Source organism: Rana temporaria, chromosome 1 (genome assembly GCF_905171775.1).
Source record: "Rana temporaria chromosome 1, aRanTem1.1, whole genome shotgun sequence".
NCBI lineage: Eukaryota > Metazoa > Chordata > Amphibia > Anura > Ranidae > Rana > Rana temporaria.
Genome location: NC_053489.1, coordinates 101,464,170 through 101,608,348, shown reverse-complemented (window position 1 = coordinate 101,608,348; position 144,179 = coordinate 101,464,170). Strand labels below are relative to the sequence as shown.

Below are 144,179 nucleotides of genomic sequence, written 5' to 3'. Positions count from 1 at the left end.
GTGCCAGACTCCATAGATAGATTCCTGTGTGGAAGGTAGACGCCCAAAGTGGCCAGGGTTTATTTTATGTTTGATTTTGTTTATGCTGTTTGGATGCTTGCACTTGTTTCCAGCAAGATGGAAGAATAAACCAAAATCTTTGTTTTCAACCGTCTTCGACTGCCTGTCTGTATAAGTTCCGTGTGTAGTGAACCCATCCAGGGGGTCACACACCCCGCTACCGAGCTAACCCCTTACAATATTAATATATACATCAAACTTGTTCATGGGTTTAGTGGATGTGCACTTGAGTCCTGCATTTAAAATATTGGTTTCTTTCTGTGTTCGAGTAACAGTGGAGAGATTATATATTCCACTTACTCTGTCTGCCTGGGTCTTTTTCTGCTGGACCCTTCTCTCTGCTCTGCAGCCTCTGCGTACTGTGGTCTGTCTGCCTGGCTGGACTGTATTGTTCTTGCCACTGGGGGGGGTTCCATCATTCCTGTGTCATATTGGGGTTGTGTGATTGTTGTGGCCACCCTCTCCAGGGTCTGTTGCCACGTCCTCTCCCTCGACTGGCTCCTCTCGTACCTCTCCCTAAAAAAAGAGTCGGACAGGGAGAGGGTGCATTCATTGTATATATTACCTCGGCTCTATTGCCTTGAGTAGACAACGGGTCAAACCTATTTTGTGTGTTGACCATATAGGTCTCATCAGAGCTTTTTTTCTCAGAAAATAGGTGCAGGAACTCAACCACGACCCCGTTCAGATTTCAAAAACAGTACAAAGGGTCTTAAAGGGGCATTAAATACCAGGATTGTATTTCATACCGAGTGCAGAGTTCAGGGGGTTACACACAGAGTGCAGAGCTGTCACTTGTAAACACAGAAACCAGACTTCTGGGTTTACAAGTGATTGTGGTAAGCAGGCACCAAAGGGTCTGAGCCAAAGGTGGTGGAACTGAGTTCCCCCAAGTTCCCCCTGAAAAAAAGCCCTGGGTCTCATTATATTCAACATCATATGCTTTATAATCTAAAACAAGATGTCCATTGTTCCTACCTCTCTTGGTAGGTCTATTATTGCCTCTTCCACATGGATTTTTGGGCATCTGTTTAGTAATCCCCTAGGGCAGGGATATGCAATTAGCGGACCTCCAGCTGTTGCAGAACTACAACTCCCATGAGGCATTGCAAGATTCTGACAGCCACAAGCATGACACCCAGAGGCAGAGGCATGATGGGATTTGTAGTTTTGCAACAGCTGGAGGTCCGCTAATTGCATATCCCTGCCCTAGGGCGTAGGTGTCCTGAGTATGTATGGGTATTATTCTCTCGGGCCCCTGAGTGTTAGTGGCCAGAGGCAACCTACTGTATTTATTGGCGTATAACACTCATTTTATTACCCTGAAAATAGAGGGTAAACTGTGTCTGCGTGTTATACGCAGGGGGCTGTGCAAGGTTTTTTTCCTGAAACTTCCCTCTTAAAGTGAGGGTGCGTGGGAGGGGAGGAGGGAAGGGGGAAAAAAAAAACAGAAGAGGGGAAGAGGAAAGATATTGAAGGAGAGGGAAGAGAAGGGATAACGAGGAGGAGGAAGAGAGAGAGAGAGAGGGGTGGGATCTCCGTCAGCCTCAAGCAAGTTCAAACTGCTGTCCAAGGCGACCACACTTTGTCGAATTTCCAGGGGCAACCATGGCTAATGTATGTCAATTTGTAGAGTGGAAGGGCAGCATTAATTTTACTTTCCCAAGTGGACACCACAGGAGGGGCAGAGGTCCATTTACATAAAATTTATTTTTTGGAGTAGAAGAGAAGGTAAAAGATTAACAGCTTACTGTGATGAGATCGCTGCTCATCATCAATGACACCCAGCAGGGCCAGTTCAGGAGACATGGGGACGGAAAGCTCCAGGTGGACATTTAACTGCTCAAAAACTCCTGACCAGAGGGGCACCAAAGCCGGGCAGGACCAAAACATGTGAATATAGGCACCCCGCTGCGTCCTACACCTTGGGCAGCATAGGTCCCTGTCAGGGTATATTCTGGACATTCGTGCCCGAGTAAAGTAGACCCTATGAAGGAATTTAGTCTGCACAAGCTTATTCCCCTGCAGATATAACCAACTTTGGGCCCCACTCCAGGCAATCCTCCCAGTCCTCCCTATCCAGGGCTGGTATATCCGTTCTCCACGACTAACACAGCCTATCCGGTTTAAGAGAATCAATGGGGAGCAGTGTGCCATACAAAGCAGAGAGAGGCTTCCGCAGGTCAGCACCAGACAGTAGGTCCTCAACCGGGTCCAACTGAACACATGGGGGAACAGGAAACTGAGCCCTAACAGCATGGCAAAGTTGGGCATAACGGAAATACATCCATCCGAGTAGGTTATATTTCTCAGTCAGCTGGGGGAGTGACAGCAGTGTGCCGGCCGGCATAATGTTCCTCAGTGTCTTAATACCAAACCTCGCCCAGACCTGAGGGTCTGGTAGGGATCTAAAATGAGGCAAGTTAGGATTCCCCCAGAGAGGCTGGATCGGGGACCATCGCTCCGTCCGGTGGAATCTACGTTGGGCCGCAACCCACACTCTAATTGTCGACTTTGTTGAGACCGGGAGGCCCTCATAGGCCCTTGGCCCTCTATATACCAGGTTCTGAAGTTCCTGCAAGGAACCCAATCGAGCCGCCTCCACACAGACCGCGGCGTTAGAGCGGCTGGCCTCAAACCACCAGTAAACCGTAACTAACATTGCTGTCCAAAAGTAAATCCTAAAGTTCGGGAGGGCAAGTGAGTTGGTAACTGCAATGAGGATTTCGCCAATCGGGGGACGGTCCCATTCCAGAGAAAAGAGAGAATGCAAATATCAACCTCCGAAAAGAAAGATGCCGGGATCCAGACTGGGCTGTTCCGAAAGAGATAATTGAATTTAGGCAATAGAATCATCTTTATGATGTTAATGCGACCAATCAAATTTAGTGGGAGACCAGACCAAGACCGACATCGCTACTTCTACAGCTGAAGCAATGGATGTATGTTAAGGGAAAGGTATTGGGATGGAGCCCTAGCGACCATTACCCCGAGATACCTGAACTCCGAGACCCACTGCAATGAAGCAGGAGTCGAGCGTCCGGAGGTCGAGCGTCCAGGGGGAAAAAGATGGACTTGGACCAGTTTATATGGACCCCCGAGAAAGACCCAAAGTTATCAAATAATTCTAGGGCAGCGGACAGGGAAGGACCAGCATCATTCAAATAGAGAGAAGCGTCATCCGCATAGAGGGAGATTTTCTCCTCCAGGCCACCAATCCACATCCCCCGGACCCCCAGAGAATCCCTGACCAAAATTGCCAGGGGCTCCAGGGCCAGAGCAAACAGACCGGGGGACAGGGGGCACCCCTGCCGAGTGCCCCTATGCAGAGGGAAAGAGTCAGAAACCCAGTCATTGGTGCGCAACCTAGCCCTCGGTGCCCGGTAGAGCAGTTGGATCCATCGCAAAAAACTAGGATCGAAGCCAAAATGTTGCAGCACCCCCCACAGGTATTCCCACTCCACCGAGTCAAATGCCTTTTCGGGATCCAGGGAGGCAATCACCCGGCATTATCGTGGGTGATAGATAGATTCAGGAAGAGATGCCAGATATTTATATCCATGCCCTTGCCCCGCATGAACCCGGTCTGATCAAAGTAGATATGACCGAAGACACACGGGTGGCCAGCACCTTCACCAATATTTTGGCATCCACATTTAACAATGAGATGGGCCTATATGAGGCGCATTCCTGGGGGTCCTTACCAGGCTTGGGGATCAGAACAATAATAGCCTCCTCCATAGACTCAGGCACAGAAGCTGTCTCCAATAGTCCAGAGAAAAGGGATGTGAGCTTGGGGGGCAAGGAGCTCCGCATGCTGGGAATAAAATTCCGTAGGGAGGCCATCCGCACCCGGGGTCTTACCACTCTGCAGACCCCCAATTGCAGCCTGAACCTCCTCTAGGGAAATGGCCTTATCAAAGAGCACCCTATGTTCCTCTGACAGGGCAGGAAAGGAACCACAGTTTAGGTAATCCTGCAGTTCCGACGAGGAAAAAGACACCCTCGAGGAGTACAGCCCCCGAAAGAACTCAACAAACCTAGCACTAATGTCCTCCGGGGAGGACACCATAAGACCCTGAGCGTCTCGCACGCCAGCAATGTGCGTAGAAGCCGCCTGGGTTCTCGCTAGCCAGGCCAACAACCTACCATTTTTATTGCCATATTCAAAAATTCTCTGCTTAGAGTACAGCATAGATTTCTGCGTTTGCTCCACATTGTGCAAAGAGAGTTCCTGGAGGGCCCTCTCCCAAGGTATGTGGGTAGAGACACTACGGGACTGAATATAAGCCGACTCACATTGCGCTGCCCCAGCCTCCAGACTCTCCAAGGGCCGAGAAGCCTCTCTCTGCAGGGAGGAAATATGGGATATATATTCCCCCCGTACCCAAGCCTTAAAGGCATCCCAAAGTACCAAGTCACTGGCGGAGTGCCAGTTCATCAACCAATAGTTACAGACTGCTTCTGTCATGGGCTCCTGCAGTCTCTCATCTATAGCCCAGAACCTGGACAGATGCCAAAGATTCAATCCTGGGGATTTGGCCAGGGACACAGTGAGATGGAGAGGGGCATGATCAGAAATTCCCGCGGCAAATGCCTGGCCTCTCTCGTTAAGCGCAGGGCCCCGGAGGAGGCGTACGCCAGATCTATACGGGATAGAGCCCTATATGAGGTAGAGTGACACGTGTATTCCCTATCCTGAGGGTGAAAGTGACGCCACACGTCTGTGAGGGCAAATGTATCAGCCCAATTCCGCGTGGCCAGACCCCCCGCCACCCCCCACAAAAAATTAAATAGCTGTCCATCCGAGGTGATGAGCCCCCCGAAACAAAAATAAAGGGAAGGGGAAAATTAAATAAGGAGGTCAGTCATCGACAGGCACGGCGGTAGCTTTCCAACGGGAGGCAAACAGTAGAAGGGGCAAAAGCTGGGCAGCAATGCAGACCGGAGAGCGCAGAAGGAGGGAAGGGCGCCAGTTCAATAACGCGTGGCATCAAACATCCTCAGTGCCCTAGCAGTTCAGAAACGCAGCAACGTTCAGTCCACATCATGTAGTGCAGTCACAACTAATATAGGCAGCACAAGAGTGTCATTTTAGCTTTTGTAATAAAAATGTACTTTATATACTTTTTGGTTGCTGCGTCTATTTCTGATACCGTTAATGTTTGTTTGCTCTTCTATATGTAAATTCTAAAAATTGGAAGAGGTATCTGTATATAGCCTTTATGTTTATTCAACATGTCTTCCATGTGCCATAGTGATCCCTCCTGCCTTCTATGTGTCTTAGTGATCCCTCCTGCCTTCCATATACCATAGTGATCCCTCCTGCCTTCCATGTGCCTTAGTGATCTTTCCTTTCTGTCTTCCATATACCATAGTGATCCCTCCAGCCTTCCATGTGCCTTAGTGATCTTTCCTTTCTGTCTTCCATATACCATAGTGATCCCTCCTGCCTTCCATGTACCATAGTGATCCGTCCTGCCTTCCATGTACCATAGTGATCCCTCCTGCCTTCCATGTACCATAGTGATCCCTCCTGCCTTCCATGTACCATAGTGATCCCTCCTGCCTTCCATGTACCATAGTGATCCCTCCTGCCTTCCATGTACCATAGTGATCCCTCCTGCCTTCCATGTACCATAGTGATCCCTCCTGCCTTCCATGTACCATAGTGATCCCTCCTGCCTTCCATGTACCATAGTGATCCCTCCTGCCTTCCATGTACCATAGTGATCCCTCCTGCCTTCCATGTACCATAGTGATCCCTTCTGCCTTCCACGTACCATAGTGACCCTTCCTGCCTTCCATGTGCCATAGTGATCCATCATGCCTTCCATGTGCCTTAGTGATCCATCATGCCTTCCATGTGCCTTAGTGATCCATCATGCCTTCCATGTGCCTTAGTGATCCCTCCTGTCTTCCATGTGCCTTAGTGATCCCTCCTGCCTTCCATATAGCATAGTGATCCCTCCTGCCTTCCATGTGCCTTAGTGAGAAAGTAGGAAGGGGATTTTGGGACTTTAAATGAGGTCTATGAGTATAGCACCTCCATCCCTAGTAACGTATGTGAAAAAATAGGGTAGGAAAATGTTTGGGACTTTGAATGAGGCTGCAGACATGGTGCGGGTAGTAAAAAACGTACAGATTTATTGGTCACACATTTGCAAAACACCTATCAACATCCAGAGGTCATGTAAATGAAAAACATACATTTCAGAAATAAATGACATTACCACATATTAGAGCACATAATATGTGCAGATACAATAGGGGTAGCAGAGATACAACAATGCTTGACCGGATGTCACATGATCATCCGCATGGATTAATGAGTGCATAGGGTGAATATACATATGTACAGATGTCAAGGTAACAGTCTAGGCGAATATGTAAAGGTAAAAACGACTGGTAAAAGCATGTATAAATATAATCAGATCAATTAGAATATTGTAATAAAGTATATATAGCATCCGTATTGGCCCGACGCGTTTCGTGTGTGTCACACTCTTCAGGGGCAGATGCTTGGCTTATCTAAAAATATATAGAAATTACGGGTAAGGTATAATAAGTCAATAAAGTTTATTTAAACCAGTATAAGGTGGAAACATAGTCCACCTGAAGTACTCACATGGAATCAAAAATAAGTGAATGCGGTATACATGGAGCCACGGCCAAAGGGATATGTCCGTCTCGGGAGCTGAGGCGGCAGTAAAGCGCACACAAGAAGGGGCAGCGAGGAATCCTCCAACAGCAAATAACATAGGGTTGAGCATGTATGGAATATATAGCAAGAGCAAAAAACCAAAGGGATAGCCAGCTGGGATCTATAGTAATAATAGTAATAACAGACAATTAGTGAATATAAGAGAACGAAAGACAGCCTGCCCAAATAAATGGATAGGTATAATAACCTAGTAGAGGCGTCCAAAATTCCCGGAAAACCAGCAGGAGAGATACTGTAGTATAGCTTGTTACAGCTCATAGGCATTGGGATTTACAGGGAGGACCTTTAAATAGCCGCCTCACAGCTGTGCACGCCAGCGTGCCGCCAGCGTCACGAGGGCTGGAGGTACACCGTAGGAGGGTGTCGCCGCGGGCGGGAACCGCCCACAGCGTCCACCCTATAGTCCTGGCAACCTCAGCTGAGATGGGAAACACACGCTCAGTGTAGTGACGTCAGGACTGACGTCCCAGGCTGGGCGGGATGCGTGGCGCCGACGCGCCGTGTGCACCGCCTCCCTCGGTCCGAGCAGCCCTCCGCCCAATGGGCAGAGAGAGGGGCGGGCAGGAGGCAGCACGCAGAGCACGTCGCAGCTCCCTATTGGCATTTTTTTGATTCCATGTGAGTACTTCAGGTGGACTATGTTTCCACCTTATACTGGTTTAAATAAACTTTATTGACTTATTATACCTTACCCGTAATTTCTATATATTTTTAGATAAGCCAAGCATCTGCCCCTGAAGAGTGTGACACACACGAAACGCGTCGGGCCAATACGGATGCTATATATACTTTATTACAATATTCTAATTGATCTGATTATATTTATACATGCTTTTACCAGTCGTTTTTACCTTTACATATTCGCCTAGACTGTTACCTTGACATCTGTACATATGTATATTCACCCTATGCACTCATTAATCCATGCGGATGATCATGTGACATCCGGTCAAGCATTGTTGTATCTCTGCTACCCCTATTGTATCTGCACATATTATGTGCTCTAATATGTGGTAATGTCATTTATTTCTGAAATGTATGTTTTTCATTTACATGACCTCTGGATGTTGATAGGTGTTTTGCAAATGTGTGACCAATAAATCTGTACGTTTTTTACTACCCGCACCATGTCTGCAGCCTCATTCAAAGTCCCAAACATTTTCCTACCCTATTTTTTCACATACATGTGCCTTAGTGATCTTTCCTTTCTGTCTTCCATATACCATAGTGATCCCTCCAGCCTTCCATGTGCCTTAGTGATCTTTCCTTTCTGTCTTCCATATACCATAGTGATCCCTCCAGCCTTCCATGTGCCTTAGTGATCTTTCCTTTCTGTCTTCCATATACCATAGTGATCCCTCCAGCCTTCCATGTGCCTTAGTGATCTTTCCTTTCTGTCTTCCATATACCATAGTGATCCCTCCTGCCTTCCATGTACCATAGTGATCCGTCCTGCCTTCCATGTACCATAGTGATCCCTCCTGCCTTCCATGTACCATAGTGATCCCTCCCGCCTTCCATGTACCATAGTGATCCCTCCTGCCTTCCATGTACCATAGTGATCCCTCCTGCCTTCCACGTACCATAGTGACCCTTCCTGCCTTCCATGTGCCATACTGATCCATCATGCCTTCCATGTGCCTTAGTGATCCATCATGCCTTCCATGTGCCTTAGTGATCCATCATGCCTTCCATGTGCCTTAGTGATCCCTCCTGTCTTCCATGTGCCTTAGTGATCCCTCCTGCCTTCCATATACCATAGTGATCCCTCCTGCCTTCCATGTACCATAGTGATCCCTCCTGCCTTCCATGTACCATAGTGATCCCTCCTGCCTTCCATGTGCCATAGTGATCCCTCCTGCCTTCCATGTGCCATAGTGATCCCTCCTGCCTTCCATGTGCCATAGTGATCCCTCCTGCCTTCCATGTACCATAGTGATCCCTCCTGCCTTCCATGTACCATAGTGATCCCTCCTGCCTTCCATGTACCATAGTAATCCCTCCTGCCTTCCATGTACCATAGTAATCCCTCCTGCCTTCCATGTACCATAGTGATCCCTCCTTCCAAATAACAGTGATCCTTCCCTCTCTGCAATCTCTCTCCCTAATTGTTGGTTCACACTGGAGACTCCAGCTTGTGGCACAGCAATCAAACCATATTTTAAAGGTAAAGGGGAATAGCCGCTCCAGGTGGGAGCCCAGACGAACATCCACCGTTGCAGACAACTCAGGTGCAGGCAATGCACTTAGCAAAGCAGGAACAAAGATTGTCTCTGGACAGCCGCACACTGAACAAATTACAGCCTTTATTGAAAAAAGGACAGCACTACAAGTCACAGCAAAGTAAAATAAAACCCAACTGTGGACGCGTTTCAAACTAACACTAGTGCTGTCATATGACTAAGCACTAGTGTTAGTGCGAAACACGTCAGCAGTTGGGTTTTATTTCACTTTGCTGTGACTTGTAGTGCTGTCCTTTTTTCAATAAAGGGTACAATTTGTTCAGTGTGCGGCTGTCCAGAGACAATCTTTGTTCCTGCATATTTTAAAGGTACAAGGAAGCCCAGGTTTTGCTACACTGTTTGGCCACACCCACTTTTTGCGGCATAGCGTGCCGCAGGTCATTATCTCCTGGAAATGTCCCTCATTCTTAATTTCCAAAGTTGGAAAGTATACAGAAGGAGCACTACCACACCTGGGTATGGGGTAGATTCAGGTACTTGCGTTTCTTCTTATGGCGGCGTAGCGTATCGTATTTCCGCTACGCCGCCGTAACTTACAGGAGCAAGTGCAGTATTGACAAAGCACTCGCTCCGTAAGTTGCGGCGGCGTAGCGTAAATGGGGCTGGCGTAAGCGCGCGTAATTCAAATGGGGAAAGGGGGGGGCGTGTTTTATGCTAATATGCGATGACCTGACATGATTGATGTGATTTACGAACGGCGCATGTGCCGTCCGTGTACATTGCTTCGAAGTATGGCGCAACGACGTATTGGTTTCGTCGTGAACGTAAATTACGTCCAGCCCTATTCGCGAACGACTTACGCAAACGACGTAAAAAAAATCAAATTTCGAAGCGGGAACGACGTCTATACTTAACATTGGCTGCGCTACCTAATGGCAGGAGCAACCTTACGCAGAAAAAGCCTTACGCAAACTACGTAAAAAACTACCGCCGGGCGCACATACATTTGTGAATCGGCGTATCTAGGTAATTTGCATATTCTACGTCGAAAACAACGGAAGCGCCCCTAGCGGTCAGCGTAATATTGCACACAATTCTACGCCGCCGCATTCAAGTTATGTCGGCGGAGGAAGCCTATTTTTTTTATCGTATCTGCCTTTGTGAATCGGCGTAACGATACGCCGGCGCAAAATTCAAATTACGGAGATACGCGGCCGTAATAGCTTCTTGAATCTACCCCATTATCACTCACACTGAACACGCCCTCTACAGGTAGATCTAAAATATCATTCTATACAGACAGGGCTCACCTCTCTATCGAGGAAAGTCAGAAAACACCCGGTAATAGGAGGGGCGTGTCTGGGCGGGACTTGCATGACTATCCAGCGCTCTAGTACTGAAAATAGGCGTGTCTGGGCGGGACTTACCTACCCATCGAGCTTTTTAGTAATGATAAGGGGCGTGTCTAGGCGGGACTTACATGCCCATCCAGACTTTTAGTAATGATAAGGGGCGTGTCTGGGCGGGACTTACACGCCCATCCAGACTTTTAGTAATGCTAAGGGACGTGTGTGGGCGGGACTTACACGCCCATCCAGACTTTTAGTAATGATAAGGGGCGTGTGTGGGCGGGACTTACACGCCCATCTCAGACTTTTAGTAATGCTAAGGGGCGTGTCTGGGCGGGAATCACATGACCGCGGCGTCCCATGACCCGGCAGTTGGTGTAGATGTAGTTAGTATAGTAAGTGATGGAAGGGATGTGGATCCTTCCCGTGCTGTGTCTGATACAGACCGCTGGCAGCTATGAGTCCCGGCTCTATCATTCCCCGGAGAAGAGGGAGCATTTGCCGCCGCTCGGTGCTCCGGATCCCTCCCCGTACGGCTCCCTGTGGCCGCTTCCCCAGGAGGTGCAAATCTCCCCCGACTTCATGTTCATCCCCCCGGCTGACTTCTCCATAGTCCACGGAGAGCGATCCACCGCGGGGCCGGAGTGCCTGGTGCTGCAGGATGCCTTCCGGAGGTGAGCTGTGTGATCCGAGGGTGTCCGGTGTACTGTATATAGGAGGTGTCATCACCCCCCCCCCCCCAATATATGTGTGATCATCACCCCCCCCCCCCCCCCAATATATGTGATCGGAGGGTGTCCGGTGTGCTGTATATAGGAGGTGTGATCACCCCCCCCCCCCCCCCCAATATGTGTGATCCGAGGGTGTCCGGTGTGCTGTACATAGGAGGTGTGATCACCCCCCCCCCAATATGTGATCATCACCCCCCCCCCCCAATATGTGTGATCGGAGGGTGTCCGGTGTGCTGTACATAGGTGGTGTCACCCCCCCCCCCCCCCAATATGTGTGATGGGAGGGGTGTACTGTACATAGGAGGTGTCATCACCCCCCCCCCCCCAATATATGTGTGATCGTAGGGTGTCCGGTGTACTGTACATAGGAGGTGTCACCCCCCCCCCCCCATATGTGTGATCGGAGGGTGTCCGGTGTGCTGTACATAGGTGGTGTCACCCCCCCCCCCCCCCCCAATATGTGTGATGGGAGGGGTGTACTGTACATAGGAGGTGTCATCACCCCCCCCCCCCCAATATATGTGTGATCGTAGGGTGTCCGGTGTACTGTACATAGGAGGTGTCACCCCCCCCCCCCAATATGTGTGATCGGAGGGGTGTCCGGTGTACTGTACATAGGAGGTGTCACCCCCCCAATATGTGTGATTGGAGGGTGACCGGTGTACTGTACATAGGAGGTGCCATCACCCCCCCCCCCCAATATGTGTGATCATCACCCCCCCCCCCAATATGTGTGATCGGAGGGTGTCTGGTGTACTGTACATAGGTGTCATCCCCCCCCCCTATGTGTGATCGGAGGGTGTCCGGTGTACTGTACATAGGTGTCACCCCCCCCCCCCCTTCAATAAATGTGTGTGTGATCATCACCCCCCCCTCCCCAATATATATGTGTGATCATCACCCCCCCCTCCCCAATATATATGTGATCATCACCCCCCCCCCCCCCCAATATATATATGTGTGATCATCACCCCCCCCCCCCAATATATATGTGTGATCATCACCCCCCCCCCCAATATATATGTGTGATCATCACCCCCCCCCAATATATATGTGTGATCATCACCCCCCCCCCCCTCCCCAATATATATATGTGTGATCATCACCCCCTCCCTCCTCAATATATATCTGTGTGATCATCACCCCCCCCTCCCCAATATATATATATGTGTGATCATCACCCCCCCCCTCCCCAATATATATATGTGTGATCATCACCCCCCCCTCCCCAATATATATATGTGTGATCATCACCCCCCCTCCCCAATATATATGTGTGTGATCATCACCCCCCCCCCTCCCCAATATATATGTGTGATCATCACCCCCCCCCCTCCCCAATATATATGTGTGATCATCACCCCCCCCCCCCCCCCCAATATATATGTGTGATCATCACCCCCCCTCCCCAATATATATATGTGTGATCATCACCCCCCCTCCCCAATATATATATGTGTGATCATCACCCCCCCTCCCCAATATATATCTGTGTGATCATCACCCCCTCCCTCCCCAATATATATGTGTGATCATCACCACCCCCCCCCCCCAATATATATGTGTGATTACCACCCCCCTCCCCAATATATATGTGTGATCATCACCACACCCCCCCCTCCCCAATATACAGTTGTATTCAAAATTATTCAACCCCCACTGAAATTGATTGTTTTGGCCAGTTTGACATTGATTTTGATCATTCAGTCATCCTGCTTACAATTAAATCAAAGAGGCACGCGTAGGTCAGACAAATATAACATAACATTTATAATGAAATAACCACAAATGTCTTTTCTGTGCTCACATCATTATCAGTTTTATTCAACCCCCAAGTGACATTCAATCTTAGTACTTAGTACAACATCCTTTTACAGTTATAACAGCTTTTAAACGTGAAGCATAGCTTGACACAAGTGTCTTGCAGCGATCTACGGGTATCTTCGCCCATTCGTCATGGGCAAAAGCCTCCAGTTCAGTCACATTCTTAGGCTTGCGCACTGCAACTGCTTTCTTTAAGTCCCACCAGAGGTTCTCAATCGGATTTAAGTCTGGTGACTGCGATGGCCACTCCAAAATGTTCCAGCCTTTAATCTGCAACCATGCTCTAGTGGACTTGGAGGTATGCTTGGGATCATTGTCCTGTTGAAAGGTCCAACGTCTCCAAAGCCTCAGGTTTGTGACGGACTGCATCACATTGTCATCCAATATCTCCTGGTACTGAAGAGAATTCATGGTACCTTGCACACGCTGAAGCTTCCCTGTACCTGCAGAAGCAAAACAGCCCCAAAGCATGATTGACCCCCCGCCATGCTTCACAGTAGGCAAGGTGTTCTTTTCATCATAGGCCTTGTTCTTCCTCCTCCAAACATAGCGTTGATCCATGGGCCCAAACACTTCTAATTTTGTTTCATCAGTCCACAGAACACAATCCCAAAACTTCTGTGGTTTGTCCACATGACTTTTGGCATACTGCAGTCGACTCTTCTTATTCTTTGGAGACAGCAAGGGGGTGCGCCTGGGAGTTCTGGCATGGAGGCCTTCATTACGCAGTGTGCACCGTATTGTCTGAGCAGAAACTTCAGTACCCACATCTGACAAATCTTTTGTCAGTTCCTCAGCAGTCACACGGGGACTTTTCTCCACTCTACGCTTCAGGTAGCGCACAGCAGTCGAAGTCAGCATCTTCTTTCTGCCACGACCAGGTAGCGTTTCAACAGTGCCCTTTGGCTTGAATTTGCGAATGATGCTTCCTATGGTATCTCTTGGTATGTTTAACATCTTTGCAATCTTCTTATAGCCATTGCCCTTCCTGTGAAGAGTAATCACCTCTTCTCTTGTCTTCCCGGACCATTCTCTTGACTTCACCATGTTTGTAACCACACCAGTAAATGTCTAGAAGGAGCTGAGTATCACAGTCATTTTAAAGCTGCCTAATTGGTGCTTATTAGGCTTTATTGCTACTCCCCGACATCCACAGGTGTTTTCAATACCTGATTGAAAACACTTCAATGAACCTCTGTTCTTCAGAGTGGTAGTCTTTAAGGGGTTGAATAATTGTGTAAATGAAGAATTCACAAAATAAACATTTACTACTGTATTACAAAACCAATCGATGTCATTTTAGTTGCATATGGTTCTTTAAGAAGTCCTTGTAGGATTTCATTCTGAATACAATTACAAATGTACACTAAATTCCCTAAAACCCTTTACAGCATTGGGGGGTTGAATAATTTTGAACACAACTGTATATGTGTGATCATCACCCCCCCTCCCCAATATATATGTGTGATCGGATGGATGTCTGGTGTTCTGTACATAGTTGTCATCACCCCCCCAATATGTGATCATTGACCCCCCCCCCCACTATATATATAGTGTGTAGCAGCAGCTAATCAGGAGGGTGTGTCCTCGCTGGGCATGCTGGGAGAGGGTACTTATGGGACAGACGCTATTGAGTCTGGGTCTTCTTCCAGTGTGGCAGCCACCTTCAGGGTGACCACATCACGGTGCCCCAGGGTTATGGCCTACCGGGGCGTGCGTGCCACGCGTTGTTCCTGGTTCTGGGGCCATGTTGGTCCGGAACATTTGAGCAGCGACTGGGTTCCCACTTTTGAGGATCCCAAGTGGTATAGCTGTGCGGTGAGGAGCACCAATGAGAGGCTGGTGATCCAAAAGTGGTCACCCGTATCGACGGAGTCCGCCTGTGTTAATGAGGCCTTAGACAAAAAAGATGCAGAGGAATCTTCCACTGGCAGCTATTGTAACAGGACCTGCAGCTGTCAGAGTACCTGCATCTGATTGGCTGCAGCCACCTTTTCTCTAACTTAAAATTAGGGTTGTACCGATACTAGTATCGGTATCAGGACCGATTCCGAGTATTTGCGGGAGTACTCGTACTCCTGCAAATACCCCCGATACCAAAATAGAATACAAACCCCCCCACCCCCGCCGTTGTCGCCGTTACGCCGCATCCCACGGCCGTTACGCCACATCCCCGCTACCGCCGACTGTGTAATACGCACCGGGAACATTACAGCTTTGAATAGCTGTAATGATTCGCGCCACGCATGGACACTCCCCCTTGCTCGGGTGAACTGTCCAATCCTGAGCGAGGGGGAGTGTCTATGCGCGGCGCCAATCATTACAGCTATTCAAAGCTGTAATGTTCCCGGTGCGTATTACACAGTCGGCGGTAGCGGGGATGCAGGTAAGCGGGACATGGCTACATGGGGGGGAGACATGGCTACATGGGGGGGGGGAGACATGGCTACATGGGGGGGGGGGAAGACATGGCTGGATATGGGGGGGAAGACATGGCTGCATTTGTGGGGGGACATGGCTGCATTTGGGGACACATTTAAAAAAAGTATCGGTATTCGGTATCGGCGAGTACTTGAAAAAAAAGTAACGGTACTCAGTCCTAAAAAAGTGGTATCGGGACAACCCTAATTAAAATATAAGCAGGCATATTGTGCTCCAGTGTGCGTTCTGTTTTTTCTGCTAAGACTATTAAAAAACAATAGATTGTACTGATGATTTGTTCTCTGAAAAACAAGACTTGTAGTTCTCTAACTGCTGCAGGATGACAGTTTGCGTCTCCATCTAACAAGGTGATTGCATGGGACCCGCCCTCCAGTCACACTCAGTACAGCGCAGTGTCCCTTCATGTCACATGACATTTATTATCTCTAGGCCCTCATCTAAGAAACTCAACTTTCCTGTTTTACAGACAGGACAGGCCAGTCAGTAGCAGGAACTGTCATGAAACAATGTGGGACTTTCCATTGGTCTGTGTGATCAGATGACTTTGCTGTTCTGCTGGTCACGGGGGAAGTGTTGGAACCACATCCAGTATGGGCTATGTGTACTGTACATAGGTGTACTGAATAGGGGTGGTGAGAAAAGCGCGCTCTGTTTTCTGTCACTTCTCTTATTGCTTTACAGAATCCAATTAGTTGTAAAATCTCCAGGAAATATGGAAGTAAATTGGATTGCCTAACCTGCCACGGAAGTGACACACCTTGGTCAGGGTACAGAGTACGATACATCAGGTGTGGAAGCAGAACGAAACGAATGCAAGAAATTGTGAGCAGTCTCCTTATAATAGAAGAGACATTCTATGGCGCTATAATGCCGCGTACACACGGTCTTTTTTTGTCTTGTAAAAAAACATCGTTTTTTCTCATGGGGAAAAAAACGACGTTTTTCAAACTTCATTTTAAAAAAACGACGTTGCCTACACACCATCGTTTTTTCAAAATGCTCTAGCAAAGCGCGGTTACGTTCAGCACGTATGACGGCACTCTGTTCCATTCAAGCTCGCGTCATAACTTGCTTCTAAGCATGCGTGGGTTTAAAACGTCGTTTTTACCCACACACTTTTTTTTAAATTACACAAAAAACGACATTTTGAAAAACAACATAAAAAATTGTTCGAATTTTTTTTTTTTGTCTTTTTTTCGGAAGACATAAAACAAAGTTTTCCCCACACACGGTCATTTTAAATTACGTTTTTAAAAATGTTTTTTTTTTTTTATCACAAAAAAGACAGTGTGTACGCGGCATAAGGCCTCGGTCACACTTGCAAATTAGGACCATTCGCGAATACATGCAGGAGAACCAGCAAGCGTTTCCAAAGATTGCAGCATTCCCATTGAAAAGTAATGGAAGGCGGACCACTCCCACAGCTAATCTACGGCCACTCGCATGTAATCACTTGTCGGGTAATTGCATGCGAGTGATCAGCCCAAGACCAGAGTAAATAAACATCAATCATTTTTAAAAAAAAAGTTTCTTTTTTTTTTTTTTTTTTATCAAATTTATTTTAATAAAATGCTTTTGGAGTAAAAATGTATCTAAAGATAGTTGTTTTTTTTTTTTTTTTTTTTTATATTTAACCACTTCCCGCCCGGCCCATTGTCAAATGACCTCTAACGATCCTGGGCCCCCCTCCCGCCGCCATCCGGTGCTTCTCCGGGCTCTCCCGTGCCATCGGGGGCCCGGAGAATGAATCGTCCGGCGCTGGCAGGAAGCATAGAGATGACTGGTGAACAGATGGTCACCAGTCATCTCTATGACCGTCGGAGGACCCCGGCGCGATGTGATGACGTCACGCCCGGGTCCCCGTAAGTAAACAAAGCCGCAATTCTGTCTGCTAAGCAACAGCAAGCATGAGATCGGTGAATTTTTTTTAACCAATTTCATGCTTTCCAGCCTGGAGGAGAGATGTGGGGTCTTATTGACCCCGCATCTCTCCATAAAGAGTACCTGTCACACACATTCCTATTACAAGGGATGTTTACATTCCTTGTAATAGGAATAAAAGTGATAATAAAAAAAATAAAAATAAAAAAAGTGTGTAAAAAAAAAAAAGAAATACATATGTAAAAAAAAAAAAAAAAAAACTTTTTTTTAACGCCCCTGTCCCCAGTAGCTCGCGCGCAGAAGCGAATGCACACGCAAGTCCCGCCGACATATGTAAACGGCGTTTAAACCACATATGTGAGGTATCGCCGCGTGCGTTAGAGTGGCAGCAACAATTCTAGCACTAGACCTCCTCTGTAAATCTAAACTGGTAACCTGTAACAATTTTCAAAGCGTTGCCTATGGAGATTTTTAAGTACCGAAGTTTGGCGCCATTCCATGAGTGTGCGCAATTTCAAAGCGTGGCATGTTGGGTATCTATTTACTCGGTGTAACATCATCTTTCATATTTTACAAAAAAATTGGGCTAACTTTACTGTTTTGTTATTTTTTTAATTCATGAAACAATTTTTTTTCCAAATACCGTGCAATATAAAACGTTTCAATGACCGTCGTTTTATTCCCTAGGGTGTCTGCTAAAAAAACATATATAATGTTTGGGGGTTCTGCTTAATTTTCTAGCAAAAAAATTTGGATTTGTACATGTAGGAGAGAAGTGCCAGAATAGGCCTGGTATGGATGTGTGTATAACAGCCCGGTATGGAAGTGGTTAAGATACGTTGATAATATAGTTTATTCAGCATGAAACGGGGCTTAGTTATGTAGCATGAGGCTGTATATTCTGCAATATTTTAATTTTTGGTAAACTCATTCAATGAATCCAAGCATTCACACAATTTCACAGTAACAACGAGATATAACAAAGTTCAGGAATTCCTTTATTCCGTTGTTTTGCAAATCTATGTGCACTACAAGCTGTATGATTTCACCAGTTCTGATATCGCTGTTTTTTACTAACCTGATAGCTTATTATTCTAAATGGGAAACCTTTTTATTTTTTGTAAATATTAAAGATTCTAACTACCAGCAAGAATAAGTCCTTACTTTTAAAGAGAACCTATCATTTCAGATCCATCATGGCAGTGCCTGTTAGCGGGCATCCACTCACCTGCAGCTGCCACCACATCCCTCACCTTGTTGTGTCATTGCCACATCACCAGCTGTCCCTTTAAAGTGAATGGGACTGTTGGTAAGTCAACAGCGGGTCAGAGGAGGAGCCGCTGTGGGACAGAGATGATGGTTGCTCTTTTAAAAATTATGTTTTAAATCGCGTTTACTTAAATCGAGCCTTTTTACCAGTGATTTAAAGTGGTTGTAATCCCTTTACAACCACTTTATGCTACATGTAAGCCTATAATGAGGCTTGCCTGTAGCTTCCATGGATATCTCCTAAATCTGCAGGGTTTACGCGATATCCCCTTCCCCTCTGCATGTGTCGCTGTCATCGGCACATGCAAACTGAATCAACGGCCGTTACCGGCAGCTCCCATGCATGCGTCAGTGACGTCATCGCGTCTCCGGGCAATCACAGAGCCGGAGCCGCGATACCCGGAAGTAACCCATGGGAGAGATGTCACCGGCCGGAGGGGGTACGAGGACCGCTGCGGGGGCTTCGATTTAAGGTAAGTAATTATGTCTTTGGCTTGCAGAGTTGTTGTTTTTTTTTTTTTAACAAGGGTTTGATGAAACCACTTTAAATCAAATCTACCCTGCTCTAGATGGACAGCTGTCACACCTGCAGTGCCAGGTAGAAGAAAGGGAGGACAGTGAACATCTGATCACTAATCTCCTCTACCTTTTATAAGGTGTATTGTATCACTTTCAGGTTTGACTGTCAAAAAGTCCCCTGATGTCTCATTAAAGAGACCCCTTATGTGATAAAAAAAAAAACACTGAAGTTTGGTGAAAAACAAAAGGGTAAATGAAATGGTTACACCCAAGCCTCAACATATTTTTTTTTTTTTGTCCAAAAAAGCAAGTTTATTGATGGAAAATTTGACACATACAGTCCAAAGTACCACAATCTTATCCAGTATAGCAGACATGGCCATAAACAGAACAGTAGTATACATAAACAAAAATCAACATACTGAAAGGTCATATAAAACGCAACCAACCATCTCACCACCCCCTGTCCCGCTAGCCCAATAGTCTGTCCATGACTAGGTCATTTGGAACCAACCCCCGACGTTCCCAACCACAAGTCCCATAACTTTTCAAATTTTTTGGAGCATCCCCTATGTTGGTATATAACCTTCTCCATCCTCAACGCATTACCAAGTGCAGTGGTCCACTCCCTGACTGTGGGGGGGCACCTCAGATTTCCAATGCTGCATGATCAATTTTCTGGCCATCAAGCCTCCACATATACATACACATATAAATGCAAGCTCTTGCCGGGGTGAGAGAAATAGTTCTAGGCCCATTGTTCATGGCTAACACTAAATTGATGACCTGTTAGAGCTTTTAAAAGCAAAGTTTTTTTTTTTTTTTTTTTTTTTTTTTTTTTTTTTTCTCCTCCAAGAATTATACTTGCCCAGGTGGATGCTGCATCTGTCCCCTGTGGGCTCAAACACTGAGAACCGAGCGATCAAAGATCATTGATTATTCAGAGCTTCATGAGCAGAGAGCTGGTGACTGTCAATCACCGACTCTCTGCTCTGCCCTCCCTGTGCCGACTGGAGCGCTGGATTGAGGAGGGGACGGCTTAGTCAGGCTCTGAGAGGCTGAACCAGGTGGTGGTCCACGGTTGTGGGTGGATCCCGACCATATTGTTGCGATCTTTCCTCAGCCTCTGCAACGTCAATTATTTTTTTATTTTTTAAGTTTGTATTAAGTAGGGTTGTCCCGATACCACTTTTTTAGGACGGAGTACAAGTACCGATACTTTTTTTCAAGTACTCGCCAATACCGAATACCGATACTTTTTTTTAAATGTGTCCCCAAATGCAGCCATGTCCCCCCACATATGCAGCCATGTCCCCCCCCCCATATATGCAGCCATGTCCCCCCCCCCATATATGCAGCCATGTCCCCCCCCCCCCCCATATATGCAGCCATGTCCCCCCCCCCCCATATATGCAGCCATGTCCCCCCCCATATATGCAGCCATGTCCCCCCCCCATATATGCAGCCATGTCCCCCCCCCCCCATATATGCAGCCATGTCCCCCCCCCCCCATATATGCAGCCATGTCCCCCTTACCGTACATGCTGCCGCGCCGTCGTTTGGTTAATACGGGCGGGAACATTACAGCTTTCATTTGAATAGCTGTAGTCTCTGCGTATAGACGCTCCCCCTTGCTCGGGATTGGACAGTTCACCCGAGCAAGGGGGAGTGTCTATATGCGGCGCGCCGGGAAACACTACAGCTATTCAAATGAAAGCTGTAATGTTCCCCGCCCGTATTAACCAAGCGGGGATGTGGCGTAGCGGCGGGGGGGGGGGGTCGGGGGGAGTATTCTATTTCGGTATCGGGGGTATTTGCGGGAGTACGAGTACTCCTGCAAATACTCGGAATCGGTCCCGATACTAGTATCGGTATCGGGACAACCCTAGTATTAAGGTCACGTGACCACAATTCCATGGCAGGCCATTATATTGAGTGGCTGGTGGGTCACTGCTGGAAGTGATGTAGGATCTCCTAGGATAGGGTTCGACGAATTGCGTCTAGAATTGGCGACTTGGGGTGGCACAGATGGGGGTATCCTGCGTCTCCGTGCGCCCCCGCCGCGCGATCGCATTGGGCTGCGGTTTTGCGGCCTTCTGCAGGCCTATGGTTCCTTCTGTGATCCGACAAGACAACCAGCAATGCTAATAGAGCTTCCCCTGTCTGTTTTCACTGTCATCTCCTTCCCTCTAAATGGAACCCCCAAACATTTATAAATATTTTTTATTCTAACACCCTAGAGAATACAATGGCGGTCGTTGCAATACTTTCTGTCACACCGTATTTGCGCAGCGGTCTTACAAGCGCACTTTTTTGGGAAAAAATACTTATTTTTAATTAAAAAAATAAGACGCCAGTAACGTTGGCCCAATTTTTTTTTATATTGTGAAAGATAATGTTACGCCGAGTAAATTGATACCCAACATGTCACGCTTCAAAATTGCGTCCGCTCGTGGAATGCCGACAAACTTTTACCCTTTAAAATCTCCATAAGCGATGTTTAAACAAATTCTACAGGTTGCATGTCTTGAGTTAGAGGAGGTCTAGGGCTAGAATTATTGCTCTCGCTCTACCAATTGTGGCGATACCTCGCGAACACCGCTTTCATTTGCGGGCGCTACTCACGTATGCGTTAGCTTCTGCGCGCTAACTTGGCGGGACGGGGCGCGTTTTCTGGCTCCTAACTTTTTTAGCTGGCTTCTAGATTCCAAGCAAATTTGTCAAGCCCTGTCCTAGGATGTTGGGTTTTCAAAGATTACCAACTTCCCAAAAAAATTGTCACTCATCCTGATAGGAGCTGTTTACACATGCTCTGTCAGAGCTTTATCATTGAGAATTCTTGTTCCAGGCGTACGTGTGTCACCAGGACAGGAAAAGCGATTCAGGGGCCACCAACACTGGCAGGAAGTAACATTTAGCAGCGAGAAGATGGCATTGTCAGCCCGAGAGCAGACCTACATAAGGGCTTTGCAGAATGCCAAGATAATGAGATGGGTTTGAAATATACAGCAATAAATACATGTTACATTGTAACATGCAATCTTTGTATGATTAATTTTAGATTTACCAACATTATTTAAGATGTGGATCTATTTAATCTATCCAGTCAGGTGGGGCCTTGCATTACAGAGCTGTTGGCAGATTTGAGGCTAGGTTCACACATGTCCGGTGCAAATTTTCACAGCGAATTTTATATGCGGTTCCGATGCAAATTTTTGAGCCAACGTCTTTAGCACTAGCTTGTTTAACACTGGTTGTTAAGGAGCCGGCCGCCGCGTCCTTGGCAACGGATCACTCATCAGCTGTTATCTTCATTATAAGCACTGGTACTGGTGCAGATTAAAAAAAGAAAAATCACAAAATGTCAGCTTTATTGCACCTTTTAAACCTTCCAATGTTTTTTTTAAGATACTTCAATTACATATTTGGTTTCCTGCGATTGGAAGATGTACCTGCAGGTAAACCAAGGGCAGGACGATTGGTACAACTTCAGGTCATCATCACCTCAGAGGACAACGAATGTCACAAGTATCCCAATGTCCGTTCAGATGAGTCATGTGAGTATTTAGAACTTTAGTACTAAGCAAACCATGTGACTTGTTTTTATGTTGGTTTTATCTAAACTAAAGCTAAGTATCCACAGCTTGTTTTCTCTTGTTCAGCCTTGGGGTGCTGAGTGGGAGAAACCAATAGAGCCCCCGATCCATGCATGTGGATTGTATTCAACAACCATGTTGCAGAACACAAATGGTGACTGCATCTGATGGCATGCAGTCACCGTTCAGCCAATAATTTACTACCTGGCTAAAGCCGGCCATACGTCGATCACAATTCAGCAGGGACCAGATACATTTTCATCCATGTATGGGCATTGAGGTTGTACAGAAGTCGATCTACTGATTTGACTTCTGCACAACTGCCCTGTAAGATTTTTACCTGCTTGATCGGTGATGTAAGCTATAGCTGGCAATTCTGATCGGCCCCCACGCTAACCGCGGGGAAGTCTCTTTGCTTTCAGAATACAATCCCTCAGCAAGGTGGATTCCCCCCATCAAAATCAAGTGTTGATGGGGGGGGGGGGGGGGAGGGATGTAGTTTCTCCCAATCCCCATCCAATTTACCGTATTTATCGGCCTATTGCGCGCCCCGGCGTATAGCGCGCACCCCCGAACTTGAAAAAAAATTCCTGGGGAAAAAGTACTTAGTTTGGATGCCCCTCGTCGGTGTCTTGCCCGTCGTCCATTGGCGGCCTCGTCCGGTCCGGCATCCTTTCTGCGGCCATCGTGGTGTCCTCCCCGCTCGATCCTTGGCGTATATCGCGCACCCACGATTTTGCTCGGATTTTTCAGGGCAAAAAAGTGCACGGTATACGCCGATAAATACGGTATTTACATTAATATTTGTATATTCATATGCAGTGAAACCTTGGATTGCAAGCATAATTATATGTTCCAGAAACATGCTTGTAATCTAAAGCACTTGTATATGAAAGCAAATTAACTCATTAGAAATAATGGAAGCTTAAATGATTTGTTCCACAACCATTTAGTCATAGATCCTTCAGTTTTATAGTCCATATAAAAATATTCTAGCAATGTGACCAGGTTGTGTAACCATAAAATATCCCTCCACAAATGACAGCCTCCCCAAGGGGATTAGAAGCAAAATCCAGCAGGAGCCACAGAGTATAAAAGAGAAGAGAGGCGCATCTAAGTGTAGCAATAAGTTGCTAAATATTGTACCTTCATTAAATGTAACCATATTGCTACACTTGGAGGCGCTTCTCTTCTCTTTTATACTCAGTTGTGACCGGACGCTACTTGTATATCAAGACATCGCTTGTATATCAAGTCTATATTTAGAAATTTTGCTCGTCTTGCAAAACGCTCTTAAACCAAGGTTTTACTCTACATAGGAAAGTGACCATTTATATTTCAGTGTAAGTTTTGGCATGCAGATGCCTTAACATTTAATGATGATTCAGGCCCCCATTGTATAATGGGTATCCTTATGTGCAGACTGTAAGCCTTGGCCTGATAGGAAAAGTGTTAGGCTAGATCAGCTGTATCGGCTCCAGACAAAATAAATGTTTTTGAAACTGGGCTTTGAGGGTTTTCGTAATTCAACAAAGTACCCCCCTGCCTGGCCTTGTAAAAAAGATGGCGTAGGATTCATGTTTGTAGCTCTGTCCTAGTGTGACAACAATGGTTCCCTCCATAGATACAGTGTAATAAATGTGAGTAGCCACCCTAGAACACTGTATTGCCAGCTGCAAATTAGAAATTGTAGCCACCACATTTCAAGGACTGATAAACCTGACATATATATCATCTTTGTTTTGGGGATTGGATCCAAGACCAATCCTATAAGCCAGCCATGGGGAAAGGTGACACTGGTGTCAGAGGTTTAGTCACATTTGCCTAGGCTTGTGCCACCTTCTTAAAAATCTGTGCATGCCTGTGTGAAGGGCTAGAGCAGGGGTAGGCAACCTCGGCCCTCCAGCTGTGGTGAAATCACAAATTCCATCTCTGCCTCCTAGGAGTCATGCCTGTGATTGTTGGGGTCTTGCAATGTTTAATGGGACTTGTAGTTTCACCTCAGCTGGAGGGCCGAGGTTGCCTACCCCTGGACTTGAGGAATCTCATGGGGGGAGGGGGTACTCTAAATGTGGTCAAGTGTTTTGATGATGGTTCGATGTAGAAAGAATCAGATTTCTCCATAAACGGTATTTAGAGAACTATCCACTTTAATCACATGATGTTGGGTGTGCATTGCTTAAAAGGCTTTTGTTTCAACAAAACCTCAGGCGGCCTTAAAAGAAGTTATTTAACTGTGCTTTACAAAAAAGATAAGCACTAAAATTTATGGCTGCCTGACGTCTTCAAGCTTGTCTGATCAACCAAACTTTGACCAAGGTTCATTTTTTATTTTTTTCTTAAAATTCTACAAATACCCCATGACAACATGAAAAAAGTTTGAAATGTTTGCACAAAAAATTCCATGTACCTTAGTATTCAGCCTTTGCTTAATACTTTGTTGAAGCCCCTTTGGCACCAATTACAACCTCAAGTATTTTTGAGTATGATGCTACAAGCTTGGCACACCTATATTTGGGCAGTTGCTCCCATTCTTCTTTGCAGGACCTCTCAAGCTCTATCAGGTTGGATGGGGAGAGTCGGTGCACAGCCATTTTTAGCTTTCTCCAGATATGTTCAATTGGGTTCAAGTCTGGGCTCTGACTGGGCCACTCAAGGACATTCAAAGAGTTGTCCAGTAGCCACTCCTTTGCTATCTTGGCTGTGTGCTTAGGGCTGTTGTCCTGTTGGAAAATGAACCTTCACCCCAGTCTAAGGTCCAGAGCACTCTGGAGCAGGTTTTCATCAAGGATGTCTCTGTATATTGCTGCATTCATCTTTCCCTCAATCCTGACTAGTCTCCCAGTTCCTGCCGCTGAAAAATATCCCCACAGCATGATGCTGCCACCACCATGTTTCACTGTAGGGATGGTATTGGCCAGGTGATGAGTGGTGCCTGGTTTCCTCCAGAATGTAGAAGTTGAAAGGATGAACAGCCGCACCTCCAAATAACCCTTGGGCTGTCTTTATTTAAAAAATAGGTGGAAAATGCACTACAAATGACAGCAAAGGGTGGAATATAGCCTACGCGTTTTGCACTGCGATCAGTGCGTAGTCATGTCCATGACTAAGCACTGATCACACTGCGAAACGCTTTGGCTGTATTCCACCCTTTGCTGTCATTTGTAGTGCATTTTCCACCTATTTTTTTTAAATAAAGACAACCCACGTTTTTTTTTGGAGGTGCGGCTGTTCATCCTTTCAACTTATACATTTTGCATTGTGCATTGCCGGCACTTCTGGCCTCCTGAGCAGCTACTGATTGTCCAGCAGACCCACCTTGAGCGGTAATTTCTATTTCCCTTGGTTTCCTCCAGACATGATGCCTGCCATTCAGACCAAAGAGTTTAATCTTTTGCTTTATCAGACCAGAGATTTTTTTCTTCTTATCCGAGAATCCTTCAGGTGCCTTTTGGCAAACTCAAGGTGTGCTGTCATGTGCCTTTTACTGAGTGGCTTCTGTCTCCTATACAAGCCTGATTGGTGGAGTGCTGCAGAGATGGTTGTTCTTATGGAAGGTTCTCCTTTCCCCACAGAGAAACGCTGGAGCTCTGTCAGAGTGTCCATCAGGTTCTTGGTCACCTCTCCTGACTAAGGCCCTTCTCCTCCGATCGCTCAGTTTTGCTGGGCGGCCCACTTTAGGAAGAGTACTGTTGGTTCTAACTTCTTCAATTTATAGATGATGGAGGCCACTGTGCTCATTGGGACCTTCAATGCTGCAGAAAGCTTTGTGTACCCTTTCCCAGATATGTGCCTCAATACAATCCTGTCTCGGAGGTCTACAGAAAATTCTTTGGACTTCATGGGCTTGGTTTGTGCTCTGACATGCACTGTTAACTGTGGGACTTTATATAGACAGTTGTGTGCCTTTTTTTCAAATTGTGTCCAATCAACTGAATTTACCACGGGTGGACTCCAATCAAGTTGTAGAAACATCTCAAGGATGATCGGTGGAAAAGGGATGCACCTGAGCTCAATTATGAGTGTCATGGCAAAGGCTGTGAATAATTATTGTGTGTGTGTGTGTGTGTGTGTGTGTGTGTGTGTGTTTTTTCTTTTTTATATATAAACTTGCAAAGATTTCAAACAAACCTTTTTCACGTGGTCATTATGGGGTATTGTTTGTAGAATTTTGAGAAAAATAATGAATTCAAACCATTTTGGAATAAGGCTGTAACAACAAAATGTGGAATAAGTGAAGGGCTGTGAATACTTTCCAGCTGCACTGTACAGTCAGATTAGAAGTGGCTTGAGGAGACATACTCTTTGATTTCCTAAAAAGTGGAAATGTGTAAAAGTTGAATACACCAGCTCATTGAATGACTTTAATTGTAGAGTGGAGGCGGCATGTTTTGTGTCTAGTGCGCTGCATTGATTAGGGCCTCTTATACTCTACAGTGGTGGAAATGTTAAAGCGGAGGTTCACCCTAAAAAACAACTTTCTACCATGCCATCCAGCATACTAGCGTCAGCTACAGTATGCCTTTATTTTTATTTTTTTGCGCTGTACTCAGTTTAATCCATTAGTTTCGTTTCAGACTCCCGCGGGGAAAGGCGTTCCTATGAAGAGATAACATGATTGACGGCCGGCTATGGCACTTCACGCGTTCCGAAAATAGCCGGAGTAGGACTCGGCTCTTCACGGCGCCTGCGCACAGACTAGGAGCTGACTGCGCAGGCGCCGTATAGAGCCGAGTCCTATTTCGGCTATTTTCGGAAAGCGTGACGCGCCATAGCCGGCCGTCAATCGTGTTCCCCTCTTCAGTCTGAAACTAAACGAAAGGATGAAACTCTAAATACAGCGCAAAAAAATAAAATAAAGGCATACTGTAGCTGACGCTAGTATGCTAGATGGCATGGTAGACAAAGAATTTTTTTTTTTTTTTTTTGGGTGAACCCCCGCTTTAAGGCCTAGAAATGCACAAGGTAAGGGGCTGATATGAATGAGCGCAAAACGCCAAGCTTTATATCCCCTCTATCTTTCTTTGCATGCGCACAGTAATTAAGCGGCTATATGTTCTGTCTAAAGTTTGATAGAAAGAGGTTGCTGTCTTATGTGGGCTGGCTGTTCCTAGCAACCCACCAACCCTATCCCCATCCACTCAAAACCTTTGAAATAAGTCCTGTTTTTCATTTATTTGATCATATTTATTATTTTTTTTCCAATTATTATTTCTTCTCCCTTTTTTTTTTTTTTCTCCCCCATTGTAGATAAGCTGTCAGTTAATGAAGATGGAGCTGTTCTTCAAGCAAGTCAAGTCTGGGGTGCTGTGAGGGGTAAGAACTTTTCCATATTCGTTTGGAATCTCCAGTTGAAAAACAAACTACCTGCTAGGCCTGATCCAGGTTACTAAAATCACGGATCCCAGTTTCCTGTATCTCCCAGTGCTGTGACTACAAATTCCTCCTGTATAGTTGGGTATTGCACAGATACAGCAGTGAGTGTTTGAAGGTGAATATTGGGGCTCCACTTGAGGGGTCCTCCACCTGCGTTTGTTTATAAATGGAGCACGGTTTTTGGACACTTCCATGTTAATCCATTTAAAGAAGTCTTGAGCAGATGAGAATCTTTGTTTCAGCTCAAAGTCTTCTTTTAATTAGCTGACAACATAAAACTTGAGTCCACCAATCATTGAGACTTCAGTTATTGATCAATATTAATAAACTGAATTATCCACCCTACGTCTGCTAGGAGAACCAGCAGTGAAATCTGCCCTCTTGACTCTGATCCTTCACCCTAGACTCCTTCACAATCAAAGGTCTAAGGGGCAAAGTCTCTTTCTGCTCTTTTCTCTATAGTATATGGCAAATAAAAAAAATCCAACAGGAATAATGCAAGTCTGTTAGTGTTTGGGGGATTTGAGAGATGGGTTTTTAAAATGCCACCTTGGGAATCCAAATATTTTAAAGTAAAGGTTATTGAATGCCATGCAAAGTTCGAGGACCTTATGTTGGTGGCCAAAGCTTACCTGCCCCTTCCTGTCCCTGCACATTTCTGTTGGCAAGTAAGGCTTTCCGTCATGTTGATGGGCCAGTAGATATGTTTGAGGGAGAGCGTAGAGGTAAGCTCCAGCAACACCAACTTGGGATAAGAATGTCCTAGCATTGGACTGTAACTGTAGCCTCCGAAACCCTGCTATAAGTATGGGGAGTGGAGGTTGAGGGGCAGGCATAGCTGCTCTGTGTGCCTTTTTCTTCTCACAACCCAAAGTATCTGGAGTGTAATTTGGGCAGACAAACGATAAGCTCAGGAGATGCCATGCACCTCCTTGGACTTAAGTTGTGGTGCTGAATTCCAGCTGAAAGCTTTACTGCCTTTTACTGGAGACATCATCTTCTTTTCAGCAAAAAACACTTTAAGGTATGGGGATCATGTGACAGCCCGATGCTTGGCCCAGCACTGTTACATGAGGGCAGGACATAAATTCGTATCCCTGTCTTGAGCTGCTTGGAACTTAGACTTTTTTATTTTATTTTTATTTTTGGCTGCACAAAGCATGGGTTTGGCATGAAGGAAAGGTAAGTATGATGCTGGGGAGGGGTGCATGAAAGTGAACCTGTTTTGCAACAAATATTATTTTTAGTATATTACTCATAGTATTCAAGGTTTTCATCTCTTCATTACAACATGCTCGTATTATTGGGGACATTCATGCTGAACAGTTTTAGCTGTGTTTTTAGGATTGTGCATTAAATAGGTCATGTTGACAAGGGGTTGGTTTCATGTTGAGTACATGCATGCTCAGAAATTAGTTGTAACACATGTACACCAGTATTTCTTTCTGTTTTTTAAATGCTGACCATAATCTGCCTGACTATGCCTTCATTTGTTTTTCCTCCTCAGAATATCAGCACTGTTATGCTCAGGGATCACCCTGACCGTAGTTGGCTTTAGTCTCCTGTATATCCTAGATTACCCCCATCTGTGTATATTGGGGAGCTTTACCTTCACTTCCTGTCTCCTAGCCAAACAGAAAATGAGGGGAAATCCCTGCAAATTGAGGGAATCCCTTGTCACCAGAACTAGTGTCCCTATTGGAACAATTCCCCCTCCTAACTTTTCCAGGGAGAACCCAAAATGTGGGATTTTCTTTTACTTTTACTATCCATAAAGAAAACTAATATAAAGGGTGAATCTTTATAACTCGGCACAAACAGCAAAATAAGCCTAATGGGTCTTCTAGTCCCTCTCCAAAAACAAAATTGCCTTTGGTTATACTTTTATATGGAAGTGCAGGCCCAGTTTTTCCGTAGACTTTGTATTGTCTGCCCTCTGCACATCTTGCTAGATAAGCAGCTGATGGATAACTTATTACTTCATTAACCAGTAACATGCTTAAACATTTTTTTTATTGCTCATCAGTTCCATCAGATGTGACATTTCAGTTTTAGGTGGGTGCCCATAGGTTGAATTTCCTGCCAGCTTCTAACATCTCTGTATATATTTCATGACAAGATTTATTTTTTTGCAGACGTTTCACCTAACCCCTACCAGAAAGACATGAGGGATTTACTCTTACAGAATATTTGTTCTATTCACATTATGAAAGGAGTGAGACAAAATAATTTGGCTTAGACCTTTGCATAGCAGGCTGGTTATCATCAGTGAAGAGGCAGCATGTAGCCGTATTTATTCATGCCTTTCTGTTTTTAATGTGTTTTAAATGTCCAGCATTGACATACAAGGAAACGCACCAGACCTTTGCACTTTTTCTAACTTTCTGAAACAAACAAAAAAATTGATTTTTATATATATATATATATATATATATATATATATATATATATATATATATATATATATATATATATATATATATATATATATATATATAAATATAAATATAAATATAAATATAAATTTTTTTTTTTCTTTTTAAGGTCTTGAGACATTCAGCCAGTTGGTTTATAAAGACAGCACTGGAGCAGTAAGTATTTTATTATGTAAAACTCTTCCCAAACATGTGTGTGTTTCATTTTCTGCGAGTAATACCAAGGCTGCCATTGCTTTTTTTTTTTTTTTTTTTATTATTATATATATAATTTTCCCCTTTTTATGATGGGCAAACTTGAGAATAGGCTATCCCATGACTGATTTCCATGTGGTTCTGTGAGATCACTATTGCCTTGTTGAAAAGCTGATTGTTGCTGCTCTCAGTGCTTTTAGCAGCACATTCTTTGTTTGGGACCCATAACTGTTCAATTGTACTTCATTATGGAGAACTTTTTATTAAAGCAGAACTCCAGTTTTTATAAACTGTCGTAGAGGAGGGCTCCCTCTTTATACTTCCACTTTTGTGTCTGTCCTATAGCACCTCTTCACATAGTGATGAACTCCAATCTCTATTCCCTGAATGGGTTCCTGCACACTGCCGTATGGGTGACAGCCTCTTCCTGTGGAACCTTAATGTGATGCACATGCTTCTCTGTAGTTTTCAGAACTACAGAGGTAAAGTAATGAAGCTACTTGTACAACCAGCATGGAAGTTCAGTACCTGCTGAGATGTGTACTCCCTGATCAGTGTGCACTGGTATCACTTTAGTGAAATGCACACTGTTGAGAGTCTAGATGTCTTGGCAGGCATGAAGTTCCCATGCAGGTTGTGTTGGTAGTGGCACTGGCATCATTATCCACAGCCAAAATGCTGTGAAATATATAGTGAAGATGGTAAAGGGCAAAAAAAAGGAAAAACAGATTGTGTACCTTGAACCGAGGAAGGCAACAGCTCAGACAGATACTACCACTCACCAGTTTGCGCTAGGAACAGTAACAGGTGGTGTAGTGTCAGGAGCATCTAGTGCTCCTGCTCTTAATTCCAGCACCAGGGTTTTGGCTTTGGCATGCTCCCTGTCTTTGTCTACCTGCAAGGTGATTGATGTGGTCAGTCTCTGGGTAGAAACCAAACCTGTTATAAGCCAGCCAAACACTCACTCACATGCTTGTGATAGAGAGTGATACGTGTGCAATTCCTGATAAAGCCCCCTGTCTGTCTGCTCTGCTAGATTGGATTTCCCTGTGTATGACCTTGGACCGGATTTTGAACTATTCCCTGAACTTAGCCTGCCTTTTACCTAGACTGTCCTAGAACCACGCTGTCCGTTTGCCAACCGCAAGTGCCTGTTTGCTTTGCTCAGTTCGTGCCAGCCCTGGCGTGGTGGCCAGGCATTATAGCATTGTGTATAAGACCTAGGGGCAACCGAGTACCGGTAGGCCTGCTTGCCTTATGGGAAAGGGGGCTGCTATAGGTGAAGAACACAGTAGCCAGCTATAGTGTCTGACCACCTGCGTTGGGGTGGACGTGACATGCAGGTCTTCTCTTTACCAGATCAATTGCTCCTGTGGAAAGTGGTCTGCAGATGGTCAGTTGTGGGATCTGTGGGCATTGTTTTATTGCCCTCTTATGTTATGGCTGTGGTGTATATTATATAAGGGTATCTAAAGAAAAGTATGGCTAAAGCATTTTTCTGACCATACTTTTCTTGTTGGTCTAAGAAGTGCACTTACCTTTGATCTCCTGTGACCCAACTGCACATAGATTTTCACTAAAACAGCAATTCAGATATAAAAAGTAATTCTAAAATGTTTCATGTCTTCTTGACATGTATTTTTTTCTTTATTTTTTTCTTTCGTCCTAATACAAATGTGTATAAACCATATTTTTCTTCTTCCTCTAGTTCGTAATAAACAAAACTCAGATTACTGACTTTCCAAGGTTTGCCCACAGAGGAATACTACTGGACACCTCCAGACATTATCTGCCTCTAAAGGTTATCCTAAAAAATTTGGTGAGTGACACTGGAAAATGCTGTTAAAGAAATCCTAGTACAGTCTATATAATGTGGGTTGCCATTGCTGAACTCCTGAAAATGCTGATCCTCTGGCTTCATGACTGACCAAAATGTAGTAGCATTCTCAGCAGAGTTTAGCAATAACAGCCCCTGAATGTATTCTTTAAAGCATGTGAATCAGAATGTTTAGTCCCATAGTGAGCAGTTTAGACTAAAACATCCATGGGGAATAACATTAGTGTTGCTTGTCTAATGGAACATGTTTGCTCCTTGCATTCATAAAGCATAAGAATGTTTCACGTTCACCTTGTTGCCACACTTGGTAACTTTTTTATTTTAATTGGAAATGCATGCGACTGTGTACCTTCTTTTCAGCATTTTAATTTCAGAATTGGCCAAAAAAAAAGAAGCAATCCATTCCCATAATGCAGTAGGAATTTTCCCTGCCCTGCTGTATGCGTCCTGAGGTTTATGATGTATGAGTGAGGACAGACACACACCTCCTGTACTGGGAAGGTAACAGCTGGGATTGATGGTGGGAAACAATTGAGGACATTTTTTATTTTTTTTCCATAACCTTTACTGTCTCAGGCTAGACACTATTTCTTCTCCCCCTGTTTGCAAATTTTGTTTCCAGCATTTTTAAAATATTAGAGTTCAACTTTATTTTATTTATTATTATTCTTTAAAACTAATCTTATTTCTGTTTCAGGAAGCTATGGCATTTAACAAAATGAATGTGTTTCACTGGCATATAGTTGATGATCAGTCGTTCCCTTACCAAAGTGAAGCATTCCCTGAATTGAGTAACAAGGTGAGTGATTTATACTGGATTTCTGATAGAGTAATGCCAATTTTTCCTATTGGTAGTGCTTTTTTTGCCCTTAAATTTTTTATTTTTTTTACTGTGTTGTCATGGATTGTCTGGTATATACATCAAAGGTATCTACAGGTGGTTACAGTGTCTGGAACTGTTCCTGAGCCTTTGAAGCCAGATGAGGCCTAAACAAATCTACATCTTCCTCCCGTGTTGCTTTTCAGACTTGTTTCTCAGCACAGCTGTAGAAAGAGCTTATTTAACCACTTCCCACCTGGTCAATAGCAGATTGACATCCGGGAAGTGGTTCTTTTATCCTTGCTTGACGTCCAGCAGGATAACAGCTGCCGCAGGCCCGTGGTGTGTCAGTCTGACACACCGATACACCGATCTCGGTAAAGAGCCTCAGACAGAGGCTCTTTACCACGTGATCAGCCGTGTCCAATCACGATGTAAACAGGAAGAGCCGTTGATCGGCTATTCCTCACTCGCGTCTGACAGATGCGAGTAGAGGAGAGCCAATCGGCAGCTCTCCTGACGAGGGGGGTATACGCTCATTGTTTATCAGCACAGCCCCCCCCCCAACTGGACCACCTGGGAAGCCGCCAGGACGACCAGGGAAGGGGGCAACCTGTGGATGGCCAGGTATGTACCCCATGGCCATCCACATATATGAAACAATATTCACAATAGATGCAAATCGGTGCCCACGCATGGGCACTGACTGTCAACAATATAAAAAAAGTGGTGCCCATCAGTGCCGCATACCAGCACCGCCTATCAGTGGCCATCAGTGCAGCCATATCAGTGCCCGTAATTGAAGAAGAAAACTTACTTATTTACAAAAAATGTAACAGAAAAAAAATATTTATTTTTTTTCTAAATTTTCTGTTTTTTTTTTTATTTGTTGTGCAAGAAATAAAATCGCAGAGGTGATCAAATACCACCAAAAAAAAAAGCTCTTTTTGTGGAAACAAAATGATAAAAAAAAATGTTTGGGTACAGTGTAGCATGACCGCGCAATTGTCATTCAAATTGCAACAGCGCTGAAAATTGGCTTGGGCATGAAGTTGCGTAAGTGCCTGGTATTGAAGTGGTTAAAAACGAAAACATTTATTAATTTTTTCAATAGTAACAGAAGGGTACAAGAAATTTTTATTTTGACAAAAGCCAAAAAGTGCCAACTTACAATGCATTCAATGGGAAATAATAGAGTAAGGTAAATTTATCCCATAGAGGAATATAACCTGTATTAACATCAAGCCTAGTAATGGCGGCTCAGAGCACCAGTATCCCAGCCTCAGAATTGTGCGCAACCTAATGGGGAAAAGGCACTGGATTAAACACAATAGTAAGCAAAGAAATACAGGAGAGCAGGCAGAAAAAGAAAGTGGATAGGGCAGTAAAGAACATCTACCCCTATCAGGACCCCACCGATGTTGCCATCCCTAATTAAACGTCAGGTTAGAGGAGCTTCTAAGAGAGCCCCCAAGGGGAGCTGCGGTGGCTCAACGCGATTGGCACTGCGCTGACAAGCCACTCACCTCTACAGCTAGAGGTTCGGATCCCGGTCTCAGCTACATGTGAATTGAGTTTGGTGGTCTCAGCCCGGCTCCCGGTGGGTGTGCTATGCGAGGTAAGCTTGCGCGTACGCCTACCCCCCTCCCGCAAAAACCACCACACTTGCACGCACTCGAAATTGGGTTAACATGCACGCACTTTGACCACGCGGTCTCTAAAGAGAGAGGCGAAGGACTAACGGGGCTGGTTGAGCGGGCTAGATCTTCTCACTCCCTTATAGGGAGTCCCTCTGCCTCGTTGGGCTTCAAAGCGGAGCAGGTAGGGCGGGCTGTGTGAGAGGACCTCCTCACACACCCGCCATTGCCACCCGGGGCATGGAGAAAGGTGGCAGATTGCCTCTGGGGGAGGCCTGCCTACTCCTGCAGTCCGGCCTCTCTCTCGGTTACACGCACAAAATACACTTTAAAAAAAAAAATAAGAGAGCCCCCAATTCCCAGACCCCGTTATGAGCAACAAATTATTTAGCGAAGCGGTCAAGTATTCCGTCTGCTTTACACCTCGGATCCTGGAGTGCAAATCAATCTGAGAGGGGCCTTCTGTTTCTTACATTCAAGAACAACCAAGCATCGTGCAGCAGTCAGCATGTGTGCATTGAGGGTTTTTTTTTTTTTTTTTTTTTTTAAGGAAAGGGAGGTGGGAGACCCAGGAGAAAGGGTTTTAGGATTGAAAAGCACCCAGGATCCAAAGTTGGACTGGAGTAAGGAATGAACCATCCGCCAATGGGGGATGATCAGAGGGCAAGACCAGTATAAGGTACTTGTGTCTTAATTTTTCTTCTTCTTTTGTAGTTCTAAAGCTTTTTGTGCTGTAGCTCTCTCCCCCAGACCCCCCCTTTTTTCTTACCTGAGCCTGATCCAATCCAGTGTGTGCACAAGAGCAGTGGCCTCCTCATTGAGCACGCCGACTGCAGCGGAAGCCGTTGTCCCCCGCCGCTGTCAATCAAATGCTAGGGCCGAGTCCCACTTTCTGTGTCAATAATTGCAGCAGTGGGGCTCCGGAGAGAGCATGCACAGGTGCCCCCACCAAAGAGAAGGGGTCTGGATCGTCGGCGGGGGACCCCAGAAGAAGAGGATCGGGGATGCTTTGAGCAAAACTATTGCACAGAGCAGGCAAGTATGACATGTTTGTTTATTTTAATAAAAAAAAAGGCTTTAATGTCACTTTAAGGTAATTTCTTTGCATGCATTACAGAAAGTTGCATTACTTGTGATATGAAGTGGACTGTTTGCAAATAAAAAACATGTTTTGGTTTCAGGGAGCTTATCAGGCATCCACACACATTTATAATTTCATTGACATACGCATAGTGATCGAGTTTGCTAGACTAAGAGGAATTCGGGTTATACCAGAGTTTGATACTCCAGGGCACACTTACTCATGGGGTAAAGGTGAGTATGGTTTGGGCAAACTACAGCGAGCTTCTATATACCATTACTTTATACTTTTAAATATGAATATGTGCATTTTAGATTTATACTTTATTTTCCTGTCTAAATTACTGTGTTTTTTTAAGGAAAAGAGAAATTATATATATATATATATATATATATATATATATATATATATATATATATATATATATATATATATATATATATATATATATATATATATATATATATATATATATATATATATATATATATATATATATATATATATATATATAGTGTCTCTAAATGGAAACACTAACAGCGCTCTGGTAAAAGATTGTAATAAATCTAAAATTACCCCTCTGCTTATGGTGATAAATAATCACCCTTGGTGAGAGCAAGTGTTAATCTGAATCAATCATAAGCCATGAGTGAAAAAGAAGAAAACAAAACCTCACTGCAATGATAATGGTTAAAATTGAAAAAGAATCAATGATGCAAAGTCCATTCACAAAAAAAAAAACTCATTAGCATAAAAAAGTCTCTAAAATCATTGCGATTCCTGTGCGTAGATATTCCTGAAGTGTCCAAACAAAGATCTTCACCTACAGGTCTCCCTTAGGAGTTCTACTCACCAGATGTCTATGGTGTAATCAGCCTTGAGAACTCCTGTAATCCTGCTGGGATCCTTCAAATGGAATGCCTAGGATGTATCCTGGATAACTCTAAGGCCCCTTTCAGACTGGGGCGGGAGCTGCGGTGGCGGTATAACCCCGCTAAAAATAGCGGCGCTATACCGCCGGAATTGCCGCGGGTATCAGCCGCTAGCGGTGCGGTATTAACCCCCGCTAGCGGCCGATAAAGAGTTAATACCGCCCGCAATGCACCTCTATAGAGGCGCATTGCGGGCGGTATTGCCGCGGTTTCCTATTGTTTTCAATGGGAAGGAGCGGTATACATGCCGCTCCTCTCACCGCTCCAAAGATGCTGCTGACAGGAGATTTTTTTGTCTCCCGCCAGCGCATCGCCTCAGTGTGAAAGCCCTCGGGCTTTCACATTGAGTCTGCAGTGAAGGAGTTTTTCAGGCGCGATAGCGGCGCTATTTTTAGCGCTGTACCGCCTGAAAAACTCCTCAATGTGAAAGGGGCCTTAGAATCTTTCCTCCTGTTATCAGCGTCTCTCAGTGGAGCGGATGGATGATCATGGGCAGGGTTTAATCATGGAAAAATAAGCATAGGAAAGGAACATAGTGTGATATTGCCTTTTTATTGAACAAAGCCCCACACAACATGTAATGCTTACAATGTAATAGATAGAAACAGGCACATCAGATGTAAGGACTTTTAGCTCACGTAGCTATGTTGCTTGTCAGCTCAGCTCCAGCTGGTATATTTTTTACATTTTATATATATATATATACAGGGAGTGCAGAATTATTAGGCAAATGAGTATTTTGACCACATCATCCTCTTTATGCATGTTGTCTTACTCCAAGCTGTATAGGCTCGAAAGCCTACTACCAATTAAGCATATTAGGTGATGTGCATCTCTGTAATGAGAAGGGGTGTGGTCTAATGACATCAACACCCTATATCAGGTGTGCATAATTATTAGTCAACTTCCTTTCCTTTGGCAAAATGGGTCAAAAGAAGGACTTGACAGGCTCAGAAAAGTCAAAAATAGTGAGATATCTTGCAGAGGGATGCAGCACTCTTAAAATTGCAAAGCTTCTGAAGTGTGATCATCGAACAATCAAGCGTTTCATTCAAAATAGTCAACAGGGTCGCAAGAAGCGTGTGGAAAAACCAAGGCGCAAAATAACTGCCCATGAACTGAGAAAAGTCAAGCGTGCAGCTGCCAAGATGCCACTTGCCACCAGTTTGGCCATATTTCAGAGCTGCAACATCACTGGAGTGCCCAAAAGCACAAGGTGTGCAATACTCAGAGACATGGCCAAGGTAAGAAAGGCTGAAAGACGACCACCACTGAACAAGACACACAAGCTGAAACGTCAAGACTGGGCCAAGAAATATCTCAAGACTGATTTTTCTAAGGTTTTATGGACTGATGAAATGAGAGTGAGTCTTGATGGGCCCGTGGCTGGATTGGTAAAGGGCAGAGAGCTCCAGTCCGACTCAGACGCCAGCAAGGTGGAGGTGGAGTACTGGTTTGGGCTGGTATCATCAAAGATGAGCTTGTGGGGCCTTTTCCGGTTGAGGATGGAGTCAAGCTCAACTCCCAGTCCTACTGCCAGTTTCTGGAAGACACCTTCTTCAAGCAGTGGTACAGGAAGAAGTCTGCATCCTTCAAGAAAAACATGATTTTCATGCAGGACAATGCTCCATCACACGCGTCCAAGTACTCCACAGTGTGGCTGGCAAGAAAGGGTATAAAAGAAGAAAAACTAATGACATGGCCTCCTTGTTCACCTGATCTGAACCCCATTGAGAACCTGTGGTCCATCATCAAATGTGAGATTTACAAGGAGGGAAAACAGTACACCTCTCTGAACAGTGTCTGGGAGGCTGTGGTTGCTGCTGCACGCAATGTTGATGGTGAACAGATCAAAACACTGACAGAATCCATGGATGTCAGGCTTTTGAGTGTCCTTGCAAAGAAAGGTTGCTATATTGGCCACTGATTTGTTTTTGTTTTGTTTTTGAATGTCAGAAATGTATATTTGTGAATGTTGAGATGTTATATTGGTTTCGCTGGTAAAAATAAATAATTGAAATGGGTATATATTTTTTTTTTGTTAAGTTGCCTAATAATTATGCACAGTAGTAGTCACCTGCACACACAGATATCCCCCTAAAATAGCTAAAACTAAAAACAAACTAAAAACTACTTCCAAAAATATTCAGCTTTGATAGTAATGAGTTTTTTGGGTTCATTGAGAACATGGTTGTTGTTCAATAATAAAATGAATCCTCAAAAATACAACTTGCCTAATAATTCTGCACTCCCTGTATGTATATATATGTATGTATATGTGTGTATATATATATATATATATATATATATATATATATATATATATATATATATATATATATATATATATATATTATTTTTAATAAAACCCCAAGTTCACCTTTTTTACTAAAGCTGCAGCTCTGCTTACATCTGTGAATGAATTAACTACAAGACCCATCTTCCACCATGGCTTGTAGTTCTTATTGAACTGTGAGGGTGCTGGCTAACACACTTGTAGTTCATTGATTCCTCCTTCTCTTCAGTAACCGTCTGCCCGTAAGAAGAGGTAAAGGCAGACGGCTGTACTGAGTCTGCAGAAGCCTGACTCTGCACCTGCAATCTGCTGATCACGGGTGCAATGCTTTGAAAAAGAAAATAAATGCACATTTTCTTTTACCAGCAAAAAAATGCACATTTTAAATTGAACATCTCCTTTTATTCATTGTTATAATTTTCCTATGCTTTTGCAGTGTCTTTAAACTGATCTTGGTATATAAAAGCTGTAGCAAATAGAATTTAAGGTGCCATTGATGACAGCCAATCAGACTTCAACTTTGTTGTACTTAAAGCGGGGGTTCACCCTATTAATAAAAAACATTTTTTTTTCCTCTAGCATAAAATGAGGCATAGTAGCGCGAGCTACAGTATGCCTGTCTTTTATTTTTTTTTATCCCCGTACTCACAGTGCAATCGTAGAGACAAGATTAAGAATCCCATCGGGGAATGGGCGTTTCTATGGAGAGAGAAGGTGATTGACGGCCGGCTCTGGCACGTCACGCTTCTTCGGAAATAGCCGAAATAGGACTTGGCGCTTCACGGTGCCTGCGCATAGTCTGTGCGCAGGCGCCGTATAGCGCCGTGAAGAGCCGAGACCTGTTCCTGCTGTCTTCGGGGAGCGTGACGTGCCAGAGCCGGCCATCAATCACCTTCCCTCTCCATAGGAACGCCCATTCCCCGCGGGGAGTCGTAATCTTGTGTCTACGATTACACAGTGAGTACGGGGATAAAAAAATAAAGACAGGCATACTGTAGCTCGCGCTACTATGCCTCATTTTATGCTAAAAAGTTGTTATGGAGGGTGAACCACCGCTTTAAATTATCCTCCAACCTTGTATGCTGTGTCCATACGCTCTAAAAGGGATCCTATGGAAGAACGCCAAGATGTTTAACAAATAAGATTTGTATGTTAGTCAAGTAATTTTTGTCTTTGTAAAGTAAATATGTTCTTTCTCTACCTTAGGCCAAAAAGATCTTTTGACTCCCTGTTACAAAGATGGAGAGCCAAGTGGAGGTTTTGGACCCGTGAACCCGATTGTTAATGGCACTTATACGTTTATTTATAAATTATTTGAAGAAGTTGGCAAATTGTTTCCTGACAAATATATCCATTTAGGAGGGGATGAGGTGGACTTTTCTTGTTGGTAAGTTCACTGCATTGTGTGATGTATTTCATAAATAGCAGGTAAATAATTTATAGTAAATAGTGTAGTAGACAGCAGTCAGTTTGTAATCTCTCATGTCAAGTGAAAGCTGTGCCATTGGCTCCCGCTGCTGTCAATGAAATCTAGTGACATGGGGAGGCGGGCTAGATTATGCCGTCTGTTAATGGGTGTGCCCGCACGAGTGCCCCCTTGGAAAGCGGGTCTCCGAGGGGGCAGTCTATACGGTAAGGAGCCAGGAAGCACCGCTAGGGGAAACCAGAAGAGGTGGATTGGGGCAACTCTGTGCAAAACCCATGTACAGAGGAGGTAAGTTTAAAAAATAAAAAAACAAACCTTTACAACCCATTTTAAGTAACCTCTTTCATGACCTTGTATACACTCCTGGTATTTTTTTTTTTTCATGCAATGGATAAACTAAAGAATGTACTTAACTAGTTACCTAGAGTTGTTCTCTAATGGACCATATTGCTGGATGAGGATCATTGGCAATACCTAGTGGCTAGACATGGGAACATATTCAGTGGAAAGTACCACGCTGCAGTGTACATCACCTTATTTTCCAGTCTCTTCCTCTTATAGTGGAGTTCCACCCATAAATGAAACTTCTACTTTTTTTAACCCCCCCCCTCCGGTGTCACATTTGGCACCTTTTCAGGGGGGAGCAGATACCTGTCTAATATAGCCGATCCACGAGCGGTAGATCGGCTTCGGCTGCCGACATCACGGGTGCCCTAGACAGGTAAGTGTCCATTTATTAAAAGTCAACAGCTGCTGTATTTGTAGCTGCTGGTTTTTAATCCTTCCTTTTTTTTTTTTTTTTTTTTTTTTTTTTTTTTTTTTTGGAAACTCCGCTTTTAAACAGGGATATAGATAGCAAGGCAGTCTAGTGTGGGAGATAAATGTGTATGAGGTTCGCTGGTAGGTAATGTCGGATATAGGATAAATGAGCCCCCCCCTCATGCCGGCAACGGCACTACACTCCCAAACGGTGCAATGCCGCACCGATTTCCATAAGCAGTTCCCGTGCTACCTTTGGCAAATTTGCGGGTGATTTCAATGGACATTTGTGCCAGAAGCCGCACAGATGTCTTTCAAATTACACCAGATCTCGCACTAAAATGTGCACCTGCATTCAGTGTGAAAATACCCCAAGACGCCTTTCACACGGCGTCTAAACAGTTCCTTCTCCCACCCCAATGTGAAAACCCGAGTGCTTTCACACTGGGGCGCTATGCTGGCAGGACGTTAAAAGTCCTGCAAGCAGCATCTTTGGGGCGGAGTATACACCACTCCTCCACCACCGCTGCCAAAGCGCTTCGGTAGCAGCGCTACACAAGCGCATTTAACCCTTTGGCCCCTAGTGGGGGTTAAAAGCACCCTGCTGGCGGCCACATAGTGCCGCTAAAACTAGTGGCACTTTACCGCTAACACTGTCTGCAGCTTGGTGTAAAAATGCCCTAAAATCTAGAAGCCGATTGGTTACCATGCACAGCTGCACCAGATTCTGTGTACACCAGTTTAAGTAAATCGACCCCTTAGGGACTGTTTTTATTTGTTGTGTGTTTTTTTTTTTTTTTTTTTTTTTTAACTTGTGGTGGTTTGAGGATGGTGGATCTTGACGAGAGCACAGCCAAACCCTGCACCCCTTGAAATTTCTCTGCAGCCTATCTACAAATCGAACAGCCTGATCTATGCAACATCTCAGCCTGTGATTGGGTAATGAAGGAACACCAGGACACTGATCAGATCATCACTCCTGTTCTTTTCCCTTCCTTGATAACTCTCTCCATGTCAGGACAGCGCTATGCAATGCATTGGAACCCAAAGCTGCATGTAAAAATGTTATGGCTTTATTACAAACCAATAACTGTCTGCTTAATCCTTTAGGAAATCCAATCCTGATATTACAAAGTTTATGGCGGAGCATGGCTTTGGTACAGACTACTGCAAACTGGAATCATACTATGTTCAACAGTAAGTGTTGTCTCAGCCAGCATTGCTAACATAGCATGATGCTTTCTTTTAGTGTGGTGCGGAATGCCATTCCTAATCCAAAAGCTCTCCTAACTTGAAATTTGAACTTCAACCACTTATTTGTTTTTTGCTGGAAAATTACTTGTAACCCCCAAACTAATATATATGTACATACAGTGCCTAGAAAAAGTATTCATACCCATTTAAATTTTCCACATTTTGTCATGTTACAACAAAAATTGTAAATGTATTTTATAGGGATTTCATGTGATAGACCAACAAAGTGGCGCATAATTGTGAAGTGGAAGGAAAATGATAAATGATTTTAAATTGTGTGTGTTTTTTTTTTTTTTTTATACGAATATGTGAAATGTGTGGCGTGCATTTATAGTCGGCCCCCCGAGTCAATACTTTGTAGAACCACCTTTTACTTCAATTACAGCTGCAAGTCTTTTGTGCCAGCTTTGCACATCTAGAATGACATTTTTGCCCATTCTTTGTAAAATAGCTCAAGCTCTGTCAGACTGGATGGAGAGCGTCTGTGAACAGTAATTTTCAAGTCTTACCACAGATTCTCTATTGGATTTAGGTCTGGACTTTCTGGACTTTGACTGGGCCATTCTAACACATGAATTTGCTTTGATCTAAACCATTCCATTGTAGCTCTGGCTGTATGTTTAGGGTCGTTGTCCTGCTGGAAGGTGAACCTCCACCCCAGTCTCAAGCCTTTTGCAGACTCAACAGTTTTTTTTTTTTTTTTTTTCAAAGATTGCCCTGTATTTGGCTCCATCCATCTTCCCATCAACTCTGACCAGCTTCCCTGTCCCTGCTGAAGAAAAGCACCCCCACAACATGATGCTGCCACCACCATGTTTCACGGTGGGGATGGTGTGTTCAGGGTAATGTGCAGTGTTTTCCACCACACATAGCGTTTTGCTTTTAGGCCAAAAAGTTCAATTTGGGTCTCATCTGACCAGAGCACCTCCTTTCACATGTTTGCTGTGTCCTTCACATGGCTTTTCGCCAACTGGGCTTCTTTTTTTACCTTTCAACAATGGCTTTCTTCTTGCTACTCTTCCATAAGGACCAGATTTGTGGAGGGCACAACTAATAGCTGTCCTGTGGACAGATTCTCCCACCTGACCTGTGGATCTCTGCAGCTCCTCCAGAGTTACCATGGGCCTCTTGTCTGCTTCTCTGATTAATGCTCTTCTTGCCCTGTCTGTCAGTTTGGGTGGATGGCCATGTCTTGGTAGCTTTGCAGTTGTGCCATATTCAATCCATTATTCAAAAATGGAAATAACAGTGCTTCGTGAGATATTCAAAGCTTTTTTTAAAACTTAACCCTGTGTTAAACTTCTCCACAACTTTATCGCTGACCTGGTGTGTTCCTTGGCCTTCATGATGCTGTTGGTTCACTAAGGATCTCTAACAAACCTCCTGAGGGCTTCTTAGAACAGCTGTATTTATTATGAGATTAAATAACACGCACAGGTGGACTCTACTTACTACCGTAATAAGGTGACTTCTGTAGGCAGTTGGTTTCACTAGATTTTTCCGTTGGGGGGTATCGGAGTAAAGGAGGCTGAATACAAATGCATGCCACACTTTTCTTTCTTTGTAAAAAGAAAAATGTAAACGTTTTATAAATTTATTTCCACTTCAATTATTTGCCACTTTGTGTTGGTCTTTCACATAAAATCCCAATACAATTTAGTTTTTTGGTTGTAACATGACAAAATATGGAAAATTTCAAGTACACCCCTCACATTTTTGTAAATATTTTATTCTATCTTTTCATGTGACAACACTGAAGAAATGACACTTTGCTACAATGTAAAGTAGTGAGTGTACAGCTTGTATAACAGTGTAAATTTGCTGTCCCCTCAAAATAACTCAAACCACTGCCGTTAACCCCTTCCCATCCAAGCAAATTCTGGCACTTCTAATAATCATCCTTTTTCTCTTTTTTTTTTTTTTTTTTTTTTTACAACAACTGCAAACCTAGGACGATGATTTTTCAATTGTTTTTAATTTACTGAAGAAGGCATGGCGCTTGTTTATGTGCCTGTGTGCATAGGTTCATTACAATTGATGGGCTATATTTTAGCTCGGTAAAAAAAAAAAAAAAAAAGCTGTACTGAGCTTTTTCCAGCAACAGCGTGCAAGAGGCAAGTCATGCCGTTGTGAGAAATTAGGACTTGGAAACGGCCAGGGTTTGTGGCTTGAGTTTTTGGGAAAGAGATATAATAAATGTATCTTCAATATTTTGGACGTTGGTGGTACTACATCCACAGGGAGTATACCAAGGAGGGCAATTATAGGGTCCGATGGCTAATTGCAGGGAAAAACGCACACATGTGAACACTAACAGAGGCTGTCAATCTGCTGGAGGTCCCTCCCATGTCACCTTTTTTATCCCTGTGTCAGGAAAACTTGTCAGAAGTGACTCATGCTGATAGAGGAATGAGGCAGCAGACAAATTACATTTAGTGCTTTGTATTGAGACAAGTACACAATATAGAGGGATATGCTTTGTTCATATTTTATGTCTGAAGTTTTCAGCCATTTTAAGGCTTTTGTGGTAATGCAGCACCTTGTGTAGGCATGTCAGATATTTATATGAAGGTCCTGAGCTGTCCTTTTCAGTAGTGTTTTTTTCATGTTCATGCTCCGTTTACTTCTCCCTCTTTCTTCCCCAGAATTCTCGGTATAATGTCCAAATTGGGGAAGGGTTACATGGTTTGGCAGGAAATATTTGATAACCATGACCAGGTATGTTTTTATTTTCTTATGTGCCACACAGCAGACCTTTCCTATTCTGTTCAATGCCTTGTATCTGTTAAAGGTTTTTTCATGTCCACTTTTGTTTCTCAATTTCCACTTTTTATATCGCTGGATTTCCTGAAGCAGGACGCAGCCATGCCTCAATGCCATTTGAACTTTGTTGCTTTCCCTGATATACCACTATCCAATGGACCTTTTTAGGCTACTTTCACACTGGCAGCGCCAGCCGTTTGTGTTAAAGCTCGCTTTTCAGCAGCTAGCAGCGCAGTTTCTACTAAAAATAAATGGTAAAAACTCCAGTTTTGCGGTACTTTCAAACCACTTTTCAGGTGCTTTAAAAGTGTTTTTGGAGCGCTAAATACAGCGATCCCAACCTGCCCAAAGATGCTGCTTGCAGGACTTTTTGGAACGTCATGCAAGCGCACCACCCCAGTGTGAAAAGACACACTATAATGAATGGGAGGAGGATTTAGCGGAGCCTATTTCTAACGCTAAAGCACCTGAAAACTGCCCCGGTGTGAAAAGGGTCTTAGACCAACTCATCGGTAAGTGGAATGATGGGTTGAAATCCGCTACATACACTATACAGCAGTGGGACTGGGACTGCTTATCCCTCTCCCACTCCTGGTAACAAAAAAGGCGGGCTGAGCACTGCTAAGCTATTCATAGGAAGCTTTGTATTTTCTGAATGAGTACGAGACTTCCTCTGATTGGCTGAGGTGGAAATTGTGGCCTCTTTCATCCACCTCAGCCAATCTCCACCTCGGCCAATAGGAGGAAGCCTTCTATTCATTCAGAAAATACAAAGCTTCCTATGAATAGCACTTGGTCTGACTTGCTTTTGTTCTGGAAGCCAGACGAAGTCCCAGTGCTGCTGCTAGAACACAGAACAGTTACTGCATGTAGTTGATGCTGCATACGTTTTTGGACCAGTTCAGTCCAAACTATTTTAAAATGAAAGAGCTGGAGTCAAGCGTTAAGTCCTATTAATGGTCAGATTTATAAATAAAAGCCTTACTACTTTCTCTGCCTCTTCTTTCCACCTACCTTTTTTACAGTGTCTCATCGGTCAATAGTGTGCAGTTATTCTTGAATGCTGCGCCACTAAATGGTTTTGTGGCCTGGAGGCGTGATCAAGGTTAAAAATCCTACAAAAATAGTGCTGTATCAGCAGGGACCCTCTATTTGTTTAATGAAGATATGCTTAAAGTGGAAAATTCTTAAGCCTTGTACACACACTTGGTTTTCTCGGCAAGAACCAGCAAGAAAACTGCTGGCAGAGCTTTCTTGCCGAGTATACCCAGCGTGTGTACGAGGCTTTCAGGATTCTCGACAAGAAAACTGCCCAGAATCTAGACGAGAAGAATAGAGAACATGTTCTCTATTTTCTCGTTGTGAGATTTTTGGCAGTTTTCCTGCCGAGAAACCCGAGAGTGTGTATACTTACCTGGTCTCCGTGGAAACCCCTGCATGCTCGAAATGACTTGGACGCATGTGCGGTAGCTTCCTAGGCATAGGTAGGGTGCAGCAAGATGGCGGCAACGGCTTTGAATGTGACAAGCGCATGCTCGTCATACGCGATGGCGTCACCGCGTTCTTCTGACATGGTCACATGGCAACCTATGAATAAGTCAAGTGGCTATTGACGATACGCGTGGGGGAGAAGCCGAGTGACGCGATCGGCGGTCGAATCCATCCTTCTGAGGAGATCGTAGCACTGAGCGGCGTTCAATGACTGATTGCAGTTGAGCCTTTTTACCATCGAGGTTCCGTGAGTGCAATCATTGTATTGCAGGGTTCATTTCCCATTTTATTACGTTATTTGCACCATATATCTTTCTTTTCTCCTTATGAGCGGCTGATATCCTGTGTTAATCGGGGAGTCCAGAAGGGAAAGGTTTGCTATAATGACAGCTGCACACCAGAGGACTGTGGATCTCACACCTGTCTCCTATTAGCCTATATACTGAACTGTGTTTTTTCCATGAACTATTTTTGCTGGTTCTATTTGAATTTTTTCACATTATAGTTTTTGAGTGGTTTTTGTTTATCTTTTGCACATATACCTCCCTGATTTGAGGTGTAGGGGGTTCTTATTTATGTATATGGTGTGTGTGTGTGTGTGTGTGTGTATATATATATATATATATGCAATTTTTTACTTGATTATCAGCGCAACACAATATTTTCTTATTTATTCACTTTGGTTTTGTGCACCTCACGTGTCTGCAGCTTATCTTTAGTATTTTATATGGTTTTAGTAATAGCGCTGTAGTACCTTTTTACATATTCTTGCCTTTCAAGAGAACCGCGGTTCTTTTTGAAAGGTCTGTGTGTACACTCGGGCGGCAAGAGATTCTTGCCAAGAATCTCGTCTGGAAAAACGTTTTTTTTCCTGACAAGATTCTTGCCCGAGTGTACGAGGCCTGAGTCTTAACAGGTCTGTAATCAAAATAAAGCCACATGTGGCCCTGTATTGCTTTATTGCCACACGATAACTGAGGGAGTTATACATTGCATGCTTCTGAATATCTATTGATACAGATGTGACATCTGTAATAGTTTTGGTCGCTTCTCTTTATTTCTGTGAAACCATCCAGTTCTTTTCTTCTAAGCATTTTAGGCTTTAACGGTTTTTAAAGCGCAGTTCCACCCAAAAATGGAACTTCCGCTTTAAGTGACTGATTCCCTGACATGCCACATTTGGCATGTAATTTTGTTTGGGGGGGGGGGGGCACCCTTTTTTTAGAGGCATCCATCTCCCAGGGCTTCGCAGCGCCAGAAGGAAGTTCACCTCTCCCCCTCCCTGCAATCTTCTGGGACACGTCGCAGGTCCCAAAAGATTGCCCGGCCATTCCTAGCGCGGCTCCCACAGTAGTGGTGCCGGCGCTACAGCAAGGAGGGGAAGAGGCGCGGGGCTTTGTGCACCAACATCGCTGGATCGTGGGACATGTGAGTGTCCGATTTTTATTAAGAGTCAGCAGCTCTACTTTTTTTGTAGCTTTTTCAGATGATGCTCCCTTCTTAGTACAACACTGAGATTTGTTATATGCTGATAATGAAGGCAGACCCTCCAATTAAATTTGATGTAGACCCTCTCCTATACCCAGTGAAGTGAACAGCCTCAGATGATACACAGAGATGAAACAAATATCCCTACATAAGTTTTACTTGTTTATCTGCGGTTATTCCCATTCTACATTATTTAGAAAGCGCACATTCTGTTGCAAATTTTTCTTCTTCATTCAGCAGTAGGTGTGGAGTCTGGGCATACACTGTGTGAGCTGATTGGAGGAAAGGAACACACCCTCACTCCACATAGGCAAAGGGACAAAGAAAATTGCACAGCTGCAGTCTGAATAGACAAGCTCTCTGCTTATCTATCTCCAAGTTCCCTCCCTGACACAAATTTCCAGCTGCTTTTTTATCTTGTGTCATAGAGCTTGTCAGAAGTTATCATGCTGATAACCGAGGAATGGAGCAGCAGAAAGACAGGGCACTTAGAGCTTTGGGGAGAGATAAGTAAACACTACAGATATGCACCCAGGTCAGATTTCATGAATCCGGTTCACAACCACTTAAAGCAGTCTGTTTGTGTAAAGAAATGGCATGGCAATCATGCATTTCTTCAGAAGGCAAGATCCTTGCACTGTATATGTCATTTGAAGAGGATTGATTAGATTACACTTTAATGTGCATTTTATTAAAATTATGAGTTTAGCTCCAGGGTAATTTTTTTTTCCTTGACACATATATATTTTCTGAAAGCAGAGGCCCTGTAGAATAAAAAGGTGCTAGTTTGGGGGGGGGGGGGGTAATTTTTCACGTGATATTTCTTTATTAAATGCAAATTTTCCTGAAAAAATGAACTTTAGCACAAAAAAAACTACACCATATAATACCCATTTTTGGTTAAAATATAAAAGATGAGGTTGCATCAAGTAAATGGATACTTAACATTCCATGTCTTAAACTTTTGTGCGCCTATTCTATTGCCAAAACTATGGTGCCCAAAAATTGCCATAGGCGAGACACTTTTTAAAAGCGGTTACAGCTATATGGCGATATGTCACATGGCGATATGTCACATGGTGTGACCATGGTTTGCATACACGTGCACACCCTGGGGTTTGCATTTGCGCAGATGTGCGGGGCAACAGAGGTTTTGAAAACAAATTTCTTTCTTTTTCTTTCTTTCTTTCTTTCTTTCTTTCTTTCTTTCTTTCTTTCTTTCTTTCTTTCTTTCTTTCTTTCTTTCTTTCTTTCTTTCTTTCTTTCTTTCTTTCTTTCTTTCTTTCTTTCTTTCTTTCTCCTTTTTTAATTTGTGCCTAGGCCTGGAAACCAGGAAGTAACTGAAGAAATGTAAAGATAAAAACAAGCAAATATGATATGCTAGCAACATAAGGAATAAAAATAGTCAATGTTCATTGAGAGAGTGAAGTTCCACTTTAAAAACACTCATCTATTGCATCCTTACAGATTGATCCAGACACGATCGTGGAAGTATGGAAGGGTAATAAATATTCCGAAGAACTGTACAAAGTGACAGCTGCAGGGTTTTCTGCCATCCTCTCGGCTCCCTGGTACCTAGATTACATTAGTGTTGGCCAGGACTGGAGGAACTACTACCAAGTTGAACCACTAAACTTTAATGGTTAGTTGTGTTTTTACTATTCACATGTGAGAATAATAGCTGTGTGCTGACCTTGACCAGCTTCTTCTTTTACTTTAAAGCCCAACGAACCTTCAGTTTTAAATTGGCTAAATCAATGTCAGATGCAGCAAAAGGTGTTCAATGTCTTGGTTTGCTTTCTTTCTAAAGCAGTCTCAGCCCAAGTAGAAAAAGCCTGTCCCTTTCTAGTATGCTGCAGAGTGAGACTTTGGGGCTGTTCCGCTGCTTGATCGTTCTTACAGGCAGCGAGAGGGGTCTTATTGACCCCATAGCTTATTCCTATTACAAGGGATGTTTGCATTCCTTGTAATGGGAATAAAAGTGATCAAAATTTTTTGTTTTTAAAGTGTCAAAGTAAAAAGTTTAACATAGAATTGACAATGAAAATATTATTTTTTTAACCACTTGCCGCACGGCTATTTACGTCAACAGAATGGCACGGGCAGGCAGATTGGCGTACAGGTACGTCCATTTGAATCTGCCAACCAGCGGGCGTGGGCGTGCCTCGAGAACTATGTTCCTGGGAGTCCCGCGATTGCAGTCAGCAAGAGCAGGACAGGAATGCCTTTGTAAAGTGCCCGCTGGGTGGTAGATTCAAATGGACATATTCTGCCTAGTGACACTGATGATCATTCCCCGTGATCGGTCATCAATGACATGTCACGTATAGCCACGCCCCCTAACAGTAAGAATCGCTTCCTAGGGAACACTTGACCCCTGCAATACCGGTGTCATTTTTACAGTAATCGGTGCATTTTTTATAGCACTGATCGCTGTAAAAATGTCAATGGTCCCAAAATGGTGTCTGATGTGTCCGCCATAATGTCAGTCACGATAAAAATCGATGATTGCCGCCATAACTATTAAAAAAATAAAATAAATTATTAATAAAACGGTCCCCTATTTTGTAGAAGCCATAACTTTTGCGCAAACCAATCAAACGCTTATTGATATATTTTCTCAAAAATATGTAGAAGAATACGTATCGGCTTAAACTGTGGAATTTTTTTTTTTTTTGGGGGGGGATATTTATTATAGCAAAAAAACTGTATATGTGTATGTGTATATATGTGTATATGTATATATATATGTGTGTGTGTGTGTGTGTGTGTGTGTGTGTGTGTATATATATATATATATATATATATATATATATATATATATATATATATATATATGTATATATGTATGTATGTATATGTGTGTGTGTGTGTGTATATATATATATGTATGTATGTATGTGTGTGTGTGTGTGTGTGTGTGTGTATATATATATATATATATATATATATATATATATATATATATATATATATATATATATATATATATATATATATATATATATATATATATATATATATATATATATATATATATATATATATATATATATATATATATATATATGTATATGTGTGTATATATATATATATATATATATGTATATATATATATATATATATATGTATATATATATATATATGTATATATATATATATGTATATATATATATATATATATATGTATATATATATATATGTATATATATATGTATATATATATGTATATATATATATTATGTATGTATATGTATATGTATATGTGTGTGTGTGTGTGTGTGTATGTATATATATATATATATATATATATATATATATATATATATATATATATATATATATATATATATATATATATATATATATATATATATATATATATATATAAAAATTTATTTACACACACACACTTTGTTTAGCGCAAAAAAATAAAAATCGCAAATGTGGTCAAATACCACCAAAAAGCTTTTATTTGTGGGGGAAAAAAGGATGTCAATTTTGTTTGGGAGCCACGTCGCACGGCCGCACATTTTTCAGTTAAAGCGGCGCAGTGCCTAATCGCAAAAAGTGGCCCGGTCTTTAACCACCAAAATGGTCCGGGGCTTAAGCGGTTAAAGTGCCTTTGGTCCCCGGTAGCTCGCATGCAGAAGCGAGCGCGTACGCAAGTCCCGTCCACATATGAAAACGGTGTTCAGACCACGAGCGTGTGCAATTTAGAAGGGTGACATGATGGATTTCTATTTCTGCGGCGTAACATCTTCCACGTTATGCAAAAAAATTGGGTTAACTAATGTGTGGGTTTTTTTTTTAAGCGTGAAACTGTTTAAAAAAAAAAAAGTGTTCGAGAAATTGCTGCGCAAATACCGTGTGAGATAAAAAGTTCCAATGACTGACATTGTATTCTCTAGGGTCTTTGCTAAAAAAAAAAAAACATACATAATGTTTGGGGGTTCTATGTAATTTTCGAGCAAAAAATGTAGGAGGAATGTAGGCATTGGCCCGGATGGGAGGTGGTTAGTGCTTATTGGCAGGCTGCATAATATGGCACCTTGCACATAGTTCTACTTTTTAAAGCATAACAAAAGGCAAAACGTTTATTTTCATTTTTTTTGGATAGAGTACAGAGGGCTTGGAACGCTTGTCAGTTTATATTTCTTTCTTTGCCCCCATTAAGGAGATACACTCTCTCTCTATTTGTCCCGTTTTACCATTATCATTGAAAGATGATAGGGACACCTAGTCCTGGTGACCTGGGGGTCCCCAAAGAAATCCTTTTAATTTGCAGGGATCTCATCCTGTTTGGCTATGGGACAGGAAGTGAAATCTCTACCGTGGATTATAACCCTCTCTTGCTCTATTTAAAATGAAAAAAGGCTTTGCCTATAGTTCTACTCCCACATGGTAAAACTGTCTATTTTAGCATTTAAAGATGATGTCTTTTCTGGCTGGGTAGTGTCTTGCATTTTTAAAAAAGGTGCTGACTGACGCATGCCAAGTTGAGCATATTTAAAATTGACGTGCAGCCACTGCATCCACCTTAATACATGGTCTATGGAAATGTCTCCTGGATGCAGTAGGTGTGCCGGCACCCATCTGAACAAGGCCCATGTTGAGAAAAAAAAAATTAAAAGTTTTTCTGGCTTTTGTTTTTTCTTCCAAAATGTGATTGATTAGCAGCAGTAAAATGCTGTTCTATTGCAGTTGACTTTAGACATACTTGTGCTTTGTTCTTTCAGGGACCGAACAGCAGAAGAAGCTTGTGATTGGCGGGGAAGCTTGTTTATGGGGTGAATTTGTGGACGCTACAAACCTCACACCACGACTGTGGTATGTTTGCCGGTTACATTATTTAGAATTCACGAATCTACACATATTTTGAAATGTCCGCCTCCTCGGCAGAATGGCACGGCTGGGCACAAGCACGTACCTGTACGTCCTCTTTAAGTGCCCAGTCGTGGGTCGCGGGCGCGCCCCCGTCCGAACCTCCGCGGCCGCGTGACCCGATCGCCGCTGGAGTCCGCGATCGGTCCCCGGAGCTGAAGAACGGGGAGAGCTGTGTGTAAACACAGCTTCCACATTCTTCACTGTGGTGCTGTCATTGATCGTCTGTTCCCTGATATAGGGAAAGACGATCAATGACGTCACACATCCAGCCCCCTCTGAGATCACACTTAACCCCTTCAGCGCCCCCTAGTGGTTAACTCCCAAACTGCAATTGTCATTTTCACGATAAACGATGCATTTTTTGGCTGTGAAAATGGCAATGGTCCCAAAAATTTGTCAAAATTGTCCGATGTATCCGTCATAATGCCGCAGTCAAATCGCTGATCGACGCCATTAGTAGTAAAAAAAAAAAAAATTATAAAAATGCAATAAAACTATCCCCTATTTTGTAAACGCTATAAATTTTGAGCAAACAATCGATAAACGCTTTTTTGCGTTTTTTTTTTTCCCCCAAAAATATGTACAAGAATACGTATCGTCCTAAACTGATAAAAAAAAAAGTATTTTTTGGGTGTATTTATTATAGCAAAAAGTAAAAAAATATTGATTTTTTTTTTCTTCAAAATTGTCGCTCTATTTTTGTTTATAGCGCAAAAAATAAAAACCGCAGAGGTAATCAAATGCCACCAAAAAAAAAGCTCTATTTGTAGGAAAAAAAGGACGCCAATTTTGTTTGGGAGCCACATCGCACGACCGCGCAATTGTCAGTTAAAGCGACGCAGTGCCGAATTGCAAAAACTGGCCAGGTCCTTTACCTGCGTAATGGTCCGGGTCTTAAGTGGTTAAAGGGGTTAGTAACCTTTTCAGATTATGAAAAGATGAACTGACTCACAACACAGTCACCCCCCCCCCCCCCCCGTCCCTGCAATCCCCAATGCATGTTCCTTACACGATCCCATCTTCTGCCACCCTCTCCAATGGCTAGAACAGTCTATCACTTAAAGCATCACTCAACAGCACCAAAGACAGCATGCTTATTGGCCACATGACCAGAACTGAGCAATGAAAATCCTAATCTGCTTTAGTGGGGGGGGGGGATTTTTTTTGTCTAAGAAGCTAAATGTATGCACTCCCAGCTTGCTGTTATCAGACGGGAAGTACAATCTTTCAGTTAAGAGTCTAAAAGAAAGAATTGGACTTGGAAAAACTTTAACATTAAGTCACTGGGACTAGATGGCTTGCACCCGAGGGTTCTTAAGGATCTCGGTCAAGTAATTACTTTTACTGAATGGGGAAAAGCCAATGTAGCACCAATATTTAAAAAAGGGCAGAGAATTAGACCAGTTAGCCTAACATCAATTGTATGCAAGCTCTTGGAGGAGATAAGGGACGAATATACAAGATTTTAGTAATGACAACAGTATCATTAGCAGTAATTGGCATGGATTCATGAAGAATTTTTTGTGCCAAACCAATCTATTAGCCTTCTATGAGGAGGTGAGCTGCCATCTAGATAGAGGAAGGCCTATAGACATGTATCTGGATTTTGCAAAAGTAAGGTCCGTTGGCATGGACCATAGGGTGAGTACTGTGATTGAAACCTGGCTACAAGGGCGAGTTCAGAGGGTGGTGATAAATGGAGAGTACTCAGAATGGTCAGGGTTGGATAGTGGGGTCCCCCATGGCTCTGTGCTGGGACCAGTCCTATTTAATCTATTCATAAAGGACCTGGAGGATGCACAGTGCAAACTCTGTATTTGCGGACAATTCCAAGCTAAGCAGGGCAAGAATTTCTCTGCAGAATGTGGAAACCTTGCAAGACGATCTGAACAAATTAATGGAGTGTCAAACTACATGGCAAATGAGGTATAATGTGGGAAAATTTTTATATAATGCATTTGGGTGGCAAATATATGAATTGAGATGTCGTGGTGCTGGATTTTTTTTTTTTTTTTCTTCTTGGACGTTTAAATCGTGTAGTTGGGAATGTTTCATTCTGCTATGTTGACCTGTTTGTCATACTATAGAAACAGAATGAAATTGCCTCTCTTCTCACACAGGCCTAGAGCAAGTGCGGTTGCAGAAAGACTTTGGAGCAGTGTAAAAGTGACCTCCGTGCAGGATGCTTATAACAGGCTGGTTGTACACAGATGTCGTATGGTCGGGTAAGTCCTCCAAGACAATGCATCGAGGGAAATTGTGCTTTCCTGATTTTAATGCTCTAAATAATTTGTTAAACAATCGTTCTATGTTTGTGACTCCACACATTCATGGTTTGAGACCCCTGGTTTATGTGCTTGAACGATGGTACCATAATAAATGGGGCTGACTGGGAAGCTCTGTGTTTCTTGCATCTCAGAGCTGCTGCTACATGTACTTTGCAGGAATGTACATTTGTAAGGCCCATTCACACTAAAGTGATCTGTTGCAGTCAGAGCTTTTTTTCTCAAACAATAGGTGCTGGAACTCAACCACGACCCCCCAAAACCCCTCCACCCACATACACCCTCTAAATCACATCAAATAGTGGGTGTGGTCAGTCAAATTTCACGAACAGTAGGAGGCTCTTAAAGGGGCATTAAATACCAGGATTACATTACATACAGAGTTCAGGAGGGTTACACAGAGAGTGCAGAGCTGCCACTTGTAAACACATAAACCGGACTTCTGTGTTTACAAGTGATTGTGGTGAGCAGGTCCCCCTCCCCAAGGGTCTGAGCCAGAGGTGGTGGAACTGAGTTCCCCCCTGAAAAAAAGCCCTGGTTTCAGTGCATTAATGCATACACATGTTAAGGCTATCCATGTATTATGAATGGGCTGACAACGCTACACCAGAGCAGATAAAAAAAAAAAAATACGAATTTTTCAAAACTCGGCTCTCCACATACTTTAACATATTTTGTATTTTAGCACACATTGGCACAACACACAAGTGTGAATGAGCCCTTGGAGAACACACATTTTGAAGATACAGCTGCCTAGAAATCTTTTGATCTGTAATGAAGCACTCTTAAAGCATGTATGACACTAGAAGTCATGTCTAACTTGGGGAAAATCCCTCTGACTTTGTAATTGCAGGTGTTTTTTAGTTGTTTGCATGCATTATTAGTCTTGCCTCCCTTGCCCAGAAAAGGGTCATTGGAATATAATTGCTGAGAAGCTGGAATTGTAGACTTCTATTATACATATTCTGTTGTAACATGGGGGCTGTATCACATGCTTCCTTATCTGATAGTCTCCCCATACAGAAAAATGTAAACGTGCCTTACACATGAACAAGATAGATGGCATTCAGACTGGCAGGGATGCATATGAAAGGTATTATGACTTGCTATTGACTCAACATGCACAGGCTGAACATTCTTTCAGCCTGTCTGAGGTGCTCTAACAGTCCAGGAGTGCAGATTCAGAATCTTACATAATCCTGTTGGTTTCCTTTTTAAGATTTGGGTTGCGGATGTGAATACTTGGCACATTTTGTGCTCAGGTCATGGGGCATGCATGTCTCTCTTGTAAGCTCTTGGGCATATTCAATAAAGAAAACAATGGCAATATTGTCCTGTACATGGCAACCAAGCAGAAATAGATTTTCTGGCATCTGAAATACTGCATTAGCACAGACTGTTCATTTATAGATATAAAAAATATGAACATTATCAGATTTTTCTTCATTTTCCAGGCGTGGAATATCAGCAGAGCCGCTCTATGTTGGGTTCTGTGAAAATGAAATGGACTACTAGAACATTTTTACCAGCGTGATCATGGCTGAAGAATCAGGACAGCTGGGCCACAATGCACTATACGGGTCAAAGTGATTTTTTTTTTTTTATCCTGGAAAGATTGAAAACTGATTTAGGACTACTTTTTTTTTTTTAATATTAAGTCGATTGTTTGATTTACATTTTATTGAAATAATAAAATCTTTACAATAGCCTGTGTTTTTTTTTTTTTTTTTTTTTGTTTTTTTAGCTTAAAAAAAAAAAAAAAAAAAGGTGGCGGACTGTTATTTGCTGTGACATTGGGCTCCATTATCTAAAGCAGTTTGCATACAGTATTTGACTGATCGTTTTTCTTTTGTATTAATACATATGCTGCATGGACCTCTTTATTGGGCAATAAATATGGCATATTTTGGGAAAATACCGCATGCAGTATTTTGGAAGCGTTTTTTAGTGAATAGCAAAAAAATGCTATGTGCTATTTTTTACTTTTTTTTTTTTTTTTTTTTTTAAAGTGGTAGATATTGCTTAGATAATTGAGCCCCATTGGCTGAGAGCGCTTTTAGGGTGCCGATCGGCAGACCTTTTCCGGTCATGCCCCTTCGACGGAAGCTGGCCACTTCTGTCGGACCGGCTGCTATACACACATGCTGAATGTCAGCCTGTTTTCTATTGAACCTGCCGATGCCACCCAATATTCAGCCCATGTGTATGCCCCCGGTTTTTCATCTTAATGCATTCTATGCATTTAAAAAAATATATGGAGATTTTTTTTTTTTCCCCCCCCAATCGTACTTGGCTAGGTGAATGCAGCATTGGTCCAATGTGGTGTTCTCCCCACATGCTGGGTGCGATCTAGCACCAATAGAACATTCAAAATTTGTAAACTGTAATGCTGTATATGTTATATACTGTATGTAATTACTTGTAGAAGTTACTCCATCCAGCACATGGAGAGGACAACGAGGAGGCTAAGGTATCATTTACATGATCATCTTTAGAACATCGAAAAAGATCTTTCCATCACTTTTTACACTTACATGACCCAGAAAGATTGGACCACCAAAAGGGTATGTTTTTGGGCTGGGGTATATAATTTTCTCTGCTTTTTATGCCTATTTTTTGCTGGCAGGACTGTCTTCCATAGTTGGGTGTTTTTAATGCTACTGTATTTCCCAAAAGTAAGTACACCCCTTGCATTTTTGTAAATATTTTATTATATTTTTCTAGGGCTGTGCAAATTAACTTTTAATTTAATCGATTAATCTTTAATTCTTTTGATCGATCAAAATCTTTTTGATCGATTACAATTCTTTTGATTGGTACTCGCCTCTCCGCCGGCTTCCGGGCCTTCAGGGAGTTCCATCTGAGATCCAGTAACGTCACGGACACCGGCGGGGCTTGCCGTGTCCATCTGAAGGGCTCCTTTGCTGTGCCTTCATATCTGCATGCCGGCGGGACCTTTCTATCTGCCACACGCAAGGGCTGTTACACTTCCCTCTATCACCCTGGGAGTTGTGATAGTTCCCTTCATGGGACATCTACATGCCAACAGACTGATGTTAACCTCTCCTCATCTGGATTCGGCAGTGGTATCATTGCACACATTTTTATACCAGTATCATACTTGGCTACATGTTTTTATGACTGCTTTTGGTACCGTTTGGTATTACTCGCACCATTTTTACAGTTTATGTAGCTACATCGATTTTATCTCTAGTGCAATATTTATTTGGTTACGTACTTGAAGACTATAAAAGTTTTAATGCTATTCCCATTGAGCGCTGCCTTTGTGTGTTTTTTGTATCCTGCTATCCATTTTTCCAGTTGTTGGGAACTGCACTGGGAATCAGCCTGCAAGGAGATCAGCTAAAAGTAGTTGGATCTGTATGTGCGTTATAATTAATCGAAATTAGTCGATTAATCGATAAAAAAACAAAACGATTAATCGAACAGAAAAATTTTGATCAGTAACAGCCCTATATTTTTCATGTGATAACACTGAAGAAATGACAATCCTACCGAGAATAAATCCCCTCCAACATTGAGAATCAGCAGTTGAAAACATCCGGGGCAAGTGGGAAGAGGTGTGTTTTTTTTTTTTTTAATTCTCTACCACCTTGTAAGGTGTTCAAGACGGGTACAAAAGGAGGAAGCGTGGGTAATCCAATCAAAGTTGCCTCTCCCATTCTCTGAAATATGGCCCCCAAGTGGAAAAACCCAATAACCTTACCCAGTGGGAACCCCCCCCCTCCTAGTGGCGTTAATGGAAGTCTTGGTACTGGCCCGATACATTTAATCTGTCCTAGACTGTCAAGGTGTTCCGAGTCAGATACAACATCCAGTCTGGAAGTCCTCTAGAGCCAGACAGAACCCAGGGAGCCCCCTGCTAAGTTTCTACCTGCCTTGATTTTTCCAGTGGTACCCAGATTTTATTCAGAGCGCTGTGACACCAATTTAGTATGTGTACCAGATATCGTATGCCAATCTTGGCCATTTCCCATGCCAAACGAAAGTCAGAAGGGGGAAAAAAAAGGAACCCCCTTGTTTTGGACTTTATAGGCAACAACCACACAAAAGTAGAGTAGAAAATATATTTACAGTTATACCCCACTTTTAAGTACACAATGGGGTTAATTTACTATCGCTGGAGAGTGAAAAATCGGGCTCACTTCTGCATAGAAACCCATGAGCTTCTAACCCCAGCCTGTTCAATTACGCCTGGTAATAAAACCTGGAAGCTCATTGGTTTCTATGCAGAAGTGAGCATGATTTTGCACTCTCCAGCGATAGTAAATAAACTCCATTGTGTACTTAAAAGTGGGGTATGCCTGGGGGAAAAGGAAAAAAAAAAACACCTTCTGTGCCTATGCTTGGATCAGTTCCTCAATGTACACCATTCATCCAGGTCTGCAGAAAGTCAGAAAAGTGTATCACAGATGTGGTAGAGCATTGGGCACTGTATGTAGTAGGTACACTATTCTCGGTAGGATTGTATTTTTAAGTACATCTACCCTTCAGAGGGTAGGACTTTCAAGTCCTCTGTGACTGTGTCCAATAGCTTACCAAAGTTGGTCATATAGAAAGTTTGGATCGGGTAGTATATATGCAGTCGGAATCCTGACCTCCCTGGCGCCCTAAGCAAAATGACATGTCACATTAAAGTTGAGAAGCGAGAGGGGGGGGGGGGTTTGCTGCCGAAAATGGCATGTCACAAAGTTGAGAAGCGGAGGGGAGGGGGGGGGATGCTGACATATCACATTGAAGATTAAAGGTGAGAAGTGGGGGGAGGGGGTGTTCTTTCTGCTGCCGGAAATTACATCTTACGGGGGCGTGGCTTGCGCGCGATCAACGCCTGAGCTAACAGGTCTGACTTGAATCCGGGGAATCATCGGCAAAACGATCAATATATCGATCATCCAGATGCCAAAATTATATACCCTGAACGGGGGGTCCACAACCGATGCAGTCCCGCAAGCGGAACAAAAAAAATCGCCCTAAAAAGCTTACTGACATCTGATTTGTCAGCTACAGCGGAGGATCAGTCACAAAATGGCGCCCGCAGATCTGAGGTAAAACCAACCTCCTCATATACTGATCTCCCAGATGAGACTCTGGATCCCTGGGACTCTTAAACTCATTTAATTAATGTGGAGATCTCTCCCTCACACAGTCCTTCCTCCCAAAGCCTGGCTAAAGCTCGGATGAGGTATGACTATACTGACCAAACCTCAGTCAGTAACATGGCGTCGCTATGCCAGGATCAAGTAGGCCTCACCTATAGCCAACTGTACCACTTCAGGCCAACCGGTCCTTGATACAACCATGAAGGACATGCTCCTATCTCTCCAATCATGGTGAATATTTTAACTATGTTTAATAACTTTACTGTTGAAATGAAAGGCTTAGGAGAGAGAGTTCATCATATAGAAAATAAAATGGAAGAACAATCTAATACTGTGAATGACTTGGTAGATGCATACAAAGATCAAATGGAAGATGCAGATTGGATGCACGCTAAAAATTGCAGATTTGGAAGATCACTCAAGGAGAGAGAATCTTAAACTAAGGGGGGTACCCGAATCTATCACTCAGGTGGAACTACAAAAATTTGCAGGTCATATGATAGCAACCTTACTACCAGACATATCCCCTATTGAGAGAATGATAGATCGCATTCACCGCATCCCTAAGCCTAAACACCTAGAAGCATCTATCCCGTGTGACGTTCTTATGAAAATCCATTTTTTTCCCACTAAAGAGAAGTTATTGGCTAAAGCTAGATCACAACCGGAGCTTCCTGCACCTTGCAAAGAGATCCATATATATGCAGATTTATCACAATACACTTTAAATATGAGGAGACAACTAAAATCTACCACAAAAGCCTTGTACAACCATAAAAATCCATATAAATGGAGACACCCTGCCACACTGCTGATAACCTATAATTGAGCGACTACTGCCATCTCCAAACCTCTTGATGGACTGCTTCACTCATGGGGGCATAATCCCTGAAGTATCTAATGAAGGAAGGAAGGCCATTGAAGGAACTCATCTAGGAAAAGGAAAACGCACAGAATATCGTACCCCTTCTGCAAAGTGACGCAATGGAAAACTATTTTTTGTTTCTATTATTTTCCATTGCAACAATTTCCCCTGGATACTTGTCTTGTATCCTTTTACTGTTTGAACACTACCCACCATTATTGTCGGTCTGATTATCATACCCGACACTTGTTATTTTTGCTACATATGTTATTGCTTTACTCATTATCCCACGGCTGTGGGAAATGTTTTTCCTGGAAAGCATAACTTGCTTTGAAGAACAGCGTTTTTAGTTTTCTTTTACTTTATCATCTTATTGCTACATATTTTGTCTTTGTTTCCGTTTTTCCTTTTTATTTTTGTTTTGTTCTTTTCTTGTTCATTTTGTTTATACATAGGTGAAGTGCTATAGGTAAATATTTTCTTCACAAAACTTCCAGGCTCCAGAGATTACCAACATATACTTATTTGTTTTCAAAACAAATTCTTTTCTAGAAAGTGAGTATTTTTTTTTTTCATTTTATTCTACACGTAACCCTACAAGTCCTTGGAATGTCCATTAACTTTCTTACATTAAATGTGAAAGGGTTGAACCACCCGGCCAAAAGGACTTCGCTGTGGAAAACTGCTATCTCCCATAGCTGTGATGTACTACTCTGCGTACAAGAGACACAACTTTGTTCAAGGGGCAACTCCTCAATGTCGTCATAAATATTTTCCACACACCTTCAAGTCTGAGTCTAAGAAACAAAGGGGAGTCTTAATTGCTATCCGAGACACTTTATCTTTTCAGTTATTGTCCTGCACTACTGACCCTGGTATGAGATTTATTATTCTGGTTTGTATGTTGGACAATGTCCTATATACTATTGCTAACATTTATGCACCTAACCACGGACAAAAGAAATTTCTGTACTCAAAAAAATTCATGGGGTACAGAAAGGTCATTTACTAATATGTGGGGATTTTAATTTGGTTCCAGATATAACCATTGATTCATCTTCCAGTCCTAAAAGGCCATCGTCTCCACTAAACTCCTTTTTTAAAGAAAATGATTTGTTTGATATATGGCGGTGTTGTCACGCGACAGAGAGGGATTATACATTCCTTTCTTCACGTGACAATACTTATTCCAGAATTGACCTATTTATATCTGATAAATGGTTATTGCAAAACATATTAGAATCTCGCATCCACACTATCACCTGGTCGGACCATGCACCCGTTAGTATTAAATTGGCTAATAACACTTCTAGACAAAATTCATATTTATGGCGTATCAATAATTTTTTGATGCAAAATCCAATTAATGCTACATTTCTTAACCAAAAATTGGCTGATTTTTTCTCGGACAATATTGGATCAGTATCCGACCCGGCGGTAGTGTGGAACGCTCACAAATCTTTTATGCGAGGCCTTTTTATCCAACTTGGATCACGTGCTAAAAAATTAAGGACTCAGAAACTGGAAGAACTGACTACCAAAATAGCTGACGTGGATTTAAGGAATAAACTACTCCAACCCAACTATTCAAACTTAGACATGACTTACGGTCCCTACTCCTTGAATCTTATGAGTTTAATCTAAGGAAACTAAAAGCCACCTCATACACTGCCAATAATAAAGCGGGTAAGATTATGGCCAACCGCATCAGAGGTCTTAGATTTAAAACAAGAATAGCCTATCTCTATCACCCAATTTTAGGAGATAAACTTCTTAATCCCCAATCCATTGCTGACGCATTTAGTACATATTATAATGATTTATACAATCTCAAACTGGATACCGACACTCACCAACCAACACGCGAGGAAATCAATTCTTTCCTCAATCATATTAAACTACCGAAGGACCATCTTGAACTGTTAAATGCCCCCTTTACAGAAGCTGAGATTCTTAAAACCATATACAATCTACCCCCATCCAAATCTCCTGGCCCAGACGGATACACTGGAGAATATTTTAAACTATTTAAGAGCTTTCTAACCCCACACCTGACTACATTATACAACTACTCAGTCTCCTCTTCCTTTCCAAACAAAATGCCATCGGCCATTATAGTTACTCTGCCCAAACCTGGTAAAGAACCCACCTCTCCTTCCAACTTTAGGCCAATATCCTTACTCAATGTTGACTTGAAGATATACGCCAAACTAATTGCGAATAGATTGGTAAAACCAGTTTGGTCCGTGTGAATCAGTCCTGGGAGAATGTGAACCAAAGGACGTCAAACTTCAGACGCTACTAGAAGACTAATAAATATAATACATAATGTGGAATTGACCGAAACGCCTTCTCTGCTTATTTCATTCGATGCAGAAAAGTCGTTTGACAGGGTTAATTGGGATTACCTGGATCTGACGCTTCATAAATGTGGCTTTATGGGACCTCTTCTCTATGCGATTATGGCCCTTTATACCACTCCCACGGCCCGAGTCTTTACTTCCAGCCTTCTCTCTAAGCCTTTCCACATCTCTAATGGTACCCGACAGGGCTGCCCATTGTCCCCCCCCCTGATTTTTAATATGATGATTGAACCCATAGCTGAGCATATTAGAACTAATACCAAAATATCAGGAATTCATATAGGTAACCAGGTCCATAAAATTAGCTTATTTGCAGACGATATAATCTTAATGTTAACCAGTCCCTTTTCCTCTTTAATGGAAGTCCAAAACGTTTTATCCTGGTTTGGTAAAGTCTAATTTTACAAAGTGAATGCTTTAAAATCATCCATTTTGGACATTGGAATTGATGCTGTATCTAAAAATGTATTACAGCACCAATTCCCTTACATTTGGGAGAACACCAATATTCCATATTTGGGCATCCACCTCACCAGAACTACTAAATCACTATACGAATATAATTACCTTACCCTTAGAAGTAAATTACCGGTGGACCTACAAAAATTGAACAAACACAAATTTTCTTGGTGGGGCAGATTACCTGCCTTTAAAATGATCCATCTTCCACAGGTTTTATACTTTTTCCAGACTTTACCAATTCCTATTCACAATATTTTTTTTAAATCCTTGCAATTGCTTTTATCTAAATTTGTTTGGAATGGAAGAAATCCAGGTGTGCTCATAACAAACTAATTAAGCATGTATGGGGGAGTGGGATATATAGATTTTCAAGATTATTGTCATTCCTCCATTTTGACACAAATGAGGGAATGGTTTTACACTACTCCTACCACTCAATGGGGAAATATTGAATCCAGTTACTGTACATATGGTCCGACCAATCTATGGCTGTTTGGGGCCATTTTGGATATTAAAATCCTGACGCATTTATCTCCTACAATGGCTGTTTCCATTAAAACATGGCTTACATTTTTTACTTCTACTGAACTGACTGATCCTTGCGTTGATATTAAGATCCCTATCCAAACATTGTACTTTCTTATTAATCATATTCCGATAATTTCCTGGCACAAAAAAGGCATCAACTATCTACACGACTTTTACTCGAACGGGTACATTAAATCCTTCCAATCTATACAATCCGAATATGACCTACCTCACAACTACTCCCAATATATGCAAGTGGTACATTGTTTATATAAATTGGGCCATTTCTCTAAGTTTATTCACACTTCGGCTTGGACCTATTTGACATCTGAAAATACAACAAAAAAAGGGCATTTCCTTATTTTATAATTTGATGCAACAAAAACTTAATTTTACTAAATCTTCTCATCTACTATGGGAAAAAGACCTAGAGTGTTCTTTTACGGATAGCCAATGGCATAAGGCTTGCAAAGCTAATCAATCTGCTTCTAAATGCACCTCCCTTTGGGAATTATCTACCTAAATTGGTACTTTACTCCTACAATAATGTCAAAATGTTATTCCCAATCCCCTAACACGTGTTGGAGACTTTGTCCCACTAAAGGAGACTTATATTGTGGAGTTGCCCTAAGCTCAATATCTACTGGACAAAAAATTTCAATATCATTTCTGATTTGACACAAACACAAGTAACACCCGACCCAGCATTGGCTCTGTTATCCTTGGGAATAGAAAAATTCCCAGCCAATCTACAAAGAACAATAACTCACTTGCTCTTAGCGGCTAGACCATCAATCACTACAAAATGGAAAGATTCTACTCCACCATCTCCCGATGATGCTATTGACCTGATCAACCTTCATAATTCTTATGAGAAAATTTTAGTATCATCCTTAGGCTTGCTTCATAAATATGCAATCCATTGGGCCTCTTGGAATCTCTGGTATGATAACCCGATTTATTTCACTTAAATTACTTCCAGTAATTATTTTTGTTTAGTTGACATTTCATCAGAGGGGGGGGGATCGCCTCCCGAACACTACGAGTCCCCTCGGGGGTGTTCAGGATGGTTCAGTCCTCCTTTTTTTTTCCCCTCTTATGATTAATATTAAGATTTGTTTCAATACTAATTATTTATGGGAATTATTTTTCCATACTTCTACGGAATTGTATGTACTCAATCTTCCTGACTAACATTTTATCTATGCACTTGAAGATGTATACTGGTTCACGTCTTGTATACTGTACTACGCTGTTTTCTTATATCTACTATTGTAAAACTTTGAATAATCTAATAAAAACTTATTGAAATAAAAAAAAAGGAAATGGCATCTTACATTAAAGTGAGAAGCGGGGGGTGCTGACTTCTTACCTCTTCTCCCATGCAGCCAGTGAGTTGAAAAGCAGGGCGAGGGGCCGAAAATGACTTCTCACCAGGCGGGGCCTCTAGTAATTTGGGGGGCCCTTCGCAGCTTTGCGGGGCGGTGAGCATAGTGAGCCTATAGGGCAGATCGGCCCTGTATATATGTGTTCCTAAATATGGAATTGATTGCCATGCAAATTGAAAGGAATGTTGTAACTAGGTAGCCATGGAAGAAGGAACATGGATTGGTAACAGCTCAGATTATTATAATTGATTTTGAAGTTGGGATTGAGGACATTAAGTTATTCTTTAATTGATTATTCTATTTTTGTATGTTTTTTTTTTGTCTTGTATGGATATTAAGAGTTACACTATTTGTGTGCAGTTTAAGGTATGTGAGCATTTGCTGATAAATGGGATCAACTGCACATAATGGTGTGAGTGGACTACATCTAGAGTGGAACCATTAGGTGTGCTCTTTTACTATTAAGCACTCTGTAGCGTGAAACGCATCAATGTTTGCAGAGCTGTGATGATTTTATCTATGGATTGTTACAATAAAGTTCTGGGATCTTCGGTTTGCCAGTGTGCGGCCATCCACTTCTTCATTCTACTTGTCTCGGCTGCAAACAGGACCAGCACCTTCCATTGGGGGCGTGTTTAGAGCAGACAGACCTGGAGCAGTGTATTAACTATTTTGGACAGGTTGATGTGCATTGTATTAAAATAGAACTAAAGGCAAAACATATTTTTTGCTAGACACTGTCTGTGCCCCCATTAAGGAGATTCACCCTCCTTAACAAAACAAATATCTATACTCTCATTCAAATAAAATACACCACAAAATAAAAAAAAATAGTCAAAAAAAATCCCTTTTTGATTTTTATAAAAAGAAAAAATGCATGGTAAAAAAAATATTTTATTTTAAGTTGGGCTTGATTTTTTTTTTTTTTTTCTTACAGCATTAATTGAGAATTCATTTTGCAGACATGAACAAGAAAGTTGGTTTTCTTGGTTCCCAGCAAAGCTTACAGAATTTCTTTCTTCTTTAGCAAGGTATTCTGGTCATGAGGATCCATTCCTTCATAGTTCGCCAGCTCAAGAGTAAATGTGGCACTCCCTGATGTTAATGTGCGCAGGTCAGTAGAATAACCCTTAAAAGATACAAATAAAATCTATAAATGTATGCATAGCGAAATTTCAGCATCAAATACTGTACACGCCTTTCTATTTACACTCAGTGGCCACTTATGGGTAACTGCACACAGTAATGATATATGAACATTAGATATTCCTGGCCGGAAAAAAAATAAACACAATGGCCCAGATTCAGGTAGATTTGCCCTTTAGTTACACATGTGAAGAGCAGCTGATTTGCTCTGCGCTGGGGCAAATTGGAAAGATTGCCACCTGATTCAGGATTCCTTTTGTCTGCTAATTTGCTTCTTTGTAAGGCAAAAATCAGGGCATAAGGCAGCGCAAGTGAAAGTGGGTGTGCCCTATGCAAATGATCTTTTTTCCACTCAGCAGTGGTTTGCTCCTATTTTCAGGGCAAATTTTGCCCACCTGCTTGCACTGAGCAAATAAATAGGGGCAGACCTGCGCAGGTCCTGTGCAAAATTACATCCTGCTTTTCCCCCCCCCGAGCAAGGTAATTTTGCCCTTTTTGCTGATATGGCACCTCCTCATGAAAAAAAAAAAAGAAAAGCTAATTTTATAGCTTCAGAGATGGAGATACTTCTTGCGGCACTCACGCGCCATAGTGATGTGCTGTATGGTGCCCAGCAGCAGCACTCCACTGTAGCCCAAAGGAGGGCTATCTATGATGGCATTACCCTGGACATAAATGCCCTGGGTAATGAAGAAAGGACGTGGGAGGACATTCAAAAGAAGTTGAATGACATGCGGCGTAGGGTCCGGGATAAGCTTGTGCTTATCCGTAAGCATACGAGTGGCACGGGAGGAGGACCACCCTGCAAGATCCGTCTAAATCCTGATGAGGGGGTGATCGCGCAAAGTCTAGCGCTGGAGCAGGTGGAGGGAGTCCCAGGCTACGACTCCACTGTTGGGGACTTGGGGACTGGTAATTTTTTTGTTTTCATATCTGCTGTGTATCATGGGAGGGGGTAGAAGTGAACATATGAGAAGTGTGTTGCTCCAGCAACATGTTTTTTTTTGTGTCATCCACAGGTGGTGATGATGAAGCTGAGCCGTCGTCGGCTGCGGGGCGACCCACGCCATCCCCACATGAGCATGGGGTCCAGTCAGGCCCCATGGACATACTGGCCATGTTTGTTGAGGAGGAGATTTTACCAAGGCCAAGTATGGAGGAGGAAGTGGTGGAGGAGTCATTTATCCTCAACCTGGAGGACTCTGGCTACCTCCAGGAGGATCCCACCATCCCTGACCAACCCACCACCCCCCCGACCATCACGTCATCCCCCTCCAGGGCAACCCCCTCCAGTGTCCCCCCCTCCAGTGTGGCCCCCTCCCCTTCTTCTCCCTCTGTTCATGCCCCAGCCTCTCCTCCTCCCAGGAAGGCTCTTTCAAAAATGAGGGGTGTACCCTCCAGCCTCCGTCAAGGTCTGCAGGAGGAGCAGGCCCGGCAGACCCGCCATCTAGGGGCCATTGTGGTAGATCTAAGGCGGGTGGCGGACAGCCTGGCATCCTCCTCTGTTGAGCAGGCCCTCACCCTGCATGCTGACCGGGGGGACCGACAGAATGAGACCCTGGAGGATGTTAGTGGCAACTGCGCAGCCATTGTGACCTGTCTGGTTGAACAGCAGGATGCCACTGCATTATTAACTTCGGAGGTGAGCAGGTTGGCAGCTGCGGTGGAGGCCAACACTGCTGCTGTGCGGGAGGAGGGGAGACTTACCCAACGGCAGTTGAGGATCCCCAACCCATGCTCCACCACGGCGTCTGAGGAGCCAGAGCCGGGGCACCCTTGGGCCAAGGATGTCCAAAAGAAAAAAATAATTTATGACCATTTTTTTTTTTTTTGGTGGCTCAGATTATGAGCTTGTTTTTATTTTGTAGCTGCCCCTGGCATGTTGGCACACAGATGTGAGATCCAGAAAGTGTGGGTGCTCTGCTTGTTCAGCTCGTCCGTCTTGGTGCTGCTGTAGTTGCTCTCCAGCTGACCTGTGGCCATCTGTTGCTAACTTGCCCCTGCTTTTAGAAAGTGCAAATTTGCCCGGGCCAAACAGCTTGCGCGCTTTGGGAGCAAAATGCGCCTCACACGCGCAAGTTTATGAATCAGTGGCAGTTCCTCATTTGCATATTTGCTGAGGGAAAACCATGAGAGCTCAAGTTGCTCCCTGAGCAAAATTGCCCCTTAATTGCGCCGGGGCAGAGAAACTGCCTCCGTGCAAAAATGGCACATTTCAGGCTTAGCTTGCTTTCTGGGTCACCCGCAAATTTGCCTGGGAGCAAATCCGTACTTGCGCGGAGCAAATCACACTTGCTCCCGCGCAAGTCGTACCTGAATCTGGGCCAATGGGCTGTATAGCATTTGCACGTTAAAATTCTTATAGCTTTTTTTTTTTTTATTAAAGCGGGGGTTCACCCAAAAAAAAATTTTTTAACATTACATTCAGTCGAGTTGTCAGAATGACAATCGGCTTTTTTTTTTTTTACTCCTCGTACATACCGTATTTTTACCGCCGCTTCCGGGTATGTCTTCTGCGGGACTGGGCGTTCCTAATTGAAGTCTATGTGAGACGAAACCGGTCGGGTGATTGATCTATCGCATCTCCACTGCATTTTTTCTCTCTGGAATACTCCTTATCACCCATCAAGGGTGGGAGTTGCTGCTGTTTTTTACTTTACAGTTTGCTTTTTTCATGTCACGTGTGGCTTTGTAATTTTTATTTTCTTTTATCGAGTTCCTGTCACTTGTGTGGATATTTGGATTTTTTTTTATTAAAACCAGTTTTACACTATGAGGAGCCCTCCCTTTTTTCTTTTCTCTTCTCCTACGGCTGGGAGTGTTTGAGCAATTACTACCAGGTTGGTTCCACATCCACCTACCCTCTGGACGTTAAGATAATCTCAGGACCATCTCTGCCCAGGATTACCACTCTGCGGATATCCGGATCAGACAGTCGGTCTACCTAAGCCCTGAAGACCCTCCCACCGTATGGTGAGTTAGAGGGTCCACCTGTTCCGGTAAGAGTACCCACCTATTTTCTTATGTCCAGTATTGAGGATTACCTCTGAGGAATATATACCTTGCACAAACCAGCTGTGGAGAAAATATGTTTATCACATCTCTATGTTATATGGACTAATTTTCACATGATTGAGTGTTTATCACAGTCCTATTAAGCACAGACCAACCTTCATATGAACTATTGTTGACATTGTACTACCTACCAAGGTGGACTGTGTCATTATAGTATTTTCAATATACATGTTGATTATTGGTGATATTACACTATTTGATACCGTGCATTGTATCACCAATGCACCTCTAGAGTATACGCCTAACATATGGTTGGTTCACTATCACTGGTGTATTGGCACTAATTTCTCACCATCATTGGTATATTAGCACTATATTTTAGAGTTTTTTTATACTCACTTTTTTATTGATATCCAGCTACCTGTTTTTGACCCTTTGTGGGGCAGGACAGATGGTCCACACCCTCACACACCACACCCTCATACAGGTGGTTTAACACATGGTTGAATTTCTATACAAGTCTGATATTATTCACAGTATTCACTGTTTTAGGTTGCATATCTACTTGATGTCAAGGTATGCAATTATCACAGTAATAATACCTTGGAATTTTTTTGTCTACCAAACCTTGCATGGTTGATTCACACCTGATTCTGATCACTTATAAAACCATATGGTAGGGTGGAATACCTATTATTTGGTTTTTGGGGAGTACCCACACAGGGTTCCCGGTTGGCGCTACATTATTATATATTTACGTTCCTAATTGGTTGACAGGCTTCCGACAGTCGCATACTGCGCGTCACGAGTTGCCGAAAGTCGGTGCGCAGGCGCCGTATAGAGCCGACTCGCAGTCCGGCTTCTTTCGGCAACTCGTGACGCGCTGTATGCGCCGGTCGGAAGCCTGTCAATCAGTTAGGAACGCCCAGTCCCGCAGAAGACATACCCGGAAGCGGCGGTGAAAATACGGTATGTACGGGGATAAAATTAAAAAAAAAAAACAGCAGATTACATTCAGCCGAGTTGTCAGAATGACAATGTTAAAAAAAAAATTGGGGGTGAACCCCCGCTTTAAGGTAGGGTGCATGTAAATACTGAATGTCAATGCAGATTTTTTTTTATTTTTTTTTTATTTTTACTAATCAATACGCAGAGCAAGGTTTATGCACCTGTGTGTACAGGCCTATTAAAAACAATTGGCTGCATTAAGACCAGTAAAGAAAATGCCTGAAATGTTGGGTTCTTAGGCATCGCGTGTGCAAGAGGTCTAAAAGAAGAAACATTACGTACACTGTGGCATTTAAATAATGCTGAAATAGTATGAAGCAAGCTAATATGTGTGTAATGAAAAAACATTCCGTACACCATTATAGCATAAAGGACAAAACGGATCTGCCAGCCTAATGGATTGTACCCCTGAGGGGAAGGTGCGACTAGACCCAATCAGGGGACTTATGGGGCGGTTATTTCTAACTATCTATTCTATATATGCATACTTCAAACCACACCCCAAAACACAATTTTCTGCACCTCAAGCCTCGTTCTGAGTGGTCTCCACTGCAGCTGGCTCCCCACCACCAGTGGTGTACCGAGCAAAGCGCCTTGCAGTAACTGATTGACAAACTGATGACCAGATCACCCCCATGCTGGGACTTATCCATGCCTACCTATGACTTCTCAAATGCGAGTTGCCTGTACCAAGTGCTATTAAACTTGTCCTCTATCTGCAACCAGAGGCGCCTCTCTCCTTGTGTCTTTTCAGTGTACTGGAACATGGTTTCTGTTCCCCCTTGATGGCAGCCCTGAGTCTGGGACCCCCTATTACCACCTGATAAGGTCCTTGGACTTTTTAATATACCAAAAGATCATGGACTTTTGTTATTTTATCTTATGTTTGCATCGATCACTATGCTTTTAAATTAATATATTTATTTAATAACACTGTGGGCTACTTCTTGCTCTAGTTCCCTGCCCCTTTACTTGTATACTCCCTGTAACATCCTCTATTGAGTTCCAAAACCTCTTTTTTACCCTCAATTCAGTTTGTTTGAATTGCTCTATGCACACTAGGGAGTTCATCTCAGGAGTGAGCAAGGTGGGGTAGCTACATTACTACACACAGTGGGGTTGATTTACTAAAACTGGAGGGGACAAAACCTGCATAGAAACCAATCAGCTTCCAGGTATTTTGCTGAAATTAAAAGCCGATTGGCTACCAGGCACAGCTGCACTGGATTTTGCACTCTCCAGTTTTAGTAAATCAACCCCAGTGAGATTGTGGAGAACTAACATAGCCACCCTCTAACACACAGGTGTCAAACACAAGGCCCGTGGGCCGAATCCGGCCCTCCAGGCCATTTCATGTGGCCCTTGCACCTCTCCTGCAGCCCTCCTCTGGTCCTTTTCAGACCCTTACCTTCTGTTTTCAAGCAATGCATCCAGCTTGTTCCCAGCAGCAGCATAAGGAAAGGGAGACTCAACTTCTGATGGTGGGGTGGCTCTTGACATCTAAATGTAAGGGGGAGGGGACGAGCTGGACATCTAATCTTACACATACAACCAGCCCGTTTAATGGCAATCATAATACTGATGTGGCCTACAATGAAATGGAGTTTGACACCCCTGCTCTAACAGGTAGTCAGATCACAGCAGCAAAAAAATTTAAATAAAAAGGACTTTGGAGATTTGGGGGAGGTTTAGAGCAATATAGTGTGCGTTTCTGAACTAAGAATACATACTTAAATAGAAGTTTTCTCTTAAACCCTGCTTTCAACTGATACCAGCAACTGCTTTATCTGCTTCATATTTCTAGACAAATGTTGAATGTTTGTGAGAAAACAGTGTCCAACAATCCAAGACTTCAGTGGACTCCGTAAACACACACTCTCATCATAGTATTTGGGGGCATAAGAAGGTTAAACACATAATCCAACCCTATAATGAAGCCCTTACCATGAGTTCTGCAAGTGGAACAAACGCTAGTATGACTTTATTATCGAAGCGGCTCTGGATCTCCTGAACATTGCCTCTCCTCTTTGCCAGATCCCCCAGTACACTGCCCAGGTACTCCTCACCCATGATGATCTCCACTCTCATCAGTGGTTCCAGAATCTGTTTATCTGCTTTCTTCAAGGCCTACACAAATTGTAAATATAGAAATAAGAAAAATACAGCATATGTAAATTTTTTATGTATTTGAGAAACAAAATTTAGTCCCCCGTTCACATCAGGCCAATTTGACATGTCAAATCAGAAGCATGAACCTGCACAGATGTCTTTCAAATTGCACTTGCACTAAAATGCAGGTTTAAAATCATGCGCGTTCAGCTGAACTTGCACGATTTCAAACCCGCCCTCAGTGTGAATGAGGGCTTAATAACGTAACCCCAAATAAAAGTGCCTAAATATGCCAATCCAACACTGTGACCACAAACAAAATTGTGGATGCCACTCAGGCTGTAGGAATCCAAATCAATAAAGCTGACCACGGTGGGTCCCCGGCTCCAGACAGCAATACACAGGGAAGAAAATGTCCATATGAGCTACACTTTCTTACCTGGGGTTTGCAGAGGTGTGCAACAGCCTCAGCCTGGGCTCCCACCAGGCCACGCCCCAAAGCTTTTCACTCCACCCCCAGAGCTTAATCATGGGGATGGGGAGAATAAATGCACCAGTGCTTGTCATATAATTAATCAATGATTGAATTATGATGCAACTTCACAAGAGAGTGAATGTACCCATGTGCAACAGTCAAAACCTTGCAGGATCAAGAGTCTTTGCGAGGCTCAGGTACCATTTATCTAAGAATAAAAGCCTGTGTCAAATGGATCTGATTGGTCAATCCCTTGATTTATTTTTGGAACCGTTTGTGGGAATAGAGACCTGGAGCTCAGAAAGCTCAACCAACTGTGCCATCCACCTTGCAGACACTGGTAAAAAAACAAAACAAAACTGAAGTGACTTCCTGTATGGGAGGAGTTATACAGTGGAACACCTTGGATTACGAGCATATACAGGAGAATGCTTGTAATCCAAAAGTATTTGCATATCAAAGCGTGTTTCCCCATTGAAGTCAATGGAAATGAAAATAATTTGTTCTGCATTGACTTCAATGGCATGCAATACCGCATGCGGCCAGAGGTGGGGGGGTGGCACCGGAGAGCCTTGTAAACACTCGGAAAGGGCTGAGGACAGCTCGAATGAACTCGGAAAACCTCAGAAACTCAGTATTTCCGAGATTTTCCGCTCGGCTCCCCCCCCCACCTCAGGCAAAACGTGGTATTGCACACCTCTTTGGCTTGAATCCTGCTCGTTTTGCGAGACAACACATGCAAACAGTGTCAGGATTTTTTTCAAATCCAGTGCTCGTATTGCGAAACACACGTTAACCGCGTTACTCGCAAGCCGAGGGTTCCATTGTATAGGGGATCACTTCCTGTCTAAAGACCTTTAGTCCACCAGTGTCCATTGAGTGAGTGAGTGAGTGAGAAACTTATATAGCGCAACACCTGCAAACTGAATCGCCTCACATGATGATGAAGATTAACCCAGCAGGTAATGAATATTGGCATAACTCTGTGTCCCATGATGTATAAAAAAAAGAAAAAACATTTTAAAGTTTACAAATTTGTGTTGGCCCACAGGTTAGACACCCCTGACCTAGACCTAGCATTGATAAGCAAGAGTAGTATCTTCCTTGACCAAGTGTTTTTTGTTTGTTTACAAAGAAAAGACTACAACTGGATGCAAGTTAGGATGCTATTAAAATAGTTAGAGCATTTACTTGGTTTACAAACAATACCCTTCCACTTTAAAGCAGAGCTCCACCCAAAAAAGGGGAAGCTCTGCTGTCTACTCCCCCCGCCTGTGTCCCGGTTGAGGAGATTCCACTTCTTGGAGATGCAACAGGAAGTCTCTACAAAGTATCGAGACTTTCCGAAACAGATATCTTTTGTTCTAAAGACAACTCTAACATTTTGGATTTCACATTATTTTAGGTGAGAATAATAGAAGTGGAGAGTAAATCTGCTTAACAGGGACACAGATGGCAAAAACATAAAAGTAAGATTGTCAGAGGTTCCTTTTTCTACCTTTTATATCCTAAAAAAAAGTTTGAATATACACAAACACTTGAAATCATAGTAACTTGGATGACAGTCTCTAAGCTTCGGTCTAGTAAAAATAATTTTTCAACAAAAATTCTCATTTATTTGAAGACATCTACCTTCTGTATGCAGCGTGAAACGCAGGCAGACACCATTGTCGCAGAGGTGCCAGCTAATATATTTATTGAGTGCACTGTGACCCCAACATCCAGCAAGGGTGAACCAAGTAGAGGACCTAGACAAAAATAAAAACATATGTTATTTGAATTTCTGGGATGTAGTGCATGGTGTCAGCCATCTTCTCTCATATAAAAAGTATACCTTATTTCTATTAATATAAACACTAATATATTGATCTGCTTTGCAGACACCTAAGCCTCAGTCTTTATTGATAAGAATAATATGTTAGGGCCATTTTAACACTTCAAGTGATTGTTATTTATTTTAAATCTGAACGCTTACAAACATGTCATACTTACCTGATCTATGCAATGGTTTTGCACAGAGCAGCCCTTATCCTCCTCTCCACGGGTCCCCACTGGCGCTCCTGCCTCCTTCTCCTATAGCAAGCCTCTTGCTCTGAGGGCACTTGTGCTTTCATGCTCTCCAAGACGGCTGTGTGTATCCATAAAGCACAGAGAGCATGGCTTTGCACAGCCCACCACTCCCTCCTCATTGGCTGTGAACCAATAGCTCCTGCTGTAGTGTCTGAGCCAATGAGGAGGGAGAGAGCCTCTGCTCTTGTGCACGTCGCTGGATCACGATCAGGCTCAGGTAAGTAGAAGGGAGGGCTGGGGGAGAAGCTGCAAACAGAAGTATTTTTTTTTACCTTAATACAGAGACTGCATTAAATAAAAAAAACTTTAGCCTACAGAACCACTTTTACTTTAAACTTCTCAAAATGTTAATCATTTTACCCTTTACACAGCAAAGTTACAGGCATTTTCCAAATTCTGTGAAAAAAATGGAAACTGCCACTAGCAATCAATGTACTCCTCCTTGGAACCTGCTGGAATGCCAGTTCATCTCTACAACTACTAGAGGGAAAGTATCTTTTCCATGGAAATGGGAAAATCACCACAGCTGCGTATTATTACCTCCCCTTTGTGGAACAAAGTGACGTACTGGTGGGTGTGGGGTAGCACGTGACACGAATTCCAGCAACAGGGGTGGACTGACAACCCATGGGGCCCCCGGGCAATAGAAGATTATGGGGCCACACAGTAATATATACACACACACACACACACACACACACACACTGTATACATACACACAGAATAAACATACACTGAAAAGGTACTGGAGAGGTGGGGCAGCTATAATCTTGGGATAAAAAAAAAATAAATAAATGAAAAACTAAACTTTTACATACTGTCCCTGGTTTTACTGAGGCTGGCAACCCTGATCGGGCCCCCTAGTGGCATGGGTCCCTCGGGCAGTGCCCGAGTGATCAGTCTGCCCCTGTCCACCAATCATTCCAACACAGGGACAAGGAGAAAAAAAAACTCCCTTGTAAGCTCCAAGTTGCAACAGTACTACTTCTCTTTGACCCAGCAAACAGGAGAGAGCAAAGGGAAGGAGAGTAAAAGCAGCTGTAGGGACCAGCATTACTCACTCAAAGCAAGTTTCCAGAAAACCAGAGGACAGTATCACATGCATACATTCCATCAGCATATCCCAGCTAGCGGTGTGACATCAGGAGGCAGGAAGGCTCTTATTCTAAAATAAAATTAATAATTATACATAACAACACCTGCTCTCACCTGTTAAATAAGCACTATGAATACCGTTTGCTATTGCCTCCTTATGGTCGTTTAATAAACTCTGACGAATGCCATCAGAGTATTTAATAACTGGGCCACCATCGGTCAAGGGGGCAACTTCAACCTCAGCTGTCACCTGGTGCCGATTATCATTTATGGTTCTATCCAGGGTTTCTAAAAATGACAAAAGTGTCCATTACAAACAGAGTTACCACTACAGTACACAGCAAGATAAATAAGCCTGTACATTTCAGGTCTTTGCATGTCCTTATTTATTAAAAAAAAAAAAAATTATGTCTAATCTTTAGCTTCATCTAAAAAAATCAATGCACATCAGCGGATCATTTGGCCTATTCTGCTAATAATCATCTTGCAGATATGCTGAAAACGTTCTTTAATAGCAAATAGATACTACTACACAAAATGACCAGAGTGGTAAATGAGGTCTTTATTCTGCCACCACTTTTAACCCCCAGTGTGGTGCGAAGGGTTAGATTTGATGCTCAATAATGAAAGTGAAATATGGTTGTAAAGCCATCATGAGAGAATATCTGAGCCTACGGAACAGTACCTGATGCTTGGGAAGCACTCAATATAGTTTCTCTGTATGCAATCTGAAGAGGTCCTAAATAGGTCTCCAGGCCATACTCCCTCCGGATACGATCATGAATGATCTCAATGTGCAGTTCTCCCATCCCACAGAGAATCATCTGAAAACAGTGTAAGAAAAAGGTCAGGCACTGTATTATGCAAGTACTGTATAGAAGACATGAAAATGTTGTATTTGATTAATAACCTGGCTTTTGCAGACAGACCTCCTTGGAAAAAAATATATATAAAAGCAAATACAGACATAACACATGCTTATTTCTCGACTTAATTTTTTTAACAACATTTTGAAAGAGTTTTCACTTTGGGAAAAAAAAGCTTGAACCTAAACACATTCGTACTTGTCCAGAGTCAGGATCGATCTTGACCTTCAAGCTTGGATCCTCCAGCTGGAGACACTTCAGAGCATTTTCCAAATCTGGATGCAAACAAAAGGATAATGAAATGCACAAACCCAAGACAGTACATTTCGTCCTGTTCATTAGCAGAATTTTTAAATCAGATACATTGTGGAGACAGTTTAGAAGTACCTGTCTGTTTAGCCACAGATGAGGGTTCAATAGTACAAAAGAAGACTGGTTCAGGAATCTCCACCCCAGCCAAAACCAGGTCCTCCTCCGACTTTTCCTTCTTCTCTTCTGCTCCACGGGCCCTGCGGGAGGCTGCGGCTGCTGCTGATTTAGATGACACAATGGTGTCTCCAGTTGCAGTCTAATACAGCATCAAATATGTAACAGTACAGAAACAAGTCAGTCTAGTATTTCTTAAAATATATCCAATGTATTTATAATATATATCTCTCTCTCTCTATCCACACACATATATATGCTTATATCACAAACTTATTTATTGCCATTACAAGCAACTTCATAAAACAGACAATTTCAAGCCTCACAGCTCTTCATCAGGTACAGTGCATTGCTATCTGGCTGAAGCCGCCAATCAACATAAATTTTCTGCATTCCCATTCCACAGAAATTAATCTAATGATCGACTTCTGGCAAAACAGGGATGGTTACACATGGATCACAATTTGACTGGTTCCTGCTGAACTGGCGGAATTTCAATTCATCTATGGTCAGCTTTACACTACCCATTGTAAGAAGCCTAAAGTGCATACATGTGCATCCTGTGTACATCTGCCCATATGTTAGTCTGCTTAGCGCACATACAGTATAACAAACACAAGGCCCACAGGCCAAATCCGGTCTGTTAGACCTTGTCATGTAGCCCTTGCAACCAGTTTTACAGCTGGGAGATGACAGAACTCTATTCTGCCTCCTCCAGCTCTCACCCTCAGCTTCCCACTGTCGCATATCCCCACGCGCACTCACAGAGGAGCATTGCGGGGACAGATCTCCAGAGAGTGAAAAATCTCCCTGCAAGCTGAGGCAGAGCCACCTACAAAGGGAGGGTTGGAGCCAGGCCAGGTAGGAGAGAGTAGAGATGCAAGGAACCTTTGGGGGATTGGAGCTGGGGTTGCACAATGTGCTCCCCTAAACCCTTTACTCTATACACAGTACACCCTTGAACCCTGCAATGTACGCAATGCTCTCATGAATGCATTCATTATGGTTGAACTGGATGGACTTGAGTCTTTTTCAACCTGACTAACTATGCAACTATGAATCTTGCACTCTGTATGTAGCACACTCCAAAACCCTGCACTCTGTAGTGCACCCCTGGAACTGTACTGTGCACGCTTCTGAACCCTGCACCCCAGATACAACCAGCCCTCTGAGGGCAACAATACTATTGATGTGGCCTGTGATGAGATTGAGTTAAACGCCCCTGGCTTAAAAGCATGGAAAAATACCCAGTACTTCTGTGTATGCAAAGCATGTTATTTTGCTTCATCCTATGTGATAGCAGTGCTTGCCAATTGGTATGGTAGTCATGTGGCAATGGGGAAAAACATGGGCGCTTACACTCCCCGCAGCTGAACGGAGTGCCTGGGGTGTGATGGGAAGATAAGCATATGCTCTTGGGGAGGGGGAAATTGGCAGCTTAACCACTTGCTTACTGGGCACATAAACCCCCTTCGTGCCCAGGCGAAATTTCAGCTTCCGGCACTGCGTCGCTTTAACTGACAATTGCGCGGTCATGCGACATGGCTCCCAAACAAAATTTACGTCCTTTTTTCCCCACAAATAGAGCTTTCTTTTGTTCTTTTGGTGGTATTTGATCACCTCTGCGGTTTTTATTTTTTGCGCTATAAACAAAAAAAGAGCGACAATTTAAAAAAATATATATATATTTACTTGTTGCTATAATAAATATCCCATTTTTTTTTTAAACTATTGTTTTTCTCAGTTAAGGCCGATACGTATTTTTCGACGTATTTTTGTAAAAAAAAAAAAAAAATCGCAATAAGCGACTGGTTTGCGCAAAAGTTATAGCGCCTACAAAATGGGGGATAGATTTATGATTTTTTTTTTTTTTTTACTTGTAATGGCGGCGATTTGCGTTTTTTTTTGTCAGGCCTGCGATATTGCGGCGGACGTATCGGACACTTTTGACACAATTTTGGGACCATTCACATTTATACAGCGATCAGTGCTATAAAAATGCACTAATTACTGTATAAATGTGACTGGCAGTGAAGGGGTTAACACTAGGGGGTGAGGAAGGGGTTAAATGTATTCCCTCGTTGTGTTCTTACTGTGTGGGGGGAGGGGACTGACTGGGGGAGGTGACTGATGCTGTGTCCCTATGTAAAGGGACACAGATCGGTCTCCTCTCTCCCTCACAGCATGTGGAGCTCTGTGTTTACACACAGAGCTCCACGTCCCTGCTGTGTTACCGACGATCGCGAGTGTCTGGCAGACATCGCGGCCGCCAGGCACTCGCATCGGCTCCTGAGCGATGCACCGGGCACGTTGTTTCCCGCTGCGCGCCCCCAGCAGTGCGCACGGGAACAACAACAGCAGGACGTCCACCCGGCACTTGAGAGCCGCGCTGTGGACGTCTTTCGACCATAGCGCGGATCTCAAGTGGTTAAAGTGCACGTTAAAGCAAAAGGTTCAGCTAACTGCCTGATATGAACAAATGCACACCTTCAGCCTGCCAACTGCCAATGTGCAATTCTTAGGTTCGGAATGGCTACACCAACAGGGTGGAGGAATGCATAATGTAATTCCATCTTGTAGAGAAAGGTACTTTTTATATTGCTTTGTTATGCCTTTGTACATGTTATTTAAAGCATTGTATTAGTGGTGACTGTACTATTCGTCTCTTGCCAGAAAGATTGTGGCTTTTTGTAGGACAGTGCTGTGAAAGTACATTTGTATTCTTGCATACCTGTTTTAGTCCAACAGTTAAAGCAATATTGCCAGCAGACAAGGAAGAGATTTCAACTTGCTGATCAGCAAATGGCAGCAGCAAACGGCTCATCCTTTCCCTAAATAATACATACAATATGTAAATCAAAATGTATGAAGAAACTGTCATCTGTATATAAGGCAAACGCCTAGCTTAAGACTAGAGACACTTTTCAGCATTAACAATATTATAAATTGTTACGTCAGAATTAGATTTTGGATAAGTTCAGGGGGTGTGTTTGATGCAAAGTTTGTCAATCAAAGTAGCAAACATTTTCAGCTCAAATTCACTCAGTGGGTGGCCCTGTCTACCCATCTCCTGCCCAATTATCCCTCCATCGAAGAAAATGAGGGAAAAGGGAAGCACTCACTATGCCACATCTGTAAATTAGAGGGAAAATATAGAAGGTTATTTATTAAAGTAACCAATGGTCGGACTTTAAAGGCAAAAACAATGGAGAAATTATAAAAAAATATTGTTTATTGAAAAAAGTACATAGTATAACAGTGTTCAAGAGTTAAAAATCATATAAAATGATAACGTTTGTACAGTAAGCCCTTGTGCGTCTACGCGTTTCACCGTTGGGCTTCTTCAGGACACGATCAAGGTTCAGAAAACAAGAAAAGAGAACGAGTCTTACCATCTTAACCACTAGCCGACCCGCTGCCGCAGTTATACGGCGGCAGGTTGGCTCGGCTGCGCAAAATCACGTAATTATACATAATTTCGCATTTCAGCCATTAGGGGCGCTTGCGCACCCCCTGCTCGCCCCTGGTGCAGACACGCGTGCCCGGCGGGCGCGATCACTGCCGGCACCCGCGATCACTCGTTACAGAGGGAGAACCGGGAGCTGTGTGTGGTCCTGTCAGGGGGAGAAATGACTGTTCGTCTGTTCATACAATGTATGAACAGCAATCTGTCATTTCCCCTAGTCAGTCCCACCCCCCCCTTCAGTTACCACACACCTAGGTAACATAATTAACCCCTTCCTCGCCCCCTAGTGTCAACCCCTTCCCTGCCAGTGACATTTTTACAGTAATCAATGCATTTTTATAGCACTGATCGCTATAAAAATACCAATGGTCCCAAAAAGGTGTCAAAAGTGTCCATCATAAGGTGACAGTATCGATAAAAATCGCTGATCGCCGCCATTACTAGTAAAAAAAATATATATATATATATATATATATATATATATATATATATATATATATAAAAAATGCCATAAAACTATCGCTATAACTTTTGCGCAAACCAATCAATAAACGCTTATTGCGATTTGTTTTACGAAAAATATGTAGAAGTATACATATCGGCCTAAACTGAGGAAAAAAAATCGTTTTTTTATATATTTTTGCGGGATATTTATTACAGCAAAAAGTAAAAAAAATACAATTTTTTTTCAAAATTGTTGCTCTATTTTTGTTTATAGCTCAAAAAATAAAAACCGCAGAGGTGATCAAATACCACCAAAATAAATCTCTATTTGTGGGAAAAAAAGGACGCCAATTTTGTTTGGGAGCCACGTCGCACGACCGCGAAAATTTCAGTTAAAGCGGCGCAGTGCCGAATCGCAAAAAGTGGCCCGGTCATTGACCAGCAAAATGGCCTGGGGCTGAAGTGGACTGAGCCGCAGGTACAAATACCCGAAAAATCTGAAAGGTTTTAAAACGTGGAAGACCTCCAAGGAATCGTGGATCAGATAGAAGGTTAGTGGGCAGCTATTCAGTAGTAAAGGTTTCCAAAGTATGGAAGCTTTGCAACAAAATTACAGAAGGACAACACACTAATAGTTTGGCAAATAGGGAAAAATGTTGCTTAACGGGGGCAGTCGTGCATCTCATGCATAGAAAGAACACAAGGCAATACAAAATCCAATATGGACAAAGCACATGAAGCTTCAATGAACATTGGTGGGGTAATATAAGGCCCAACCAGCGTATAGTGCCAGAAGACAAATAATAAATGTCATAAGGTAAACAAAAGCCGCCCCCAGGAGACAGCGCCCGTACACGATTGCCCCTGTTAAGCAAAATTGTTCCCTATTTGCCAAACTATTAGTGCGTTGTCCTTCTGTCATTTTGTTGCAAAGCTTCCATACTTTGGAAACCTTTACTACTGAATAGCTGCTCACTAACCTATCTGATCCACGATTCTTTGAAGGTCTTCCACATTTTGAAACCTTTCAGATTTTTGGGGTATTTGTACATGAGGCTCTTTTCTTGTTTTTCTGAACCTTGATCGTGTCCTGAAGAAGCCCAACGGCGAAACGCATAAACGCACAAGGGCTTACTGTACAAACTATCATTTTATATGATTTCTAACTCTTGAACACTGTTATTATACTATGTACTTTTTTTTCAATAAACAATATTTATCATTTCTCCATTGTTTCCATGCCTTTAAAGTCAGACCATTGGTTACTTTAATAAGAAAGCTTTCGTTATCCCTCCATCAAAGTAGCATGGCAGAAAATCAGCCAAACAGCTGCTGCGTCAAATCAGATGCAACTACTGTTTGGGTATTTTGATAGGTTGCGGTGTTGGGTGTCATAATGCAATAGCATCAGTGGAGGATTTGTCCCATCCACGCTGTATGTTAGGGATGGAGGAACTGGTTAGATATTTTTTTCATTCTGTCTGCAAAAAAAATAAAATAAAATCTACAACTGTTTGACAAGAAAGACATCTCTACTCTGACTGCTGGGAGTTTTGTTAGCAAATAGATCCCAATGCAGATGAAGGTATCTTTAAAAATTTGCAGTTTGGATAGCATTAAAAATTTGACAATTACATTTTTTTAAAATATATATTGGCAGCTTGTTCATATGCCAGCTGTCACTGAAATATGATGGCCAAAATGTCAAGTTAACCATGTTCACATTATGAAAGGATTAACTTATATTTAAAGTGAAAGTCACCCACAAGGGGAAGTTCTGCTCTTCCTGCTTCCCCCCCCCTTCTTCACATTTGGCACATCATTTTTTTGGGGGGGGTAGTGGGTACCTGGCTTTGACAGGTACCCGCCCCCTCACGTCTGGCTGGATTGCCACGGCTACAGTTTTTGTAGCTGCTGACTTTTAATTTTTCAATAGACTTAAGAACAGCTTTAAGTTGAGGATTATTTGTAAATTGGATACACAGCCATTCACAACTACAATCAGTGCTACTCAGCACTTTTTCTACCCAATGTTGCAGCTAATACACTTTGGCCATTCAAAACGGACTTATAGTACCTAAAACATACATGCAGTTTTTGTTGACATTGTATATTGCAGATTGAGACTTCATCGTTCCCGAGTATATCCGGACAAAGACCAAGGGTCCACGCTGCTTGTCATGTACAACCTTGAATGCCAGAGCACACAGGTCATCCTTGTACCACGACCTTAAAGAAATTGCACACATTATTTATAATCATAGATCTCAAAGTAAGCCACTATACTACTCATCTTTTTATAACCTAAAAAATAAATGTACCAAGACATACTAGAAGTATGACGGTTCAAGTGTAAGTTCATCTTTACAGAAAATCTGTAAGGTGAACTTACACTGGACCCCCTCCTCATCCCCTCCCCCCAGTCCTGCTATACTGGAGTACCGCCATCCCCCAACTTCCTAAATCTTTATTGTACTCAATACAGCTTAAATAATATTGCTCACATTTGCACCCTCTCCCCAGGTCTCAAAGACCCCAGTTCCCTATGCTTCTATTATAGGTTATATAGCCAGAAGCCGGAAGAAGCTAGAAGTTCTTGTCCACTAAAACTACAGCACTAGGGCCCCATCCACACCTGAGCATTTTGCAGCTCGAAGCTCCAAACTGCTCAACATCCAAATCCTCATGGTTTTTAATTGTGCTTGTTCACACCTGAATGCAGTGTCACTTGAAGCGCCACCCATGCTACACCAATGATATTTTTGGCCATTTGTAAGGGGGGGCGTTCCTCCCAATGACCATCAGTGTGAGAAACATTCTTCCCACTGACACATATGCAGCCTCATAGAAGTGGGCTTTTTTCCATGGGGCTGTATATATGCGTACCTCCCTTTGCGCTGAGAGTGCGCTGCACAGAGACCGGGCTCTCACCAAGAGCCCCAGGTCTCATACGAACGATCAGGACCTGGGACTGTCGGTTCCAGGTCACATTATCACTGTGATAGCCTCCGAATGGCTAGCACAATGATCAATTACTGTGAGCCCGCCCCTGTGGTTCCTTCCTCTTCTGAATGAAGAGAAAGATATATTGTATCTTCCTCTTCTTGCAAGAAAGGAATTGTAAACAAAGTGTGTAAAAAAATAAATATATATATTTAAAACAAAAAAAAAAAACAACAAGATCAAGATTGCCAGGGTTAGTGTAAGGGCCCTTTCACACGGGCGGAAGAACGGTCTGTTTTTTACAAGTCCGTTTACGGACTCACAATGCATCCCTATGGGATTGTGGACGTTAGCGGATAAGCATCCGCTAACGTCCGTAAAGATCCGCCTCCGCTAAGATTTGCTTATTCAGACGGAAGAAAACCCTATTTTTTTTTTAGGGAACTAGGGTCTTTGAGACCTAGAGAGAGGGTGCACATGTGAGCAATATTATTCTAGCTGTATTGAGTACAATAAACATTTTTTTTATTATTTATTTTTTTATTCTACCCAAAGTCTGCTGACCTTCTTTTTACCTTGACCCTAAGGGCTCTTTCACACGGAGCGGATCCGTATTGATCCGCCCCGTGTGTGTCCGTACTTTTACCTTGACCCTAAGAGCCCTTAGGGTCAAGGTAAAAAGAAGGTCAGCAGACTTTGGGTAGAATAAAAAAATAAATTAAATAATAAATAATAAAAAAAATGTTGTTTTCAATTGGTATCAGTGTCAGCGTTTGTGTGTTTTAGGCAGGATAAGAAAAAAAAAAGGCACACAATTCTTTCTTGGCTGTACTAGGAGTACAAACACCAACTAACATACACATATGTGCTATCACTGCAGTTGTCAGGAGCAGGAAATTTTATTTTGGGTTGTTCCTTGGTGGCAAATGAGAACAAGAAATATACAGGTAAATTTAACAAAAATTTGTCCGGAGAAAAATGAGGTATAATTCACCTGAATACACTAAATAGTTGTGATAATATGTACAGTTTTACTATCACATATCAAATTTGCAAAATTGTGCCTTGGTATTTAGATTTGTTTTACCCTTAGATGTGAAGGGGTTAATATACCACAAGTTGTAGATCTAATAATTATTGGCAAGGAGTCCCCAAGGCCTATAAATGATTTCAATAGTTCCACTGTGTGAAAACAGTTGAGAAAGGCTTTTATTGTGTGAACTTTTGAAGACAGCCCTCTGTACCGACGAGTTTCATCATTTGCTGGCTTTCCCTGCCTCTCAGAGATCCAAGTTTCAAGATTTAATTGTGGTAGCTCGTGTTTTCATGCTCTCCTTTAACATTGTAACAAAGATGGTAACCCCTCACAGTCATGGAGCCCAAATTTGTGTTTATTCAACATTATGAAGAAGTAGGTCACCATTATCTTGAAATCGCGGTGTTACTTGGGTGGACTGCACTCTGGGCCTGAGCACATACATCCCCAGGGCATACAAATCAATTTTTTTCAATGACCCATCTCTTGGTAGATGAATATGAATAACTACCACTGCATCTGTTGACTTCACACTCAACCATATTCAGGCAAAACCTAAAAGACATGTCTTAATTTTCACTCGATTCTGCAACTATTGCAATTCTAACCAATTTTTTTTTTTTTTTTTTTGAAAAGCCTATGGCGTGTGAACACACCCAAAAAAAACTCCACCCGGTGCAGAAAAAATGTGCACACACATAAAGAGTGTTCACAAAAACGTGCAGACGGGTGCAACGTCAAGTGGTCCTCTTGTGAAGAGGGACCCAAACCCTGATCCCCGCGTTAAGCTCCAGACGGGGACTGAGGTACTGTGGTCCGAGCAACCGAAGCCGACACGGACCCAACTTCCTCGGAGGGACTGCCGAAACAGAACCCTCCCAGTACTAGGTGGGGCTCCCCCGAAGGGAGACCCCATGAGAGCAGGCGAACTAAGCCAGAAGGCCATGTCCACCCACTCCCAAGACGTTCAGGGCTGGCCCGAGGACCCGCACCCTACTAATCACACAGTGACAAAACGTGCACAACAAAAAAAGACAAAAAAGTGACAAACACAGGCTTAAATAAAATAAAGTGGGGGAAGGGATAGTGGAGAGGAGAGTGAAAGAAGTGGCCATTGTGGTGAAACAATGACCAGGCCCTCCGGCCAGGAATAAAAAAATTCCTCTGGTCCTAGCCAAAAGGCCCGGCCCAGGAGGCAGGTGCTAAAAAAAGCGTGTATCTGGTGCAGTGACCGTGGTATCTTAAATCAATGTGTCCCTCACACACAGTGATCTTCAGATACCCCTGGACTGCCACTCCAGGGGCACATGCACCATAGGCTTTTCGTTCCATATCCGACCCCCCGACCGGCCAGTGCAGCCCTCCACCCCTGCCAGCCAACCCGGCGGATTTGCATGGTCCTACCCCGTCATATCCCAGGGCATTACCAGCTCCTCCTACCGGATCGCTGACAGAGATAGCACTTACACCAGCCAGCCAGAAGGCCAGACTAGAACTCGGCAAAAAGACCAAGACCAAGCACAGCACCCATCCTCACCAGGAGCACCCTTCCAGATGGCTCAGACTCAACCATGGGCCGGCCCCCAGTATTCTGTCGGGCAGCACAGCGTAGTCCCTGCTGAAACCATCCTTCCAGGTGCAATGACGTCATTGGATTGCATCCACCCTCCCCATGTAGGAGGTGCTTCAGCACTCCGCTGACAACTGATAAGGACAGATACCACACACAGTCCCAGCCAAAAGGCCGAGAAGCGGCAGGGAAGACAACCACGATCAGCACGGCCTAGAGTGTGCAATAGCCGTGCCTCGCCCTGGGAGAACCACCTTCATGATCATGGTGTCTCCCCTGCCAGGTAAGTATTCTTTTTAAGATGTGGCCAGTCTGTTAACGTTGAAACCATCACAAGGCCATTTCAGGCTGCCAAGTCTGCTGTTGTACATGCAATTTATAGTGAAACAAGAATCTAACTTAATTCATACATACATGAAGTCATGAGAGCAGTCATCTGGAGATGGTAAATATAAAGTGATTGCATCCAGAAGAGGTTGAACTCCTTTATTTTTTAAGGAGCTTCCACAAAGCACAAAGCACAGGAACCGCAGAGCGAGCGAGAGTGATCCTCCGTACTGCAGACTGTAACTGTACAATACACTGGGGGTTAGCCAAGGTACTTCTCTACAAGTCATACCACTTTTAAATATCACGTGAAGACTGGTTAAAAACACAAAAAGACCCACAAACATTTAATCAATTGGTTGGGCAATCTTTCTAAAAAAAAAAAAATGTATATTATATATTAAAAGAACGTAATTATAGACTAATCCTAACTTGATATCACAAGCAATGGTATTCATATAATTCTACAGGAATTAAAATTAGGAAAAAAATATTAATTGGCTGCTAGAAGTGACTTCACTTTGTATTGCCATTTGTTTTCATAAGAGGTTTACGCAGTTTGCCAGAGAAAGGATAAGCAGAATTTCATGTTTAACATAAAGCCGACCCAAACAATCCATTTCCATTACCAACTGATGTGGTGTGGCCTCTGTGTGGACTGTACTATACTGAAGTTGCATCAGCTACATACAGTTGGCAGTGCCGTGTTACCCAGCAGTACGGATAGACTTCCCATCTGCTGTCGGAAGCCTGAATGCTTCTTTGCCATTTAGGAGAAGCCTTGTATTTTTATGAATGAATACAAGGCTTCCTCTGATTGGTTGAGGTGGAGAGGGGGTTGGATGATGTCACGATGGCCACATCGTCTATTGATTTATCAATCTTAGCGCAAACAAATTATTTAAAAGATAAAAGTAAAGTAAACAAGGAATTCTACTTTAACCACTTGCCAACCAGGCCAATTCTGACATTTCTCTCCTACATGTAAAAATCGTAATTTTTTTTCTAGAAAATTAGATAACCCCCAAACATTATATATGTTTTTTTTTAGCAGAGACCCTAGAGAATACAATGGCCATCATTGCAACTTTTTATGTTGTGCGGTATTTGTGCAGCAATTTTTCAAACACGTTTAAAAAAAAAAAAGCAAAGTTAGCCTAATTTTTTTGCATATTGTAAAAGGTGAAGTTACGCCGAGTAAACAGAAACCCAACATGTCACACTTAAAAATTGCACACGCTCGTGGAATGGCACCAAATTTCGGTACTTAAAATTCCCATAGGCGACGCCTAGAAATGTTGCTCTTGCTCCAACGTTCACCTCACATTTGTGGTTTGAACACGGTTTTAATATGTGGGCGAGACTTACAGATGTGTTCGCTGTGGGGCACTTAAAAAATAAAAATTGTTAATAAAAAAATTTAGTTTAACACTTTAAAAAGAAAAAATAATAAAATCATTTTTGATCACTTTTATTTCTATTACAAGGAATGTAAACATCCCTTGTAATAGGAATATGGCATGACAGGTCCTCTTTACAGTGAGATATGGGTACAATAAGACCCCACATCTCACCTCTAGGCTAGGAAGCCTGAAATAAATAAAAAAAAGCAACGATCTCAGCTTCCCAGCGGCGCAGTTTTTTTGAATGCAGAGGCCGAGCATGACGTCATAACATCACTCCCATCTGGTCCACCAGAAATCTCTATGGTGGACATCCGGGGCCGGCGGTTATGTAGCTGCAGGCATCATTCAGATATACCACCACAATGCCCAGGACGTCCATCCTTCAGCAAGTGAACCATAAATATATCAGTTAATCAACAGATTACTTCCAGCGCCCCATAGCTTGTAGGTTCCAGTTAAGCCAGCTTATACCATAGTCCTCTTTGGGTAGGTAGGGTATATTATATTTAAAAAGAGTGTCTGTGTACACATTTGAAAATCATTTCCCATCTACTGTGAACTGTCTTAAAAGAGAAGTATGGCAAAAGCTCTTCTGGCTATAATTCTATGGATCATAGGAGTGCAGTTTGTTCTGCACTTCTGTGACCCATTTGCAGCCGACAGCGGGTTAAAGCCCACTGTCGGCTGATGTCACTCAGCCAGTCCAGGCTCAGGAAAGATCCTGACTTTACAGTTAGGAGACACCCGGTTGCCTGGACTGGCAGCTGGCTCTGCCTCTCAGTGAGCCGCTGAGAGTCTAAGGCCGAATGATGGGCGTCATAGCCCGGTTTAATACAAACTGGCCGACATTCGACCCAAGTGTATGGCAGCTGGTTAGACAGAAGCCGGCTTCTGTCAGACAAGTATGTTAGAAAACCAGCGGCTGACTGCCTCCCGATCAATGCCCTCAGCCAATGACAAGAGCGGCGGTTCAGTTCTCATGCCGCGCACACACGATCATTTTTCGGCATGTAAAAAACTACGTTTTTAAAAAATGTCATTTAAAATGATTTTTCGGGTTCTGAAAAACGACAATTTTTTTTCCCGAACATGCTGCATTTTTTAATGTCGTTTTTCGGGTTTTAAAAAATTATCGTGTGTGGGCTAAAAGGACGTTAAAAACCCGCGCATGCTCAGAAGCAAGTTATGAGACGGGAGCGCTTGTTCTGGTAAAACTACCGTTTGTAATGGAGTAAGCACATTCATCACGCTGTAACAGACAGAAAAGCGCAAATCGTCTTTTAATAACACAAAATCAGCTAAAGCAGCCCCAAGGGTGGCGTCATCCGCATGGAACTTCCCCTTTATAGTGCCGTCGTATGTGTTGTACGTCACCGCGCTTTGCTAGAGCATTTTTTTAAAACGATGGTGTGTGGGCAACGTCGTTTTATTGATGAAGTTGGAAAAAACGTTGTTTTTTTCTAGATGCTGAAAAACTTTGTTTTTTACATGCCGAAAAATGATCGTGTGTACGCGGCATCAGTCTTGGAGGCAACGCTTTGAAATTTTGGAGATGGAGATTTTTAAGTACCGAAGTTTGGCGCCATTCCATGAGTGTGCGCAATTTTAAATCGCGAGATGTTAGGTATCTATTTACTCAGTGTAACATCATCGTTCATATTTTACAAAAAAATTGGGCTAACTTTACGGTTTTGTTATTTTTTTAATTCATGAAACAATTTTTTTCCAAAAAAAAGGCGTTTGAAAAATTATTGCGCAAATACCGTGCAAGATAAAACGTTTCGATGACCGTCGTTTTATTCCCTAGGGTGTCTGCTAAAAAAAAACATATATAATGTTTGGGGGTTCTACGTAATTTTCTAGCAAAACAATTATGATTTGTACATGTAGGAGAGAAGTGCCAGAATAGGCCTGGTATGGAGGTGTGTATAAAAGCCCTGTATGGAAGTGGTTAAAGGATCTGGCCAGTCTTTGAAGGGATTCCTATCAATAGCTAGTGAAGCATAGATGCCCATAGGTGGCAGCATAATAAAAATCAATACAAAAGTACCTTTTCCAGAGGAATAAGATTAAAATCCCCACTGTACTCTTCCAGCATTAGTGAAGCAAACTCATCGTCCAGATCAGCAATCTGCATATTAAAAAAAAATGTCCAATTTGAGTAATGGATTGTAAATGACCAGAACAACGTACAATACAAATATTCTGGCTTCATTATGTTATGGATGTGCACTTTGAGCTACATGAATGCTGAAGGGTTATATGAACTTTATGGTTCTTGTTTATTGTACAACTAGAAAACTCAATAAATAGCATCTATACAGAAAACACACAAATATTCTCTTCTGACCATTGCCACCCATCTCAAGGCAGCCATACATGGATCAACATTCAGCCGGTTCAGCAGGGGCCAGACAAATTTTGATCCATGTATGGGCAGGGATTCTGTACAAAAGTCAATCGGTAGATCAACTTCTTTATAAAATCACACTGTCAGAGTATCCTGCTCAATCAACGCTAGCGGCATTCAGTGTAAAGAAATTCTGTTCATCCAGCCAGTGAGCTGTCAACAAATAGAAAAAAAAAATGTAACAAGTGACACACTAAACATGTAAACCCCAAAATAAGCATGTAATATGTTGCCCCCCCCCCCCCCCCTCATGCTAAGATTTTTTTCAGCAAGTAAATAAAATGCCCATTGATCTTGCTAGAAGTGTGGTGTCCTTGTGACTTCCTGTCAGCTGAAAGGAAAGTAAAAACAACCTTCTCTTTCTTGTGTAGGCTTCTAATCCCATCAATCCACCTTGCAACTGAAATAAACATAGGCAGATATGTTTGAAGTCCAGCCTGTATGCAGTGAAGAAATTAGTGTGGCATTTGCAGGAAAACTTGGTGGAAAAAATAAACCCACTGTATTTAACTCCTTCCTGCCAGGCGTCCCTTTAACTGGGTTATAGTGCTCGGTGCGCAGGAAGATCTGTCTGATCACGTGACTGCTGCAATTGACTAACAATGGTCACATGATCAGAAGTACCGACTCTAAAGCCTCGTACACACAATCCGATTTTCCGCAGACAAAACATCAGACTTTTGTCCGAAGGGCGTTGACCATGAACTTGTCTTGCATAAAAGCGGCACACAATTGTGAAATTTCAGCTCGAGCGCCACCCTTTGGACACCTTATGCTAAAGTTGTGTTTGGTGAGGGTTGAAGCCCCACTCTTTGCTGATGAACATATGCTTTACGTGGGAGGCAAAAAAGTAAAAAAAGGACTGGTAAGTTGCAATATATTACATTGTTGTTTTTTGGTTTAGATACATTTTAAAGACACTTTGAAATTCATAAAAGTTTGTGGACCTTTTTAGACTATGCGTTACCAACTACTTAATGTAATGTAAAGCTTTTGTACTATTGGTAACCCCTTTGCCCTGTTTGTTCATTGGATCATACTTTGAAAACAAAAATGTTCCAATGGGGTAAAGTTTATAAGATCCAAAGACAGCAAATACATTTTCAAACTACAAATAATATAAAACAAAAATACCAGTAAGAGGATATGACTGATTCCAGCACTCATGTAGATAGAATAAACAAATATAAAATCACTCTGCACCATGAGCTGCTGCTATAAATCAAATAATTCCATATTCATCTTATGCTAAAAAGACATTAATGATCGTTTCAGCATTAGCAGTGCTCTCCCAGTGCTATAACACAATGGGGGTCATTTACGAAAGGCAAATTCACTTTGCACTACAAGTGCAAAGTGCACTTGGAAGTGCAGTCGCTGTAAATCTGAGGGGAAGATCTGAAATGAGTTGAAGCTCTGCTGATTTTATCATCCAATCATGTGCAGGCTAAAATGCTGCTTATTTTCCTTGCATGTCACCCTCAGATATACAGCGCAATTTCAAGTGTACTTTGCACTTGTAGTGCAAAGTGGATTTGCCCTTTGTAAAGAACCCCCACTGTGTGCTTAAAACAGTTCAATGTGTGTTGTGCTCCTTGTAAAAGTTCATGTCCCAGAGATGGATCATACAACATGCATCCAATATAGAGTGTTTTTAGGAAAGATGGGATCTTTAAAATTCCATCACCACCACACATCGTGAGCTTCACTCCCCTAAGGTAATGAACTTGCCACAACTGCAAATGCAATACACCTTTCATCTCCAATCTCTTTGGGTTGCATGTAGTCACCCCTTGTGCAGGATCCTCCTCCAATCGCAATTATCCATAAACCATGAAATGAGTGGAGACCAAAAAATGAAAATGGATTCTTTGCACACTTTCGAAATCTCACTTTGAAAGGGTGCAAAGAATCTTTTTTTATTATTTTGTCTCCAATCTTTTCATGGTTTATGGATAATTGCGATTGGAGGAGGATCCTGCACAAGGGGTGACTACATGCAACCCAAAAACTTTGGAGCTGCAAGGTGTATTTCATTAGCAGTTGTGGCAAGTTCATTACGGAATTTAAAGAACCCATCTTTCCTAAAACACTTTATAGTGGATGCATGTTGTATGATCCATCTCTGGGACACAAACTTTTATAAGGAGAGACACACATTGAACATTAAGCACACAGTGTGTATAGCACTGCTAATGCTAAAGCGATCATTAGTGTCTCTTTAGCATAAGATAGATATAAACTATAAATAAAGATAAGAAGCTAAGGAAAAATATTTTTCAGTGACTATACCGAATTAAAATTCGTGGTTTTTTCCATATCAAATTTCACACAGGCTCTTGTGTTAATATCTTGTATATCAAACATTCTAAGGAGTACTAAAGGCTCACACCTAGAATTGCTATCTCCAGTCGAATATTTACTTTAAAACTTTACTTGTTCTAGTAAGGCATTTCTTGCTTCGATGGCAGAGTTTTTCAGATCCTGGTCCTTTATGTCTTTCAGAGGTTTCCGCTCAAATATTCTTCCACCATCCTCACTGGATCGCGTGCTCCAGGACATTGACTGCATACTCAATAAATCCACCAGACCTTGAAATGATTTGCCCTCCCCTATAGGAAGCTTAGCACAAGAAAAAGAGGAGCGTTACATACTGGAAAGATAAGCTGGACACTGGACTAAATAAATAGTGGCAAACCTAAAAAAATTGGTATGTTTAAATTTGACAATATGCTCCCAAGGGCCTATAGGCAGCTAGAAAAAAAATGGACTGAATAGAATATATAAAAAAAAAAAAAAAAACACAAATTAAAAACGACATGAGCTCTGGTATGCACGGTATCCAAACATGAGATGTCAATGCTACAAATTCAAATAGCAAAAAGAGAGTTTAACACTAAATGCTATTGCTCAGAGAAGAGTCCCAAAGCATTTCCATCGTATATCGATCGAAACATATAGGCAGGGTAGTTTCCAGGTGGTAATCTGTCCAAAGAGTATGGAATAGGCCCACACTATCCCATGGAAAGTCACACAGACTAAATGTGAGACAAAGGGAAACGGAGCCCAGACATACCCATAAGTGGCTTTAGATGGTAAATAACATTCAAATCACAGCTGACACTGACAGAAAATTCTTTCAACAGTAATATATATATATATATATATATATATATATATATCCCACTTGATTAATTTAAATCCAAATGTAGTTTGTCTCTACAAATCCTCTGCTTGCAGGGGTGTGTGTGTGGGTGTGTATGTATATTATATATATATATATATATATATATATATATATATAGTGTTTGTCAGTGTAATAGGTGTAATTGGCATGTATCCTATTTTTTTTATATTTTTATTAACCACTTTACGCCCGCCGCACGCCTATTTACGTCCACAGAATGGCACGTACAGGCAGATGGGCGTATATATACGTCCCTGCCTTCTAGCGGGTCGGGGTTCCGATCGGGGGGGTCCCCGTGCTTCACTGTGGCGGCTGCATCGATCGAGTGATCCCTTTTATAGGGAGACTCGATCGATGACGTCAGTCCTACAGCCACACCCCCCTACAGTTGTAAACACACAGTAGGTGAACCCTAACTCCTACAGCGCCCCCTGTGGTTAACTCCCAAACTGAAACTGTCATTTTAACAATAAAGAATGCATTTTAAATGCATTTTTTGCTGTGAAAATGACAATGGTCCCAAAAATGTGTCAAAATTGTCCGAAGTGTCCGCCATAATGTCGCAGTCACGAAAAAAATCGCCGATCGCCGCCAATAGTAGTAAAAAAAATTTTTTTTATAAAAATGCAATAAAACTATCCCCTATTTTGTAAACGCTAAAAAAAATTTGCAAACCAAATCGATAAACACTTATTGCGATTTTTTTTTTACCAAAAATAGGTAGAAGAATCCGTATCGGCCTAAACTGAGGAAAAAAATTTTTTAATATATGTTTTTGGGGGATATTTATTATAGCAAAAAGTAAAAAAATATTGCATTTTTTTCAAAATTGACGCTCTATTTTTGTTTATAGCGCAAAAAATAAAAACCGCAGAGGTGATCAAATACCACCAAAAGAAAGCTCTATTTGTGGGAAAAAAGGACGCCAATTTTGTTTGGGAGCCACGTCGCACGACCGCGCAATTGTCTGTTAAAGCGACGCAGTGCCGAATCGCAAAACCTGGCTTGGGCATTTAGCTGCCTAAAGGCTTAACCGGTTAATGAAGGATAGAAAGTAATGTTTATAGTTCTTTTTTTTTCTTTTTTTTGAGAACAAAAAATGTGCAGAAGTGTTAAAACACTGCAAACTAAAGACAAAAAGATCGTCAAGTATACTTGTGCCCAGATTATTGACATTAAGGGTATTTGGGCATTTAGATTTTTTACTGTATATGATAAAAGAGCTTTGAAAACAATCCATTCCTGACATTTGATTGTACTGTGAAGTTGTTCATTCTCAAAAATCACAACAAAGACTGTAAAGTTGGGTTTCAGTTGATTGACGTGTCTACATTAAAACGCTGGCAACGCTGTGGCAAGATTCTGGTGCAATAGATAGTAATAGAAAAATAGCTGTGATTTTAATGTCCATGTTGTGAAGTTGCAATTCCTATAGCTAGAGAGATGAAAAGGGTTTTTGTTTTTTGTTTAAGTACTTTAACTTTAGTGTCAAAGTCCTGGGCACAGGTTCCACAAATATGGAATATCAAATTTGGGCACAGTACTGTGAGAAAATATACGATCTGAAGAATGGTTAAACAGGCATCAAAATAAACTAACAGGAAGCCTCACTTTCACAGTAAAGTTAGAAAAAATTTAAGAGTTGACATGTTTGGTAGTATTTATTTACTTGACGCAACCCCTTCTTTTATACTTTAATAACAATTGGGTATCTTAGTGTCTGTATGTACACTACAATTACTTTTAGTGTATTTTTTCCTAAAAATAAAGGTCCTCGGTCTCATGTTGCCATCTGGAATTTTGATCAGCTACAGCCTGCCCCCTACCGTGCATGAGCAAGTAGGACCGATTAGAGGAAACTGTCCCAAACCCTCCTGGGATGTGTGATGTGTATCTTATGCTGCGTACACATGATCGGAATTTTCGATGAAAAAAGTCTGATGGACTTTTTTCATTGGAAATTCCGATCGTGTGTGGGCCCCATCGGACTTTTTCTGTCAGTGTTTAGAAATAGAACATGTTTTATTTTTTCCGATGGAAAAAAACGATAGGAAATTCCTATCGTCTGTGTGCAACTCATTCAAAGAGTTGTGTTTATTTTCATGACTATGAAAATTGTAGATTCACACTGAAGGCATCAAAACTATGAATTAACACATGTGGAATTATACATAACAAAAACAAGTGTGAAACAACTGAAAATATATTTCATATTCTAGGTTCTTCAAGATAGCCACCTTTTACAGCAGACACATCTCTAGAACTGTTAGGAGGAGACTGTGTGAATCCGGCCTTCATGGTAGAATATCTGCTAGGAAACCACTGCTAAAGAAAGACAACAAGCAGAAGAGACTTGTTTGGGCTAAAGAACACAAGGAATGGACATTAGACCAGTGGAAATCTGTGCTTTGGTCTGATGAGTCCAAACTTGAGATCTTTGATTCCAACCCCTGTGTCTTTTTGCAACGCAGAAAAGGTGAACGGATGGACTCTACATGCCTGGTTCCCACCGTGAAGCATGGAGGAGGAGGTGTGATGGTGTGGGGGTGCTTTGCTGGTGACACTGGGGGTAATCCACAAAGATCCGGCGTAACTTAATTTTTTCCATTTAAGTTACACTGCCTTAAAATTTCTACCTAAGTGCCCGATCCACAAAGCACTTACCTAGAAATTTTGGGCTGTGTAACTTAAATCCCGCCGGCGCAAGGCGTTCCTATTTTCATGGGGGCGATTCCCATTTAAATTAGGCGCGCTCCCGCGCCGGCCATACTGCGCATGCTCGCGACGTCATTTTCCCGACGTGCATAGCGCGAAATTACGTTACGCCGAGCTTTGTGGATTGCGACGGGTCAATAAAGTTGCGTCGGGGAAAAAAAAAATTCTAAATAAAAAAAAAAATCGCGTCGCTGGACAGAAAGGTCTGTTTTTACAAGGTGTAAACAGTTTACACTTTGTAAAAGCAGCCCTAATTTTGCGTTTGCAAACTAAAACTTACGGAGAAAAAACGGAGCTGAAAAGCTTCGTGGTTCTCCGTAAGTGCTAATTTGCATACCCGAGGCGGCATTTCGACACGAAATGCCCCCAGCGGCGGATGCGGTAATGCATCCTAAGATCCGGCAGTGTAAGTCCCTTACACATGCCGGATCTTCTGCCTAACTATGGAAAACTGATTCTGTGGATCAGTTCCATAGTTAGGAACAGGGATACGACGGCGTAACAGCAGTTACGCCGGCGTATCCCTTTTAAGGATCTGGCCCACTGTTGGGGATTTATTCAAAAGTGAAGGCATACTGAACCAGCATGGCTACCACAGCATCTTGCAGCGGCATGCTATTCCATCCGGTTTGCGTTTAGTTGGACCATCATTTATTTTTCAACAGGACAATGACCCCAAACACACCTCCAGGCTGTGTAAGGGCTATTTGACCAAGAAGGAGAGTGATGGGGTGCTGCGCCAGGTGACTACCTCTTGAAGCTCATCAAGAGAATGCCAAGAGTGTGCCAAGCAGTAATCAAAGCAAAAGGTGGCTACTTTGAAGAACCTAGAATATGAAATATATTTTCAGTTGTTTCACACTTTTTTGTTATGTATAATTCCACATGTGTTAATTCATAGTTTTGATGCCTTCAGTGTGAATCTACAATTTTCATAGTCATGAAAATAAAGAAAACTCTTTGAATGAGAAGGTGTGTCCAAACGTTTGGTCTGTACTGTATATAGGAGAAATGTCACCAACTTACCTGTAAGAGTAAAGGGTTGGCTTTCAACTTTTCTTTGATGCTTTCAACAGAATATGAAAAACTAGAAAATAAATATATATTTTATACAGTAAAAATGTTATTGTGGCCATGAGAAAGAACAAAGGAGAAATCCATACACTTCTAATTAAAAACAAAAGTCCTCTCATATAAGCTAATAGAGTCATGCCAGCTTATACTAAGCTTTTTTCAAATAAGCCCATGCCAACACTTTGGTGGTATTTTAATAAGAAATTTAAACTGTAAGGAAACATTGTAATGTGTTATATTTAGGCTGCTGTCACACTAATGTGCTTTTACCTTAAAAAAATCAAAGATAAATGCATATAAAAATATGCTGGGAGTCAGGCACCCAAAAAAATGCATACATGTTTTTTTTTGGGGTTGTCCTCAAGGAAGTAATAGAGGGGAAAGCTTCCAATGGTGACACTAGTTCTAGTGACCTAGGGGTCCCCAAAGAATTTGCTTAATTTGCAGAGATTTCCTCTCATTTCCTGACTGCCTAGGGGACAGGAAGTTAAAGCGGAGTTCCAACCACAATTAGTATTTTTTAAAATGTATGTCCTTTCATCCTGCGTTTTTATAATATAAATTTGGTCACTTACTATTTTACAATCCGCCGCTGATCCGCATAGATATTCAAAAAAGATAGTTTTATAAACTATGTCTACACCGTTGTCATTTTGCTTGTGGGCATTGTGAAGCCTACAAGCACTTACTTCCTTGAAGTCTTGGATGGGGAGTGATAATTGGACAGCGCACTGCATCCTGGGAAATGATGACACACATTTCCCAGGAGCATTAGAGGGAGATGTCAAAATCCTAGGTGGTTTCAAAGGCAGATTTCGTGGGACCGCATAGCAACAGGCATTTCTAGATGAGTAATGTGTTTTTTTTAACAGAATACTTACCTAGGTGGATGCAGCATTGTTCCGATGCTGCATCCGTCCCCCGATGCCTCTGCACTGAGAACCAAACGATTAAACACCACCGATGGCTCGGTTCTCAGTTCCCTGAGCAGAGAGCTGCTGACTACCAGTGAACAGCTCTCCGCTCTGCTCCTCCTCGCTAACTGGAGCATTGAGCTGTGGAGGGGCAGGGAGCAGCCTCAAGGGCTCACTGAGAGGCTCAGATGGGCATCAGTCCAGGCACCTGGCGGATCCAGACTTTATTGTTGTGATGACGTGGTGCCAGGACCAATTTCTGTGACGTCAGCAAAACCACCCATTTTTCTCTATGGGGCAGTGGATGTCACCTGCAGGCATCCATTCAGATCCAGTCCACTAAAACAGACAGATGGGGATACCTTTGGTATCAGTCTGACTTATCGGATGGAAGTGGACAGGAAATCCATACTTTTGGTTTTGAGTTAAATACAGTTTTGACCTGCTTTCAAGGTGAAGATGGTGTCTTACATGTCCTATGCAACGAACACCTAAAATATACAAATACAATCCAGTTGCCAGCATGCACACACTCCTAAAGATCTACACAATACCTGGCATCAGATTTGTCCATCTTGTTCAAAAAACATATTCTTGGTACAGAATGTTTGTCTGCTTGTCGCCACACGGTCAGGGTTTGAGCCTGCAAGTAAAAAAAAAAATTGATATAAAAGTGGTCGATTTACTAAAACTGCAGAGTGCAAAATCTGGTGTAGCTGTGTATGGTAGCCAGCTTCTAACTTCAGCTTGTTCAATGAAGGTTTGACAAAAAAAAAAAAAAAAACGTGAAGCCGTTTCTATGCAGAGCTGCACCAGATTTCGCACACTCTGGTTTTAGTAAATCAACCCCAAATTGTCTAAAGAAACTGCACTTTATGCAGCTTTGATGCCAATTCCTACTATGCAGTCATGAACCAGCTAAAGGTGCCTTCCTTCATATACACAGCAGACATGTTTTATCAGGAAAACAGGCATAGCTATTCTTGAGCCCCAAAGGACAGTGGACTAAAAAGGACAAAGGGTATCCTAGCAAATCTGTATGTTTTAAATGCATACGTTGCTATAGTGTTTTATAGGCCATTTACACCTTTTATTCAAATTTAGGGTACATGAAACCTGGTTATATTCTACAACTTTCCCTCCCTTGGCTGAATCAACCACTTTATTATTGTTTTCTTGAAGAGGTCTCTTTGTACTACAAGCCTTTTGTGACCGAAGGGTATTCTGGTCTATTTGTGCAGGGTTTTTTTTTTTTTTTTCGCCCTCCGCCCAGAGGAACCGATGACAAATTTAGCTGGCAGGCAGTCCGTTACCATCCAAACACCTCAGAGAAAAGTGGGCTGCGTCTGTGCCCCCTCTGCATAGCAGACACGGACCTGTCATTCGCCTGCTAACCTGTAATCAGCGGAGAGATCCCCGCTGACCAGGTGGATCCGCTTGGACGGAACCCCCTTGTCTGAAAGGGGCCTAAAACTCAACTCCAGCTTCAACTTTCATCTCCAGCATTCCACGACCTGATCTTAGACACCATCTATCTTCAAATTGGAGACCTTAAAAATGTGAATTCGTAATCCAAACAATAAAGCCCTGTACATACGATCGGCCCATCCAATGAAAATGGTCTGATGGACCGTTTTCATTAAAAAAAACGATCGTGTCAGAACGCGGTGACGTAAAACACAATGACGTGCTGAAAAAAAAGTTCAATGCTTCCAAGCATGCATCGACTTGATCCTGAGCATGCATGGATTTTTAACCGATGGACGTGCCTACAAGCGATCGTTTTTTCTATTGGTTAGGTATCCATCGGTTAAATTTAAAACAAGATTGCTTTTTTTTTAACCTATGGATAAATAACCGATGGGGCCCACACACGATTGGTTTGGTCCGATAAAAACGGTCCATCAGACTGTTTTCATCGTTTTAAACGATCGTGTGTACGCAGCATAAGGCTTACTATTTTCAAGGAATCAAACCCAAGGCCTGGTTCATATCTATGCAGGTCTCAGTTTGCATTTCCAGGTGCATTTTGCATTTTATTTTCAATACATCTTTTTGATCCATTGAAGTCCCTGGCCCCTTCCATAAAATGCACAGATCTGAACCTGACCCATAGGAAACCATGTTAAATGGACTGTGGTGCGTTTCTGCAAAACTGAAAATGCACTAAAAATGCATAGGAAACCAGGCCTAAGTGAACAAGAAACAAAAAAAGTCTAGACTTTTCTCTATAATGTAAAGTAAATGCCATCACTTCTGTTACCTCTACACCTGCTGAAGCATCAAACACAGCAACAGCTCCGTCCAGCACCCTCAGTGAACGTTCCACCTCTACAGTGAAATCCACATGGCCTGCAAGAAGTCAAAGCAAATACTTAGACAAGGGAGATAGAAAGTGCTTAAAAGAAAAGTTCACCTTTTGGTAAAAATAATAAAACGCACATATTTTGCAGGGAAAAAAAAGAAATTGTGCATTTATTAATTTGTTTGCCCTGCAGAACATTGCACCTGTGATTAGTGGATCAGGGGTGCAGTGCCAGACACTTGCAGACAAGCCCTGCAGCTTTCAGCCCATGCACAGGGCCGGACTGGCCTACCGGCATACCGGGAAATATCCTGGCAGGCAGCCTGTCCTGGGGCCGCTTTGAGCTGTGGCTCAAGCAGGGCCGATCCTGCGCGGCTGCACTGTGGCTGGTCACCGAAGCATTCGTGCTGTTCTCCTGTCCTCCATATTCCTTGTGTGTGCGACAGACACACACACACACACAGCAGCGTTCTCTCAGCTCCTGCTCTGTGTCTGAACTGTTTGGCGGCGCTGTAAGAAAGTCCCACCTCCTAGACCGGCATCTGTGATTGACAGAAAAATTATCCAATTGGGCATTGAATCAGTGTGACGTGTGTCACAGGAGGCAGGAATGTCTTACAGCGGCCGCCCGGGCAGGCAATTGAAATCCAAGTTTCATGAGGAGATCGTGAACCAGGTACTGATGGGCACCGCGATGTCCCCTTACATCAGTGACATATCTATATACATATGTATATACACACACACACACACACACACACACACACACACACACACACACACACACACACACACCGTATATATAATTTCTCTCACATCCAGCTTAGGGAAACACTGGCGGTGCTTCAATCCCCTATTTAAAGATTGCAACATTTGCTTTTCTTGATTACTATGTATATTCTATTAATCCCTTCCAGATATTATTCTCCTGATGAAGCAGTGAAACATGTTGAATACATGGTTGTGAGGACTAGTATGATAATTTGTCCAGAGTATTTTGGCTCTGGTTGTGTTAAAAAAAAAAAACACAAACAAACACACACACACACACACCATACAAAGCAAAACAACGCAGTGAACAAAAAAAAAAAAAAAATCATGTCAGCACTCGACCAACTCAAGCATCAACATGCTAAACACAATGCACATGGCATGAACCCAGCCTTAAGACTCCTTGGAGATTACCTGGAGTGTCAATTAAATTGATCCTGTGTTCATTCCACTCAAATGTGACAGCCGCCGATTGAATTGTGATCCCACGCTCTCTCTCCTGTGCCATATAGTCTGTCACCGTATCGCCATCATCAACATCTACAACAACACAGCCCAATGAATAAACCTACTGACTATCTTCCAATGTTTAACAAAACTACTAAATAAGCAATTGTAAAAAATGAATATTGATGAATATTTATGCAAAATTTGACTTATATATTTGAAGTATCAACAATTTATAGCATCTGACAATAAATTTCTCTCACCTCCCAGTGCCCGGATGTATCCGGAATAATACAACATTCTCTCAGTGGTTGTGGTTTTTCCGGCATCAATATGAGCCATAATTCCAATGTTTCGGATTCTATAAATGGAAGGATTAAAAATATAAAGTGCACCTGTCATCCCTGAACAATAAAAACGTTTTATGAAACAAAACCTTTTTTTTTTTTAAAGTTAAAATATATTTAAAATCAACCTTTGATGAGATTTTTATTATACATACATTTAAATTGTATTAAGCTAATCTGGGACAGTTTTGAAGAACGATGACCATATGGATACAATAGAGCAAACAATTTTTCCATACACTGAAAATCCAAATCTAGAAGAACCTGATGCATTACATTATCAGATAAAGTGTCGCTCTGGACTTCCTACACGTGTGTTGGCTTTCATCAAATAGTGCTCCATTTATCTAGTAATAGGTTTTCAAGATATTCTAACACATTTGATCTTAGGAATATTCTATCAAGAGTTTGTTCCAGTATCAGACAAGTGTAACAGATATCCATGGTTTCTTGCACATCGGTGCCAAAGCCTGTGAAAAGTAAATATTGGGTATTTCCCGCCTGCCCAGAAAGCCCAGGTGCTGCGTACAGCTGCCCATAGACATCAATGGGTGCTCATGTAAACATTTGTATAGCAAAATGCAATCACCGAAGAATTCAATAGTACAGCCACAGAAAGCCATTATGGATGTGCGCAACACCTGGGCTTTATGGGTGAGGAAAATGCACCAGAATTTACCTTGCACTGGCTCAGGCACTTGTGAGCAGATTTCAGCATTGGTGACCAGATTGATGGTAATGAGGCACATGGCTCGTTTAGAGTAAATAGGCTGAAAATTGCGGAAACCAACAAGTGCACAAGTACACACTATAAAAGGGATATGCTTTGTTCATATTTTATGTCTGAGGTTTACAACCACAATTTGCAGGGATTTCCTTTTACTTCCTGTTAGGCTATGGGATAGGAAGTGAAGGGAAATCTCCACAATAGGACAAAATCAGATAATTGTAGCCACCACACCTAAAGACTGGAGAGCTGCAATATAGTCATGGCCAAAAATATTGGCACCCATGCATTTCTGTCATATAATGCACCACTTTGAAAATTGTTGCAATTACAAATGTTTAGGCATTCTCATGGTTATTTATTTCGTTTGTATTGGTATGGCACAAAAAAGTGGAGAAACAAAAAACCAAATCTGACATATTCTACGCAACACTCCAAAAATGGACTGGACAAAATTGTTGACACCCTCAATTTAATATTTGGTCGCACACCCCTTTGGAAAAAAAATAAACTGAAATCAATGGCTTCCTGTAACCCTCAATGTGTTTCTTACACCTCTCTACTGGAATTTTGGATCACTCTTAGCCAACTGCTGCAGGTCTCAAAGATTGGAAGGATTCCTTTTCCCAAATGCCGTTTTGAGATCTCTCCAAATGTACTCTAGGGGATTTAGATCTTGTCTCATTTGCTGGCCAGTTCAGTACTCTCCAGCACTTTGTTCTTAAACCATTTCTGGGTGCTTTTTTGATGTGTGCTTTGGGTCATTGTCCTGATGCAAGACCCATGACCTTTGACGGAGATCAAACTTTCCGACACTGGGCCCTACATTGCACTCCAGAATGCTTTGGTAGTCTTCAGATTTCATAATGCCATGCACACAGTCAAGCCATCCAGTGCCTGCAGCAGCAAAGCAACCCCGATACATCAGTGAACCTCCACCAAGTTTGACTGTATTCTTTTCTTTAAAGGCCTCATTTCTTTTTCTGAAAACAGTAGAATGATTTGATTTACCAAAAAGCGATCAACCTGGGTCTCCTACCATAGCATTCCTTTTCATTCAGATGGTGACCTATAGTGCGAGCTGACACAGTTGTACCCTGTGCCTGGAGGTCAGATTGAATTTGTCTGGAAGTTGATTGAGGTTCTTTATCCACCATTCCAACAATCCTTTGTTGCAATATTTGATAAATGTTTCTCTTTTGTCCACAACCAGGGAGATTAGCTACAGTGCTATGGGTTATAAACCTCTTGACAACGTTGCGCACAGTAGACACAGGAACATAAGATCTCTGGAGATGTACTTGAAACCTTGAGATTGTCTATGGCAGCGATGGCGAACCCTGGCAACCCACATGTTTTAGAACTACATTTCCCATGATGTTCAAGTACACTGCAGAGTGCCTGCGCATCATGATAAATGTAGTTCCAAAACATCTGGGGTGCCAAGGTTCCCCATCACTGGTCTATGGTTTTCCACAATGTTTGTACTCAAAGCCTGCTCTCTCTTCTCCATGCTATTATTTCTTACAATTTTGAGAAGCATTTTTGAGTTTTGCATTGATTGTGTCATAGATTTTACTTTTTGTTTCTCCACTTTTTTTTGGATCATAACTGTAACGGACCTATGCATGCTGCCGGGACAGTTATAGTCTTCCTGCAGGGAGGACTACAAGGAACTGCGTGGCTTGTCACAATTGGATGTACCACATTGTATTCTGAGCTCAAAGGGTTAATTGGACAAGTCTCTTTCACTGCTGAATGCTAATGTCCCCTTGCATAGCTAATGAGAACTCTTTGTGTAGGTAACAGCCCCCCTGTGAGGTGTATGCTGATGGGGATTATGTGTGAGTGATAATTGTTTTAAAGGTTAATTGAATTCTATTGTCTGATCGAGCTAAGTTTAGGAGCCAAAACGTCTAGCAGCTGATTGGCTCAAGGGAGTGTCATTATTTCAAAGTATGTGTATTGAAGTCCCCCCTGGGTGGGGGGGGGGGGGGAGTGTCATTTGTTTCTGTACAGTTTGTAACCAGATATAAGGAAGAAAAATGTGGCATTAAAAAAGTCAGTCCTGCTTGACTCTGCAAACGTAGCCCGTCTCGTTTCTTGGAAGGGCGTTCGATGGGATACACCGGCGGTACCTGCATATCGCAGCTTGCCAGGCAAAAGGACGTCTCCAACGGCTGAGACCCTCGCACTACTTGGGTAGCCGTTACATTGGTTGGCAGCGGTGGGATGGTCCTTTAATCCAAAGAGCAAGTGCTGAATGGAGTCGCAGTACGCCAGGCTGAAAAGATCCACACTAAAAGATCTATTGGAGAGTCGTGGTAGGAGCGCCAGCAACAGACCACGGAGGGAGCTGATAGCTGAACTGCTGGGGCTGGACGAAATGGATGGATCCATGGAAGGAACTGAGCCCCTTGCACCTGTCAGCAAAGAAGATGTAATTACTGGGATTGTACAGCGGAGATTATCCTTGTATCCAGAAACGTCCGTGGAACTAATAAACCAGCTGTTCCGGGAAGCAAGGGAGGAGATACAAACGAAGAGGGGACAAGAACTGGAACTGGTAAGAGCGAGACAGCCCATTACACCTGCAGTTCCTACCCCCCCACCTGCTGCTACAGGAAAGAAAATACCGTTCACTGCATTTAAAGCTTTTGTAGAAAGTGAGGAGGAAATCGATGGATATTTGGCGGATTTTGAGAGGCAGTGCTCACTACACCAGGTACCACCAGACCAATGGGTCACTATTTTGTCGGGGAAATTGTCGGGCAAAGCCAATGAAGCCTTTCGGGCTCTTGCTCCAGAGGATATTTTACAATACCAGCAAGTTAAAAAGGCGCTGCTAACCCGATACGCCGTAACTCCAGAAGCCTACCGCCGGCGCTTCCGGGAGTCCAAGAAGATGGCTGTGGACTCCCACATGGAATGGGCCAACCAGTTACAAAGGGTGGCATCCCTTTGGGTCCAAGGGTGCAAGGCCAACACCGGGGAGGAAGTATTGCAGCTGTTCCTAATGGAACATTTCTTCCAAGACCTGGCCGCAGACATACAAGACTGGGTACGAGATCGCCGTCCCGCTAACTTAAACGAGGCGGCTCGGCTAGCAGATGAGTACGCGGAGACAAGGAAAGTAAGCCAGGGTACTATGCGGCTGGCTCAGAAGGTAGAACCGTGTACTCCAACCGTCACCCCACGCCCAGAGTTTCGGGCTCCAGTCCCACCACGTCCTCAGGGGCCTAGCAACTACCCCCGGGATTCGCCTAGGGTGACGTGCCATCACTGCAGCGACACGGGACATATTGCTCGTTATTGCCCTTTGAGAGCTACAAATAACAATTGGAGACGCACAACACCCAACACAGAGGTCACTCCATCACGTCCCTCTGCGGCCCACTGCCTGGAGACCGAGGTGGGCCCTGAGGAATGTCTGGGAATTTGGTATGAGGCAGACCCAATACAAGCGGCCTCTCCGGATAACCGTCAGCATCACCGTCAGGAGGTACGAGTGAATGGACAAGTAGCACAAGGCCTAAGAGATTCCGGGACTACTATCACTCTGATTCAAAAACATCTGGTAAAGCCAGAGAACGTGTCCACTCGCACAGTTGCTGTCCGGGTCGCAGGGGGTGCGGTATTTCGCGTACCCACCGCACGGGTGCACTTAGACTGGGGACCCGGGTCAGGAAAGACCACAGTTGGTATCATGGACAACCTACCTGCCGAGGTGGTGCTGGGCAACGACATTGGCCCTCTGACTTCTGCTTATTTACCTACACCTGCTGCTGCTTGTGCCGTGACCACCCACGTTGCTGGAATCAACCCGCTTGCTGCTGAGAACCGGGTAAGACTACCTTCCCCGACATGTACTGTAGATCCGGCACAATATCACAGTCTAAAATGGGAATGTGACAAGTTGGCCAGTGAGAAATCAGAGATGCAACGACACTACGTCATGTATTATAAGATGTCCTGTGGCTTGAACATTGAAATGCACAAACAGGCGGAAATTGTCATAAGATTAAATGGGATTTGCATCCAGGTGGTGCCGTATCTGTCCCAAGAGCATCAGCAACAGGTTTTGGGAGCCATTGAGAGAGCAAAGCAAGTGACTGTTCCAGAATTGAATTCTATTATTCACCGTCACCATCAGCTACCGACCTGGTAAGTCAATGGGAAGGCCGACGGACTGTCCAGGCAAACTGAACTTTTACCCTAACAGCAGACCGGACATCCCCAAGTTGATCCGAAAAGGATCAATCCGGGTCTGCCGGAGTGTTCTACAAAAGGGGAGTGGTGTAACGGACCTATGCATGCTGCCGAGACATCGATAATCTTCATGCAGGGAGGACTACAAGGAACTGCGTGGCTTGTCACAATTGGATGTACCACATTTTATTCTGAGCTCAAAGGGTTAATTGGACAAGTCTCTTTCACTGCTGAATGCTAATGTCCCCTTGCATAGCTAATGAGAACTCTCTTTGTGTAGGTAACAGCCCCCCTGTGAGGTGTATGCCGATGGTGGATTATGTGTGAGTGATAATTGTTTTAAAGGTTAATTGAATTCTATTGTCTGATCGAGCTAAGTTTAGGAGCCAAAACGTCTAGCAGCTGATTGGCTCAAGGGAGTGTCATTATTTCAAAGTATGTGTATTGAAGTCCCCCCTGGGTGGGGGGGGGGGGGGGGGGTGTCATTTGTTTCTGTACAGTTTGTAACCAGATATAAGGAAGAAAAATGTGGCATTAAAAGTCAGTCCTGCTTGACTCTGCAAACGTAGCCCGTCTCGTTTCTTGGAAGGGCGTTCGATGGGATATACCGGCGGTACCTGCATATCGCAGCTTGCCAGGCAAAAGGACGTCTCCAACGGCTGAGACCCTCGCACTACTTGGGTAGCCGTTACAATAACAATACAAAACAAAAAAGAGATAAATATGAGAAGGCCTAAACATTTGTAATTGCATCAATTTTCTGGGCAACCAGGTGCATTATCACAGAAATGCAGGGGTGACATTTTAGGCCATGACTGTATATCACTGTTTTTCAGTTTAGACACACTTTAATACTAATATTCTTTTACAGCCATGGCAACACAACTACATATTTTATAATATCTGTATTTTATACCTGTATGCACATTTCTAACTGGTAATAAATAAACATTTTAGGATAGTTTTGTAAACAAAATAATACATACTATTCTCATATAATACCCAAATAAGACTCACTTGGATGTTGGAGGACTGATGATGCTCCGTAAAGACTTGATGTCACCTGAAAAAGATATTATCTTATAACAAATATTCAAATTTATTACATTCCCAATAAGGATAAACAAGGAAAATCACCTTTAATAATTATTTATAGGACTTTTTTATTAAAAGGAAACCTGTAGCAACTGCCAAGCCGACTGCTTTAACAGTCACTGACCGAGAACAAATATTCACATCAGGACTTCTGCCTTTTCACCAACATTCCAGATCTGTATACTTGTACTAGATGAGCGACTCCAAGTATTGAAATAAGGGGGTCAGCATAATGGTCAGACAACTTTTATTTTAAAGTCAGCCAGTGAGCCTTTTAGAACCCGAGCAGTTCAAATGGATCATATGATAAAAAAATAAAGTAGCAAGTGTCATATGAATAAATTGCGGCCAGTGTAATCAAATCGGGTAAATATAAGCACAAGTCAAAATAGTAAAATGATACCTGTTGGCATGCTGTAGTTTCTGACACCGAGAGTTCTTCCTCGTCCATGAAGGATGAGTTGTCTTTTGCAGCACCATATACACTGTGCAGGAGACAAGAGGAGTCACAAACCATTCTATATAATTTCATACATATTGCACACAAGCACCTTAGATTATTAAGCCACTGAGGGCCAATTTTCAATTCAAGGGACTAGATATTTTACAGCTGAACTCTAGGCAGATATAACAGACACACATAATGCATCATTATATAGAGATTTTTCAATTCATGCAGTGTAAATATCTGAATTTGACCTGGCACCAGCCTCATACAGTCCCTGTACAGCAGGGCTAGAGAGGATAAGAAGCCAGGTACATGTTCTGACAAAACTGTCTGCTGACAGGAGGAGAAAGCAGGAAAGAAAGAGCGATGAGATCAGTATTGTACTACTTCTCCTTTCACTATCCAGTCACAGGCTGGGTGGGTGCGTGTGCATACACGACAACCTGGACTCCGAGGAAATGAGTGTGAATGATGTGTGCAAAGGAAATCTATGGATTGAAGGTGAATATATCAGAAAAATCAAGAGTTTTGCATTTACTATAAACATTTTTACCATTAAGGGACACAGGCACCATCCCTCTTTGTTTTTGATCATGTTATCAGTAGCGCTTTGCTACAAAACTTAGGTATGCTGATATTGCAAAGGGTTATCCTGAGCTGGTCTACAGTTTTATTTTATTTTTTGTCAATGCTTCTGTGGGCAGCAGTCCTCAATATACTCCAAGGAAAGGACCTTTTGGCGAGTACAGAAATCCTATTTTTTTTCCCCTTTATCATCCATTTAGGAACACTTTAACATTTGGGCCACCCAACTGAGGGGTGGGCAACATGATCATAAAATCAAAAGATAACTAGGAATGCCTGCAGCTCAAAAAAAACTACCTAAAATTATATTTTTTCCAAGGCCGGAAGCAGATGAGCAAATCTTGAACAAAGTTGCCTGATGCAAAAAAAGAAAAAAAAAAAAGGTGAAAAGAAAGAAAAGAAAGGGTGAAACGTAATCCTTGAGACGATGAGCCTGGATGGTGGTTTGTTTCGAAGTGGTGCAACCTTACAAGATTACCAAAAGGGTAATGGCCATGAACTGGTAGTAGAGAGGCTCCACAGCAAAACATAGGAAATGCAAAGATGGGAAGACAGAAGCAAGAAAGTCTCCCTGGTAAAAAAAAAAGGCAATGACAGACCTTGTGGATTCTATGCAAAATGTCTAGGCTTGAATGGAGATTTTGAGGTTAAAATATATAAGCCTTTTTTATTATGTAGATTTTTCATGATATGCCATGAACAATACCACGTCCATTTTTTTTTCTCTAAAGTTGAAATCAAGTTCAGTGTCTCTAAAGACATTGTTTTTCTGTCTTACTAAGAGACTGTGAATGTCTTTTCTGTATCTTTATCCCAGACCATAAATTCAAAAGGTTTGAACACTTCATAAAATATACCAGTATCCCAGGTTATAGATCTTTTGTCTTTGACACTTATAGATAAGGGGGGGGGGGGGGATTTCTACAGTCTTAAATGGTATTTTCAGAATAAACCACCAAGCCATAGGGCTCATCCACAAACAAGCTGTTGTATTATATATTTTAAATAATAATGTTTTTCTTTCAAATATGTTACAGTGTATCTGTATTAGTTATTCATAATAACTCGTTAAGCACACACACATACATACATACATACATATGTCTTCTCCCCGTCCGTGCCACTCTCCCCCCGTGATGTCTTCTCCCCGTCCGTGCCGTCTTCTGCCGCTAAACCCGGCTCCTAACTTTTCCGAATGGACAGAGTCAGTGAATACTGACTCTGTCCATTCATATAACTGAAACATCGTAACCTGCGTTTACGATGCTTCAGTTTATGAATGGAGAGGAGCTTCTCTCCATTCATTTCAGCTGAGGCTGCAGAGAAAAAGGACTGGGGAATCTGTGTCCCTAGTCCCTTTCTCTGTCTTAAAGGAGAGATGTCAGAGGTCTGTTAAGACTCCTGATATCTCACCAAACCCCCCCAACAGGGCTAATTAAAAAAAAAAAAATTAAAAAAAATTTGCAATAAACAATTTAAAAAATAAAATGTAAATAATAATAAAAAAAAAAAAAAAAAAAAAAAAAAAAAATGAAAATCCACTACCCCCCCCCTCTAAAAAAAAAAATCACTGTAAAAATAAAATAGTCAAAAAAAAAAAAATTAAAAAAAAAATACTGTCACATGACATTAAAAAATCGGTATCGACGAGTACTTGAAAAAAGTATCGGTACTTGTACTCGATCTCAAAAAAGTGGTATCGGGACAACCCTAATTACCAGTATGGAATCCAATACCCAAAAGTCTCTTCTAGGCTACCCTTGCAACATCCAATCCAGCAGGGTCCAGACGCAGCACTTCAAAAGCCAGACTGATCACAGCCATGCTGGTGGATGGCTGAAATCTAAGAGACAAGCCTTTAGCAGAAATCTAGAGAAGTGTATTGATTAAAGAAGAAAAATCGGGAGACGGAGAAAGATGGAGTTGGGTTCTATCACACACACACACACTAGTAGATTTTCATATGGAAATTCTGACTAAATTCAATAACTTGGAATGATAAATAATAAATATTACTACAGGCATTTATATAGTACCATCAATTTTCGCAATGCTTTCATACCTACTGCATGTTCACATCAGGCCCGGCATTCAAAGAGCTTACAATCCAAGGTGATTACTCACATTCATACAAATAATAAAAATAAGCCAATTAACCTACCAGCATGTCTTTGCAGAGTGGGAGGAAACCGGAGTATCCAGAGGAAAACCAACAAAAGCACAAGGAGAACATGCAAACACAGTGCAGACAGTCTCATGGTTGGAGTTCAAACAGCCGACCCCAGGGCTGAGGCCACGGTTTGAAAGTGCTTAAAAATGTAATTTGCCTTTAACATTTTAATATAAATAACAAACCCACATACACGGTTAGGAATTCATTCCATCCTGCTCCTTCAAAAAATATTGTTGGTGCCGTCAAAAACGAACATTCTTAAAACAATAAATTACAAACAAATTGATACTGTGTATGGCCGGCTTAAAATTTGTTTAATTTGTTAAATGTACCCAGAGGCGTTGCTAGGGGGGTGCGGTCCGCACCGGGTGACACCCACTAGAGGGGTGACACCATCCCGATTTAAAAAAAAACATGTGGGGGGACGCCCCCCCCCCCGCGCGCGACTGCAGCGATGAGCGCTGCGTAATCGGAGCGCCGCGGTACAAGAGGAGAGGAGGTTGCGGGGTGACACCGCAGCACCATCCATCCCCTCCTCTCACAGCCACGGGCTGTTAGCGGTGCTCGGCAGTCGGCACACAGGCACAGCCCCCTCCTCTCTGTTTGTGTGTACAGAGGGGCCGAGGGGACCTTCTGTCCATGTGCCGTGGCGCTGCCAGCAATGATCTGAGGTACTGAATGGGAAGGGGGGGTGTTTGCACCTGGGGGGATTTCACTGAAGGGGGGTGTTTGCACTGAGGAGGGGGATAGTACTAAGGGGGTGTCTGCACTGAAGGGGGTCTGTGTAACATGCAGGGGTCCAGAGGTGCAGGTGGCTGTGTAATGTAAAAGGGGTGCAGTGATGCAGGGTGCTGTGTAATGTAAAGGGGTCCAGAGGTGCAGGGTGCTGTGTAATGTAAAGGGGTGCAGAGGACTGTGAAGTGTAAAAGGGTCCAGAGGTGCAGGGGGCTGTGTAATGTAAAAGGGGTGCAGTGATGCAGGGTGCTGTGTAATGTAAAATGGTCCAGAGATGCAGGGTGCTATGAGATGTAAAGGGGTCCAGTGATGCAGGGTGCTGTGTAATGTAAAGGGGTCCAGTGATGCAGGGTGCTGTGTAATGTAAAGGGGTCCAGTGATGCAGGGTGCTGTGTAATGTAAAGGGGTCCAGAGGTGCAGGGTGCTGTGTAATGTAAAGGGGTCCAGAGGTGCAGGGGGCTATGTGATGTAAAGGAGTCCAGTGGTGCAGGGGCTGTGTAATGTAAAGAGGTGCAGGGTGCTGTGTAATGTAAAGGGGCCCAGAGGTGCAGGGTGCTGTGTAATGTAAAAGGGTCCAGAGGTGAAGGGGGCTTTGAGATGTAAAGGGGTCCAGTGATGCAGGGTGCTGTGTAATTTTAAAGGGGTCCAGTGATGCAGGGTACTGTGTAATGTAAAGAGGTCCAGAGGTGCAGAGTGCTGTGTAATGTAAAGGGGTCCAGTGATGCAGGGTGCTGTGTAATGTAAAGGGGTCCAGAGGTGCAAGGGGCTATGTGATGTAAAGGGGTCCAGTGGTGCAGGTGGCTGTGTAATGTAAAAGGGTCCAGAGGTGCAGGGGGCTATGAGATGTAAAGGGGTCCAGTGATGCAGGGGGCTGTGTAATATAAAGAGGTCCAGAGGTGCAGGGTGCTGTGTAATGTAAAGGGGTCCAGAGGTGCAGGGGGCTATGTGATGTAAAGGGGTCCAGTGGTGCAGGGGGCTGTGTAATGTAAAGAGGTTTAGAGGTGCAGGGTGCTGTGTAATGTAAAGGGGCCCAGAGGTGCAGGGTGCTGTGTAATGTAAAAGGGTCCAGAGGTGAAGGGGGCTGTGAGATGTAAAGGGGTCCAGTGATACAGGGTGCTGTGTAATTTTAAAGGGGTCCAGTGATGCAGGATACTGTGTAATTTTAAAGGGGTCCAGTGATGCAGGGGGCTGTGTAATGTAAAGGGGTCCAGTGATGCAGGGGGCTGTGTAATGTAAAGGGGTCCAGTGATGCAGGGGGCTGTGTAATGTAAAGGGGTCCAGTGATGCAGGGTGCTGTGTAATGTAAAGGGGTCCAGAGGTGCAGTTGTGGAGAGGGGTACACAGTAGTAACAAAAAGATATTGAAGGATGCAGAGGTATGCAGGGGGCACAGTGGGGTGTTTTTACATTTTAACGTGGGGGGGTGCCAGATATTGGATCCGCCACGGGTGGCAAATGCTCTAGGTACGCCCCTGGCCTAATGGCTCCTGAGATGTGAATTCCGGTTCTGGAGAAAGAGGTGGGAGGAGGGAACAAAGAAAAATGGAGAGAAAGAAGAAGGGATAGAACGAACAAGAAAGATGGATAGGGAGAGAGAGAAAAGAGGAAGAAAGGAGAACAGAGAGCAAACAGTAGGGTAAAAAATATTTGAAATTTTTTATTGGGGGGGGGGGGGGGGGACACCATATTTTACCGCACCAGGTGACACCAACCCTAGTGACGCCACTGAATGTACCAAATGAGTAGGACATATTTTCACATACTGAACAGTAGGCCGTTATGCCATGCAGACTGTGCGGATCAATACTCACCTCTGTGTACACAGAATGGGAACCAGACAACTTCCCATGCAAAAGCTTCAGCACTGCCCACATCTTTATTCTGCTATGTTCTCCGGATTCTATAAATGGTTCAAAATATCCTACATCGGAAAAAATAAATAAAAATTATATAAAATTTTGAAAAAAAGTTTCTTTAAAGTAAAAACAATTACAGTGGTTGTAAACTCTGACAAAAAAAAATAAAAATAACCTGCAAGACAAAGGCGTAATGGAGCATTGCACAATAACATTAATGACCAGTTAAAATGTGTTTCACTCCTTATTCCTTGAAACCCTCCAAGCATCAACATCAATGATGAGAAGGATGAAATAACGTGAGAATAATGAAAATCCAAAATATATGATTGACTAAAAGGGTTTCGGTCATCAGATATTGTTTTTTGGTAATTCATTTTGAAAAATAAGTGAGAAAAAATAAGAATCCCTCAGTGGATAAAATATCAAACATCCAGTGCAAAAAATATCAATAATAAATAAATATGAAAAAATTGCAATATGGATATATAAATAAATAATATATCTATAAAACTGTAAACAAAAGTTTATGTGCACAATCCCGTGCTAAAAAATATGTAAATAGTGTTCAATCAAAATATCCGTGCTTCAATAATAGTTCAACAGTGTGTAGTACTTCAAAACCAATAATCCAAATAATATAGTGTTTCCAAAGTGCAAATGTGCTTCCAAAGTAGCTGTGCAGAACAAACACCAGTGTATGGTAGTACAAGCCTCTCACCTTGGGAAAGGCTATAATGAACCTATAATGATTGCTGAAAAATGGCAAAGCCCAGCAGATATCCCTGCAGATCAGGGTTTCCAGGACAGCCTTTTCTCCAAACTCCCAGCTGCAGGTCTCCCAGGTTCTAGCCAGAACGCTCCCAGCATGGATGGCACTCAATAAAACACATAAGGAATCCCCATAGTGTAGTATGCAATCATAAGGGTTTTTAATAAAGGTAATGCACTCACATTTAAAACGGCTAACATTTAGCATAAAGCAGCATGTAGCTAGCAGGCGTGTGTCTGAGGTGTCTCCGTTCTCAGCCACGAACGGAGATGACGTCACCGACGGCTCTCCTGAATCTTGACGCGTTGCGTGGCAGCCCGACGCCACTTAATCATAGGATCTGGTACACTGGTGTTTGTTCTGCACAGCTACTTTGGAAGCACATTTGCACTTTGGAAACACTATATTATTTGGATTATTGGTTTTGAAGTACTACACACTGTTGAACTATTATTGAAGCACGGATATTTTGATTGAACACTATTTACATATTTTTTAGCACGGGATTGTGCACATAAACTTTTGTTTACAGTTTTATTGATATATTATTTATTTATATATCCATATTGCAATTTTTCATATTTATTTATTATTGATATTTTTTGCACTGGATGTTTGATATTTTATCCACTGAGGGATTCTTATTTTTTCTCACTTATATGTTTTTTGGTAATTAATTTTGAAAAATATCTGATGACCGAAACCCTTTTAGTCAATCATATATTTTGGATTTTCATTATTCTCATGTTATTTCATCCTTCTCATCATTGATACACCAAAAAGGAAAACTCTGCGCTCCTGAAAGTTCACCAATTATAAATCCACTTAATGTTTGTGAAGAAAAAAACATACATTAACACTTTAATTTTCGGAAGATCCAGTCCTTTATATGGTTAAAAAAGGGAAAGTTTCCACAATGTGCACAATATGATAAAAAAAGTATAAAAAAAACTTTCCAAATGTCTGCATCAGACCAGCACCCTCTTCAGACTTCAAATGGTTAAAGCTTGCGGTTTTAGTTTGTGGGCTGTCTAGCAAGACATCATTAGTGCAAATGGTGAGCACAGTACATTACCCAGCCAGATGTAAACATCGATCGAATGTCCTTCTCCTGGCTGATGTAACAATGTCCGGGATCCTAAGCTCTCTCCTATGCGGGTCTGGAAGCTTCACAGACCCGATAAATGTGACTGCTGGAGACACAGGGTGGATCAGCCTATCAGAAAGGACGCTCTCCCTGGGTGAACATGCAAGCGTCCCACGTCTGAGACACTGTTTGAGTAAACCAGCTGTACTGCAGGGAGAAGTTTAGGCGCCCTCCAGTGGGCAAATTGCAGTATGCGCTTGTTGAAAAATCAACAGCGTTGCATGGCGATTAAAATAATCGGATATAAAAGTTCTTATGCATGAATAGGATCTTCCATCATAAAAGGGGGATATTAAGAGGGGTCCTAGACGACGCGTTTCGCCCTTACAAGAGCTTTGTCACAGTTTATTTTTTTTATTAGTTTTTAGTGCCCTTGGTTAGAGTGGTTTTGCGCATTAGTTCCACCCCCCCCCCCCCCTTACACATAATGGAGCATTGCATACTAACTCATTATGAAATACTTACCTTAGAACAAAGCCGTTTCAGCAGCCGACATCTTCCCCAGAGTTTTTATACATACACAAACACATAAGTCTTATCCAGATGAGACTATTACAAATGTCCGGTGTATAAATACGTCCAATTGTATTAAGATTACATTTTTTTTTTTTCTTAATTTTGCATTTTTTTCTCTCATTTTTCTTGCTTGACCATTATATGCATATGTCAAATTTTTAATGGGTAAAATTTGTTTACGGTTCATTTTATGACTAGCCCACTAGGGCATTATGTTATAGTATAACTACTTTTTGAGGTATGTCTGAAAGTTAAAATGTTCCACTGTATGTACACTGCATTGTTTTATTCTATACAATAGAACATTCTTTGATATATAAAAAAATAAATAAATGAGAAATAATATATATATATATACACACACATATACATATACATATACATACACACATATATGATACAAGATGTTTACTGAATGGAGGGGTCTGCAAAGCCAGTGACCCACTGTAATCAGTGTGCTCAAGTGATGTGGGAGGAAAACATTTTTCCCAAAGGTGAACTAGGACTCTTACAATTGGAATTTCCAACAACAAATGTTCGATGTAAGCATGTTGTTGGTAATTCCGACCGTGTGTAGGCTCCATCGGACATTTGCTGTCGGAATTCCCGACAAAAAAAATTTGAGAGGCGTTTTTGTTGTCGGAAATTTGAATCGTGTGTACACAATTCCGACGCACAAAATTCCACACATGCTCAGAATCGAGCAGAAGAGCCGCACTGCCTATTGAACTTCATTTTTCTCGGCTCGTCGCATTTCTTGTACAACACCACTTTCTCGACGTTCAAAATTTCCGGCAACATTTGTGTTACTGTGTGTATGCAAGACAGGTTTGAGCCAACATTCATCAGAAAAAAAATCCACATTTTTGTTGTCGGAATGCCCGATCGTCTGTACGCGGCATAACATTTCCTTGTACAGGTGATAGAGAGCACAGGAAGTTACAAACTCACAGGATCAACAGGTATTTTTTGCACTTATTAAAAAGTTTACAAAATTAGGAAAAAAGTCTGTTAAAGCTGTAGTAAACTCCATAAAAAAAAAATGATTACCCCCCCCCCCCCATTTCTATGACATCCTGTACTACTATGCACTGCAAACTAGCACTATCACATTATGGCAGACTTACCTGTCAAACAGAGTCCTCCAGCGCTGTGCTGGCACTGATGCCGGGCACTTACATGTTTGCCCAGTCTTCCTTCCAAGTTGTATCTCTTCAGCCAGGCCACGATGACATCACTCCCATGCATGAATTACATCACTATGGCACAGAGCAGGTGCTGTAAATATGGTCTGAGCTGTGCTGGTGCAGCTCAGGCCACATTACCGCTGTCAGGCAGGGGAGGCATTTATGACAGAAGAGACCACTAGAGTCTAATCTCTTATAATAACCCTGCCTCTCAGTGTTGTTTAAGAAGGATGGGCTCAGGCATGTTCACAGCTCTACATGCCCGAGCCCACCAGGAAGCTTACTCTGCGCAGCGCTAATCACAGGCAGGGAGACATTTCTTGATCTGTGGCTGCAAAGATCAGGAAATGGCTCACTCCCTGTGATTAGTGCTGCGCAGAGTAAGCTTCCCCGCAGGCTTGGGCACATGGAGCTGCGAACATGCCTGAGCCCATTATTGTTTGCAAATATGTGTTAAATACCACTTTAAAGCAGAACTAAAATGATCTCCCTGTCACAGATCCCTTGCCAGCATCTTCTGAGTGCCAGTCTTCGGGCCTTTTCATTGGTTGGCACGAGATGATGTAACTCCTGTGCCATCCCAGCACACAGGAAATGTGCCAGCGCATGTCCAGCTCTATTGACATGCCAGAAAACACTGTGAGCAGACAGGCAGGTGTATTTTATTGCAGAACAGATATTTCATGTTTGTTTTCAACAATAAAAAGCCTGCCTGCTCACAATCTGTCATTTTGAGACTTTAGCTCCTCTTTAACCACTTCTGTACCAGCTCACGCCAATATACGTTGGCTGTTTGAAGAGGGATATCTTTGTTATGGCAGCAGCTAGCTGCCATAACCCCGGTATCCTCTTCTTCACCAGGTCTATGCGGCGGATTCGCCATGAGATCACTTTTATCGGCGGCAGGAGAGGGGCCCCCACTCCCCTGTGCCCTCTGCTTACCGTAGCTGTTGGCAGCGGCGGAGGCGATTGGGTCCTCTCTGTCGTTAGGTATGGAGACGAGTGAGGGGAAGATGGACCCCACCCATATCCATACCAATGCAGGGCGGAAGCGACGTCAAAACATCACTTCCGTCTTCCGCCATAGCTCTTAAAAGGGCCATTTGTTTTTTTTTATTGCATTTTAGTGTAAATACGAGATCTGAGGTGTTTTTGACCCCAGATCTCATATTTAAGAAGTCCTGTCATGCCCTTCTCTATTACAAGGGATGTTTACATTCATTGTAATAGGAATAAAAGTGACACAATTTTTTTTTTTTTTAAAACAGTGTAAAAATAAAAAATAAATAAAAAAATTTTAACGCACCTCGTCCCTCTGAACTTGCACGCAGAAGAGAACGCATACGTGAGCAGCGCTTGCATATGAAAACGGTGTTTAAACCACACATGTGAGGTATCGCTGAGACCGGTAGAGCGAGAGCAATAATTCTAGCCCTAGACCTCCTCTCTGTATCTGAAAACCTGTAGAATATTTTAACCACTTAAGACCCGGACCAAAATGCAGCTAAAGGACCAGGCCCCTTTTTGTAAATCGGGACTGCGTCGCTTTAACTGACTTTAGCTCCCAAACAAAATTGGCGTCCTTTTTTTCCCACAAATAGAGCTTTCTTTTGGTGGTATTTGATCACCTCTGCGCTTTTTATTTTTTGCGCTATAAACAAAAATAGAGCGACAATTTTGAAAAAAATTCAATATTTTTTACTTTTTGCTATAATAAATATCCCCCAAAAATATATATATAAAAAAAATGTTTTCCTCAGTTTAGGCCGATACGTATTCCTCTATACCTATTTTTGGTAAAAAAAAAAAAAAAAAATCGCAATAAGCGTTTATCGGTTGGTTTGCGCAAAATTTATAGCGTTTACAAAATAGGGGATAGTTTTATTGCATTTTTATCAGTTGTTATTTTTTTTTTATTACTAATGGCGGTGATCAGCGATTTTTTTTCGTGACTGCGACATTATGGCGGACACTTCGGACAATTTTGACACATTTTTGGGACCATTGTCATTTTCACAGTGGAAAATTTTACTGTGAAAATGACAGTTGCAGTTTGGGAGTTAACCACAGGGGGCGCTGATGGGGTTATGTGTGACCTGAAGTGTGTTTACAACTGTAGGGGGGTGTGATGTCATCGATTGTGTCCCCCTATAAAAGGGATCACACGATCGATGACGCCGCCACAGTGAAGAACGGGGAAGCCGTGTTTACATATAGCTCTCCCTGTTCCTCAGCTCCGGGGACCGATCGCGGGACTCCAGCGGCGATCGGGTCCCGCGGTCACTGAGCTTCGGACAGGGTCACGGGAGCGCGCCGCGGGTGCCCGCGACCCCACGGCCGACGTATATCGTCGTGCAGCGGTACTTAAGTGGTTAAACCACACGTGAGGTATCGCTGCGACCAGTAGAGCGAGAGCAATAATTCTAGACCTAGACCTCCTCTGTATCTGAAAACCTGTAGAATATTTTAAACGTCGCCTATGGAGATTGTTAAGGGTAAAAGGGTCGCCATTCTTGGAGCGGGCGCAACTTTGAAGCGTGACATGTTGGGTATCAATTTACTCGGTGTAACATCATCTTTCACAATATAAAAAAAAAAAAATTGGGCTAACGTATTGGTGTCTTTTTTTTTTTTTTTAAATCCAACAAGTGTATTTTTTCCCCAAAAAAGTGCGCTTGTATGACCACTGTGCAAATTCAGTGTGACAGAAAGTATGGCACCGACCCCCATTTTATTTTCTAGGGTGTTAGAATTTTTATATATATATATATATATATATATATATATATATATATATATATATATATATATATATATATATATACATATATATATATATATATATATATATAATATTTGGGGGTTCTAAGTAGTTTTCTAGCAAAGAAAAATGTTTTTAACTTGTAAACAACAAGTCTCAGAAAGAGGCTCAGTCAAGTTCCCAGTTTCAGGGTCGATGTATACTTTAGTTTGTGATACCAAGGCATGCATCCAACCAAAACACAAGTCTAATTATTATTGTTATTATATTATAATACAGGATTTATAAAACGCCAACAGTTTGCGCAGCGCTTTAAATTGTAAAGGGAGACAATACACCAACAGTACAATTCAATACAAGAGGGTTAGAGGAGCCCTGCTCCTGCAAGCTTACAATCAATGAGCACAACTTCCATTCACACACTTACATTGTATTCACAACTCCTCATGTATCCATCCTCCTCCTCACACAGCTGACACCATTCACAGATCAGCAGAGAAGTGCAAACTATGATAACATAGGAGAATGCTCTGCCATAGCTGGGCTCTCCATTTCTCTAGATTTCAGGATCCACATGTGACCTCCAGCACCATCCTCCAACATGACAGCAGGCTCCACCCCTTACCACACGTGACAATTCCCCTCAACACACTTCCGCCCTTCTTCCCAGAATGCAGATCGCCCGGGGTGCAGATGGAAAAACACTCCTACCGGAAACATGTACCAAAAAGAAATGTTCCTAAGTCGTCCGTGTTGTCGCGGAGAAGGCCAATGATTTCATCAGGATCTATTCTATAATTTCACCGGGATGGTTTGAGGAACGAAGGGAGGGGGTATTTCTTCCTTCCATACGAAAAGAGGGAGGCTTTGGTGTATTAAGAAGGAATGAGGGGCCTGGAGGCGAACGGGAAGTGATGTCATGGCTGCTAGGTAGGCGGGGCTTTCCTTTTTCTGATACCATCGTCGGTCGGTGGCGGCGGCCTGGTGGGTCTCTGGGCTTTTATTTACCATCTGCGGAGAGAGGCGGCCGGGTCAGACGCTACAGGCAAGAAGTGAGAGCGAAGAGCCCAGGACACAGACACCATGGTGAGTGCCGGGCCTGGACACATGGCAGCTCCTCCATAGAGCCCTGTGTGTGTGTAAGGGAGGAGTGAGGACACGCTTCATCTTATGATGTGTGCTGGGGAAGGAAGGCCTTTAGTTCTAAAAGTCATTTCACATCCAGGGACGTTCCTGTTATAGGGTGACAACACTCCTAAATTATTTGGTGTAGTCACCCTATCACATATACTTCAAGTGGATACTACAAGAGACAGTGCTGATCTATACTACCCCCATTCCATAACACTGGAGGCATTGATTGGGCTTCCCAGCCATGGGATCATGGTGACCGGGTGCCACTCTGGAATGTAATGAGGGGTTGGGACAGTGCGGTCACTGGGCTGTGTGGGCCACCAAGTGAGCATGCTCCATACACCAAGACAGACAAATTTGCTTTAAATCTACGAGACACATAAAAAAGAAAATGTAAAAGCCATTTTGTGAGCTTACACGGCGATCTATAAAGTGTATGGTAATCAATGTTTTTGTGCGTAGGCTCCCCAACACATGTGTTTATGTTTTACGTGTGTGTGTGTGTGTGTATATATATATATATATATATATATATATATATATATATATATATATATATATATATATATATATATATATAATGAAATTTTATGTGCTTGGGTGTTAAATTTTTTACAATTTAAGAAAAAAAAGACATGCCAACCCCCCCCCCCCCCCCCCACATGTGTTGCACTGAATGTGATGTAATGCCGTGCAGATCGCCGGGGACCCGAAAGTGCCATCATACATGTCGCTTCTGGGTCAGGAATAAGATGGCGAGGAGAGCGGACGTGTGTGTGTGCACCCACTCTCCTCTACCCTGCGCCACCCACTATGCTGGTCCACATGTCATTGCGTGCAATACATACATGTACTTTGTTTTAAAGTTGTGAATATTTTTGGGGAGGGGGTCCATGGCTTTCATCAGATTCTTCATTTATTGAATTTTTCAATAGTAGAAAAGGTAGAAACATTACATTGTCAAAATGGTGATAAGAGGTATCGATACACATTGGGCCAGATTCACATACTTTTACGTTACACCGCGCAAGTTTCCAGTTTTAGTGCCCGATCCACAAAGCACTTACCTGGAAACTTGCGGTGGTGTATCGTAAATACGTCCGGCGCAAGGCGGGCCAATTCAAATGGGCGTGTGCCATTTAAATTAGGCGCGCTCCCACGCCGGACCTACTGCGCATGCTCCGTTTCGCAATCGTAATTCCGTATTCCCGGACGTGTTACGCAAACGATGTTAATTTTTAGATTTCGATGCGGGAACGACGGCCATACTGTATACAGCAATACAATTTCTGTGTAAAGTTAAGGCACCAAAAACGACGACTGACTTTGCGACGGGAAACTAGACTAGCGGCGACGTAGCGAACGTGAAAATCCGTCGTAGATCGCCATAACTCCTAATTTGCATACCCGACGCTGGTTTACGACGCAAACTCTCCCCAGCCGCGGTACTGCATCCGAAGATCCGACAGTGTAAAACAATTACACCTGTCGGATCTTATGGATATCTATGCGTAACTGGTTCTATGAATCAGTCGCATAGATAGAAACAGAGATACGACGGCGTGTCAGGAGATACACCGTCGTATCTCTTTTGTGAATCTGGCCCATTGAACAGATAATGTTCCCTAAATGTAGGGCTATGACAGAAACAAACATGTAAGAGTGGATTAGGGCAAAGCTTATGAGGAGTCCATTAATGAGAGGTAAGCGACCATTTGAAATGTTAAAGGTGAACATTCGAAGAGTACTTCAGGGCAATCGGGTCAGTGTCATACTAATTTGCTAGCATTCTAGTGATTCTGTAACCCAAATAAAATATTTGAGCAAGGGGCCGAGGGAAGGAATGAAAAAAAATACCCCCCCCCCTTTTTTAGGGAAGGTTGGGGACAATTAAAGGCCTCTATTGCTCATCTAGAACCTATAGATGCCCTATAAAAGGGGAGTGGTGGTTTGCAATTAAAAAAAAAAAATTTAAGAAAGGAAACCGGAGGGGGACAGGTACCCCAGGGGTTCTAGGCTGTGTCGCATAGGCCATCATGGTTCAAGGAAGCGGGAGGACATTTGAAAAGGAGGGAAGTGGTCTAACCAGGGTTGCCAGATCTGCTGAAATTTGTTATACGTATCTCCAGGATCGCTATCAATCCATTCTAGGGTTGTCCCGATACCACTTTTTTAGGACCGAGTACAAGTACCGATACTTTTTTTCAAGTAGTCGCCGATACCGAATACCGATACTTTTTTTAAATGTGTCCCCAAATGCAGCCATGTCCCCCACATATGCAGCCATGTCCCTCTAGCCATGTCCCTCACATATGCAGCCATGTCCCTCTAGCCATGTCCCTCACATATGCAGCCATGTCCCTCTAGCCATGTCCCTCACATATGCAGCCATGTCCCTCTAGCCATGTCCCTCACATATGTAGCCATGTCCCTCACATATGCAGCCATGTCCCTCTAGCCATGTCCCTCACATATGCAGCCATGTCCCTCTAGCCATGTCACTCACATATGCAGCCATGTCCCTCTAGCCATGTCACTCACATATGCAGCCATGTCCCTCTAGCCATGTCACTCACATATGCAGCCATGTCCCTCTAGCCATGTCACTCACATATGCAGCCATGTCACTCACATATGCAGCCATGTCCCTCTAGCCATGTCCCCCCCATATGCAGCCATGTCCCTCTAGCCATGTCCCCCCCATATGCAGCCATGTCCCTCACATATGCAGCCATGTCCCTCGCATATGCAGCCATGTCCCTCTAGCCATGTCCCTCGCATATGCAGCCATGTCCCTCTAGCCATGTCCCTCGCATATGCAGCAATGTCCCTCTAGCCATGTCCCTCGATGCAGCGGCAGGGGGGGGAAGTATTCTATTTATTTATCGGGGGTATTTGCGCGAGTACGAGTACTCCCGCAAATACTCGGTATCGGTCCCAATACCGATACTGGTATCGGTATCTGGACAACCCTAATCCATTCATTTATAAACGACTTGGTACTCTACTTAGAAGTGGCCTTTCCCATGACCGCGCTAATATTTGCCTCACTGCCATAAAAATATGAGTAATTGAGGTGTGTTCCCCATGTGAAACACCCGCAATAGGTTTATACATGCTTTCATCAGATTCTTAAATGGGTCTGTGACTCGGTTTAAGAACCACTGCTCTGGACTAGAGTTGCTTATGTGACAATTTTTTTTTTTTTTTTTTTTTTTTTTTTAAATATAGCCTCAGAACGAATACATTGAATTGCACCGGAAGCGGTATGGTTATCGCCTGGACTACCATGAAAAGAAGAGGAAGAAGGAGAGCCGTGAGGCTCATGAGAGGTCACAGAAAGCAAAGAAACTCATCGGACTGAAGGCCAAATTGTACCACAAGCAGCGCCATTCCGAGAAAATACAGATGAAGAAAACGTAAGTGTCTAACAGCTGAAGGTGGTTCTAAAGGCAGAACAATTTTTAACTTAAAGGGGTTGTAAAGGTTCGTTTTTTATATTCTAAATAGGTCACTTTAAGCGAGTGCATTGTTGGTTCACTTACCTTTTCCTTCCATTTCCCTTCTAAATGTTTTTTTTTTTCTTTGTCTGAATTTCTCTCTTCCTGTTCCTCCTCAGTAAGCTGTTCTAAATGACTTTCCACCGCTCGGATGATGGTGGAAAGCTTACTGAGGAGAAACAGGAAGTGAGTAATTCAAACAAAGAAAAAAAATATTTAGAAGGGAATCAAAGGAAAAGGTAAGTGAACCAACAATGCACTAACTTAACCACTTCGTTACTGAGCCTGTTTTTCAGATTCAGTGTTTACGAGACTAAAACAGTTTTTTTTGCTAGAATATTACTTAAAACCCCCAAACATTATATATATATTTTTTTCTAACACCCTAGAGAATAAAATGGCAGTCATTGCAATACTTTTTGTCACACCGTATTTGCGCAGCGGTCTTACAAGCGCACTTTTTTTGGAAAAAATTCACTTTTTTAAATAAAAAAATAACACAACAATAAATTTGGCCCAATTTTTTTATATATTGTGAAAGATAATGTTACGCCGAGTAAAATGATACCCAACATGTCACGCTTAAAAATTGCGCCCGCTCGTGGCATGGCGTCAAACTTTTACCCTTAAAAATCTTGATAGGCGACGTTTAAAAAATTCTACAGGTTGCATTTTTTGAGTTAGAGTAGGCCTGAGGCTAAAATTATTGCTCTCGCTCTAACGATCGCGGCGATACCTCACTTGTGTGGTTTGAATACCGTTTTCATATGTTGGCGCTACTCGCGTATACGTTCGCTTCTACGCGCGAGCTCGTCGGGACGCTTTAAAACATTTTTTTTGTTGCTTTTCGCATTTATTTTTTGTTATTTTACAATTTTTAACACTGAAATAAAAAAAATATCACTTTTATTCCTATTACAAGGAATGTAAACATCCCTTGTAATAGAAAAAAGCATGACCGGTCCTCTTAAATATGAGATCTGGGGTCAAAAAGACCTCAGATCTCATATTTGGGCTTAAATGCAAAAAAAAAAAAAAAATTTGGAAATGTCATTTTTTCAAATGACAAAAAAAAAAATGTCTCTTTAAGAGGCTGGGCGGGACTGACGTTTTGACGTCACTTCCGCCCAGCAGAGCTATGGGGGACGGGCGAAGGAGATTTTTCCTTCAGTCTCGTCCCCGCTCAGCTGCCGGATGGTAGCGATCCCCTCCGCCGCTACCGACGGCTCCGGTAAGCGGCGGAGGGCGCGGGACAGCGGTGGGAGGGGGGGCCCCTCTCCCGCCACCGATAACGGCGATCTCGCGGCGAATCCGCCGCGGAGACCGCTGTTATCGTGTACAGGACCGTCGGCACTAAAGATGGATACCTCAGTTGTGACAGCAGCTGCTGCCGTTACTGAGATATCCATCTTTAAAAACAGGACGTCTTTTGACTATGGGCTGGAAACCAAGTGGTTAAAGGAACCAATTTAGAAAATAAAAGGCAAACCTTTACAACCCCTTTAATGCATTCCCTGCATTAAGGTATAAAATGTCCCAGCATTTGTATTGCCTCCTTGCCCACCTATAGACTTGCATGAATCTTATCTCAATCCAACTCTGTGCCCATCTGCAGTGGCGCTGGTCTCTGTTCCTCTCATCACAGGTCAGAGGCAGGAGTCAATGACTCCTGCTGCTTCTCAATCAAATCCTGTGATGGGGGGGCAGAGCCATGCTGCGATGTATGAGTCTGAGGATGCAGACACAGCCCATCTCCCCCCCCCCCCCCCCCCCCCCTTAGCAAATGGTTTAAGAGGGCAAACTCAGAAGAAAAGTGGACAGCACCAGCGGGGGACCCCTGAAGAGGTTTGTGGCCGCTCTATACAATACCAATGCACAGAGTAGGTACGTATAACTTGTTTGTTTTAACCACTTCCCTACAAGCTGTGAAGCTCTGGTGAACTCCATGCCCAAGAGGGTTAAAGGGGTTGTAAAGGTTTTTTTTTTTTTTCTAAATAGGTTACTTTAAACTAGTACATTGTTGGTTCACTTACCTTTTCCTTCAATTTCCCTTCTAAATGTTTTCTTTCTTTGTCTAAATTTCTCACTTCCTGCTCCTCCTCAGTAAGCTGTTCTAAATGACTTTCCACCGCTCAGATGATGGTGGAAAGCTTACTGAGGAGAAACAGGAAGTGAGAAATTCAGACAGAAAAAAAACATTTAGAAGGGAAATCGAAGGAAAAGGTAAGTGAACCAACAATGCACTAGCTTAAAGGAACCAATTTAGAAAATAAAAGAGCCTTTATAACACCTTTTAAGGCAGTGCTGGAAAATAATGGTGGCCACACAAAATATTGACACTTTGGGCCCAATTTGGACATTTTCACTTATGCCCTGTACACACGATCGGTTCGTCTGATGAAAACGGTCCGATGGACCGTTTTCATCGGACGAACCGATCGTGTGTGGCCCCATAGTTTTTTTCCCATTGGTGAAAAAACGTAGAACCTGTTTTAAAATTATCTGTTGGTTAAGAAACCGATAGGAACAAAAACTATCGTCTGTGGGGAAATCCATCGGCCAAAAATCCACGCATGCTCAGAATCAAGTCGACGCATTCGCAGAAGCATTGAACTTGATTTTTCTCAGCACGTCGTGTTTTACGTCACTGCGTTGGACACGGTTGGATTTTTAACTGATGGTGTGTAGGCAAGACTGATGAAAGTCAGCTTCATCGGATATCTGATGAAAAAAATCCATCGGTCCGTGTTCATCGGATGAACCGATCGTGTGCACAGGGCATTAGGGGTGTACTAATTTTTGTTGCCAGTGGTTTATGGCTGTGTGAGTTACTTTGGGGGTGGAACAGCAAATTTTACACTGTTATACAAGCTGTACTCTCACTAATTTACATTGTAGCAAAGTGTCATTTCTTCAGTGTTGTCACATGAAGATATAATAAAATATTTACAAAAATTTTGAGGAATGTACTCAGTTTTGTAAGATACTGTGTATATAGGAGCTGTTTTACATGCCAAAGGATTCTAACTTCTGTCAATTCAGGCCTGAAATTTACACAGCAAGGGCAGAAGATCATATTTTTCCATACTGCGATTCAGTACACTTCCAGGTCTGGTCTGTTCCCAGGCTGTGAATGGAAAAGCAGAAGATGGAAAGGTTTATCCTTTTTGTCTTTCTCTTATCCGCTTGTTATGTTAACACATGAACACTGCAGCACAACTGATTGGCTCCTTGCGTTGCTTCTTCCTCATCCAGTCTGGGTACAGATGGAAAAATGTTGATACCAAATCAAATTTAGTAGTTGCACTGCTTTCATTTAAAAATATACAGTTAGGAATATATTATTGAATAAAGAGATTCATTTGTGTCTTTACTTCCTCTTATTTGTGTTCAGTATTCGGATGCATGAAAAGAGGAACAGCAAACAGAAGAATGATGAGAAGACACCAGAAGGAGCTGTTCCAGCTTACCTACTGGACAGAGAGGGGCAAAGCAGAGCCAAAGTTCTCTCCAATATGATCAAGCAAAAGCGAAAAGAAAAAGCAGTAAGTAAACGTTTGCTGTTAAAGCTCAACTCAAGGAATTCAGCTCCTCTGTAAAAAAAAAAAAAAAAAAAATTAAGACACACCATGAGTTAAGTTCAATGATATCTCCTGGACTTATCTATGTTTACATATTTCTTTTATTGTACTTCCAGAAAACGGCTATCGCTGTAGTTGTTGGAGCCTGACTGACGCTGGACTTTCTGGACTCTGACATCTTAAACAATGGAGCAGCTGCTATGCCCACCCCTCCTCTCCTCCTGCACAATTACAGAAGCCTTTGTATTGTGTGAACTCATTCACAAAATGCAAAGGCTTCTGTGAATGGGCAGCCGAGGGCAGGGGTGGACATTGCTGCTCTGTGTCTCTCTCTCTCTCTCTCTCTCTCTCTCTCTCTCTCTCTCTCTCTCTCTCTCTCTCTCTCTCTCTCTCTCTCTCTCTCTCTCTCTCTCTCTCTCTCTCTCTCTCTCTCTCTCTCTCTCTCTCTCTCTCTCTCTCTCTCTCTCTCTCTCTCTCTCTCTCTCTCTCTCTCTCTCTCTCTCTCTCTCTCTCTCTCTCTCTCCTCTGGCAGGGCTATAAACCTGTCAGATATGAATAATAGAGATAAGTAGCATGCACTTAACTCATGGTCTGCCTTTACTTTTTGCAAAGTTGTCTGAATTCCTGGAATTTTAGCATCTTGAAAGCTGTATACATTTTATGCAAACAGTCCAGTGTTTTCAAAATGTGTGCTTTCCTTTTTTAGGGAAAGTGGGAAGTTCCTTTGCCCAAAGTGCGTGCTCAGGGAGAAACTGAAGTGCTTAAAGTTATCCGCACAGGAAAGAGGAAGAAGAAGGCCTGGAAGAGACTGGTCACCAAAGTCTGCTTTGTTGGAGATGGGTTCACCCGAAAACCACCCAAGTATGAAAGATTTATTAGACCAATGGTGAGTGTTAAGTTCTAGTGCAGAAAGTACTTACTAGGTTGAAATGTATGGGTGTCCTTTCTTTCTAATGGTCGTGTTAAAGCTGAACTCCTGGATTTTCTCTTTTTATTTCAAAAAGGTCACAGGCTATGTAAGCCATCTCTAATTATAACTATTCTAGGTCTGGATGACTGCTGGTTACCTCAAATTGACCTAGAGTCCATCCCAAAAACGTGTTCAGAGAAGCTCATTGAAGGAACATATTTCCATGTTTTCTCAAATATAGCTGTGAGCTGTATGATTTTTAAGAAATCAATCAAGGCATATTTTCTCATTCATGAATTATTGAGAATGTAAACACAAACCTTTTTAATAACTGGTTTATACTTGCAGTCCCACACCGCCTCCTGCTTGGCGAGTGCCCCCATATCTCCCATAGGAGTCCGATTCCTATGGGGACGCTCATGCAGGCTCACTCCCAAGTCTCTCTGTCTGACTCTATTGGCACAGACTGTGGGACTCAGGTTCCACTTCCTGCTCCCTGATTACTAGCTTTGATTGACTGCAGCGGGGGCCAATGGCTCCTACTGCCCCAGTAAAGCCAGTTGCAGATGTGCACTGTGCTGGATCAAATGAGGGCTCAGGTAAAAAAAAAAATCCCAAATTGTTGGTTTGTTCCCAGAACGGTATACAATGGGAAACCTTGCAATGGGAACACTAGTTCTGCTGACAACCTGCCAAATTGAGGGAATTTCTGGATTTCCTCTCGCTTCTTGTTTTGGCAGGAAGTAAAATCTTCCCAATGAGATGTCTGTGGATTGCAGCAGTTTGACACTTCCTTATTCTATCCAAAATGAAAAGGCTTGCCTCTGCTTTTTTATTTATTTGGGGTAACTTTATCAATAGAGTAAAGAATTTAACTTGCAGGCACACTGGTAAAGAACACATTTTTAATAAATGTTTGCTATCTTGACAAGTTACAGATGCCACTGGTATTTGGACATTTCCAATTATGTTGGATACCCTTTGTCCTGCTGTGCTCTCTGGTTCCTCCTTCTGGCTGCAACTTCCCTACTATGTCTTCTAGTGACATAGCAGCTGGTGGGGGGAATTCACAGAGCACCATGGAGGACAGGTTATTAAGTACACCTAGAGAAGTGTCTACCAGCAGCACCCATATCTTTTCAAGAGCGCAAAGATGTGTTGCACTTAGATTAGTATGGAACATGTTCTTTTACAGGGTGCCTTTTAACTTTATTTATTTACCCTAGTGATAGGGTGGCGATAAGTCTGGGTTCACACCTTGCCATTTTAAAAAGTTTGTGAATATTAAATAATTGTACTTGCCTAAGTGGATGCATTATCGGTCCCCGCCGGCTCCAAGACTGAGAACCAAGCGAATCAACACTGCTGTGAAGGGGGCAGGAGTGGCTTGCTCAGGCTTTTAGCGGCTCGCTTGGAGGCTGAGCTGGGTAATGGTTCAGGTATGTGGCTGGATCCCGACCATATGGTCGTAATCTCTAAATCGGCTTTGTGACGTCAGTGCAAAACGAACTGCACTTCTGTGATCCACAGGAGAAGTAAGGCTAAACAAGCTTTGGCTGCACTTCTCTTTTTTTAAGGTATATACAATTTCCATTAATATAAAATAAATGGATGAAGATGAGTGCTGTAATGCAGTTTGCATTACATTATTTATTTTAGGGGAAGTGCATGTGGGATAAAATGCATAGGTGCGGATCCAACCTGCAAGTATTTAATAATTGGACATGAAATCGGTGACTTACATTTTCACATTTCAACTGTACCATATAGGGGGATCAAAGGTGGTTGGGTAGTCTGAATTCTATCCAACCATTTGCTGATTTTCCAGTTGGGCTAATCCTCATTTTTCAAGTTTGTGTTTGTTTTTACAGGGCTTGCGTTTTAAAAAGGCACACGTGACCCATCCAGAATTAAAAGCCACGTTTTGTCTTCCTATCCTTGGAGTAAAGAAGAATCCTTCCTCTCCACTTTATACAAGCTTAGGTGTCATCACAAAAGGCACAGTGATTGAGGTGAATGTCAGTGAACTGGGTCTCGTCACGCAAGGCGGAAAAGTTATCTGGGGTAAGCTCTTCTCTCTTTTTTTTTATTTTTATTTTTTTCTTATATACCGTGAAATTTTATAGCGCACCTCCAATAAGACACCCTGTATACTAATTTCTTCCACTCTTTTCTTCTCACAGGAAAATATGCGCAGGTCACAAACAATCCAGAAAACGATGGATGTATCAATGCTGTTTTGCTTGTATAAGAGACCTGGATTTGCAACAAATAGAAATTTACCCATATTGGGAGAATGGCTTGTGTTATATTTTTATGTTGACTAAAGAGACATCTGACATGAACAATAAAATGTAACTTCTGTTTGACTTTGTTTTCTAGGACTTTATTATGCAAACCCAGGTAAAAGGTGTACCACATATGTTATGATTAGTCTGAATTTTGTAATATTCCTGATAATTGTTCAATCATAGCTGAAAATGATTTAAAGCGGGAGTTCAACCATTTTCTTTTTTTTTTTTTTTTCTTTTTTTCCTTAGCTTCCTGCTCGTTCGGTCTAGGGGAATCGGCTATTTGTATTAAAATATGATCCGTACTTACCCGTTTTCGAGCTGCATCTTCTTCCGGGTATGGGTCTTCGGGAGCGGGCGTTCCTTCTTGATTGACAGTCTTCCGAGAGGCTTCCGACGGTCGCATCCATCGCGTCACTAGTAGCCGAAAGAAGCCGAACGTCGGTGCGGCTCTATACTGCGCCTGCGCACCGATGTTCGGCTTCTTTCGGAAAATCGTGACGCGATGGATGCTACCGTCGGAAGCCTCTCGGAAGACTGTCAATCAAGAAGGAACGCCCATTCCCGCAGCCCATACCCGGAAGCGACGGAGAGGATGCATCTCGTAAACAGGTAAGTAATGCTCATATTTTAAAACAAATAGCCGATTCCCCTAGTAAAAACGAGCAGGAATCTAAGGGGAAAAAGTGCCCTCTAAGGGTGAACCCCCGCTTTAAGTTGTTCAACAAAACTTTACAAAATTCATAGTTGGATCATTGTGAAAGAGTAATCGGGCGTGTGCCAGAGCCATTTTATACAGTTGTAGCCTTACATTTTGCTCCCTGCTCAGACTCAAGGCGATTAGTGTAATCCCATTTGTATGACACACTATACTGCACATGGGTTTAAAACTAGGTTCAACCGCGACCAGTACAATACTTGCGTTGTACTGCATATTTAACTTATAATGGACACCATTATGCTTGGGATCAAAGTTTCAGTGTAGCAGTACTGACTGGAGCTCTGTTTTACAATACTGGTAATGGTGTATTATAATAATTATAGTGCCCTAGAGAACATATAAGCAACTGATAGAGAAAAATAAATCTGTCACTCTGAAAAGCTTTCAGAGAGGACCCTAAATGGTATAATACCTGTATGTACAAATTCGTTGGCATGGGGACCACTTACAAGTAATTTCATAGTACTTTTTATATGCATAAGCTACTTGAAAATAAATGCACCAAGTTTGCATTAAAGTGTAGGTAAACCCAAGCTATGAACTGTTATTTAACCCCCCCCCCCCCTTTTGGTCTGTTAAATACAATTGGATGTATTTAGTTATATCTGTTTTGAGCACAACAAATACCTATTGATCATCTCAAATTCAGAACACTTGTTCTCTCAATAAGCCCAATTAGTCCCTCCTAGTTCTCATCTTGTAATAAAAACTGCACAAACAAAATAAAAATATATACATGGCATATAAATCTCCTTTAAATGCCTAAATAAAAGATTGGTCTGACAAAAAAAAATTATCTGAATATATATTTAATCCCAAAATATAAAGTGCCAAGTCCAAAATGCAGTGTAACATCCACTTATATGATAAAGATTAGTGAAAAAAATATATAGTGCCTTGAAAAAGTATTCATACTCCTTGAAATTTTGTCATGTTACAACCAAATATACTTAATTGGATTTTTTTTGTGGTAGACCAACACAAAGTGGCACGTACCGTATTTATCAGCGTATAACGCACACTTTTTTTCCCCTGAAAATAGGGGGCAAATCACAGGTGCGTGTTATACGCAGACAGCGTACCTCTGAGGGGGAAGAGCGCTGATGGAATTCACAAGCTGCCATCTCCTGTTTATTAGGCTCTCACCACACACACGCACACAGTCCCGCCACTGACATTCGACCAGTGTTCTGTCTATCACAGGAGATGGTCCAATGGCGGAGGCGGGACTGTGTGTGAGTGAGCTGATTAAACAGGAGATGATGGCCCTGTGATTTCCTGATGTTCAGGCTGCTTTGATGAGGCTAAAAAATGGCATTGATCAGGCTGCAGATGGACATTCATGGGCACTGACCCTTAATTTGCTTCAAAGTTGTTTGTTTAAGAGAAAAGTTTCAGGATTTTTTTTTTTTTAAAGCGGATGTGCCACTAAAAAAATATATTAAAAGCCAGCAGCTACAAATACTGCAGCTGCTGACTTTTAATATAAGGACACTTACCTGTCCTGGAGTCCAGCGGTGATCGCAGCAGATGACGAGCCGATCGCTCGTCACCCTGCTGCTCCCCCCTCCATCCATGGTGAGGGAACCAGGAAGTGAAGCGCTCCGGCTTCACTGCCCGGTTCCCTACGGCGCATGCGCGAGTCGCGCTGCGCCCGCCGATTGGCTCCCGCTGTGTGCTGGGAGCCGAGTGTTCCCAGCATACAACGGGGGACGGACGGAAGGTAAGGAAAAAACCCGTCCTTTGCCCGTATCGTAGGGCCGGAAGTGGGTGCAGATACCTGTCTGTAGACAGGTATCTGCACCCCCCTCCCCCCTGAAAGGTGTCAAATGTGACACCGGAGGGGGGGAGGGTGCCGATCAGCGGGACTCCACTTTAGAGTGGAGATCCGCTTTAAAATTAGAGTGCATGGTATATGCCGATAAATATGGTAATTGTGAAGTGGAAGGAAAATGGTTTTCCAAATTCTTTGTTTACAAATCAATATGTGAAAAGTATGGCATGCATATGTATTCAGCCAATACTTTGTAGAACCACCTTTTCGCTGTAATTACAGCTGTAAGTCTTTTTTGGTCTCTACCATTGCCCATTCTTTGCAAAATAGCTCCAGCTCTGTCAGATTGATTGGAGAGTGTCTGTGAACAGCAATTTTCAAATCTTGCCACAGATTCTCAATTGGATTTAGGTCTGAACTTTGACTGGGCCACATGAATAGGCTTTGATCTAAACCAATTCCATTGTAGCTCTGGCTGTATGTTTTTGGGGTTGTTGTCCTGCTGGAACGTAAACCTCTGCCCCAGTATTTAGTCTTGCAGACTCTTAACGTTTTTTCTTCCCGAGGTTGCCCTGTATTTGGTTCCATCCATCAACTCTGACCAGCTTCCCTGTACCTGCTGAAGAAAAGCATCCCCACAATATGCTACCACTGTGTTTTTACTGTGGGGATTATGTCTTCAGGGTGATGGGAAGTGTTTGTGTTTTTTTTATATATATATATATATATATATATATATATATATATATATATATATATATATATATATATATATATATATATATATATATATATATATATATATATATATATATATATATATATATATATATATATATATATATATATATATATATATATATATATATATATATATATATATATATATATATATATATATTCACAGCAGAAAGCCCAAATGACCCTGATCAAAAGTTGACATATCCTGGTTATTTTTTGCCTGATACCATGCACACAAGTTGACATGGTTTGAATGGCTATTAAAGGTAACCATCCTGACCTGTTTGCTTGTAATTCATGTGTAGAAAAGGTCTGGGTTTCTGGACTCCTGACATCATACCCTTGCATCTTTAATCCAGTGCTCCACTGATGTTTCTGGATTGTGAGTCATGTGGAAAGCAAAATAATTGTCAAATGATCTGTGGGAAAATGTAGTTGAACTGTATAAAACAGGAAAGCTATTTTAAAAAGATATCAAAACAATTGAGAATGCTAATCATCAGTGTTCAAACTCTAATCAAGAAGTGGAAAATTAGGGGGTTCTGTTGAAACCAAACCACGGTTAGGTAGACCAACTACTGGTTCAGCTACAACTGCCAGGAAAATTGTTCAGGATGCAAAGAAAAACTCACACATAACTTCAGGTGAAACACAGGACTCTAAACATGGTGTGGCTGTTTCAGGAGGCACGTAAAGAAAGATGGGCTGCATGGTCGAGTCGTCAGAAGAAAGCCATTACTATGCAAATGCCACAATGTATCCCGCTTACAATACGCCAAACAGCACAGAGACAAGCCTCAAACCTTTTGGCACAAAGTTATTTGGAATGATGAGACCAACGTTGATAAGGGGTGTCATGATGAAACATGGGGCAAGAATTGCTTGGTAAAATTTTGGCCAATAGATTGAACAAAATAATAGGATCTCTGGTGCACCGGGACCAAGTGGGCTTTATGCCCAATAGACAGGCAGGAGACAACATAAGGAGGGCAAGCTTACTGGCATGCATAGCCAAAAAGAGGAAAATCCCAGCCTGCTTTTTATCCCTGGATATCAGACGGGCCTTTGACTCAGTCTCATGGTCGTACATGGAATTCATGTTACTGAAATGGGGTTTCGGCCCTAACTTTATAAGATGGATCCTGCAACTATATCAAAACCCAAAAGCATATGTGAAATATGCAGGTTACAAATCAGATGCGTTCAATATACAAAGGGGAACAAGACAAGGCTGCCCACTTTCTCCTTTACTGTTTGCCCTCCTTATCGAACCTTTAGCCCAGAAGATTAGATTGGATCCCAGAGTACTTGGTATTGAGCTGGGAGGTATTAATCACAAATTATGCCTCTATGCCGATGATATTTTGTTGTTTCTTTCATCTCCCCAAGTATCGGGCCCCAATTTACTCCCAATCCTACATCAATTTGCGTCAATTTCCGGCTTGGCCATTAACCCTAGGAAATGTTTAGCACTGAATATTTCTCTCTCCTACACGGAGCTGATGGCAGCAAAAGTGGGCCTCCCTTTCGAGTGGCCGACCAAAAGCATCCCATATGGGAATACATTTGACCGCAGATGCCATGGATCTTTATGCGTGCAATTACCCAGTCCTCCTAAAACAATTGAAGAATTTATTAAAATCCTGGGCCCAACTCCCTCTTTCTTGGTTTGGAAGAATCTCTGCTGTAAAAATGACCTTACTTCCCAAGCTCCTATACCTCTTTAGAGTGCTCCCTATTACAGTACCTGCCCACTACCTTAGGATAATCCAAAAACGGGTCTCCTTCGTCTGGGGATCTTCCAGGCCAAGGATTAAACCACAAATCTTATATCTCCCAAAGACGTCAGGGGGGCTCGGTTACCCTAATTTCGTAAGATATTACCAAGCAGCACAACTGGCTGTACTAACTAAATATCATGCACGGCAAGAAGCACCGATATGGGTGTCTATCGAAGCGATGGAAAGTGACCCTATTTCAATCTCATATCTATTATGGGTCTCTCCAAAACAGCGAAAACACATAACTAACCCCATCATGAAGCATTCGCTATCCTTATGGGACAAAGTTAAAAATAAGCATCTTTTGATGTCACCTCTGAACCCCCTGCTGTCTTTCACTAAAAATCCGGCATTTTACCCAGCCTGGGTCTCTCCTAAATCCTTTAAGGAATGGGTAGATCGAGACTGCACTCAAAAATATAAATTCTTTGACTCAACGACAATGACCCCTTTCCCATCTTTGAGCAAAGCTCACGGCATACCCTCTAAGGAAATCTTTCGATATCTACAGATTAAAAATTTCTTTCAACCCTCAGCTGGCTCGACAGTTGAACCGATCCAATTATCTGCCTTCGAAAATATATGCAATAGCAACCCTCATGCTAGAAAATTAATATCCACCTTATACACCCAACTGCTTTCGCATTCAAGCACCAGGAAGTTACCTTATGTACGCAAATGGGAAGAAGATTTAGGTATAGAATTGAGTTCGGCGGAATGGGGTCAAATATGGAGCAACACCAAGACGGTGTCCACTAATATACTAGCGCAGAGACAAACTTCAAAGTACTTTCCAGATGGTACTTAGTCCCAACTAGGGTGGCCAAATTTTCACGAAATTACTCTGACTTATGCTTTAGAGATTGCTCAGGTAGGGGAACCTACATTCATACCTGGTGGTCGTGCCCAAAAGTGCAAAAGTTTTGGCTGGAAATTTTCAAAATCATTGAAATCCTCACAAATAAAACAGTCCCCGTGGACCCCAAAACAGCTCTACTCAATTTAAAACCAGACAGTATTCCATACGCTCGCTTCACCTTAACAAAACAGCTTCTGACAGCTGCAAAGCAAACTATAGCGAAAGCCTGGAAATCTCCAAATTTGAATTTAAATGAAACTATAAGCAGAATGAACACTGCTATGATGCACGCCAAGATGTCGGCAATAGAACTGGACATGATCACCAGGTTTGAGGGCGTTTGGGAGCCCTGGATGGAATACGTTACACATAACACACTTAATCGTGAAGTCCTGATGCCATGGTAGCCCAGCCATCACATAGGTGTCCTGTCAAGGACTTATCCACAGTCGGAAGATCCTCGATCTAGTCCTGCAGACCCCCTGACCCCACCCCCTTCCCATCTTCCCCCCTTTCTTTTGTATCCTTTATTTATTTTTTATTTTTGTTTTCTTTTGCACCCTCCGAATGTATTACTCCTTAATGTTCAGTTTTTTCCTAGCTACTAGCATTATAACGATAGCCACATATCATTTCAGTTGATTCAAAACTCTGAACAACCCAGGAATTCCTGTTGAAGCAACAATACGGAAGTACAAGGACTATGGCACTTGGCCATTATACCAGGAACCTTAATGGATAGAGTATTGTATTGTTAAATCTTCATAACTTTACACTGTATGCAGTTAAACTCTGTAATCAAGAGTGTTGTACTGGGCATAGCTACAGTGCCACCTTTTATTTTACTTTGTTAGTCCATTTGTGAGAACAGGAATTTCTCTCTGTTAGAGATAATTCTCATATTGTTAAATGATTGTATAATTGTCTAACAAGTCTTACAATAAAGATATTTTGACAAGGGAAACATGGGGCAAGGATAAAGAGGGAAAGAGAGGAAAAATTAACAGCTCTCCTGATAGATATCTCACGTCTAGAACTTTTACACAAACAGAACCCGGGTTCGGTGATAGAAAGGGAATTGCTGGCGACACGTAGACAAGTAACTGAATTACTCATGTATAAAGCGAAAAGGGCAATACAGACAGGCAGGAGACAGAATTATGAATTTGGCAATAAATGTGGGAAGCAACTGGCTAAGTCGTTGAGGGAGTAACAATTAAAGACCTCTATACCAATATAAATAGGGTAAACTCCTGCGCTGTCTGAAAAGTGAAGGGAAAGGACAAACTAAAAATACTGCTGCAAATATAAAAGTCTACCTCGATAGACTGAAGTGAAACAGAAAGATTGAATTGCAATACTTGCGCTGTAAGGTGTGGGACAGGGAGTATGTAATGGACAGTAATAATTTATGAGTGACTGGTGAAAATATTATTAGTGAAAACAATATTATAAAACATATAACAGTGAGACCAATACAAGGACAGTCCTTGATGAGCAAGTCTACACTCCAGGAAGGTCTGGATCCAGTGCAGTTCTGCCGTGCAGTAATGTGCTCCAAACGGAGATAAATCCTAATCTCCAGTGTAAAAATAAAAATGCAATCAAAAAGTAAATAAAGATACGAAAAATACACGGAAAACAGTCCTGAAGGAAATATATATATGAGACCCTTAGATCCGTAATATAGGTGAGAATAGGATAGTTGAGCCAACACCAAAGTTATATGTAAACACCTTTGGTGAACCCAGCTGCTCTATACCAATGATCTCAGGGGAAGGAGGGGGGAAAAATTAGTTTACCGAGATAAATGGCACAGAGGTTTTGTAACTATTATAGTACTTTGTATAAGTTGCAAACAAGTTCCCAATATCAAGGTGCAATGGAAGGATACATAGCAACATCAGGTGTTAGGAGTGTGACCCCAGAAGTAAGGCAGGAAATGGAAAAATCAATTACCATGGAAGAAATCCAAGAGGCAGTGAAAAGAGGGAAGGGAGGTAAATAACCAGGCCCAGACGGGTTTACTATGCAGTATTATAGACATCTTCACCCAATTCTGGGACCATTCATGGTGAAATTGTTCAACAGCGTATGAGACACAAGCTCCTTCCATACTGAATCTTTGAAGGCTGTGATTGCGGTCATACCCAAGGAAGGGAAAGACCCCTCCCAATGTGGGAGTTACAGACCGATATCCTTATTGAATACGGATCTGAAGCTTTTTTCTAAGATCTTGGCAATGCGTATACAACAACACATACCCGACCTGGTCCATAAAGACCAGGTGGGATTTGTGCAGATGCGTGAAGCCTGGGACAATATGATTAAAACTTTCTGAACAGGATCCGATTGAATCCAGATATTAAGGGGGTGAGTGTAGGCGCAGTTGAACATAAGATTTCAGGATACGCGGACGATATGATGTATAGTCTGACTAATCCGATGGTATCGCTCCCTATCTTACTCCAAGAACTGGAGCTATATGGGAAATTAGCAAATTTTAAGATCAATTATGCCAAATCTGAGGCTATGGGGGTATCGATTGCTGAGGAAGAATTGAAGACTTTGAAATCTAACTATAAATTTAAATGGACAAGTTCAGCCCTGACGTATTTGGGAACACTCATTCCGGCGGATCTTAAACAAGTATTCAAGCTCAATTTTGTACCACTGTTAGCTAGAGTTCGGATCCTCCTGGATGGATGGCAGAATGGACTCCATTCGTGGTTTGGGAGGTGTAATATTATTAAAATGAACATCTTACCGAAATTCTTGTACCTTTTTCAGACACTCCCTATTGATATACCCAAGCAGTATTTCAAACAGATACAAGCCACGTTCAGTAGATTTATATGGGCAAATAAACGCCCAAGAATTAAGGGATCTATACTGTCACTACCTAAAACAGAGGGGGGAGGGTTGGCGGCCCCAGATATATACAGATACTACCAGGTGGCACTATTGAGTCGTCTGATAGACTGGAGTAGACATGGTGAACAGAAAATATGGCCGGGGCTAGAGCAAGCTCAGTATAGTGGCTTACTTCAAAGAGCGGCATGGTGCTACAGGGAGCTTCCTGAAAGAGGTGAAGAAACATCCTTTGATAGGCCCCACACTTCGGATAGGATATGGGCTATTTGAGAAGGGGAAAATGTCAACATTAGATTCACCTCTCTTCCCCATTCTGGGGAACCCACAGTTCGGACCTGGTTTGACGAAGGGGCCTTTTGGTAAAATGATAGAGCAGGGACTGTTTCAAGCCTCTCATTTTGTGAAGGAGGGAGTATGGCCTACGATCCAGGGGATGATGACAGGGACCCATCAATTGGATTTTTGGAGGGCAATGCAAGTGCAACATTTTATGGATACTCTGGATTTACCAAGTAGATATGAGCGGAAGTTAACAAAATGTGAGGGATATTGTAATGGGAGTGGAACACTCCAACATACTCTTTCTAGAATTATAGAATTACTCAACGCACCTGCAGAGGACTTTAGACTACTTTTTTTTAGCAGATGGGAGGTGGAGCTGGGTAGATCTTTCACAGACGAGCAAAAGAATAAAATATTACGTAATATATTTGAATCCTCAGTCAGTGTAAGGGTGCAGGAGATGAACTTTAAGATCTTATCACATTGGTATCGCACCCCTGCGGTTTTAAGTAGATGTTATCCAGAGGTGCCAGATAAATGTTGGCAGTGTGGGAGAAAAGGAGGGATGTTAATACACATCTTCTGGAAGTGTCCCAATATACAGAATTTCTGGAAGGAGGTGAGGGAAATAACGCAAAGGTTCAGTTACCGGGGGAGTTATCGGGGGAGTGGACGTTCTACCTGTTACAGGAATCAGATATTACGGTTAGACGGTATAAGAAGCTGGTAATCTGTCACCTTTTAAACGCAGCAAGAGCCTGTATTCCAGTAATGTGGAAGCAGACTCAGCCTCCATCAGTAGGGATGTGGCTTAAAAGAGTAGAATATTTGAATAAGATGGAGGATTTGGTCTGGACATCTCGGCAGAAACGGGGGATCTACCTGGAGACGTGGGCAGAATGGAACCAATTTAAATACTCAGAGGAGGGGAAATCCTTAATAGACGTAAATTTGTAAATTAACGAGACCTGGAGATGGTGGGAACGGGGTGAGAGCGATTGTCTAGGAGGGAGGGAGGGGGGTGGTGAGGTTTTTTTTTTGTTTAATTCGGTGTGGGTGGGATAGGACAAGCAGAGGTAAACAAGCTATAAGAAGGGTCGGAGAGAAATCCTCCCTGCCGTGGAGCGGACAAGGGGATGCCATCGCGGGGGGACTAGAAGCCCCAACGGGTATAATGGGGTAGGTGAAGGACTATGAAGTATAATAGTACGAGAAGGAGGGGGCTAATGATGATTATTAATAGGCAGATTTTGTTGTCAGGAAAAGGTATATTACATATAAAGACAGAGGAGGTTATATGATATAGGAATTGTATAGAATGAATACTGGTAGATACCTGTAATGAAATGTTTGTTTCCTCTGCTGTCATTTGTTTGTTTTAAAATTAAATAAAGGCTATGCTGCTAGACGCTGGAGGGATGATAGGCTTTTAGATATAGTGGAATTCAGTACGAAAATTTACAGTGTCTTTTCTGTACACACTCCGGCTATAATAAAATAAATATTTAGAACATGATAGTTTGGCTAATGTAAAAAAAGGGAGAAAAAGGGAAGAAAGGAAAACAAATAATAATTAATTTACAGGAACTGGAGGCTTTTTGCCAAGAGGAATGGGCAGCTTTACCATCTGAGAAGATTAAGAGCCTCATCCACAAATACCACAAAAGACTTCAAGCTGTCATT

The 144,179-nt window shown here is 42.5% G+C and overlaps 3 protein-coding genes and 1 non-coding gene across 5 annotated transcripts; 2 read left to right on the top strand and 2 right to left on the bottom strand.

Moving 5' to 3' along the window:
* The first annotated feature begins 10,650 nt into the window (after nucleotides 1-10,650).
* Nucleotides 10,651-57,261, top strand: HEXB (hexosaminidase subunit beta). Of its 2 annotated transcripts, XM_040341436.1 has the most exons (14): nucleotides 10,651-10,990; nucleotides 22,391-22,539; nucleotides 27,829-27,894; nucleotides 30,499-30,545; nucleotides 32,293-32,403; nucleotides 33,119-33,220; nucleotides 36,060-36,192; nucleotides 40,394-40,574; nucleotides 42,483-42,569; nucleotides 45,272-45,344; nucleotides 49,836-50,010; nucleotides 53,108-53,198; nucleotides 55,376-55,480; nucleotides 56,995-57,261. In XM_040341436.1, the coding sequence occupies exons 1-14, from the start codon at nucleotides 10,719-10,721 to the stop codon at nucleotides 57,053-57,055; spliced, it is 1,653 nt and encodes a 550-aa protein (XP_040197370.1). In that variant the 5' UTR covers nucleotides 10,651-10,718; the 3' UTR covers nucleotides 57,056-57,261. The 2 variants fall into 2 exon arrangements, with proteins under 2 accessions (XP_040197370.1, XP_040197371.1); XM_040341437.1 differs by lacking the exon at nucleotides 32,293-32,403.
* A 9,893-nt stretch (nucleotides 57,262-67,154) lies between these two features.
* GFM2 (GTP dependent ribosome recycling factor mitochondrial 2) lies at nucleotides 67,155-119,387 on the bottom strand. Its single transcript, XM_040341432.1, is given in 22 exon segments — nucleotides 67,155-67,395; nucleotides 73,380-73,562; nucleotides 75,652-75,767; nucleotides 77,299-77,472; nucleotides 77,870-78,008; nucleotides 78,249-78,325; nucleotides 78,438-78,618; nucleotides 81,208-81,307; nucleotides 84,475-84,615; nucleotides 88,350-88,456; nucleotides 88,458-88,505; nucleotides 91,719-91,799; nucleotides 94,515-94,700; nucleotides 99,007-99,067; nucleotides 100,523-100,611; nucleotides 102,232-102,320; nucleotides 103,459-103,584; nucleotides 103,755-103,852; nucleotides 109,792-109,837; nucleotides 110,273-110,354; nucleotides 115,621-115,730; nucleotides 119,228-119,387. Coding segments are annotated over 22 exon segments (2,481 nt in total). The 5' UTR covers nucleotides 119,349-119,387; the 3' UTR covers nucleotides 67,155-67,269.
* Nucleotides 88,068-88,226, bottom strand: LOC120925695. The gene has a single exon (XR_005746904.1). It is a non-coding gene; the product is annotated as a U1 spliceosomal RNA (small nuclear RNA).
* Nucleotides 119,388-122,983: 3,596 nt separating the features above from the next.
* NSA2 (NSA2 ribosome biogenesis factor) lies at nucleotides 122,984-133,542 on the top strand. Its single transcript, XM_040341433.1, has 6 exons — nucleotides 122,984-123,134; nucleotides 126,414-126,601; nucleotides 130,077-130,227; nucleotides 130,970-131,149; nucleotides 133,045-133,237; nucleotides 133,357-133,542. Exons 1-6 carry the CDS (start codon nucleotides 123,132-123,134, stop codon nucleotides 133,422-133,424), a joined length of 783 nt encoding a protein of 260 aa, XP_040197367.1. The 5' UTR covers nucleotides 122,984-123,131; the 3' UTR covers nucleotides 133,425-133,542.
* Nucleotides 133,543-144,179: the final 10,637 nt, after the last annotated feature.

Coding starts and splice junctions, on each gene's coding strand:
- HEXB (XM_040341436.1), top strand. CDS start 10,719: ATGGAAGGGATGTGGATCCTTCCCGTGCTGTGTCTGATACAGACCGCT. Junction 33,221..36,059: donor TCCCTGAATTGAGTAACAAG/GTGAGTGATTTA, acceptor TTTTGGTTTCAG/GGAGCTTATCAGGCATCCAC. Junction 45,345..49,835: donor TATTTGATAACCATGACCAG/GTATGTTTTTAT, acceptor GCATCCTTACAG/ATTGATCCAGACACGATCGT.
- NSA2 (XM_040341433.1), top strand. Junction 130,228..130,969: donor AAAAGCGAAAAGAAAAAGCA/GTAAGTAAACGT, acceptor TTCCTTTTTTAG/GGAAAGTGGGAAGTTCCTTT. Junction 131,150..133,044: donor AAAGATTTATTAGACCAATG/GTGAGTGTTAAG, acceptor TTGTTTTTACAG/GGCTTGCGTTTTAAAAAGGC.